The sequence below is a fragment of the Perognathus longimembris genome, chromosome 13, assembly GCF_023159225.1.
Source record: "Perognathus longimembris pacificus isolate PPM17 chromosome 13, ASM2315922v1, whole genome shotgun sequence".
NCBI classification, from domain to species: Eukaryota; Metazoa; Chordata; class Mammalia; order Rodentia; family Heteromyidae; genus Perognathus; species Perognathus longimembris.
Window position 1 is genome coordinate 39395356 of NC_063173.1, and position 144179 is coordinate 39539534.

General features: G+C 38.8%; 2 protein-coding genes and 1 long non-coding RNA gene across 7 annotated transcripts; 1 reads left to right on the forward strand and 2 right to left on the reverse strand.

Moving 5' to 3' along the window:
• Positions 1 to 13047: 13047 nt before the first annotated feature.
• Rag2 (recombination activating 2) lies at positions 13048 to 14631 on the reverse strand. Its single transcript, XM_048360255.1, has one exon. The coding sequence runs from the start codon at positions 14629 to 14631 to the stop codon at positions 13048 to 13050; it is 1584 nt and encodes a 527-aa protein (XP_048216212.1).
• Positions 14632 to 15314: 683 nt separating this feature from the next.
• Positions 15315 to 82851, forward strand: LOC125361679 (intraflagellar transport associated protein). 5 transcript variants are annotated; one of them, XM_048360258.1, is made up of 10 exons: positions 15315 to 15447; positions 15894 to 15967; positions 19673 to 19824; positions 25904 to 25913; positions 33742 to 33898; positions 57405 to 57568; positions 58555 to 58626; positions 60819 to 60885; positions 73502 to 73644; positions 81708 to 82851. In XM_048360258.1, exons 5-10 carry the CDS (start codon positions 33796 to 33798, stop codon positions 81855 to 81857), a joined length of 699 nt encoding a protein of 232 aa, XP_048216215.1. In that variant the 5' UTR covers positions 15315 to 15447; positions 15894 to 15967; positions 19673 to 19824; positions 25904 to 25913; positions 33742 to 33795; the 3' UTR covers positions 81858 to 82851. The 5 variants fall into 5 exon arrangements, with proteins under 5 accessions (XP_048216215.1, XP_048216214.1, XP_048216213.1 ...); XM_048360257.1 differs by lacking the exons at positions 19673 to 19824; positions 25904 to 25913; XM_048360256.1 differs by lacking the exons at positions 15894 to 15967; positions 19673 to 19824; positions 25904 to 25913 and having other exon boundaries at positions 81708 to 82850.
• On the reverse strand, positions 61565 to 64222 carry LOC125361680. Its single transcript, XR_007212977.1, has 2 exons — positions 63222 to 64222; positions 61565 to 63005 (listed from the first exon to the last, which is right to left on the reverse strand). It is a non-coding gene; the product is annotated as an uncharacterized LOC125361680 (long non-coding RNA).
• Positions 82852 to 144179: the final 61328 nt, after the last annotated feature.

Here is a 144179-nt window from a genome sequence, read left to right on the forward strand (position 1 = left end):
ACTCAGGACCTCATTTCCTTCTTTGAGTTTTGCCATACTTTTGTTTTCTAAGTTCGGAGGTATTATGTTTGATCAAGGCACTACTTAGAACACAATGAATTTATCTCAACAGTTGATCATGCATTTATTCAAGAGTCATAGAAATAGCAAGAGAACCTCATAAGTGGCTTCATTTCTGTCTACATATAATGAACTCAATTCAATCCAATGAACATTTATTGAACAATTATAATGAATCCCAAATTATGTTTTCTGTTGGGCATATAAAATTAAAAAAGAAACAGGTTTCTTTCTAGAAACCCACTGTCAGATAGGAAAGACAGGTATATAAATAATTGCCACATAAATTGATCAGCACTGTAAAGAGAGATAGTTTGGGTGGAAAGAGGAGTGTGACACTCTTTTAGGCTAAGGTCTTCCTGGAGAACATCATGACTGAATAAAGCTTTAAATGGATGATAGTTATCCACCAAGGGGAAGGATTTTTCCATTTGGAGGATAGTCAACTTTGATGGGGAATCAGGTATAAAGAGAGGATAGGAAAGGGGAATCACTCTGAAGAATCACAACATGCTGTAATAAAGCATTTGGATTTTGAACCACAGAAAATGAGGATTTTTTTTTCAGGTACTGAATGTTTAACTCAGGATCTGGGGCACTGCTCCTGAGTTTATTTGCTCAAGGCCAATGTTCTACCACTCAATTTCCAGCCTTTTTTTTTTTTTAATGGTGAATTGGGAATAAGAGTCTCTCAGACTTCCCTGCCAGGGATGAATTCAAACTGTGATCCTTAGATTTCAGCCTTAGGGTGAGCATCCAGGACACAGCAAAATATCAGATTCTAAAGTTTTGGCTGATGGCTATGTTTTCAGAAACATGAGAGTTATAGGAGGAAAGAGGAGGTTAGGGGACCAATTGAAAGCTTGTTTACATAGTCTAAGTGAAAGGCAGTAAGGGAAGCATAGAGAATAGGTAGCTTTGCTTCTAGCTCAACACAACTACACCAGTACCAGTTATTACTACTTCAAGGTAAGTAGCACTATCTCCTCTGGGGTGGTAAGATACACCCCACACTGTATCTGCTGCTGGGTAGATGCTCACATCCATTTTTCCTTTTGGACGTACAATTAAGCTCCATTCCAACTTATCCTCCCAATAGTGAGATGGCACCTCAAAATCCAAGGATGAGGATTTGCCAATGTCAAATCATTTTCAGATTGCAATATTTGGTTGGGCATACTTTCTCTGTTTTGTTTTACTTTTCATTGTTCCTGAAGTCTTAAGGACACATGTTGATGAAGATAGAAGACTTACTGGACTGAAAGAGCCTGATAATGTAAGATACATTTTGGAGGAGAACCACTCAGGAGAATAACTTGATAAGAACACCCATGTGGGGCCTTGCATATGCATGAAATATAATGTAATTGTGCAAAATTATTGAATCGTTTCAGATTGTTTTAGTATAGCAGCTTAGTGCTTACTGTGCTAAGTAAGACATTTTCCTATTTTCACTTAGGTAGTCAGTCAGCGACTAATTGGTTTCATCTTAATTTTACTCTCTCTTTCTCTGCTAGGTACTAGAAATTCAATAACAAATAAACTAACAATGTCTCTTTTGTGGTGGAATTAAGAATCTACAGGAGGAAAAACATAAGCAACAAATGATTAGTATAACCTAAACTTCACTTGGTCACCCACAAGGAAAAGTAGATGAAACTCATTGAGGCATTTGGTTCAGTAGAGTCCAATGTGCCAGGCATTAAGTATCTAGAAATTACAAAGACTTTCTCCAAGTCTTGAGAGAACTTACAGTGGGTTGAAAATGTCAGACATTCATCATACTTACCAACCAATATTTTGTTGGTTTATACATATTGGCAGAAGTCATTACAAGGCAACAAAGGCAGTGACAGTGCATATATGAAATATGTAGTTTTGCGTGGGCCTGAAGCATGATAGACACTGCTAGAATCTTGGGAGACAACACTGGACTCATTTTCCTCCTAGTTCTTCCTGGTTTTAGCTTTTAATTTCAGAAGTTTATGTTTCATGGGGAAAACAGAAAGATCCTGAAGTCATTAGCATTATACTTCGAGTAAGAACTGATGGATTATCCCCTCAGTTATTCATTCATTCATTCAATATTTGTTTGGTGGCTTACATGACCAGAAACTGTTTCCATGATAAAAAAAATTCTGTGGATAAAGTTAGATAAAAAGATGCAATGAGCAGACATCATGGGTTTCAGAGAAAGGGGTCTTTGTGCCCTGAGCTGTGGAATTGAGGAAGACATTAGAAACCTCAAGTATACTTACAGGCGTTAGGAACAAGGAGGATATCCATCTTGCTTCCATGGTAGAACTCCGGGAGACAGGGATGAAATTACAGCCCTGTTTAACAACAATAGTTAGGCTAGTTAGCGACAATGAGCAAGACTGGCAATATGTATCCGAGAAATGTAGTATGGAAATAAAGAACATCTAGATGATTTTACAGAGGGTATTCTGGTCAAGCTTGAAGAGGAAGGACAGAATTATATATTTTTTTATTATCATGTGAATTTACCAGGGACTTGAAAGCAGCTAAGAGACAGCCATAGCTAAGCCTGAGGGTTAAGACTGAGGTACAACTCAGGAATCATCTTCAAAAACTGATAACAGAAAGGCATGCAGATATTATAGCAAAATGTGGGGAAATATGATGACATATGGTGTTTTCTAGAAGTCTTAGAGTCATCCTGAAAAAAATTTAAGCTTCACCTTTATTTGAGTGATTATAAATGCTAATAATGTGAACAAATCCATATAAATAGAAGACATTTTCCACATTTTATTATTTTACACACATAATAGACATAAAAATCAATGACACAACAAATTTTCCCAAAGATATATTTATCAAGTAATATTATTGATTTTTTTTTTTTTTTGGCCAGTCCTGGGGCTTGGACTCAGGGCCTGAGCACTGTCCCTGGCTTCTTTTTGCTCAAGGCTAGCACTCTGCCACTTGAGCCACAGCGCCACTTCTGGCCATTTTCTGTATGTGTGGTGCTGGGGAATCAAACCCAGGGCCTCATGTATATGAGGCAGGCACTCTTGTCACTAGGCCATATCTCCAGCCCTCAAGTAATATTATTGAAAGAGAATACAAGAGAGTATTCCTGCTTAATCCTAGTGAATCAAAGGGGTTCATAGAGAAAGCCAGTCCTAAAAGACCTTAATATAAGAACAAGAATTGCTTATAGGGTTGTAACAGTAAATAAGTAACTACTGAATACAGGGCCCAGGATCGGTTGTTATATTGAAATTGTATTCTTTTTTTTTTTTTTTTTTGGCCAGTCCTGGACCTTGGACTCATGGCCTGAGCACTGTCCCTGGCTTCCTTTTGCTCAAGGCTAGCACTCTGCCCCTTGAACCACAGCGCCACTTCTGGCCGTTTTCTGTATATGTGGTGCTGGGGAATTGAACCCAGGGCCTCATGTATACGAGGCAAGCTCTCTTGCCACTAGGCCATATCCCCAGCCCTGATATTGTATTCTTTAGGAACACCAAATCTAATTTTATAGACAGGTATAAAAGGTATCTGTATATAATTGTGAATTTATAAGATTTATACAACAGTGCTTGGTAAGGGCTGCTTTGGGTCTTAAACGGTGCTCACAGGTGCTTGTAGATTGGTATTCCCAATCCAAATGGGCAGAAGAAACACAAGAAAGATGGCAAACAATGGAGTCTTTTCTCCCACTCAAAACAAGCAGGAAATAGAGCAGTCAATCAAAGACATAGAAGATAGCCCCCAAAATACTCTACAAAGTCTACTGATAAACATGATAAATGAAAAGTTTGAATCTCTTCAGTCAATTATTCTAGAGCATGAGGAGGCAAAGCAAAAATTATTGGAGAATTTCATGGCCTCAACAAATAAAAAGATAAATGAACTTCAAGAGTCAAATGAAAAGATAGCTACTCAGGTAAAAGATTTGAGAGACAGCATTCAAAACCAAATTAACGAAGTAAAGAAGTCCATGCAAGACCTAAGAGATGACATGGAAATCATCAGGAAAGAACAGTCAGAAGGAAAAGAGATTCGAAATCAAGTAGCTAGCCTACAGTCCCGACTAACTGAAGCAGAGGATCGAATCTCTGGAGCTGAAGATTCCCTAGAATCTATGGAGAAAGATAAAAAATCAATACAAATCCAGTCTAAACAACAAAACAGATCGCTACAAGAGATTCAGGACACGATCAGGAAGCCCAATTTAAGGATAATAGGTATTGAGGAAAACTTGGAGAAAGAAGTTAATGGGATAGGCAACCTATTTAACAGAATATTAGCTGAGAACTTCCCAAATATCCAGAAGGAAAGGCCTATACACATACAAGAAGCATTTAGAACCCTAAACTGACCAGACCAGAATAGGACATTCCACCGACACATTGTGATCAAAACAGGATCAGTAGAGTACAAGGAAAAAAATCCTTAAAGCTGTTAGGGAGAAGAAAACAGTCACATATAAAGGAAAAGCAATCAGAATTACCCCAGACTTCTCAGCAGAGACCATGAAAGCAAGGAGAGCCTGGAAAGAAGTATATCAAACACTAAATAAAAATACCTACCAACCAAGAATTCTGTACCCAGCCAAACTCTCATTCATAGCCGAAGGTCAAATAAAAGTCTTCCACAGTAAGGAAAAACTGAAACAATATATCTCCACCAAACCAGCTTTACAGAAAATCTTCAAAGATGATACAGGGAAAATAACCAAGATCCCAATACAGACAGAGAAACGAACCCTAAATAGTAAACATCAGATCAAGAAATGAGAAGACACAGCTTTAAACAAGATAGTGATAATGAAAGGAACAAATGATCATCTCTCAATCCTCTCAACATTAATGGACTTAATTCTCCAATCAAACAACATAGGCTCATAAGTTGGATCAAAAATCAAGATCCATCTTTCTGCTGCCTCCAAGAGACACATCTATCCAGCAAAAGTAAACATCTTCTAAAAGTGAAAGGCTGGAATCAAATCTATCAAGCAAATGGCCCCCATAAGCAGGCTGGAGTTGCAATCCTAGTATCAGACAAAATTGACTTCAAATTAAAAAAGATGACATGATCCTATACCTAAAGAATTCCATAGACTCTACCCCCAAGCTACTAGAGCTGAGCCAAAACTTTGGCAAAGTTGCAGGATATAAAATAAACCCTCAAAAATCAACGGCCTTTCTCTATGCTAACGACCCGAAGACCGAGGTTGAAATCAGGAAAGCAACTCCTTTTGCAATAGCCCCCCAAAACATAAAATACCTAGGAATAACCTTAACCAAAGAAGTGAAAGACCTCTTTGATGAGAACTTTAAAAGCTTGAAAAACGAAATTAAGTCAGAACTAAAGAAATGGAAAAACCTCCCATGCTCCTGGATTGGGAGGATTAATATAATCAAAATGGCAATACTGCCAAAGTCTATCTATAAATTCAATGCAATACCCATTAATATCCCAACACCATTTATTAATGAAATAGAGGAAGCAATCCAGAAATTCATCTGGAACAATGAAAGACCTAGAATAGCAAAAACAATCCTAAGCCGAAAGAACAGTGCTGGAGGAATTACAATACCCAACTTCAAGCTGTATAATAAAGCTATAGTAATAAAAACAGCTTGGTATTGGCACCAAAACAGGCCTGAAGACCAATGGAACAGAATTGAAGACCCAGAAATGAGCCCACAGAACTATGCCTACTTAATCTTTAATAAAGAAGCTAAAACAATAGTTTGAAAGAAAGATAGCCTCTTTAACAAATGGTGCTGGCAAAACTGGCTCAACACATGCAACAAACTAAAACTAGTTCCTTATATATCACCCTGCGCCAAAATCAATTCCAAATGGATCAAAGACCTGGAAATCAAAACAGACACCCTGAAAACACTAAAGGAAGGAGTAGGAGAAACACTTGGGCTCCTTGGCGCAGGACGGAACTTCCTTAACAAAGACCCAGAAAGGCTACAAATCAAATAAAGGTTGGACAAATGGGACTGCATCAAACTGCAGAGCTTCTGCACGGCAAAGGACATAGCTCGCAAGATAAACAGAAAGCCTACAGACTGGGAGAAGATCTTTACTGGCCATTCAACGGACAAAGGCCTCATATCTAAAATATATGCAGAACTAAAAAAATTACCTTCCTCCAAAACAAAACCACAAAGAACCAATAGCCCCCTCATCAAGTGGGCTAAAGACTTACAAAGAGACTTCTCTGATGAGGAAATGAGAATGGCCAAGAGACATATGAAAAAGTGCTCTACATCACTGGCCATAAAAGAAATGCAAATCAAAACAACATTGAGATTCCATCTCACCCCAGTAAGAATGTCATATATCAAGAAAACTAACAATAACAATTGTTGGAGGGGATGTGGCCAAAAGGGAACCCTACTTCATTGTTGGTGGGAATGTAAACTGGTTCAGCCACTTTGGCAAGCAGTATGAAGATTCCTCAGAAGGCTAAATATAGAACTCCCCTATACCCAGCAGCCTCACTTTTGGGTATCTATGCAAAAGACCACAAACAAAATCACAGTAATGCCACCAGCACAACAATGTTCATCGCAGCACAATTTGTCATAGCGAGAATCTGGAACCAACCCAGATGCCCCTCAGTAGACGAATGGATCAGGAAAATATGGTACATATACACAATGGAATTTTATGCCTCTATCAGAAAGAATGACATTATCCCATTTGTAAGGAAATGGAAGGACTTGGAAAAAATTATACTAAGTGAAGTGAGCCAGACCCAAAGAAACATGGACTCTATGGTCTCCTTTACTGGGAAGAATTAGTACAGGTTTAGGCAAGTCATAGCAGAGCATCACAAGAGCCCAATAGCTATACCCTTATGAACACATAAGATGATGCTAAGTGAAATGAACTCCATGTTATGGAAATGATTGTTATATCACAGTTGTAACTACTTTCAACGTCCCATGTGTATCTATAGCTTCTATTATTGATGATGTTCTTGTATCACCTTCCTGTGGTTGTACCTACACTATCTCTGTAATCTTATCTGAGTATATTGGAAACCGTGTATACTGGTATTACAACTAGGAAATTGAAAGGGAATACCAAAATTGAGAGACACAGGATAAAAAAAGACAACTACAAAAGCAATACTTGCAAAACTGTTTGGTGTAAGTGAACTGAACACCTCATGGGGGGAAAGGGAATGGAGGAGGAGGAAGGGGGGTATGAGGGACAAGGTAACAAATAGTACAAGAAATGTATCCAATGCCTTACATATGAAACTGTAACCTCTCTGTACATCAGTTTGATAATAAAAATATGAAAAAAAAGAAATACAATACAGTTGGAAGGTCAACTGGCCCAGAACACAACCACAGGACGTGTTTTGTACAGTGCTCCTGACAGTTTTAATGTCCAAATGTGAAGTCAGTTTTTGGATCTGGATCAAATTCTCCCATACAAACCCTTTACCTCTGGCAAAAAAGAAAAGAAAAGAAAAGATAAGGTCCCTTTATGCTCCTCATTCATTGCTTCTCTGTGAAGAAGGCATTTTCAGAAGTTGAGGGGCTCCACTGCTTTGTAAACTGAGATTTTGTTTGATTCAGCCCTGTGTAAATAGATGGATGGATTCAATTTGAATAGGACATTTGAAAGAGGAAAGCCTTTAACTCTGTGACTTGAGGTTAACTTCCTACTGGGGAGGTAGAAGCTATCATATTATGATACAGTGGTGAAGGAATTATTTCCTTAAGATGCTCGGCTCCTGGCAAGTAATATGCATCTAAGCCTTGCTGAGCAAGGCAGTCAGCTCTTCGTGGTTACTCCCCTGGGGTGGACTTGAGATAAGTAGAGAGGCAAATGATGAGAATTGCCAAAGTAAGTCTATGGTCCACACTTCACAAATCACAGAGTCAATCTATTTTTCCCATTTCAATGTTTTGAATTTTATTTTTTATTTACAAGTGATGTACAGAGGGGTTACAGTTACATAAGTCAGGTAACGAGTGCACTTCTTTTTGAACAGTGCCACCTCTTCCCTCATTTTCTCCCAGTCCCCCCCTCAATGCCCCTCACAAGTTCATTCTCCACATAATGTGTACTATCACTGCTGCATTAATTCACCATTTGTCCCACCTTTCATCCTGTGCTCCCCCTTGCCCTCCCTCAAACAGATTAACTTACATACAAGACAAAAAGTACAGAAATCAAAAACAGCGATAAAGGGAAAAAACAAAACAAAGTAAAATAACAGAAAAAAAGAAAGAAAGAGAATACAATATTGTTCATCGAAGTAAATTCCAATATCAGCAGTTTATCTTCAGTGCGGGGTTCAATTTAGCAATATTATTGTGCCTTACTTTTAGCTGAGTGAGCTGCTACAGCTAAACATAAGGAATTATTCCAAAAATACTCAGGAGGCAAGATATTTGTTTCTAAATTTGTCTAGTAATCAACTGATGACTCATAGCTTCAAAATTTTCAGTCTTTAGACATGATTCAGCAAGTGTCTAGTTGAATCTTGGGCAGGTTCACTTATTTTATTTTAGTGATAGCAAACTCTACATGTTAACCAGAAACATACACATTCACACACGATTTCTCCCACCTTCAACCTCCTGCTTGCTAAACCTGAAAACAATTATTATTTTTGGAAATAATATCGTTCTTATCTATTTAGTTTATTTGGTGATTATTTTTCAGTAGATGCTCATTCATCCATTTTTCTAGAATAATACATTGCAATGCTTTCTGTTGACTTAAGAATACTCCCTCACAAACTTCTCTGATGAGGAAATGAGAATGGCCAAGAGACATAAGAAAAAATGCTCTACGTCACTGGCCATAAAGGAAATGCAAATCAAAACAACATTGAGATTCCATCTCACCCCAGCAAGAATGTCATATATCAAGAAAACTAACAATAACAATTGTTGGAGGGGATGTGGCCAAAAAGGAACCCTACTTCATTGTTGGTGGGAATGTAAACTGGTTCAGCCACTATGGCACCAGTATGGAGATTCCTCAGAAGGCTAAATATAGAACTCCCCTATGACCCAGCAGCCCCACTTTTGGGCATCTACCCAAAAGACCACAAACAAAATCACAGTAATGCCACCAGCACAACAATGTTCATCGCAGCACAATTTGTCATAGCGAGAATCTGGAACCAACCCAGATGCCCCTCAGTAGACGAATGGATCAGGAAAATATGGTACATATACACAATGGAATTTTATGCCTCTATCAGAAAGAATGACATTATCCCATTTGTAAGGAAATGGAAGGACTTGGAAAAAATTATACTAAGTGAAGTGAGCCAGACCCAAAGAAACATGGACTCTATGGTCTCCTTTACTGGGAAGAATTAGTACAGGTTTAGGCAAGTCATAGCAGAGCATCACAAGAGCCCAATAGCTATACCCTTATGAACACATAAGATGATGCTAAGTGAAATGAACTCCATGTTATGGAAATGATTGTTATATCACAGTTGTAACTACTTTCAACGTCCCATGTGTATCTATAGCTTCTATTATTGATGATGTTCTTGTATCACCTTCCTGTGGTTGTACCTACACTATCTCTGTAATCTTATCTGAGTATATTGGAAACCGTGTATACTGGTATTACAACTAGGAAATTGAAAGGGAATACCAAAATTGAGAGACACAGGATAAAAAAAGACAACTACAAAAGCAATACTTGCAAAACTGTTTGGTGTAAGTGAACTGAACACCTCATGGGGGGAAAGGGAATGGAGGAGGAGGAAGGGGGGTATGAGGGACAAGGTAACAAATAGTACAAGAAATGTATCCAATGCCTTACATATGAAACTGTAACCTCTCTGTACATCAGTTTGATAATAAAAATATGAAAAAAAAGAAATACAATACAGTTGGAAGGTCAACTGGCCCAGAACACAACCACAGGACGTGTTTTGTACAGTGCTCCTGACAGTTTTAATGTCCAAATGTGAAGTCAGTTTTTGGATCTGGATCAAATTCTCCCATACAAACCCTTTACCTCTGGCAAAAAAGAAAAGAAAAGAAAAGATAAGGTCCCTTTATGCTCCTCATTCATTGCTTCTCTGTGAAGAAGGCATTTTCAGAAGTTGAGGGGCTCCACTGCTTTGTAAACTGAGATTTTGTTTGATTCAGCCCTGTGTAAATAGATGGATGGATTCAATTTGAATAGGACATTTGAAAGAGGAAAGCCTTTAACTCTGTGACTTGAGGTTAACTTCCTACTGGGGAGGTAGAAGCTATCATATTATGATACAGTGGTGAAGGAATTATTTCCTTAAGATGCTCGGCTCCTGGCAAGTAATATGCATCTAAGCCTTGCTGAGCAAGGCAGTCAGCTCTTCGTGGTTACTCCCCTGGGGTGGACTTGAGATAAGTAGAGAGGCAAATGATGAGAATTGCCAAAGTAAGTCTATGGTCCACACTTCACAAATCACAGAGTCAATCTATTTTTCCCATTTCAATGTTTTGAATTTTATTTTTTATTTACAAGTGATGTACAGAGGGGTTACAGTTACATAAGTCAGGTAACGAGTGCACTTCTTTTTGAACAGTGCCACCTCTTCCCTCATTTTCTCCCAGTCCCCCCCTCAATGCCCCTCACAAGTTCATTCTCCACATAATGTGTACTATCACTGCTGCATTAATTCACCATTTGTCCCACCTTTCATCCTGTGCTCCCCCTTGCCCTCCCTCAAACAGATTAACTTACATACAAGACAAAAAGTACAGAAATCAAAAACAGCGATAAAGGGAAAAAACAAAACAAAGTAAAATAACAGAAAAAAAGAAAGAAAGAGAATACAATATTGTTCATCGAAGTAAATTCCAATATCAGCAGTTTATCTTCAGTGCGGGGTTCAATTTAGCAATATTATTGTGCCTTACTTTTAGCTGAGTGAGCTGCTACAGCTAAACATAAGGAATTATTCCAAAAATACTCAGGAGGCAAGATATTTGTTTCTAAATTTGTCTAGTAATCAACTGATGACTCATAGCTTCAAAATTTTCAGTCTTTAGACATGATTCAGCAAGTGTCTAGTTGAATCTTGGGCAGGTTCACTTATTTTATTTTAGTGATAGCAAACTCTACATGTTAACCAGAAACATACACATTCACACACGATTTCTCCCACCTTCAACCTCCTGCTTGCTAAACCTGAAAACAATTATTATTTTTGGAAATAATATCGTTCTTATCTATTTAGTTTATTTGGTGATTATTTTTCAGTAGATGCTCATTCATCCATTTTTCTAGAATAATACATTGCAATGCTTTCTGTTGACTTAAGAATACTCCCTCACAAACTTCTCTGATGAGGAAATGAGAATGGCCAAGAGACATAAGAAAAAATGCTCTACGTCACTGGCCATAAAGGAAATGCAAATCAAAACAACATTGAGATTCCATCTCACCCCAGCAAGAATGTCATATATCAAGAAAACTAACAATAACAATTGTTGGAGGGGATGTGGCCAAAAAGGAACCCTACTTCATTGTTGGTGGGAATGTAAACTGGTTCAGCCACTATGGCACCAGTATGGAGATTCCTCAGAAGGCTAAATATAGAACTCCCCTATGACCCAGCAGCCCCACTTTTGGGCATCTACCCAAAAGACCACAAACAAAATCACAGTAATGCCACCAGCACAACAATGTTCATCGCAGCACAATTTGTCATAGCGAGAATCTGGAACCAACCCAGATGTCCCTCAGTAGACAAATGGATCAGGAAAATGTGGTACATATACACAATGGAATTTTATGCCTCTATCAGAAAGAATGACATTGTTCCATTTGTAAGGAAATGGAAGGACTTGGAAAAAGTTATACTAAGTGAAGTGAGCCAGACCCAAAGAAACATGGACTCTATGGTCTCCCTTATTGGGAATAATTAGTACAGGTTTAGGCAAGTCATAGCAGAGCATCACAAGGCCCAATAGCTATACCCTTATGAACACCTAAGATGATGTTAAGTGAAATGAACTCCATGTTTTGGAAACAATTGTTATATCACAGTTGTAATTACTTTCAATGTCTTATGTGTATCAGTAGCTTCTATTATTGATGATGTTCTTGTATCACATTCCTGTGGTTGTACCTACACTATCTTTGTAATCTTATCTGAGTATATTGGAAACCGTGTTTACTGGTATTGGAAGTAGGAAATTCAAAGGGAATACCAAATTTGAGAGACACAGGGTAAAAAAAGAGAAACAACTACAAAAGCAATATTTGCAAAACTGTTTGGTGTAAGTGAACTGAACACCTCCGGGGGGGGGGGTAGAAGGGGAAGGGGGGGAGGGAGGGGGGTATGAGGGACAAGGTAACAAACAGTACAAGAAATGTATCCAATGCCTAACGTATGAAACTGTAACCTCTCTGTACATCAGTTTGATAATAAAAATTTGAAAAAAAAAAAGAATACTCCCTCACATGATTGGTCCAAATAACTGGTTTTGGCACACCATCAGGCTATCATGTAATAGGGAGAGGGGCATTTTGAAGAAAATGCATGATGCATTCAATTAAATGGTACCAAATTTAAAGTCCATTCTTCATGGTAGATGAAATCATACATACATAGCTACAATTTTCTCTGTTCATGGTTATAATGAGATGCAGTTAATCTTGTTTATAATTTTCAGCCAACTACTAAATTGCTACCTTGAACAATACAATTTGACTCCTTTGTGTATTAGATTTTTTTGTTTGATAAATTTGCATTACCTAATCTATAGACTCTTACCAAAATTGACATAAGGGTTACACATGTACGTTGGTTATTATTACAGCTTTTTTGAGTGAAAAACAGATAAGAATTCTCCTTTAAGACATCTCCAAGTAAAATATTAAAAAGATGTATCTGATGGTAGTTAGCTTGCATTAAAACACTAGCCATTAATTCACCTAACTAAAATAAGAATTATGATTTTCAAAAATAGGTCTAACAACAATAAGTTTGAATATGGAAGGTTTTCAACACTAATCAAACAACCTCCTAAGAAAGGATTTCTTGGCAGGTGTCAAGATTTTCCCAGACCCTTTCTTTCGGTGAGATTTCATTGGAGGATGTTTCAAGGGGAGGACTCGTTTGGGAGTTTGTAATGCCCTTGCTATCTCCACATGATCATTACAGTAATACTTGTTACTTCCTTCTGACAAGTTTATGAGTGTGTGTTCTGCCAGGTCCATGCACTGGGCATGGACCCAGTGTCCATCTCCATGAGAACAATAGATCATGGCAGGCTTGTTCAGCTCAGTTGAATAGAATGGTACCCATGTGTTGATATCCACATCACAAGTAGAACAGCATGTTATCCAGTAGCCTGTCACAGATTCATCTTCCTCATCATCTTCATTGTAGGTGTCAAATTCATCATCACCATCAAAATTATTTGCTGCTTCACTGAAACAAAATTCTTCTGAATCCTCAAGGGGAGTAGAGTCTCCTGGGTCTTCTGTTGATATCTGACTGTTTGTGAGTATTTTCTGATCTTCATTTACATAATCTTCAGAGCACTTCAACATATAGAAGTAGAATGCTTCTGAAGTAGCCTGTTTATTATCTCCTGGGATGCCAAGGAAAACAGTTCCATTTCCCATGTTACTTCCAAACCATATCTTGCTATGCTTAATATCTGGCGTCCAATCGGGAGTCTCCATCTCATGAATTTTGATCTTGTTGTCCTCTAAAGAGACAATGTTGCAGACCATTCTTTTTTGATTTTCAAGCTGATAGCCACCAACAATAATAAATTCATCACTGTTTGTTTGAGTTAGTATTGCACTGGAGACAGAGATTCCTCCTGGCAAGACTGTGCAATTCACAGCTGGGCTACCCAAAGGGAGGTCAACTTTGATTCTGTATAAGCTGGCAGGACGAGTATTAGTGGCAAGGGAATGTCCTCCTAAAATGTAAACAGTATCATTTCTGGCAAGAGAGACATGAAAAGATAGTCCATCCTGAAGTTCAGGAAGAATGTATGATGTAGCACATCCAAATTCAAAATCCACCAAGAAAACATAAGGCAGACAATCAGCTACTGTGTTCCATTTTTCAGTGGTTCTTTGAGTAAAAGGCATATATGACCTTCCTCCAAAGAGAACACACATGCTTTTCCCTCGACTATACACCACATTAATGGAATGGCCATATCTGGCTTCAGGAACATCTCCTACTAAGTCTTTCTCTGTGCATTGGAAAGTCACTTTTTTGTTGTTCTTGCAAACAAGAGACATGCTATAAAACTTATCTGAAAGCTCATTGTTTGGTGTTTTTCCTCCATGGATGATATATTGACACCTTTCAGAGTCTAAGCCACTTCTAAATAAGCAGACAGCTGGGTAGCGAAGAGGAGGAAGGTAGCAGGAATCTTTGGAGAAAACAGTAGGTTTCAGTTTGAGACAGTTATGTTTTACATCAAAGTGGAAAACTCCAGTGGGGCAGGATCTCTTGGGCCAGCCTTTTTGGCCAAAGAAAAAAAGTTGTCCATCAAACTTCATTAGTGAGAAGCCTGGTTGAATTAAGGCTATGTTATTACTGACTGTTACCATCTGCAGTGACATATTTTCTGCCTGAAGGTAGATCTTCTAGCTGAAAGAATTACAAAAATACAGGATTTAGAATATTTCTTTATGTAAATCACTATGCTTAAAATGTTCTAAGAAAAATTCTTTTTTTTTTTTTTTTTTTTTTTTTTTTGGCCAGTCCTGGGCCTTGGACTCAGGGCCTGAGCACTGTCCCTGGCTTCTTCCCGCTCAAGGCTAGCACTCCGCCACTTGAGCCACAGCGCCGCTTCTGGCCGTTTTCTGTATATGTGGTGCTGGGGAATCGAACCTAGGGCCTCGTGTATCCGAGGCAGGCACTCTTGCCACTAGGCTATATCCCCAGCCCAGAAAAATTCTTGAATATTGAGAGGGGAAGATTTGGTCAAATTATACTTTATGCACATATGGAAATACTACGATGAGATATCTCTACACAATTACTATATGCTCAGAACAAAGAAAAAGCAAGCAAGCAAGCAAGCTAAAAGAACTTCTACAAGTTTGTGGTGAGACCACAGAAGCCAAGTTCAGGCAGTTTGGTCCAGAAATCAGCAGCAGAACCTTCCTACTTAGCACCATCTGAGCTGCTGGGATATGTCTTCGAGATGTACTGGCTCTCCATTAGAATTCTGGGAGTTGTAGTCCGCTTTTCCTAAAGCGCCCTCACACGTCAGCCAAAAGAACCACACTTCCCAGGAATCTGTTCTCGGCGGGAAGTGCAGCTTGTCTTTGTTGCTCTTGGAGATGAGATTTCTAGGATGTCTGTCAGAATTAAGGCGCCCAAAGTGCGAAGTGACTAGAGGGGAGCCAAGGCGAACAACTACGGAATAGGAGGTGAGAGCTGGCTGACACAGACCCAAGGTTGGGGTGTGGGCAGGCTGCAGCGGCAGGAAGGCTGCCCGGCAAGGCCTAGAATTGCCAGATCCTCCTTGGATGACTCTCCAACAGGTGCCGTGGTAGCAGTGGGCATAAGTGGGCAGTTGCCTGGCAACCGCTGTTGGAAGGACATCAGGGCCCTGGGTACCCTGTATGGACTCTGAAGATCCACTCAATTGTACCCTTGAAGATCTGTGGGTTGTTGGGCGGGGGAGGGGAGGCGCACTGGGAGGGAGTGAAGTTTGCAACAGCAGTGATTAAACCAAAGATTGTGTGGATTGCCTGATAATTTTACCACTCATTAATTAATAATAGAGACAGTAATTTTAGGCGTTTACACTTGCTCTTGTAAAGCCCCCCTCCCTCCCCTTTTTATTCCTTAGCTCTTTTCTTGCTGTTTTTAGGGAGCACAGACGTTTCCCATTCTCGCCCCGCCTGGGAAAAGTGTTAGGATCTCTTTCCAGCCCAAAAATTCAAGGTAATTCTTCAGTGATTCTGTAGTAACCAGGCCCTAAGCAAAGAAGTTCTAGATGTTCAGCGTTTCATACGAGTTAAACAGTTATTTACTAGATGATGTAAGGCGTGCTAGAGTTTTATTTTATTTTTTCTTCTTACCCACCTTAGTGAGATTCAAAATAAGAATGTTCCCCATTTACAGAATGAAGTTCGAGGCACTAAATGTCAGAAGGAACGAGAGGAATGAATTGATTTTTTTCTTTTTCCCTTTTTGGTGTCAGGACTGGGGCTTGAATTCAGGGGCTTGACACGGTCTCTTAGCTTTTTCACTCAAGGCTAGCTATCTACCACTTGAGTTACAGGTTGACTTGTGACTGCTGTTTAATTGGAGATAAGAGTATCATGAAGGTTCATGTTTGGGCTGGCCTAGAGCTGGGATCTCAATTCTCAGCCTCCTGAGTAACAGGTTCATTTACTTTTAAAAGAGTAAATTGTTGGCTGGGAATATGGCCTAGTGGTAAAGTGCTCACCTCCTATATATACATGAAGCCCTGGGTTCGATTCCTCAGCACCACATATATAGAAAAAGCCACTGTGGCTCAAATGGTAGAGTGCTAGCCTTGAACAAAAAGAAGCCAGGGACAGTGCTCAGGCCCCTGAGTTCAAGCCCCCAGGACTGGCAAAAAACCAAAACAAAACAAAAAGTAAATTGTTAATCTACTTAAAGGCCCAGCAGAGTAGCAGCTAAGAGTATGGACTCTCAGTGTTGTCTGTCTAGATTAAAGCCTGGCTCTTTCCCTTAGTAGCTTAGTAGCTTAGTAACTTGCCTAGAGGCAAGCTATTTAATATGTATTTGTTCAAGTTTCCTTATCAGCAAAAGGAGATAAATTTATTTATCTCTTGGGTTGATGTCAATTATGAAAATACTTAGAACAGGACATACACACAGTAAATCATAGTCATTAGAATTATCCTTCAGTTTATCAAAAGTAAAATTGTTAGTATATAATTATCTACTAGTAATGAGAGCAGATATTTATAATGAATGTTGGAGGTGGTTGGAAGGCCTTTAGGAATTGGAGTCTGGACCATGAATACAGAATTCTTTTGAACTAATAAGAATTATATGTATATATATATATATATACACCTATGTATTCATACATATATTTATGTATGTGTGTATATTATATATATCTATATATGACATAGTTTATATGTAGAATGGAGGTAATATTTGTGCCTATTTATTTGATTATTTGGAGAAATTAGTGTGATAACACAGGTAAGTCACATAGCAAAGTGTCTGACACATAATAAGTAGTCAACAAATGTTAGTTGCAATTGTAATTTATCTTTTCTGTCCCGTGTAAAATTTCCCAAGACTGTGTAGAGTCTTGACATCTTGTCACTTTAATGAGGTGTTTTTTTAAATTGAAATACTTCTGTAGATCATGTGTCATCTATCGCCAAACATTATCTGTGCTTTTATTTTTTTTGTGTATTAGGGAGAATCTTTAAAGCATGATGTTTTTATTTTATTTTATTTATTTAAAAAAATTTTTGGGGGGCTGGGGATATAGCCTAGTGGCAAGAGTGCCTGCCTCGGATACAGGAGGCCCTAGGTTCGATTCCCCAGTACCACATATACAGAAAACGGCCAGAAGCGGCGCTGTGGCTCAAGTGGCAGAGTGCTAGCCTTGAGCGGGAAGAAGCCAGGGACAGTGCTCAGGCCCTGAGTCCAAGGCCCAGGACTGGCCAAAAAAAAAAAAAAAAATTTTTTTTTTGGTTTGGTTGTGGGGCTTGAACTCTGGGCCTGGGCACTGTCCTTGAACTCTTCAGCTGAAGGCTAGTACTCTGTCACTTGGAGCCACAGGGCCACTTCCTGTTTTCTGGTGGTTAATTGGAGATAAGAGTCTATGAGCTTTTTTGCCTGGGCTGGCTTTGAATTGCCACCCTGAGATCTCAGCCGTTTGGATTATAGGCATGAGCCACTGGTGCCTGGCTTGCTTTATTTATTTATTTTGCCAGTCCTGGGGTTTGAACTCAGGGCCTAAGTACTGTCCCTGTAAAGCATGATCTTTTAATAATCCACTGTGAGTTACTTAATGAAACCAGGAGGAAATGATGCTTGAGAATGACTTTTAGCAAAGCTGTGTTAGAAAGCTTCTCTTTTCCTCAGATGAGGAAGTGGTGGTGGTTCAGTAATTTGCCTTGCCCATAAAATAACCTGGGCAAGTGTCCTATGGGCTGTTGAAATATGCAATAGATAAGACAATTAAGAAAATTTTATCCATAGGAAGTAGAAGGAACTATCTTCAACCCTCAGTTCAGTAAATAATAGCCATAGATAGTACACTCATGACAAGGAGTGATTGTTCTAAGAGAGTTTTTGGATAGAGAGAATACCCAAGACAAAGCTTGCTTGTTTCACTCATGAAGACTGACACTGGGATATAAAGAAAGCCATAGAGGGACAGTGGTTTCTAGATTGAAACAGGTTTTCCAAAAATGATTGCTTAAAAAAAAAAACTTAAAAAATGCTGTCACTGTAGTCTTTCAGCTTTATCTTGAAATTTTCATCGAAGTTTTGAATTCTCAAGTAGACATGATCATTACGTAATAAGTAGAGATGTCTTCTTGGGCAAGACATGGTCTTGTCCATTTTTAAAATCTCTTTGTTCAGGTTGTTAAACACAGTGGTAAGGTTTATTCCTATGAATAATTACCTCTTCTTATAATAATCAAATGTTTCTGTGTCTGATTTTCAGATTAGTCATTTCAATCTGATGATTTATGTATTTAAAGAATAAACCAAAACATTGAAAATTTTCGAATTTTTGTCACACTAACTTAATTTTTGAAATTTTACTTTGGTGACTTGATTCTGACTTCCCTGGAGTAGGCTATTGGATATCTACTTTGGCTTTCATATGATTATATTAGGCATATCTCAGTTTTAAAAAAAAGTTTTTAAAAGTTTTTTTTTTTTTACCAGATCTAAAATAGACTACTGAAGGAGTTTTCTTTAAATAGACTAGACAAAACCCGGCAGATTTTAAAAAAGAGAGTCACAATTCTTTAATGAAGGGAAACTTCAAAGTCAACACATTAAAGATTCTTTTTTAAAGGCAGAAAAAAATGGGAACGATACACTTACACAATTTTTCCAACCCCATGATAGCATTCCTCAGCAGGGAGATTTTCATTTATTCACTTTGAAGCAGGGCATAGTTGGTTATTAAAAGAGGACTAATGGTGTGAGGTCTGGGTTTATAGTTTCCTGTGTGTGAGCTGACTTCCCAGAGAAAGCTAGTATACTCTGAAGCATTACATCTTAATGATTAGTCCTGCCCCTGCTTCCTGATTTTTCAAAAGTAACAAATAAGCTCATGTAATTCCAGCCACTTAGTCTGTGAATTAACACTCTTTTTAATCACATTGGTGCATACATTATTAGAATTTTGCTGGCAGTAAAGCCAGAAAAAGTGTTTCTTCTTATTCTTGTGTCAGAGAAGCAGTTGTGTGCTAAGATGATTAATAATGCTTTGGAAGCACAGAAATTAATCATTGCCACAGTCTGAAAACAGGAAGGCCCACATTTCCCAAATTCTGCTTCACCCAGTCCCCATCCGAATACCTCATTCATCTGTAATTTACACACTGATGAAGTGTAGCATGGTCATTCCCTTAAAGTCTGCAGACATAGGTTCCCATTTTTTCTTAGCTCTGTTAAAAAGGAAAGTATATTGGACCTACCTGAAGGCCAGAGGGGCTTGCTCACCCTTCTCTGAATTTTTGCCACTAAGCCAGGTACTAAAATCAGCACTTGGGGGAAGAGTCACTGGCTGCCTACTATGAGTGGCAAGCAGAAGCGGAGTTCAGGAGTGAGTACGTGCCTGCAGATGTTCTAATAAACACTCATGTAACGGGAGCAACTGACTGTGACCTTCTTCTTTTTCTCTTTGATGATTGAGGGAGCTATCCAGTAGGGTTACCCTCAAGATTTAACTCTTTCATTACTAACAATAAGGGAAACACAAGTCACCATTGGCTTCCAAAACAAAAAGAAAACAGTTTAGAAAATTTGATTTGTTAAAGTTAAAAATGTTTTTTCCCCCTTTGGTGCTAGTTCTGGGGTTTGAACTCAGGGCCTGGGCCCTGTCCCTGAGCTCTTTTGCTAAAGATTAGCATTCTGCCACTTGAGCCACAGCTGCACTTCCATCTTTAGAGTGGTTAATTGGAGATTAGAGTCTCACAGACTTTCCTTCCTGGGCTGGTTTTCAACTGTGATCCTCAGTTCTCAACCTCCTGAGTAGCTAGCATTATAAGCACGAACCATTGGTGCCCAGCTGAAAACATTTTAGAAAAAAAACAACAACAACCAGAAGACAATGAATATAATTACTCTGGCTTAAATAAATACTGCTGTGAGTGAAAGGGAACTGACTTGTCCTGAAACAAAGACCAGAGTTGCTTTTGTATGATCTTATTTTCTTTAAAGTAGGCTGAGAGGAAGGAGTTTTAATTATTAGAAGAAGTTCTACTATTGGATAATATTGTACAGTATAATGGTAATAAAATAGAATTTGAATGCATTTACTGAAGTATGGTATATGCAGAGGAGCATTCCAATAGTTACGTTGAACAAAAGACTTAGTATAACAAAATAACCATGAAGCTAGAACTTGAAGGATCTGGGCCAGGGTTTGTGGTCAAGTGGAGGAAGATAGACAAATGAAGAGAAGGGTAGGAGAATGCATTCATAATATTCATTGCATATATGTGAAAATGGAGCTAGGAAAATAGAAGGGATGTTGGGGTTGCAAGAGATGAGGGAGAATGATAAAAGGAGTTACACTGATCTTGATGTATTGTGTTCATAAACTGACATTGAATTGAAACCTCTTTGTACAAGTACTTCAAGACAATAAAATAAAAATAAAGAACATGAAATTATAAAAAAACAACAACAACACTCCAACAACAACAATAGGGTGTGGGCCAAGTTGACCTGTTTTTCTCTGTCAGTTCTGCCATTTCTTCAGGTTGAGTCATGTTAACTCTCAAGCCTATTTCTTCATATCTGAAATGAAATAACAGAAATAGGTTGTTTCTCAGCCTTTTGGGTGAGATGAACTGTAAAAATGCATCAAAGACTTATTGGGAAAAGAGTAAATGAAATAATATGTGCAAAGCCTTCATCTTAGGAAGATGTCAGAAATTCACAGCAGTCTTACTAGCAAAATCACCTTTAAAATTTTGAATAGTTGCATAGAATTCCATTAAGCAAATATGACTTAGCCACCCACTTTTGTTGGTCATTTAGTCTATTTACCACATGGCTTAGCCGATGGACTGCAGTGATCAGAATTAGATAAATCTAGGTTTGAGTTTTAGTTTTGCCAGTTGAGTAGCCTTGCTTCACTTTTCTGGAAAGTGGAGATGATATCTTCCATGCTGTAAGGTCTGTTGGAGATACAAGGGTTGGTGTATATACTGCACACACCTTTTCTTGATAGTTCTTCAAAGTTCATCAAGAAATCACAATTGTAGGCCACTCAGCCCATTGTTAAATATCAAGGCAGAATCAAATCTACTGGAACATATTGGTTATCTTTCTTTAAGTAAATAACAGAGAACTAAAAAACACAAGTCAATATAATTACAGAATAAAATAGCTTTATTTCCTAGGAAACATAGTGATAGGATATGTTGGTATAGAAATTGGGAAAAAGGTGAAAGACAGCTTCACGCCCATATAAACCTATTCTATTTTTTGCAAAAAAGTTTTTTTAGACTTGCCCCCCCCCCCTGCCTTTTTTTTGGTGTTAATCCTGGTGCTTAAACTTGGAGCATGGGTGCTATCCCTGAGCTTTTTTTGCTTAAGGCTAGCACTCTATCACTTGAGCCACAGCTCCACTTCTGGTATTTTTGGGTAGTTAATTGCAGGTAAGAGTTTCATGGACTTTTCTGCCTGGGCTGGCTTCAAACCATGATCATCACTTCTCAGCCTCCTGAGTAGCTAGCTAGGTTATATGCATGGGCCAGCCGTGCCTGGCTAGGATTGATGTATAACTTGCTTGGTCTCATAATTTGAAATGTTGGCCCACTTCTTTTTAAAGCATCATCTCTTTTAATAACTTCCATGATTGTTTTTTTCTGCCAAAGAACATTTGATTATTTATAAAACCCATTAATGGTATTGTGTCTCAGTAATGATTCTCAAAATTACTACGATAATGACAGTTCTCATAGAGTTGATACATTTGATATCTCTGTAGTCTATACTAAATAGACTGCATGGGTAGGTTTAGGCAAGTGCTTTAGCCTTGGGGTAACTAACATTATAAAACAGGCAATTTTAGTATAAGAATGTATTGCTGAATTGGTTAGTTGTTTCTTGAGGTGACTAGAGATTATTAGTACAGCAATCCACTTTTTACCTGGTCTTACTACATTCCTTGGTTTCAGTTACCTGTGGTTAACTGTGGTATGAGACTATTAAATGGAAAATCTAGAAATATATAAATGGTAAGTTTTAATTTGCATGTGGTTTTTTTCAATAGCATGATGGAATCTGTTTTCCATCCTATCCAGAACTTGAATTGCTCTCTTCTAGTGTATCTGCATTGTGTAAACTACCCACTTGTTAGTTGCTTAGTAGCTATTTTTGCCTTCAGATTGGCTGTTTTGACCTTATTTTGCTAATTAATGGCCCAAAGCACAAGTTACGATATTAGAAATTCAAATACAACAAAGAGAAGCCATAAATTGCTTCCTTTCATGACAAATCATCACAAGAAGAGTGAGTACAGGAAAAGAAGCTATTTTGAGAGAGAGAGAGAGAGAGACAGAGACAGAGAGACAGAGACTATGTTTATATAACTTTTATTACAGTATTTAAAAGTTCTATATTATTAACATTTTTATTGCACCTAATTTCTAAATTAAACTTTATCATATATATCTCTGAATAGAAAACAAAAATTTACTATGTGTCTGTAATTTTAGGTATCTAACAGAGGTTTTGGACACTCCCCTCCTTCAGTAGATCAGGGGACTACTATATTATTAACTCACATGTATTAAGCATCCAATTTGTGCATAGTGGATAGAGAATTACATGAGGAAATCACAGGCACAAGCCTTGTCCTTAAAGTGCGTACAGGGAATGAGGGCAAAGCAGCTTTGGTTTTCCAGTGCATACGCCTTGTAGTCTTCTTGCATTCTCCCTTTCTTGAAAGTTCTTAGAAGTTTATGAAGAAATCACAGTTATAGGTTACTTAGCCTGTTGTTAAACCTTGAGGCAGAATCAAATCCAAATTCCTACTGGAATATATTGATTGTTTTCCTTCTTTAAATAAATAATGGTGAGCTAAAGAATGCAAGTCAATCTAATTACAAAATAAAATCACTATCTCAGGGGAGCGATAAAAGACTTAGTGACAGGATATAGTAATTGGAGCAAAAAGGGAAACATAATTGGAAAAATGAGGACAGACAACTTCCAGCCCACATAAGCCTTTATTTTTAACATTTAGCCACTGGATAGAAAGTTAAATAACTTGCCAAGAGTTAACACAGGAGTCTGTGTACATGTGAAGTGGGGAAGGCAAGGAGAAGCACTGTTTTGGAACTCACTACTGTGCTTTGAAAAGTTCAATGTGCCCCTCAAGGATTTCCCATTTTGTAAATGGAGGAACAACTTAAACTATATTTTTGTTTCCTGAAGTAACACGTGTTGAAATCAGGTCAGCAGTAGCTTCTCCTAGGGTAGGCACAGGCAATAATCAGTGACTACATGTAAGTGAAGTAATATAAATAGTATTAGTAAGAGAGGTGTTTGATCTATTGGATGGATGCCACATTAGGAGCCACAACCAAAACTGGTGAAGAGAAAAGGGGAAGCCAAAGGAAATGCAGGGATGGAAGCAATCTATAGTTTCTGCAATGGATTGTCAAGAGCAGAACATAACAAGTGACTTGTCATTTTTAATTTACAGCAATTAAATATGGTCACTTGGCCAGAATGATGGGTGTTTTCCTACAAAAGTTTCATGTGCTCTTATTTAATGTGGACTGTTTGCTTTAAAATAAAGAGGAGAGAAATGTCAGAGGAATTTTGCAAGGTTGTGACAGAAAAAAAATCACTAAAAATTAGTATCTTCAGAGAAAGAGGAGTTTTTGTTCTTCACTTTCTCCCTTTCTAGAACTGAAATGATGTTGGCAAAAGGAAATTTACATGTATGTATATGTGTATGTTATGTTGTTTATATTGAAGGAAAATGACAAATACAACGTGGAAAGGAATTGGAATCTGGAGAAACATTGTATTACTTCTTAAAACCGATTTATTATTCCATGGCTATGTGAATTTAGAATTAAAAATACCTGAGGAGCACATCTCCAATATCTTACTTCTTTTAAGAGAATGCCAAATGAAAAGGTCGATTTTATATTTGCAAGATGTGGCATTTCGAAACACTTAGAAATGCATTCCATGTTGTTTTAGTTCAGTTGGTCTACACCTGCTCCTAGCGAGCTGTGTGGGTTTTGCTTTTAAGTTGGCTTTTTAGTATTGTAAAAGTGCTCTGCATTGTGTAGGTGGCTGACAGGCTCAGGAAGTTAGAGAGAATGGGATAAAATTTTAATTCTGGAAACATGGTATTGTTCTTATGCAAAACAGACAGAGTAGGCATTAATGGGGCATTGAATACCATGTGAGGGAGGGATTATACTTAAGCTGGTAAGTTTTATGATTGAAACATTAGTGCCTGATTATAAAGTTAACTCAGAAACCATAGTACCTTATAGATTAACGGCTTTATCTTGGGCCTTGAGAAAATATTCACAGAAGCATTTACTTTTACCATTTCCAAGCTACTGATGTGGTTGATAATATTTCTGAAGCATGGAGATCAGTTCTGAACATAGTTGAAATGTAAGGTGATTTTTTTTCCATTTATTCAAATTTTTTATTTTTTTTACCTTTATTTTTTTTATTGTCAAAGTGATATACAGAGAGGTTACAGTTTCATACACTAATGTATGTACACTAATGCCTAAGCATTGGATACATTTCTTGTACTTTTTGTTACCTCCTCCCTCCTTCCCCTTTCCCTCTCCCCCTTTCCCTCTCCCCCCATGTGCTGTTCAGTTGGTTTACACCAGTTTTGCAAGCATTGCTTCTGTAGTCGTTTGTCTTTTTATCCCGTGTCTCTCGATTTTGGTATTCCCTTTCACTTTCATAGTTCTGATACCAGTATACACGGTTTCCAATGTACTCAGATAAGATACAGACATAGTGCAAGTACAACCACAGGAAGGGGATACAAGAAGATCAACAATAGAAGCTATGGTTTCACATGGCATGTTGAAAATAATTACAACAGTGATAGTCGTTTCCATAACATGGAGTTCATTTCACTTAGCGTCATCGTGTGTGTTCATAAGGGCATAGCTATTGGGCTCTTGTGATCCTTGTGACTAGCTTAAACCTGTGCTAATTATTCCCTAGGAGGGATACCATAGAGTCCATGTTTTTTTGGGTCTGGCTCACTTCACTTAGTATAATTTTTTCCAAGTCCTTCCATGTAATGTTTTTCTTGAGAAGTAATCTAGTCTAGAGGTTAGCATACAAGTAGAACTTTGGTTAGTGGGCCAAAGGGTAGGATGCTTATTTGTGATTATACACAGCTGTGGATTTTTCAGATAGGGGTAGATGGATGAGTTATGGAAGAGGTGAATCTAATCAAGGTAACGCGTGTGAACATATGCACATATCAAAATGGACCCTCTGTGTACAACTAATTGATGCTAATAAAAATGTGCACAGAAAACAATAGTGATGTGTCTGGATGTGTCTCATCCATATCTCCAACCAATTCCCTGTACACTTTTTTTTGGTCCGGTCATGGGGCTTGAAGCCAAGACCTGGATGCTGTCCTAAGCTCTTTTGTTTAAGACTAGTGCTCTACCACTTGGAACTACAGGGCCACTTTGAGCTATAGGGATGCTTCTGGTTTTTGAGTGGTTAAATGAAGATAAGAGTCTCATGGGGACTTTTCTACTCTGGCTCTGCTTTGAACCACGATCCTCAGATCTCAGCCTCTTGAGTAGCTAAGATTATAGCCACCATGCCTGGCTTCCCTGTACACTTTAAATTTGTTCTGTTTTTTTTTTTAAATGATAAGAAGGGAATGGAAAGGTAAAGCTCAAATAGTCAATGGTTTGCATTTTTCTTTGCTTAGTGGAATTGATAACTGTGTACTTAAAAATAGTCTGTGTCAGTGATGCAGAGCAGACATTTGTGGACTGAAATGGCTGGGAAGAAGAGCATAATTTGAGGAGATAAACTTGATTTTATGTAATCTGCTGATGAACAGAAAGGCTTAATGAATGATAACCTCAAGAAACCTCATTACAGTACGCTGGATGGATGAACAGGAAAGGGAAGCAGAATTTTCAAGAGAAAGGTTTCTGCTTAAGCATGTAATTTTATAGATTAGTGTTATCTCCTGTCCCCCAGGGGCATAAATGCAGGAAGAAAACAATCATCAACACACCTGATTTCCAGCACTTTTTAGTAAACATTTAGTGGTATTTTTTTCTGTTCCTAAATTGCCTTTGTCTTAATGGATTCTTTCCTGATCCTCCTCCCTCTTGCAACTTTAATTTTGAAATAATTATAGAATCATAGGATAGATACAAAAGAGACTGTGAAGAAATAGACAGGGAGTACATACACTTCAGCCATTTGCAGGATTATCATCTTGCATAAATATGCTACAAGATTTAGTAAATAAATTGATATTGGTATAATTTAACAAATGTATTCAGTTTAACTATTTTCTGGAGTGGCTGAATCATTTTTTTCTTTATTTGTCAAAGTGTGATACAGAGGGACTACAGATTCATATGAAAGGCAGTGAGTACATTTCTTGTTCTACTTGTTACCTCCTCCCTCATTCCCCCCTCCCCCTCCTCTTCCCCTCCTCCCCCCAAGAGTTGTGCAGTTGTTTTACACCATATAGTTTTGTAAATGTTGCTTTTTGAATGGTGTGTCATTTTGTTCTTTGTATCTTGATTTTGGTATTCCATGTCCCTTCCCCAGTTCTCATACCCGTATAAACAGTATTCAGGGTACTCTGATGTGATACAGTGGTAGTGAGGGTACAGTCACAGGAAGGGAGTACAAGAGAAACAAAACTAAACAAACCAATCATTTTCTTAATCACCATCAGCAGTGTGTGATGTATGTTTCCCTTCTATATCCTTGACATTTGGTGTCATGGTTTTTCATTTTAGCCTCTTATAGCTGTATGGTGCTATCTAAAGGACATCTGAATTTGTATTTCTTTAATGGCTAGTGAGTTATGTTGATCATTCTTCCATGGGATTATTTGCTGTTTATATATCCCCTTTGGTTTTGAAATTAGACTTAATGTTGAGTTTTACATTATGTGTATATTATAGTGTTAGTCTTTTGTTGGATATATGATTTGTGAATATTTTCTCCTAGTATGTAATTTTCCTTTCACTTTAATGGGTCATTTTAATATTGATAAAGTTCAATTTATCATTTTTTTCTGTATGCTTTTGGGATCTAAGAATGCTTTGCTTAGTGTATATGTCATAAAGATAGTCTGTTTTTTTTTCTGCTTCTATTATACCATCAGTTACCATGATATGTCTTTGTTTTTCTTATTCATATGACTTCCTTCATTTTAAAATCCTCCCCTTCAGGTTCTCATTGCTGTAATTTAAAGTGATCCTGAAAGGTTCATCAGAGTTGTCCCTGTTACTGATAGGGGCCATGTTTAGAATGTATGAATTATATACCTGCTCGGGGAAGGAACTAGACTTGTGTTTGTTAAGGCAGTCATTGTAAGAATGTTTATGATGGGGATCTACTGAATCTATACACTTTAAATTATATGTAGTTCTTAGTATGGTTGTAGCTTTCTTTTCCTTAGGTTGAGATTTTTGTTAAGGAAAAATGTATAGCTATTATGACATACCTACTCCTGAGACTTCTGCATGGAAGATAATTCTTCTGTCTTCTAAATAAAGCTTTGTCCTTGACAATAATCACTTTTTCTACTTCCTTCCAAATACCTCTTTTAGTATATGCTGAAGAGCATTGTGCATAGGAGAATTTCTGTAGAAATGTAGATGCTTTCCTCACCAACTTTTTTAGTAGTAATACAGAATTCCATATGACTTTTAAGTGTTGGGCTGTCTGGAATTGTGTGTATTTAAAAAATTATCTTGATAAATTTGTATGCATTTTTTATCCTGGTATAAAAATTTAGTTTCTTTTCCATTGTATGGACTATACTTGTATTTCTGCTTTTCTCTTCTCTTTTGCTTTCTTGGGTGTATTTGTAGGTGTCTAAAATAAAGGCATCTACACGTTCAGCCTTAATATGTGTTTTGTATATTGTTGGGGTTCAGAATGTAGTTGGAGGCCTGAGTATACCCATCCATAGTGAGTTTGCTGCTTGTGTCTGATTTACTCCTGGCTTCATGTGTAGCTTAACGTTCATTAGTGTATAGTTTAAAGTCCATAGTAATGAGCATCTCATTACTGTTTATGAAGTGAGAACCACATACTACAGTTCACTGATAGAGTCATAATAGCCAATGACTCCTTTTGAATTTTGTTTCCAAGGGCCATTAGTTTTATTCTCTAGGATTAGATTAGGTAAACTCCAGGTTGCTGTCAGTTCAGAGAATCTGAATTTCTTTCTGTCTTCTTAGTTTATAAAAGATGTAAAAAAAAAAATCAGAAGAGTTAGAGTCATTGGAGTTCAGTGGAAATCAGTTCTGGCCTGGCCCCTTAAATAAATCTGTTTCACTTGCAGTATAATTTTGATCTTTGGAAAGTTTAACCATTTGTACAAATATGAAAGGATATCTACCCTGTTTCTATTTTCTTAGGCAAGATGAATTAGTTGGGTTACTGCCCCATTTCTCTTTCAGAATAGCAGTAGATTCTTGGTGCAAAGAATTATAAAATATTGGGAGAGTAAGTATTAAAAGCCTTTAAAATTGTGTTAACAAACCTCCTTTTTTTAAAACAAAAATCTATTTTTTAAATTTAATTATATTGTTAAAGTGGTATACAGAGGGGTTTCAGTTACCTACATAAGGTAGTGAGTACATTTCTTGTCAAACTTGTTACCTCCTCCATTTTTCTCCCACCTTCTCCTCCCTAATCCCTGCCCCACCCCAAGTTATAGAGTTAGTTTACAACATATTGTCTTGTAAGTTTTGCTGTTGCATTGGAAAAAATCTCTTTTGTAGACATACAATCTCTGTACCATTAAAAAGTGTCAGTATTTTTTGAGAGAAGAAGATTAATTCTTAATGCTTACCATGTTGTCTCTGGAAGTTGTATTTCAAGTAAATCCATTAAGCAGGGATTTGAAAATAATAAGTATCAAGGATGTGTTAAGTCAGTGGTGGTAGTTTCACATACCATGTTTCATAATAATGTACTTTCAGAGTGTGTAAGCATGAAATAGCTTAGCTGATTGCTGGTATCATTATTTGATAACAGAGAACAAGATTTGTGAGAGATTCTATGACAGAGTAAAAAGAGAATCTAATTCTTAACCAGGCTGTGGTCTCCCAGTGAGCAGAGTCACCATGCCCTCTGTTGCTGCTGGATACTGTGATTGTGAAAATGCTGGGTATGATTTACCAGCAGATATTTATACATGTCTACTTATCATCATGGTGTGTTTTAGGCCTTTCATGTGGGACTCGAAGAAAGGAAAAACCAAACCAAACCAAACCAAACCAAACCAAGGACTCTTGTTATCAGCAATTGTCTCTCTTTTTCTTTTCGGAAAAACACTGCATGATAAAAACAGAAAAGCTGTGTAAATGGTAACTGAAAAATGTGTTACATCCTTCTAGAAAACCACTGTGATTTGCATAAACCACTGGCCTGTCTGGTAAATGAAGATCTGCTTTGTCAGTCCCTGGAGACACAGGGTTCTAAATTTGAAGGTGGATGGTGGTTAAACTGTTCAATTAATGACAATTTGTGAGACTTGATATTGTGACTGTATCGTTATAATCACAGATAATTAAAAGCTATATTGTGCTCTGAATTGCCTGTTAATTGTTTGTCTTTGGTACCACTGAGATGTGTTAAGAGTAAGTACTCAACGTATACCATTTTGAACATTGGAAAATATATTGAAAGGAATTTCTCTTATTACTGTTAAGATATAGAAATCATAACCTGGCTGCTTCTGTTAGGTACTTATTCATTGGAATAAATCAGCAGGAATGACTTGAGGAAGATAATTGATATAATATGTTGTTGGAATTTTTCTTGGCTAAAATTCTGGAAAAATAGATTGATATCAGAATTATTGTAATTTAACATTTGCCTTAGCGATAATAAAATAATGGTCACCTTTCAGGTTATTTATCCATATTTATTACTTTGCATCAAAAAGCACAAGACCTTATCACTGGTTAATGTGCATAAACTGTGATTTTTTTCACACATTCAAAACTTCAGGTACAAATAGTTTTTGAAAAGTTTCTTCTATTCTTAGTTGGTACCCAGACATATACTTTCTTTCTTTCTTTTTTATTGTAAAGGTGATGTAGAGAGGGGTTACACGTCAGGTAATAAATACGTTTCTTTTTCCTAATTGGTATAGTTTGTTTTCAGCATAGTATCTAGTGAGTATCACTGCTGAGTTAGTTCACCCTTTGTTCCACCCCTTTTTGTGCTTTTCCTTGCCCTACCCAAAACAAATGAACTTAACATAAAGACAAAAATTTCAGAAATTAAAAAACAGCAACAAAAGGGGAGAAACAAAAACAAACTTCCCAAACCCCATAAAATAAAAAAAAAAACTCTTGTTTGTACTTCTTGAAGTTCATTTCAATAAACATCATTTTATATGATCATATGCACATAGCATTGAGACTTTGTGATCCTCTCCTAAGAATATCCTCCTCTGGTCTCACTGTGTGAATGTGTAGAGTCCTGTTTAATTTATCATGTCCAAGTGTAGCAGTTTTTTTGTCTTTTACCATCTGTTCTGTTTACTTGTAGACGAGGGAAACCATGCAACCTATGTTTCTTTGGGTCTGGCCTACTTTGCTTAATATAATCCACCCCCCCCCCCCAATCTTTCCATTTCCTTACAAATGGGGCAGTATCATTCTCTTGCAGACACACTCTTTCATTCACATTCTACACATTCAGATTTTTACAGCCCAGTGTTTTATAGAGGGTTGTGATATAGCAAGAATGATCTTGATTTATCTTAGATAAACAACATTAGTTCCGGGAGATCTTTGTATAGGCAGAGGACAAAATACTGAGATAGATCCTCTTCTCCACTGTCATCACCATCATCTTCATCATCATCATCATCATCATCACTATCATCATCATCATCATCATCATCATCATCATCATCACTGTTTTCATGATTTTCGTCATGGGTATCATTTCTTTGCATATCCACTTAATCTTCATAGCAGTCCTCTGAGGTGCATGTTGCTGCACAACTCCATACTTCAGTTCAGTTGTGTAGGTAATTGGTGAGTATGGCATAGATCATAAATCTCCAGTGGGGTCTGGGAAAGCACCTCATGTTCAAGTCTCTTAGTGTTTTCCTAGGGAAATATGAATAGTCATACGGAATAGAATAAATAAAAGCCATAACTGCTCTCACCTTTATTCAGATCAGGTCTTCCCCTAAAAGAGCTGGGCCTTCATCTTAAGGAAGAACTATTTTTTCCTGTTTTTTTTTTTTTTTTTTTTGGAATTGAGTATTTTGGAATTGAAGTTAAGGAAATAATAAAGCTCTTCTATGATAATCTTTTATAGATGAGAAGAAACTGAGGTCCAGAGAAGTCAGGCATCTTGTCCAAGGATATATGCATAGCAAGAGGCAGAGCTAGTCTGTGATGCTGTAGCAGTTTGAAGGAATAGGCTGTGTCTGTAAATGCAAAAGTAGTGACATGTCCACAATAATTTGTTAGATTATAAAGCTATTCAGTTTCTAGCTTCTCCACAGGGAAAAAATCTACTTGAAAAAAATAACACATATTGTCCCATTGGGGACAATTTTTTTAAAATTCTCTATCCATATTATTAAGAGAGATTTAGAATTATATTCACTAAACTCTTGACAGTTGAGTTCTGGTGGATGGGACTGGCAAGGTTGGGGGATGATGAAGAGGGTCATTAAATGTTTGCCTAGATCTGTCTGTGTCTTTTGTGGTTTTCAGTGGTGGACATGTCTATATGGGAAAAGTGGAAGGAAAAGTTATTACTCTTGCTTCAGAAAAATAGAAGTTTGGTGCTCATTCTTTGCCAACTATTATGGAGACCCCTTTCTTATTGTCCCACTGGCTACTTAGGCAGTAACTATTCTTCTGTTTTCTGAAGTTTTCTCAAAGTTATGGAAGAATAATATTTCCTTCAGAGTGAATAGAGTTTCACAAGATAAAGTGTCACAAGTGAAAGCCAAGTTGAAGCTGTACAACAACAGACATTGTGCCTTGACTGTAAGGCAGTTAGATAACAGTGTGCCAAGTAAGGTAACCACTGGAAGGGGCTATAGAAATGTGGTATATAATGAAACTACAATATTTAGACCACTGAGAATTACTGAAACCTCTCTATGCCAGCTCATCTATGTCATCTAGTCTTTGCTTCTGGATGTCATCATTGAAAGGGACTTGGGCAGTATGAAATCATTCTTAGGTAGACTGATCAGACTGGAAACCATGTCAGTCAGTTCAGGCCCAGGCAAAGTCATTTGAGTGTTTCACAGGCTTTTAGCCACATTTGACTGTTGTATCTGCTCAACTGTGAAGTTTAGTTCAATAGTGAGGGACTGCCAGCAGCTCAGTGTGCTGAAGGTACCACTACTCAGGGCAGAGGCAGCACAGAAAAATGTTAGCTAACTTTTCCTTGAAAGGGTGAGTGATCAGAGGTGGGGCTGAGGGTGGGTAAGGCTTTCAGGGAGAAGCTAAACCTGGAGTTTGGTTTTGAGGGAGAAATAGCATATCAGCGAATGGAATGAGAAGGTTGAAGACCGTGTGACCCTGTTGGAGGATGTGAAGAGATGTCAGGCACAGGAAGGAAGTACTCAGTACATTCCCAGGGACTCGGGCCAGCTGGGATAGAGTATGGAAGACAGATTTAGACTGTTTTAGAAGTTTTTAATAGAGCTGTCCAAAGACTTGAGAATGCCCCCAGGTAAGTTAAAACACAGGTAAGTCAGTGGTGTCAGCCATGGTACAGGGGAATGGGTTGCACAGTGGGTAGAGTGAAGCATCATGTAGCTATTAAGGGCTTGAGTTCTAGGATGGGATCCTTATAACCTAGCTAGGCTTAGGGTGGCATTAGAATGGTCAGAATAGCACCCAGTGCACATTTAAGTGTTAAATGATCTGCTAATAAATGTTAACTATTATTATTGTTGTTCCTACTTAGGTGTTAGTGTACTCACTCTTTAAAGAACCTCTTATTTTAATAGACTCTGAGTTATTAATTAAATACTATGATAGTATGCTTGTGAAGTAAGATGGTGGTAACAGAATAAATGCAAAACTCCAAATTGTTACAGTTAACAATTAACAATTGAGCAGCAAAGATGGGAGTAAAATTTCAGCCTGAGCTAGAGATCCCCTGTTCTCTGAACTATCTTCATCTTTTTCCACTATCTATCCTGGGTATTTTCTGGAAAGGCTGGGATTGTAGTGTGCACTGTAGCTTATCGGTTTTTCTTTGTCTCATAGATAAAGTGGCCTGGAAAACAGGAATGCCTGCCCAGAGTATTGGAATTGAGGATAATGGATGAAGATCAACTAATTGAAGAAGTCCTGGATAAGTTCGTTAACTGTCATGAACAAACATATGAGGAATTTCTGAGCACTTTTACTCATCTTTCAAAAGGTAAGATGCAAAGTAAACTCTCCAGCAGTAGAGATAAAGGATTTTAAGTTTATGTCTGCTGTCTTTTTCAGAAGACTTAAGTCATTTAATTCCTTGATGAGGCAATTCTTACTAGGGCATTAATGATGTATGTATATACATCTCAATGTCTTTATACATCCAAGAGATGTATTATAGAGACATTTGATTTGATAACTCAAAATGACCTGAAAAATGACTTGTGTTCATCCCTTTCAGTTTATTTTAATAATAACAACAACAATAACAACAATAATAATATTTTTGTGCCAGTCCTGGAGCTTGAACTAGCCACCGTTCCACTTCTTGCTTTTCTGCTACTTGTAGATAAGATCTTTCCTGTCTAGGTTGGCTTTAAATTGTAACCCTCAGATCGCAGCTTCCTGAGTAGTTACTTAGGGATTTCAGATGGGAGCCATTGGTGTCTGACTTCTTATATGTGTGTGTGTGTGTGTGGGGGGTTGTTTTAAGGAATGCACATGCAAAGAGTGGAGGTGGCTAAAAGCATATTTAAAAAGAGACACTTCACATATTTAGGTTCTGACATCACTGCCAAGTCAAAGGGTCCATGCATTAAAATCATTGTATAACGTTACTTTAGGTCTTTATGAAGTGTAAGTGAATTCAAAATTTCTCCTTAAGTCCTATCCTCAGGATATGTCATTGTGTGTATGCTTATATTCCAAAATCTGGGAAAAAATATCAAAAATTTGGAATATATCTGGTTTGAAGCATTTTAGGTAAGAAATCACTAATAATATCAGTATTTATGGTATTTATGCTTAAGCTAAGCTTATGGACTGTGAGTTTTGCTCATACTTACGGGAAATGGAGAACTTAAGAATAGCAAATTACTGAGAATGGGGGCTGGGGATATAGCCTAGTGGCAAGAGTGCCTGCCTCGGATACACGAGGCCCTAGGTTCGATTCCCCAGCACCACATATACAGAAAACGGCCAGAAGCGGCGCTGTGGCTCAAGTGGCAGAGTGCTAGCCTTGAGCGGGAAGAAGCCAGGGACAGTGCTCAGGCCCTGAGTCCAAGGCCCAGGACTGGCCAAAAAAAAAAATTACTGAGAATGTGGCTTAGTAGTAGAGTACTTTCCTGGCATGCATGAAGCTCTGGGTTCGATTCCTCAGCACCACATATATAGAAAAAGCCGGAAGTAGCGCTGTGGCTCAAGTAATAGAGTGCTAGCCTTGAGCACAGAGAAGCCAGGGACAGTGCTCAGGCCCTGAGTACTAGCCTCAGGACTGGCAAAAAAAAAAAAAAAAAAAAAAAAAAAGAATAGCAGATTAACTTCAGTGATGCCTGTGTATGATCTCTTTTGACATGGATGTGAATCAAATTAAACTTGAGAATGGCCAAATTGTGTATAGTGTATAAATTTAGGTTTAGAAAGATGCTTACTTTCTCTAAGCCTATTGATTTAATTTTAATTTTGAGGCTTGAACATGGGAGTACACATGGCTGGGGCAAGGTGGTAGAAACAGAATTTAAACTGGCAGAATGAATGAATTTTAGATCCAAATTATTTTGGAAATCACCAATGTTGCTGGCTCTTTGCATCTTTTTTTTTTTTTGCATGGAATTTGATATTTTAAGTGGCATGTTGTGTTTTCTGGCTCTGGTTTGGGCACTGCCTCTGTAACATAATTATCACTACATACAATCTATTTAAGTTTGATCATACTTTGGACTTTTTTTTTTTAAAGCCAGCTCTAGATTTTTAAGCCATGGTACATATTTGATAATAAAAACAACATTCTTCTAATCAGACAGTCATAATTGAATTCCCAGGAGTGTCTTCAATAATATGTTAAGTTGCAAGGTATGTGTTGGAATCAGTATCTAAGTTTTATTTTTTCATTATTGGTAGATTGAGATTCAGGAGAATTACAAAAGGGGTGACATTGCTGAAGACATATTGTACTCATAAACTGACATGTTGAAATGAACCCCTCTGTATCATTCCATTTTTTAGTATATGAGCTGTGAAAGCAAGCAGAATGAGACCTCACTGTACAGCTACTTAAATAATAAAAATAGTTTTAAAAAGCTAATAAAAAAGGTATTGCATTGTTGAAATCGTAGGTAAAGATAACCATTAAGTAGTGGTTTATTTGTGAACATAGATAGAACTTTCTAGAATGTATGTCAGGAGGAAAAGATCTTTCTTTTTGTCACATGTCTGTCATTTTAAAAGGTGAGAATGCTTATATTTGATTTTTGTTAAGGTTAATGCATTCATTAATTTATTAACTCAGCACCGTTTTATGGTTTAGATATTACTTAGGTGCTTAGAATGAAGAAAACAAGTATAGTTACTGTTCTTAAGCACCCAGTAGTCTAGAGAGAGCTGAATAATCAAGTGGGAAATTATACTACTGCACAACCGCAACTGTGAAGAGAGACCCCAAGAGCTTGGAAACCTTACAGCCGGCCACAGCCTGTACGAGAAAGACTTTGAGGATTAAGGCTCTCCATCAGAGACTGTGTCTGAGGTGAACCTGTGATACTAACTGAACCAAAACTTGCCTTGTTTCTGATACATTAGGTAGAGTAGAGGAAGATTTGAATGGAAAGAGCAAAAATTGACATGTTAAACTGCCTCTGTTGGTGATGATCCTTTGGATCTTGGTTCCATTGGTTTTACCATAATCTATCATCTGTTTGTCTCTATTTGTCTATCTATCTATTGTTTATCTATAATCTATTTTATTACTAATTATATACTACTATATCTGTACATTATACTATTACTATATAGCACTAATTATGAGAATATGTTAACATATACTATATATTACATATAGTATGTATTTATATATTATATACTATATAGTATATATTAATATAAAGTATAGCATATAACAGTACATATGAGGATTGAAGTTTGAATCCAAACCAGGTAGGTAGGAAAGTTCATGAGACTCTTGTCTTCAATTAACTATCAGAGAAAAAAAAATCCAAAAGTGGAGCTGTGGCTCAAGTGGTAGAGTGCTAACCTTGAGCAAAAAAGCTCAGCGGCAGTGTCCAAGCCTGGAGTATAACCCTCAGGGCAAGCAAAAAAAAAAAAAAAAAAAAAAAGAAGGAAGGAGGGAGAGAGGGAGGGTGGGAGGGAGGGAGGAAGGAAGGAAGGAAGAAAGGATATTTCAAGTATAAAAGCATGTAATTCCTGTGTGCATGTTACACAGCTAGCTCAGTTGATGTGGAAAAGCTCCCAGTCAGACTAGGTTATCATCAGTTTTGTTTAAATCATTGTGTAATCCACCTTGTGTTTCCCTGCCCTTAATTTTTGTGAAAATATGCCTCCTCAAAGAAAAATTCTGCCAACAAACTAAAAGTGACAGTTAATGTGCCTTACTAAAGTAGTAAAGTAAAAATTTTAGATCCATCATAAGGCAGCATATCTTTAACAGAAGTTGGGTGGAGTTATGGAAAAAAATGAATCGCGTTTACTTTGCTTAGTATAATTTTTTTCTCAAGTCTTTCCATTTCTTTATGAATGGGCCAATATCATTCTTTCTGATGGGAGCATAGAATTCCATAGTGTATATATTCCACATTTTCTTGATCCATTCCTCCACTGAAGAACCTCTGAGTTGATTCCATATCTTGGCTATGGTAACAATGTTGCAATGAGTTTGGTTGTGCTGGCAGCTTTAGTGTGGCCTGGTTTATGATCTATTGGATAAATGCCCAGGAGAGGGCTTGCTGGGTCATATGGAAGGTCTATATTTAGTCTTTCGAGGAACCTTTCTACTGCTTTTTGGAGTGGTTGAACAAGTTTATATTTCTACCAATAGCTACATCCCTGCTAACATCTGTTTTGTTAGTTTTCTTGATAATGGACATTATAACTGGGGTGAGATGGATTCTCAATATTGTTTTGATTTGCATTTCTTTTATGGCCAGAGATGTTGAACACTTCTTAATGTGTCTATTGGAGAAGTAAGCCAGATGCAAAAAAAAATAGGTTGCATGTTTTCCCTCATTTGTAGTCATTAGAACTTGCCCATAAATCTATAAGAAAACACAATGGATGTTAAAAGACAAAAGATTACACTTGGGCATGATAAATTAAACAGGAATCTAAGCATTCACACAGTGAGATCAAAGAAAGATATTCTTAGGAGAGGATCAGAAAGACTCAATAGCTATGTGCATATGATCATATAAAATGATGTTTATGATGTTTATTGAAATGAACTTCAAGAAATGGAAACAAGAGATTTTCTATTTTACTTTTTGTGTCTTGTTTTGTCTTGTTTTTGTTTTTCCCTTTTGTTGTTGTTTTTGATTTCTGTACTTTTTGTTTTGTATGTAAGTTCATCTGTTTTGGGGAGGGTACAGAGAAGCACAGAAGTCTTGGACAAAGGGTGAACTAATATAGCAGTGATACTCACTGGACACTTATGTTGAAAATGAACTATTCAACTTGTGGGGGAGGGAAGTCGGGAGGGAAAAAACTGGGAGAAAAGGAGGGGAAGAGGTGTCACTGTTAAAAAAGAAAATCTACCTATTACCTTACCTACGTAACTGTAACCCCTCTGTACATCACCTTTACAACAAAAACAAATAAAATTTAAAAAATGAATCAAACATCTGCAGTGCAGTGCTGAACTCTTGTGCATCCTGAACATTCACCATATCCTTGGAACCATAGATCTACAGATAGTAGTGTCTACTCTCTCTCTGTATCAGTATGTGAATAACAGTATGTATATGCATGCTATTCATATGTATGTTATTCATATATATGTTATTCATATATGTTATTCAGTATGTTATTCATATATATGTAAGCATATCTATGTATATATATGCATTATATGTGTATATACACATACTTTTATACAATTAACACATTTAACAATTACCTTTCCAGATAAAGACTTGCTTTAAAGTTTTGAATCACTTCTTAGTTGTTGAAATCTAATGATAATTTCTTCCATGCCACTATTACCACATGTTATGATTTTATAACCATTTACTCCCCCTTTTGGAGTGGTGGTTTCACATATATTGCTGTCACACAAAAAAATTGTGTTATTAGGGGCTGGAGGTGTAGAAAACATGGGAGAGTCAATCTTTTGGCCTTTATGTAATTATGCTGCCTACCAAGTGCTGAGTCCTTGAGTTCACATTGTCCAAAACATTGTAAAGAAGCCAATGTCTTAGAAACTGACAGTAAATCTTTTCAGCATTGGGGGAATGTTACCTGATCAGCATGTGTTCCAGTAGTTAGGTTCATATGTTGAGGGCTTGGTTCCCAGTTTGGCAGCACTGAAGTGGATGGGACCTTTCAGTAAGGGCCTCAGGTGAGGCAGTGAGGTTATTGAGCCCTCAGGAGGTGATCATGCTGGAGGCCTGCGGAGTAAGTTAGTTCCAGTGAGAGTGGGTTCCTGGTCCCTCTCTGGTTGTTGGCTTTCTGTCTTGCCACATGTTCTCTCCATCCTGCTCATGTTCCACCCTTAGGATGCCATCTGCCTTCACCAAATCACCAGCATTACCTTGGCAGAGTGCTGTTCGAAAGTTCAGGAGCTGACATGCTACTCTTGCTCTTTCAAAACAAGGTGCTCTAAAGAAATGTCTTTCCAAACTTAGGAGTAATATTTTAATTGTGCTTTCTATGTACTGAAATGCACATGGATCTAAATGTTTTATGTTTGCTATGACATTTTTGTGAAGTTAGCTCAAGGCCTTGCTAACAGATGATCTGTCTCTTGAGCCACATCCCCAGTTCTTTTTCTTCAGGGCATTTCTTTTTAGCATTCAACAAACAGTATGAATACAATGTGTCTTGATCAGAAATGTCTTTTAATAAAGTGCAATCCTTCAGGTATTTTGTTAGAGCAACAGAAAACAGACACATATCTCTATTTATGTTATAGTAATTACCAATTCTCCATCTCTTGCTCTCAGTTTATTTTCTCTTTCTCTTCCATCCTTCCCCTCACACACATAATTGTTCTGATTTATGCTTCAGTTAAATGAGTAATTTCCTTAAAAGTTGCCTGTATTGTCAGCTCTTCTACTTTACATCATTTAGAAATTGAAATGAATCTGCTGTATTCTTATGATTAACTACAATAAGTCTGCTGGTTTCATCCTATTATTTCTTTCTTAAAATCCTAGAACTCTGTCTCCCAAGTGATTGTTCTAGTTTCTCTATTAGCATGTAACAACAGATTTCTATTCTTAGTCACATTTATCTTCTTTAACCTGTTTTATTATGTACAGATCAAATATTTTTGCTTCAGATTTTGATGCATAATTTTATTTCTAGTTTTATTGTGTTTTGCTCATTTCATTTCACATACTTTAGGCTTTTAGCATTCCATTGTTGTTTTAACACTCCTTTGAAAGAAATTCTTGTCAATTCAACCTCCATTTTTCCTTTCTTTATACTGGTTATTATTTGAATTAAATCCTCCATTAGGGAAAACATTTTGTGTCAGAATATTCAGGATAAATGGCCATGTCCATAAGTCTATTAACTGGCAGTTGTGGCTTTGGATAGGTTCAAAATTCTTAAGATTTTTTTGGAACTATTAAATAGGTTCAATTTTTTTCTTATATAATCTTTTCTTTAATAATCTTAGATTTAGTTTTATTAGGCATTTTAAACTTTATTATTATGGTACAGTCATTTTAATCTGTATTCCTTTAATTCATATCTGATTATGTAAGGAGATATGCTAATGTTATATCACTTTATTTCACATTTTGGTTACCATGGTACCACAGTAACCATATAGTTTGTGCTTGTATAGGCCTGCCTATCCAATACAGAAATATTGACTACATGTGGCTATTGTATACTTAAGTTTTGGCTAGTATTACTCAGAATCTGGGTTTTATATTTTATTTTCTCAACTAATTTAAATGTAAATTTTGTAAGCAATAGTTCATTTATTAGAAAAAATTGAAAGATCTTTATAACAACTTGGGTACGTGAGTCTGTTTTTTGTGTTTTTTTTTTTTTGTCTTTTCTTTTTTGGTACTGGGGATCGAACCCAGGACGTTGCACTTGCTAGGCAAGCGCTTCACACTGAGCTACATTCCAGCCCATCTGTTTTTTTACATATAACTTTTCTGAAGCTTAAATAGAATCAAACATTTCAGATAAAAATTTTGGCGCATTTCAACCATAAAAGTTACATGGATTTTTGAAGATGCAGCATAAAAATAGAATGTAAAATATCTTGGTGATATTTCTATATTGATTATACTTGATACGATCACTTCTTGGAAAATGGCTTCAATAAAACATACTTTAAAAAATCAACTTGGCTACTTGAAAGTTTGAAACTATGGATGTTTTTTATATTTCTGATGGGTATCTGTTACAGACCAAATATTTTTCAAACTTGGTTGATTATCAAAAGGCTTTTGTAATGGCAAACTTTTATAAAAATAGGCTGGGTCTACTTCTGGCTTATGAAATGAATTTATAGTGAAGAGTCTAGGAATCTTGTGTTCATGAGAATCTCCAGGGCCAGGTACTGGTAGCTCACACCTGTAATCCTAGCTACTCAGGAGGCTAAGATCTGAGGTTTGCAGTTTGAAGTCAGCCTGGCAGGAAAGTCCATGAGACTCTTATCTCCAGTTAATCACAGAAAAAGCCAGAAGTGGTGCTGTGGCTCAAGTGGTAGACTGCTAACCTTGAGCCAAAGGAATCCAGGGACAGTGCCCATGCCCTGAGTTCAAGCCCCAGGTCAGGCAAAAAAAAAAGTCTCTAGGTGATTCTGCATTCTCATTTTGTGAAGCAGTAGTTTAGTTGATAAACTCTCATGTTGTAGTTCCTTTAAAAGTGGATTGATTGTGAGATACCAAATAATTAGTGAAGCTTGTTTTTATTTAAATTGTAGGGTTGGAAGAAATGGCCTATTGCTTTTTGATTTAGATTCACTGGTTGCTGTTTGCACTCAACATTTATCTTGTGTAAGTTACTTAACTGTCACAATTGTGCAAAGACAAGGCCTGTCCTACTGTTTTTTTTTAAGGTTTAGCAAACTGAAGGTCATTGTACATTAGAGTCTTGCTTCATGTTCCAGACAGTGGACCCTCTGTACCACTGTGCCTCTTCTTCAGAGACATCTGGTGATTTGAAATTAGGAGAAAGTTTTTTATGTGATTGTATTGCAGTACCTGACAGTGTTTAGGTACTAAGTACTATACCTGGCACTTCATGTGGATCATCTAAGTGAATCTCCTTGAAAGTTATTTTAAAATATTTTAAAATTTAATTTACAGATAAAGAAACCAGGCTTTAAAATTAAGTAGCTGACACGAACTGAACTATGTAGTCCTCAAATTTCTCTTCTTTTTTTGGTACTGGGGATTGAACCCAGGGTGTTGCATTGCTAGGCAAGCGCTTTGCCGCTGAGCTACATTCCAGCCCCCTGTAGTCCTCAAATTTGTATGTCGATGTTCTAGCCCTCATGGTGAGTTGTTTTTGAAGATAAGCCCTTTAAAGAGGTAGTTAGGTTTCATGAGGTCTAATATAAGGTGATTGGTATCATGACAGAAAGAGAAGAGAGGAATGAGCAGAGAAGAGGGGAGGGGAGGGAAGAGAGGGCAGAGGAGGGGACAAGAGGAAGGATAGATATTGGGGAGGCAAGACCAAAAAGGCAAAGTGAAAAGGTGGCTTGCATTGTGATCATGGACTTCCAAACGCTAGTACTTGGAGAAAATGCATTTCTATTGTTTGAAGCACCCAGACTTTGGCATTTTATTATGGCAGCCCAGGCAGATTTGCTGAAGGTCATGTAACCAGTTGGTGGTAAAGTTGAGTTATTAGCTTACTCAGTGTGACTTCAAACCCTGCAACTGGAACCACTGTGTCTTCTGCCTTTCTTACAAGTGCTGGGCATTTCTTCTCAGTCACTGGGAGGTCCTAACATGTGGGCTTCTTTACAGCATGAACCCATGGGGTTGTCTTTTGGTGGATTTTGCACCTCTACAACCCTAGGATCTAAAGTGATGCCTGACAAAACTGGTTCAACACATGCAACAAACTAAAACTAGATCCTTATATATCACCCTGCACCAAAATCAATTCCAAATGGATCAAAGACCTCGAAATTAAAACAGATACCCTGAAAACACTAAAGGAAGGAGTAGGAGAAACACTTGGGCTCCTTGGCACAGGATGGAACTTCCTTAACAAAGACCCAGAAATGCGACAAATCAAAGAAAGGATGGACAAATGGGACTGCAACAAACTGCAGAGCTTCTGCAGGGCAAACGACATGGACTCTATGGTCTCCCTCCTAGGGAATAATTAGCACAGGTTTAGGCTAGTCACAGCAGAGGATCACAAGAGCCCAATAGCTATATCCCTATGAACACAAAAGATGATGCTAAGTGAAATGAACTCCATGTTATGGAAACAATTGTCATATCACTGTTGTAATTACTTTCAACGTGCAATGTGAAACCGTAGCTTCTATTATTGATGATCCTCTTGTATCCCCTTCCTGTGGTTGTACTGGTACTATGTCTGTATCTTATCTGAGTACATTGGAAACTGTGTATCTGGTATTAGAACTAGGAAACTGAAAGGGAATACCAAAATTGAGAGACACAGGGTAAAAAAGACAAATGATTACAAAAGCAATACTTGCAAAACTGTTTAGTGTAAATCAACTGAACAACTCATGGGGGTAAGGGAAAGGGGGAGGGGGAGGGGGGAATGAGGGAGGAGGTAACAAACAGTACAAGAAATGTATCCAATGCATAACGTATGAAACTGTAACCTCTGTAACTGTATATCAGTTTGACAATAAAAATTAAAATAAAAAAATGATGCCTGACAATGTGGAATGAATAGATTCTCAATGAACATTGGTTGAATGAAGTAAAAAGACATTAGGAGAAGACAGAATAGAATGGCAGACACACAGGGGACCTCCAGCCCCTTCAATTTTAAGAATACCCACTTTTAATGGATAGGCATGGGAAGGAGAACTGTTATGAGAGGCTGTAGTGACCCTGCAAGTTTGATTTGTTATACTGGATAACAGAGAGATGGTAGAACTTACAAAGTAACAGCAATATCACATAATGTAAGTGATAAGAAGTAAAGATAAAAGGCAAAGAAAGAGAGAAGTGTTTAGCAGACTAGCTAGCAGTCCGAGCAAAAGTACAGAGGTGGAGGGGCTGGGGATATGGCCTAGTGGCAAGAGCGCTTGCCTTGTATACATGAGGCCCTGGGTTCAATTCCCCAGCACCACATATACAGAAAATGGCCAGAAGTGGCGCTGTGGCTCAAGTGGCAGAGTGCTAGCCTTGAGCGGGAAGAAGCCAGGGACAGTGCTCAGGCCCTGAGTCCAAGGCCCAGGACTGGCCAAAAAAAAAAAAAAAAAAAAAAAAAGTACAGAGGTGGAGGTGTGGGCTAAGGTAGTGCATGCAGAGCAAAGGGTCTTTGGGATGCCACAGCAAAGGCATGGCACACAGCTGTCACAGGTGACTGACAGGATCAGGGCAAAGAAAGTCAGGACAGATGAGGCACACGGTGTTCGGAAATGGTGAGGTCCACTGAGTCTGAGTTGACTGGTTCAAAGCTGCACAAGTTCTCCCTCAAAGAGTATTATTTGTTTATTTATATTCTTTTTGAGCTTTTGCTCTGTCAGAAGCTCAGAATCATGGGTTGGAATGTAGTTTACGCTTCTGGTCCGATAAATTTTGACTTGTCAGTTCAGCCAAAGGAATATTATAACTACCTCATACTTGACAACGTCTAAAAAATGTAATTAAAAATGAAACTGGTGGTCGGGCCGGGGATATAGCCTAGTGGCAAGAGTGCCTGCCTCGGATACACGAGGCCCTAGGTTCAATTCCCCAGCACCACATATACAGAAAACGGCCAGAAGCGGCGCTGTGGCTCAAGTGGCAGAGTGCTAGCCTTGAGCAAAAAGAAGCCAGGGACAGTGCTCAGGCCCTGAGTCCAAGGCCCAGGACTGGCCAAAAAAAAAAAAAAAAAAAAAGAAACTGGTGACAGCACATAAAGCAACCCATTTCTGAAGTGACACATTTTGGTTCCCAAGGCTATTTTGAGTTTGACTGTTAGAAATGCATCTTTAAACTTCCACGGAGGTACAAAGAGAGACCTTTCTCAGTCGGAGGAATAAAATTTAAAACCTGCTGTAGAAAAACACCACAGAGAAAAATATAGAAAAGCAGCTGGCCCTCTTACCCCAATTTCAGTGCAAGGGAGGAATTTCAGTAGACCATAAAAACAGCTTTCTCTCATAAAAGAAAACACAACAAGAAAAATAATCCTGGCAGGATCGCCTTGTGCAGTTATTTTCTGTCCAGTATCAGATGGAGACCAGAAGGCTTAGCATTGTTTTGATACCTCTGCAAGTGGCAGATTGCCTGGCAGATTGCCTGCCAGAGGAAGTTGGAAACAAACTGGCTGGCCTTGTGTTTCCAGGTGGCTCTCACAGGCCACGGTTTCTGTGCTGTTGTTATCAGTCGTTCAATTCCCTATTGAATACTGAGTGTTGTTTTTAGTTCACAACCTACTTGCAATGTCTTTCTGTTTCCTTTTGTTGGTTAGCCACAAGAAAAGGAGAAAGAAAGAGAGAAAGAAAAGGAAAGGAAGAAAAAAAGAATAAAGAAAGAAAGGAAGAAAGAGAGAAAGAAAGCAATGAAAATCAACCTAGGAAGCATTTTTTTGCAAATGTGAATTTAATAGTAAAGAACACAATAAAAAATAACAGCAAATAGTAATAAACCGAGTTAAGACATAGGCCATTAAGAGTAATGTTACCCTTAAAGGGAATTTGGGATAGTGTCTTATGAGGGCTTGCTAATAAAATAAGTAGGCAATTAAAAAAAAAAAAACAAAACAGTTTAACCTGGGATCCCAGGGGAGAAAATAAGGTGCAGGGTGTCTTTTGATTTGAAAAAAAATTTAAAGGGGGCTGGGGATATAGCCTAGTGGCAAGAGTGCCTGCCTCGGATACACGAGGCCCTAGGTTTGATTCCCCAGCACCACATATACAGAAAACGGCCAGAAGCGGCGCTGTGGCTCAAGTGGCAGAGTGCTAGCCTTGAGCGGGAAGAAGCCAGGGACAGTGCTCAGGCCCTGAGTCCAAGGCCCAGGACTGGCTAAAAAAAAAAAAAAAAATATTAAAGGGCAAGAATCAAAAGCTGGTAGTTTTATAGCAATCATAAATTCAATAGCTATGCATATGAGACTACTTTATCATTAAGTAACATCAATCATCACGTAGGACACTAACGGAAGAAAAAATGTATTGAACAAAGTGAGCTAATTTTTTGTAGACTCCTATGGAAGAATTGTCAGCATTTGCAGCATTAACCTGTTTTTCTCTTTGGGGGGGAACATCTGCAGACTGGAATTAGGCAATTTTCACTTGTTTCTCTATTCCTTTTGTCATCACTAAATCACTACACTAAGGGAACAAATTGACAAATTATGAAACAGCAAACTGCTTGTTTAGTTGCAGGAAGAAATTTTCCTCAAACTATGACAGATTTTTGAGCTAATGGAGTCATTTTGTTTTAGACATATTAGCATAAATCTTCAGCTGAGATTGTTACAATGCACATTCCTTCCAAACATGAATATTTGGTCCATAGATAATCATTACTTTTCTACATCTGTTATAGTTGAGACATAATGAGGATAAATGTATTTAAGTATGTATAACATTTTGAATGATTACCACAAATTTATTATTGATAAATTTTTCGTAATGTTGTATTACAATAAATACTTTTTCTTGGTTTGCTTTCTTGGTCAAGTAAGGTAATATGAAAATTATTTGTTTACAAATAAATGAATCATTTTCCTTGAGTTTATATTTTTTCAATATTTGTGCGTGATATGTGGTATATTTTGTGTGTACATATAAATGAACAGAACCTCATAGGCAAATAGGATTTAATTTTATTTTTAAAATAAGGAAAATTCATACAAGAGGGGTCTATTGTAAAAACTCCATAAATGCATAAAGTATGGTTTGAGCATACTACTGGTTTTCTCTGCTAATCTTTTTTTTTTTTTTTGGCCAGTCCTGGGCCTTGAACTCAGGGCCTGAGCACTGTCCCTGGCTTCTTTTTGCTCAAGGCCAGCACTCTGCCACTTGAGCCACAGTGCCACTTCTCGCCGTTTTCTATATATTTGTTGCTGGGGAATTAAACCCAGGGCTTCATGTATGTGAGTGAAGCACTCTTGCCACTAGGCCATATTCCCAGCCCCTCTGCTAATCTTTATAATATTATCTTATTCCTTTCATTCTCCACCCCCCTTGCAAAGGTATTTGGTGGATTTCATTATGTGATCTTCAACATTATGTGTGTGTATGTGTGTACACACACATATGTATATATATACATGCATACATACATGTATGCACACACATACATATATGTGTATATACATATGTTTATGTGTATATATTCATGCGTATGTGTGTATATGTATATATGTATTATACTTGATCTTCTGAACTTCCCAGAACCCTCCTTCTCCTTCCCCTCCTGTTTACTATCCCATAATCCCCCTTTTACACTTATATCCCATTGTTACTTAGACTTAGGTTCTGCATATGAACACGACCATGATACTTGGCCTGTTGAACTTGGCTTATTTTGCTCAATATGATACTCTCTGTCCAGTTCTATCCATTTTCCCATCACTCTGCTCTTTATGGCTGGCAAATGAGAAATTAAACTTCGTAGAGAACTACGAATAGCTAATAAACTTTTAAATAAAAAACTTATAGTCAAATGAAATTTTAATAAATAAACATTGAGTAGACACATACTTTTTCTGTTCTTTTTTTTTTTTTTTTTTTCCAGTCCTGGGCCTTGGACTCAGGGCCTGAGCACTGTCCCTGGCTTCTTCCCGCTCAAGGCTAGCACTCTGCCACTTGAACCACAGTGCCACTTCTGGCCATTTTCTATATATGTGGTGCTGGGGAATCAAACCTAGGGCTTCATGTAAACCAGGCAAGCACTCTTGGCCGCTAGGCCATATTCACAGCCCGACACATACTTTTTCATATGTAATTCTCTTTAACAGGTGACATTATTTTCACTCATTGCTAAATGTATTGTTCCTTGAAGGTAAAGGGTAAATTGCCTTACTTGAAACTACGGTATTTGTAAGACTGTGTTCTTTGATTCAGTTGAATGAGCATGTATTCAAATTGGAATGGCTTTAGCAGCACGTTCTCTCAGCCATGAAACAATAATATTTTCTTTGAAATGGTTGACTAAACCCAAAGGGATACAAACAGGAAAATTTCTTTTAACCAAACTCATATCTGCTTTATATGAAAATCAAACCGCAGCCTGTCTAGTAGGTGATTTTTATGTCTTTGGTTTTCTACTTGGATATGCTCCAAATGAGATAGATCTAAATGACACCAGCTAGCTTGTTCTATTTGAAACCATTGCTCCCTTAGCAGAGGGAGCAATGATTTTTTATTTTTTTATCATTCTTATGTATTGTCTGGACTTGGCCTACATTTTGCAATAAGCTTTGTGGTATCTTCTGTGCCACTGATTAGTAAATAGGGATGGCAACCCCAATCAAGAATGCTGGGTTTAGTCTCTGATTACAGTGTTAGTCCAGTTTGTGGTATTGTGAAGTAATTTCCATAGTGTTGACTGTCTGGATGTGTTGTATGCATTGAACTGGTATCTGGGAATACAGAGATGAATGAAACAGACCTTATGTTCTAGCAGAAAGCTTGGCAGATGTGTCATTTATTTCTATCAGCTTATAAAGGTTAGTGTGATTTCCAAGTCCTCTAGGGATATGAAGACAGAATAACAATTTATTTGTTTATAATGTATAGATTGTATTGTTAGAGATGATTAATCACTATTAAGTACATAGTACCAATAAAATAATGTTTAGAATATTGCCTTTGATTCTGGGGTCTCAGTTTAGATTTGAACAAATACGTTACAAGAAAAAAAGTGAGAAGAATGATTATTGTAGTGTATTTTCAGACTGTTTCTTGTTTTTAAATCTGCTCTTGGACTGGCCTAGTACCATATTCCAGTGTTCAAATCTTAGCTTTCAATTTTTTTCTTCTTTATTGTCAAAGTGAAATACAGAGGGGTTACAGTTTCATATGTAAGGCATCGAGTACATTTCTTTTCTTTTTGTTTTTAAGTTGTATTCTTTTTTCCCCTTTATTGTCAAAGTGAAGTACAGAGGGGTTACAGTTTCATATGTAAGGCAGTGAGTACATTTCTTATCCAACTTGTTACCTTCTCCCTCATTTTTTCCCCCACCAACCCTGTTCCCCCCATAAGTTGTACAGTTGGTTTACACCAAATGTTTTTGTAAGTATTGCTTTTGGAATGGTTTATCATTTTATCCTTTGTCTCTCGATTTTGGTATTCCCTTTCCCTTCCCTAGTTCTAATACATGTATATACATTATCCAATGTACTAAGATCCGATACAGTGATATCAGGGGTAAAACCATGGGAAGAGAATATGAAAGGAAAAAAGGAAAAAAAGCATATGGTTTCACATGGCATGTTGAAAATAATTACAACAATGATATACCACTTGTTTCCATAACGTGAAGTTCATTTCACTTAGCATCATGTTATGTGTTCATATGGGCATCCTTATATATCAACCTGCACCAAAATCAATTCCAAATGGATCAAATACCTCAAAATAAAATTAGATACCTTGAAAACACTACAAGAAGGAATAGGACAAAAATTTGGGCTCCTTGGCACAGGACGAAACTTCCTTAATAAAGGCCCAGGAACACAACAAATCAAAGAAAGGTTGGACAAATGGGACTGCATCAAACTGCAGAGCTTCTGCACAGCAAAGGACAAAGGACATAGCTTGCAAGATAACCAGAAAGTCCACAGGTTGGGAGAAGATGTTTACTGGCTGTACAACGGACAAAGGTCTCATATCTAAAATTTACATGGGACTCAAAAAATTAAATTCTTCCAAAGAAAATCCCCAGAGAACCAGTGGTCCCCCTCAACAAATGGGCTAAAGACCTAAAAAGAGATTTCTCTGAAGAAGAAATGAGTGCCAAGAGACACATGGAGAAGTGCTCTACATCACTGGCCATAAAAGAAATGCAAATCAAAACAGAACTCACCCCAGTAAGCATGTCTATTATCAGGAAAACTAGCAACAACAAATGCTGGAGAGGATGTGGCCAAAAGGGAACTTTATTTCAAATTTTTTGCGGAAAAAATTATCCTACCTTTGAAAATTTGGTAACTTCTAAGAAGGATTTGTAAAGAAGAGGAAAAATTACTCCATCTAGCCTAGATGAGTTAAAGATTGTTTTTTACATGTGTGTTTCTTTATGCAAGTAGGCAAAAGGGCATGATCTAGAGGTAAAGGAAGAGGTTGAAAATATCCTGAGCTTATATTTCTCATTTTGTTGGAGGCAGGTCAAGTGTTCTGTTTTATCTTTGGTTAATAGGACCTGAGTACTAGTCCAGGTATTTAATTCCTTCAGATTGAAGGTCTACCACATTTTTTCTGAATCTATCAGCCAATAAAAATACCTGTTGAGTATGTAATGTTGAGTATGTACCTGCTGAGTTGTAGTGAGGACCAGATGAAATATACATGAAGATACTGGTAAGTTTTCAAAGTTGACTCAAGCGTAAAGTTTTATGATTGGGTGACTACGATATAAAAAAAAGTCACCACAAGGTAGATGTTAAAGAAATATTGAATGCATAGTATTAAAATGTACAACACTGGCCACAGTGTTAATTGGTCTTATCCTATCCCTTGAATCACTTAACACCAGCTGTGTACAGCTCATATTGTATAGAGAATATGTATGTGGCCTATGATGTAGTACACAAATGAAACGTGGAGTGATCCCACACTGGCCTCTGCTGGGTGGAAAAAATACTGAGTTTACACAGAACCAGATTTATCAGATGCAGTGTCAGATTCATCTTTTTAATTACCATATGGAACTGTAACGCCTCTGTACTTCACTTTGACAATAAAGAAGAAAAAAAATAAAGCAGAGTTCCAAAGTAGGAGCTCAATTTGTCCAATTCGAAAGCAGAAAACAAAACAAAACATATGGGAGGTGTTTCCTGAAGTGTGTATTTCTAAGAATCCATCGCCAAGCTCAGACTGGCTAGTTTAATGTGCAACCCAGGAATCTAGATTTTTGCACAAGCTTTGAAAAGTATGCCCTAAATGAGATAGAGGAGATGGGTAAAGAGAGACATATGAATTCTTTAAAATTGCTTGCTCATTTTGGTATTACGGATTGCATTTTTATAAGAATAAGTTGGATAGCTTTTACAAAAATTGTAACACCAGAGGCAAGAATAATTACTTTGCTTTCAATATAACTTTTTTTGTTTCATGCCAACGTTTTATATTATTTTGAGGTCATATTTAGCAATGAGAAAGTATGACAGGGATGACTTTATTGTGATCATGCCGACCTCTGATCCAGAGCCTAGGATGCAGTAGCATACAAATTTTAGAGCTGGCTCTGGTTTAGTAGACATTCTACAAAATCTGCGAGATTGTTATGCCTGTGTCTATGGACCACATCTACTTCATCACTGGGAAATGTCATTGCCACTTCTGTCTGGTTTGTCAGAACGGTGTTCTTCGTGAGCATTTTACCATTAGTAGGTTCACAGGCAGGAGATGGGAGATGCCCTCTTCAGATTATGGAGACATCTTGTTGCCCATACACCCAGAAAATCCTGCTTGAATAACCTTGCTATTTCTGGTAGCTTTTCTGCTGCATATTTCACTCATGATGGTGCTTAGGACACTATAAATTTGTACTCAAGCATAGAGGATCATGATTAGTAACTGTGATTTAAAACAAGGATATCAAAATTGAATATGAAATTGAAATTGAAAGGAATATCTTGACTTCTACAATATTAGCTATGTAGACTCCTACAGTATTATATAGACTTATAATATTAACTATATAGACCCCTATAATATTATGTATATATATGTATATCAAGAAAGGATTTTTTTTGAAGAAAGAACGTACATGTAGATATTCTTTCTAGACTGAAACTTAGAAGAAGCTAGATTGGACAAGATACTTTGTACCTCTACAAATAAATGGTCATTTTAATTGCTGTATTCATGGTATGGTAGAAAAATTACAAAGTATGAAGAGGAATGAATATACACAGATAGGCAGCAAAATGTAAAAGAGTTTTTCTCTTTCTGAAGTAGCCAAACTCTTAGCATCTCCACCTCTGTCACCACTAGGGTAAAAATTACATGTCTTAATCTTCCTTTGGCCAAGTAGAGCCATTTGACGAAGTGCCAGTGTGCATGGAAAGGGAGCTGACAGGTACAACTCCTGATCACAGCCTTAAGAATAAGCTCTAGATTCTTTGTTTTTAAATCCATGTTCCCATTGGCTGAAAATTGGTAATTACTAGAACTACTCCCTTAGACCCAGAAATGGAAGTCATGTGCTCAGATGGCAGTGGAGTCTAGCCTCCTGGAACCCTGGATCAGTTCATGGAGCAGGGCCCATCCATCTGTCAATAACTGTTGTGTGAGGCAGAAAATGAAATTCCTGTTCCAGGAGCTCTGTGTTGGGTCCTTCTTTATTTGGTATCTTAAACTGTGGCTTCAGTAGTAATAAGAAGTGATTGTATCTTCATCATCCTTTCATTCCTAGGCATGAGCATGCTGATAGTGAGAGATATGTAATGCATGTCTTAGAGCAGTTTCAAGGAACACATTATATGTATTTCTTATGGGTAGAGGCAATGTCACATAACTTTTACAACTTTCCTCCCAGCAGAGGGCTGAGCAGAAGGTGTACACTCACTCAGTGCAGAAGTCTTGGTGGGAGGGTAGAGTACCAGTCTACATTTCCATCTTAACCATTTTTTGAGTATTGGTGGGAAGAGATAGTGGATGATTTTATAGAAAGGAATTTAAAGTTATTTTCTGTAATTTGAAGGAAACACGGCTATGTGACAGAGACTGGTCCTGTCCTTCTGCTGTCAGGGGATGGAGGACTAGAGAGCTGAAGCATCGGGGAACCAGGAGGTTCTTCCTGTGTATAAATACTTCCTATCAGGAAAAGAAACTGTGCATTGACTTGCAAGTTGTAAGCAGAAAAGGACTGTGTGCAGAAAGCAATGAACTTCCTGGGTGCTCTGGCAGCAGTCACCCTGCTGTACATTCTGTCCTGTCAGGAAGCCATGTTCAGACAGGCCGAATGTGCTCCCACCTTGGGCTTTTCATTCTGTAACGTCCATGCTAAGCCATAATTCAACTGAAAGGTTACCAGCAGGCTGTATCATCTCTTCAGTTTATCACAGAGACTCCTGAAAAAGTTTCTTAAGCATGCCAGTTTAAATGTGAAAGAATGGTCCGGTCTACCGAGAACAGCTAAGATGAGATTCTATGCTAGAGGAAAAATAGCCAATTGCAAATAATGTCTTCCTTTCTGTTTATGACATGCAAAAAGAACTCATGCTGCAAGCTCCTTTGTTCTTTGTCCAATCTCTACACCACTACTTCAGCTGTGGCTTCCTTTACTTCCCATCTGAATTAAAGCAGCTCCATACTTGCAGCATCTAGGACTGAACTGTCCATTTCACTTTCTGAGCACAGCTCTGTTGTGACTGGCTCCCTAATTCAAGTGCACAGCTTTGGCTAGCCCTGCCTCATGTCACTAAGTGTGTGCTCCAATCTTCCTGGATTGCTCAGTGATGATGATGGTGCTTGGGAAGCTTGTGTCTGCCCACTCTGGAAGCTTTGTTTGGGAAATCTTCCTTGTATGGAATAACCGTGAAATTGTAGCTGTCTTTGACCTTGGATGCCTTAACCCTATTGAAATCATCTGTGATTCTCCCAAATCAGTTGTGATTTTACTGATTGTCGACCTCTTCAACCTCATGTATTGACTGCCACAGGCACCTACTGTTTTTGTGGTTTGTAGTTACTATTCAGCTTTTTAATTTGTAGACTGTACGAGCGGGGACTAGGCCTTACTCATCTTTGTCATCTTGCACATAGTTGATGCCCAGAATAACTTGGTTTTAATGAACTGTATAATTCATCTATCACATAGATTTACCTCCTAAAAGTAAACTTACAGCAACTTTACCCTCTTTCCATGTGTGGAAGTGATAAAACCGGACATTTCAAAAATTTCATCATTTTGCTATTGTGTCCCTCATTGAAGTCTTTTGACAAACTTTTTTTTTTCCAGGCCAGGCTTGTGCATTTGTGCTTGGCAGGTTGATGGCTATGACTGTGAATAATGAGTCAATTATCATCCTGTCTAAGAGAAAGCACAATTATTCCTGACTGGCCAGGCTGAGGTAATCCTCGCTCCCTGTGCCCTTTCAAATGGAGAACATAAAACAGTTGGAATTCAGAGCACTGCAAAGGGAATTTAGACAAAACAGTTGTGTGCTGAGTTTAGCTTCTTTGGATTTATTCTGATTTATGATTGATTGGTTTTTAAATTGCCTATTTAATCCTAATGACTATGGCTCCAGGGGAGGCCAGATACCAAGAAACATGTGATCAAGAAGCAGTGGAGTGAAGCAGTTTGGCTGGACAAATCAAGAGCAGATAGTATTGTCCTTAGAAACATTGCTGGAGGCTAGAAGTATAATGTGAAATTCACCCCCTGAGTTTCTGAGTACCCAGCCTTGTTATAAGCATGATTGCTTATCCCTTACTCTTTTTGCATAAGGCTTTTTGCAACTGGTGTTGTGCAGAATGTTCCCCCACTTCTTCCCCATGAATTTTTCTTTCCTCCTAGCAATAAATTCAGTATCTCATTGTGACTGAGAACATGCACTTGATTTATATTGTTATTGACCGTAGTGCTGAAGAACAGACACTTTGAGGTTGCTGGCAGGATTTGATCATGAATTCTGATGCTGCTTGTGCTCGGCTATGGAAACGACTAAGTGTGTCAATGCATTCCTGCACATGGCCACTTGTTTGGCTTTTGTGTAGATGGATTTGAATTTTTTTTTTTTTTTTTTTGGCCAGTCCTGGGCCTTGGACTCATGGCCTGAGCACTGTCCCTGGCTTCCTTTTGCTCAAGGCTAGCACTCTGCCACTTGAGCCACAGCGCCACTTCTGGCCGTTTTCTGTATATGTGGTGCTGGGGAATCGAACCCAGGGCCTCATGTATACGAGGCAAGCTCTCTTGCCACTAGGCCATATTCCCAGCCCATGGATTTGAATTTTTAAAGAAGTTTTTCTCAAAAAATCAAGTTCTCCAAAAATAATCACTTTCATCTGGAAGCAATACAATCAATATGTGCCAAGGGGTCTAATTTACCAAGGCATCAAACGTTTCCATGTTCTCAAGGCATGTGACCTTTCTCTTTGATCTGAAATTAGATGCTGAATGTGTAGTGGTATCCTTGTAAGCCATATCTGTTGGATGCTTGCCTGTTTGATATCAAAAGGAAATTGAAATTCCATTGCTTCAGAATAATAAAAACCTCTGAAAACCTTTAAGGGGGAGATAAAACTTTTGCTCATCTGTATTGAAGTTTTGATTCAGAAATGCCCAAAGAAATGCTCTTTCAGGTCTCAGTAATTTATTTGTTCTGTGAAACATTGTTGTTAGATTTCTAAACTATATTATTCCTGGCATGTATTTCAAAGCACAGAATATTAGGAATAACATGAAAGGGTAGAAAAAGGACTCTGATGAAAATCAGGAACAAGAGAATGAGATGAACAGTTGGCTGGCATGTGTAGGCCACCACCAGTATCACTCTGGGAAGCAGCATCCGGTCTCTATAATCAGGCTGTCTTTAGGCTACTTCCAAGTCAGAGCTGGGCCAACACCTGCCATTTTGACATTATCATATTGCAAAAGAACTCCAATCTCATTCTGCCAAGGGATTTATTATGAAATAGGTTCAGAAAACTGATCAAAGCCTTAACGAGCACCTTTAAGTCTTCGGAAGAACATTGTATGTATTCTTGTGAATCGAGTTTTAAGGTTTAGGAAGAAACCTTACATGGTATGTTTAATCAGAAAGAGAGAACTTTTCTGAATCTGAATTTGGGTTTCAAAAGTGAAAGCTTTTATTTTTACAAAGTGGGATTTTTAAGAGTAAACAAGGATGTTTGTTAGATTTTGAGACTATACTGATCATGTGATATCAGTGTGAGAAGTTTGAACTTCCTTACATTTTATTCTTTTTTTCAAAGGCATTTCATCTGCTACCTGTCAGGTAACTTGAAATGTAGAGAAGTATGTTGATTATCGTAAGAACAAACAGAGCTGATTTTATAAAGTATTTTCAAGCATTTATTGTACTTTTGAAGTATTTAAGTCAGTCAACTATTGAAACAGTGCTGTGCTGGATACATGACATTATCTTAGTAAGCATTAGATTTAGACTGTGTTCGACTTAAAAGGTCCACAGAGAGAATGGATCCTCTTCTACCTTTTATTATAACAATGCACTGTGGCAGTAGCTATAGGAAGTCATTTTCTTTTCTAAGTTCACCCTGCTACCTTTCTTATTGTTTCAGGCTAATTCAGGCTATCTCTTTGGCTATAATGGAGGAAGATGTCTGAGAAATTAACTTCTAAGACTCTTATGAAGGATCATATCCCACTTGTACCTTTAGCAACCCTCTCAGCACTTACTCAGCCTTCCAACACCTCATCCCTGGGACACAGTCTAGTGGTGCTTCACACCAGAATTTCTACAACTTTATTAGGGCGAAAGATAATCTCTCCCAGATGGCTAGTCAGGAGTCATTGGTGTGGTAGAGAAGGCAGTAGGGGCAAGTTGGTCTGAATGTGTGTTGTTTATGGATGTAGCCTTTGTAAAGGAAAATGACATATTGGATAGTTATGTTTTTCCTTTCTAGCATATTAGTGACATAAAGATTATAGGCTGTTTATGTTGTAAGGCAATCTCCACAAGCCTTAATTCTATCAATGATAGGCTACTCAGAAACAAGAGGTCCAGTTGGCTGTGATGTTCACAATAGTTTCATAGGTTTTGATATCATATGATACAGTAAAAAGATTTAAAAAGAAGGGCACTGGAAATAATTTGTGTGGTTGTCCTGGTATGTAGAATTATGAGTAATTTTCATATTTTGCATTTTTTCTTTTACATAAATTTTCTAAAATTACCCATAGATTATTCTTAATTAGGGAGAAAACCTCCCAAGTTAAAGTGAGATGAGTAATGTCTAAAGGTCTTTTAAATGTACTTTTTTGATTGAGAACACGCTCAATAAAATGATATTGAATAAAATAGTGTTATTTTCCTATGCATTTTAAAAAATGATGATTTATATTTAAGAGTATGTAAAGCCTCAAGAATTCCATTTGTTGAGTTCATTAAGGAAAGACTCTTTTTTGAAGAAGTTTTTCAGTGAACAGAAAATAAACCAAACTCTGTGTGTGATGTTTTCTAATACTATGTAACTATATAATACTATGTAACTCTGTCATTCCAGAGGATAATGCTACCAAAAAGGGAGGACCTGGAACTGATTCTTCAAAAAACATAGCTACCTCTGTCAAATTTACTCATAAAAATGACCAAAATGACCACCATCTTAAAAAGACAGCCATCTTTCTTCATACTTCACCACAGTATTCAGAAGAAGAAAAAGAAGAGGTAATACCATAGGGCAGTTACAGAAATGGCTTGAGGTAAAAAAAAAATGTTCTTCATGAATTAAAAAGAAGAGAGACCAGAAGGAAACACGGGACAGTTAGGAGAGTGCTAAGTTCTCATTCTCAAGTACCCGCTGGGGTACTTGGTTGAAAATTGTCATTATCGTTACATTTCAGTATTTAACAACCGCCACTAATGACAGACATCAACTTGGTTTTCCTAATTTTTATTTAAAAACTTCATAAGGATCTGCTGTCTATAAATCCTTCTGGAAATTATCAGTATCTTGGTTTATAACAATAGTTTTTTTTTTTATAGTTCTCTGTGTAAAATGAGATACATTCAGATACACACACACACGTACACACACACACACACACATACACACACATTACTCATCAGTCCTAAATTCATCTCTTTCAAACTTAGAGTAGAAACTGTTATCCAGGGTTTTCTAGGTCTTTATAAATCTCTGTGTGAAAAATGAGTGTAGGATTATAGGTCTCTGACTATTTTAGGGACATTTCCCAGTGGTGATGGTGAGATGTGATTTTTCTTTTTTCCTAGGAGATTCACGCTTTACTTGCAATGATTAGGAATGTATCATATCGTGAGTCCTTGGCCACTATATGAGAGGCAGGAACTGTTGAATTACACTGTTTTCTAACTATTTGCAAGTGTTGTAGTAGCATTCTCTGGCTTTTTCATCAGTGGTTTGTTGCAGTAGGATGGGAGGTGTGGAGTGTTCCTGTTTTGTACATGTGAACACTGGTGTCAACTTGGTTATAGGTTACATGGTAGGTGAGTCTGCAGGCCAATAGTAGAAGTTGAAACTTATGAAACTTATGTTCTGATGCTCCCTATGGTTCAGAAACTCTAGTTTTTCATGTATAGCTAATTAACAAAACCCCAACAGGCTACAAGATTAATTTTTTTATTTTTGGTGGTTTTAATTTCCCATTGGTATGTTCTCATTATATTTTCAGATAGTGATAGATGAAGGTTGGAAAGTCAACAGCTCCTTTCAAGGGCATCTGAAGTGGGCTGGAAAGGTGAAGGTAAAGCATGTTGTAGTTTTTTTTTTTAATGGCAAGAAAACAAATAAGCAAGTAAATAGAATAAGAGTTATAAGATTCTTTCCTTCTATACAAATTTGGGAATTCACTAGATTTTTGTCCTTGAGATTTTTGTACATCAGTATTTAAAAAATATTAAGTAGCTTTATAAAAAGGTTACAATTCCATAAGTCAAATTATGAATACAATGCATCTTGATCAATGTCATACCTTCCATTATTCACTATATTTCCCCCTCCCATCCCTACCTCCCAGTTATGTTGTTTAATTTTTACATAATGTACATTGAATAAAATGTCTCCATTCCTAACCCCTGGCCTCAACACACACATTATTCTCTCCCTGCCCCAAACATGTTTGCTGGTGCTGAAGCTTGAACTTGAAGTAGGTGCTATCCCCTTAGCTTTTTTGTTCAAGGCTGGTACTCTATCATTTGAGCCATGGCTTTTATTCTGGATTTTTTTTGTGATTAATGGGAGATAAGAGTCTCATGGGCTTTCTTGCCTAGGGTGACTTTGAACCATGATCCTCAGATCTCAGCCTCCTTGGCTGGCTAGGATTACAGGCATGAACCACTGGAGCCAAACTTTTTTAAGTGGTGATATATCTTAGCTGTATCTTTGATTGTTTTTTCTTTCTTGAAGCTTCAATGAACAAAGAGGCCTTGATAGAGAAATGTGATCCACATCTCCTTTAGCATATATTTCATTAAGAAGAATATAGCACTTTAATATACCAGATTCCCACATTTTAGTGTTGAAACGATTACACGGAAGATAATTTTTGCTAGATACCAAGTGATAATTGGAGCTGTGTACTTAGAAGCAGTGCTACCATTTTAAATACTGTGGAATAGCCGTGGTCTGCCTATTGCAAGTAGAGCTAGGAAAAGACAGAGCCCATCCTTTGAATTGCAATTATGAAATCTAATTTGTAATTTTAAGGTATTTTGTTATGCACAAGTTTAGGTCATGGCCATAAGAAGCAGGGCAACCTTACATTTTACTACTTGTCATTGGTGCCAGTGGTGAAATAATTTTCTTATTTACACTTTCTGGTATTGCTCTGAGATGAATTAGTGGATCTCTGAAACATTACCATTTTTTTTTGTTTGCTTTTTGCCAGTCGTGGGGCTTGGACTCAGGGCTTGAGCAGTGTCCCTGGCTTCTTTTTGCTCAAGGCTAGCACTCTACCACTTGAGCCACAGCGCCACTTCTGGTCTCTTCTATATATGTGGTGCTGAGGAATTGAACCCAGGGCTTCATGTATCCGAGGCAAACTCTCTACCCACTAGGCCATATTCCCAGCCCCTGAAACATTACCATTTTGTTAATCTAAAATGTCTCATTGTCAGCTTGCCATGGAAAGCAGTATTCCATGAGGAATAGTTTTTTGTTGAAATGCTGCTGTTGTGTCTATAAAGGTCACCTGCTCTCCTTTTTTTTTTTTTGTTTAACCTTTGAAGTAATTTTCAGTTTTATTTGCTAGAAAGAGAACACTTGATTTTTTTTTTCCCTGCTCACCTCTCTTGTGATTTACTAGGACCAGATGATTTTGTTTTGAATGAACCTTTCTCTCTTTACTTTCTTTAGTCTCTTCTCTCTGGCTCTTCAGAGTGCTGCAAGAAAGCATGCTGTTATGATAACAACCAAACTACCACCACCATTTTTTTTTCTGGAAATGCAATCATAAAATAATCCTACAAAATTAAGAAAATTGAGGGAAGGAGAAAGGTTAGGATGGATAAGAGAGAATAATGAAAGGAGTGACATTGATTAAGATTCATTGTATTCATATACTATTTGGTTGAAAGGCAAGTCCTTTATGCAGCTATTTAAAGACAAAAATAAAATTAAAAAATGAAATAGCTTTCATGGTAGAGGTATTCTAGGGGAGAATCTGGAACGAATTCCCTTTTCAAAAATTCTTCCTTATTATTCCCTTTTGGTGTAGAGAGCTGACTAAGGTGCCTACAAAACCAAATGTACCACTTCTTTCAGATGAGAAAGCACACAACACAAAGGCTTTGAGTTGGGACTCAATAATTAATGGACAAAGTGGACTCAGCCAGTCAGATGAGTGTCGTGCTAGTGGATTCACAGACTTCATTGAAGTTTTTTCTTTAGGTCTATCTGATATACATACGGTGATGTTACTTTTTTTTTTTTGTCTAGGTGGACAATTTCCTCAGTTTAGAAGATTTGGACATAGGTGAAGAGGCCAAGCCCCAAATGAGCAAGGGTATGCTTTTCTCTTTCTTTTCTATACTGGGTGACCTCTTCCTGCAAACTACCAGTGAAGATTTAGGCAGCTTTCTTTTGCTCTGCCTGCGACAGAAACACTGATGTTATGAACTTATTTCAATTTCATACCAAATATTTTTCTTTTTCTAGATTGGCTTAACTGTCTTGATGATTGCATAACCTTTGGTTTCAAGCAAACTAAAGCTGCTCCTTTTATCTGCCCCCTCAATTTAACAGAAGATTGATTCTAAAATAATTTTTTTACATAGATCTCTTACAATGTCAGCTCCTTATTTCCTAGAACTGTGCAGTGTTGTAAATTGGGGTTATTTTTGAGGGACACATAAAACACCAAATGATGATAAATATAATTAAATATCATAAAGTATCACAACTGATTACAAAAATAGAGTAAGAAAATCGATTTGTTTTTGCTTTTAAAAGTATTTACAAAACTTAAACGGGAGGTATGGCTCAAGTGGTAAAGCACCTGTCTAGTAAATACAAAGCCCTTAGTTCAAATGTCAGTACTGCCAAAAAGAAATTCTATAAAATATGTAAATCAGACACTAAAGGTATGTTGTAAATATTTCTTTTGATGCGTTTTTCCACTTAGGCTGAACTGGAAGAGGCTTTCTGCTAGTTCATTAATGTTTCTATAGAAGATTTTAAAAAAAATTTCCTTGTTAGCATTTCTGTAACATCTATTCTTCACTTAATATGCAAAAATATTTCAAAGTTTGCGTTAAATTTTAGACAAAGGGCAATTTCTATGGGGGTTTGCTTCTCGGCCTCTTGTTTCTGGTCTTTAGGTAGCATAAATAGTTTATGGGAGCAGGCAGTTTGTTTATAATCAGGCAGGAGTTAAAGTGGCTGGGGATAGTTGGTTTGGGGATGGAGACTCTGTAAATTGATTGTATAAGCCCCTGTTTGGTCTAGCTTCTTTTACTGCTTATTGGCAAGGCTTTGGTCAGGGAAAGACATTTTTATTCTGCTTCCAAACATCACCCTACTCCACTGTAGAGGTTGTTTCTCAAGCACTTTATTAACCATTGGACTTTAAAGACTTTTGCGTTTTTTATTTGATGTAAGGGAGATCAGAGAGCTAAATGAATCTCATGGTCTGGAAAGGGCTCACTGGCTTTATATGCTAATGACTGGATTTTTTTTATCAGAGTAGCTGTGGGACTCTGATTGGACTAGAGGGAGAGCATGGATTTTCAGGAAGCTGTGTTCACCATAAAAACAAGCTAATTCAGAAGGTCTTTCATGACACCTGCTATTTTAGCCAGTACCTCAATGGTTCTGATACAGTTTGAGGTTGACTGACAGTTCTGGTTTGCATGTAATACATTAACAATCTAAAATCAATTTTTTGCCAAGGCAAGAAAGAATCAGTGTTGGGCATTTCTGGGGTGGTTTAAATTTCTCAACTCCTGCCACCCTTGAGAATTCTGGTCTGTGTATTTTAAATCAATACAGCCTACAAGTCTGGTTTTTGTTGTATCCTTCTTTTAAATTGGCTTTTTTAACCTTCGCTATTAATTTCACATGCTTTTTTCTATAAACAGTTTTCAAGTTACCTTTTTTAGTTTACTAGATTTACTCCTTTATTTTGAAAAAAAATCTCACTAATTATTTTCCCAGGAATCAGATAACAGGCAGTTTTGCATTTGGGTATAAACAATTATGGAGGCAAAATCAAATCTCAGTGGACTTGAAGGAGCTAGTGAAGATCTTTCCACATGGAAAATAATATGCAGACCCTCGGCTGATCATTGGTCTAGGTTCTAGTCGTCTATTCTAATTATAAAAAAGACCACCAGAGCTTTCAATTTTTATAAGTGCGCAATCTGGGTCACTTGAAAGGAAAAAAAAGAAATGTAATAGTCTGTGCCAAAGTGAATTCTAGTTTGGGCTTAATTTGTATTACACTTCAGGAATGGGAGCAGAAGGCAAACATTTATATCAGATGGGAAATGTGACATTTTAAACAGGCAAGTTGCTTGTATAATTTTGGCAGCTGAGAAGTTTACTGATTAGATTCTGTTGTTATTGTTTAAGCAACAGATTTGCCTGGGACTGCAAGGAAGTGGGTTTTGTATTGTTTTTCTGCTACTGATTTTTTTTTTTTTTTTGCCAGTCCTGGGCTTGGACTCAGGGCCTGAGCACTGTCCCTGGCTTCTTTTTGCTCAAGGCTAGCACTCTGCCACTTGAGCCACAGCGCCACTTCTGGCCATTTTCTGTATATGTGGTGCTGAGGAATTGAACCCAGGGCCTCATGTATATGAGGCAAGCACTCTACCACTAGGCCATATTCCCAGCCCCTGCTACTGATTTTATTTGAACACCTTATTCACTCTCATAAATATCCTCTAAGAATTGGTAGCATGATTCTTTCCTGATGTTTACTTTATCACTTTGGCAGCCTATGTAGGATAGTAGAGACTATATTCAGTGGTATTGAAGGACTTTCTGAGGATAATGTTTGCCAGGAAGTTTAGTGTCCTGTGTTTACTTGATGTGAACTTTCCTTCCTCTGAATTTGAAATAAGGCAGCTAACTTGGAGACTTGTTATACCTCAGACAAGATGCCTCAAATTGTTACCCAGCAAAATTGCAATTTGGGTTAACTAGTTGCTATTATATTAGGGCTATCAGCATAGGAAGAATCTTCATTTTATTATATTTTTGCCCCATCAATTGGTCTACTGTATTGTCTGGCTTAATGAAACTGGCAAAAGAGATTATATTTTTTCAGGTCTAGTTCTCAACATTATACTGTCTGGGCAGGTCTTTTGGCCAGTGGATGTACTCATGCTATGGTTAATTATGTTGAATGACAATGGGCCCTGGTTCCTGCTCAACAATTGGCCACCCTCTTTAATTTTATGTCCACCTTCTCCAGTACTTCTAATCACTTGTAGTCAGGAAAAGGTGAGTGCCTGCAAATGCATGAATCAGTTATCTCTCCTTTTTAAAAAAAGTTAAGATTTAATTCTTTGGTTATCTGCAACTTTGAGCAGCTTCAAGCAGCCTATGAATGGCTAGGGATTCATACTTAACAAATGATTAGTACCTGTGGCTGGTGCTGTTACTATAATGAAGAAAAAAAATAGACCATGTTTCTGTCTTCATACAATTCATAAATTATTGGAAGAGCTTCAGGTATAATATAATCACAAACATGTTATTATAAATTATTCAAGATCCCACTAGAGCATTGGCAGGGGAACTTCAATTTGTCTGTGAAATCAGAGAAAGCCCTTTAAGAGTGCTGGGGCCAGTGGCTCATGCCTGTAACCCTAGCTACTAAGGAGGCTGACAGCTGAGGATTGCAGTTCAAAGCTAGCCAGGACAGGAAACTCCGTGAGACTCTTCTCTCCAGTTAACTACCAGAAAACCAGAAATGGAACTGTGGCTCAAAGTGGTAGAGCACTTACTTTGAGAGAAAAAACTCAGAGACAGTGCTCAGGCCCCGAGTTCAAGCCCCACGAATTACTGACTATATATGACTATATGAATAAATAAAGCACTTTAAGAGCCCCAGACCTAAAGGGTAAATAATCACTAACTGCTCAAGTGGTAAGGAATGTACCCGCTACCTTACGCATGAAACTGTAACCCCTCTGCACATCACTTTGACAATAAATACTTATTCACACACAAAAAAAGAAAGGCACTTACAGAGGTGATGGGCTAGGAGAAAATGTTACGTTTCAAGCAACTTGAAATGTAGATACTGTGTTTTATACTTAGGATAGTAATATCTTCTTCCATGGCTTCATTTATTATTGAAAATGTCAAGAGAGAGAAAATACTAGAGGCCCTGTTTTACAATGGTCCTCCATTCCTACTTCTCCAAGAAGTTTACATATGCAAATTTATCCATCTGTGAAGGTCTAGTCATGTTAACCATGAGGGCAAACCTTTTGCCCTGTCCTTAGGATTACATCAGGGAATTTTTATTCTATTCTTGAGAAGAGAATTGAGGGAAGAAAGGATTTATTTAGTCAGTCCCTTTGTTTTGCTTCAGGGTCATGCTGTTTGGAAGTTATATATCTCCTCTTCTAGGCCTGGAGCTTCTCTATCCCCAAGTGAGTTATAGTTGAGAATCATCGCTTGATGGAAGGCTGAGGGGCTCTTTTTGAGTCTCTCAAGGGCTCTAGGGATGTGAGATGGTTTTCATTGCCCCAGGTTGGGTGTCATTTGTGCAGATGTTCCCCCAGGTGGATAGCCTAACCTTCTGTCTGGAAGGATGCCTACTGGTGACTGTGAAACAAGCCTCACTTCCAAATTCAACTCCACCAGTTATAAAGCTCATGGATTCACACCATTCTGATTCCTAGATATACCCTTCTCATTAGTTTTCATACAATTGCCCTATCCATGAAGTATTTTTTCCCTGATCTTCCCTACTATCTCTTGGATGTGCAGTAACCTTTCTCTTTCCACATTTCCACCTTTTTTTCCCCCCTTCATTTTATTTACAAGTATTTGTTAGATCACAGGTCACTTACAAGAAGCATATTGCTTATGCATATAATACGTATGTGTACGTGTGTATATATATGGATGTAAACATAGATGCATATACACAAGAATTCCAAAACCTATTATTAATAGGAGTGTGTTACCCACTCTCATTAAATGTAGTGCAATTATCTGGCTTTGAATCTGTTCATCTTGCTATTTTGTTTTCTACCTCTCCTGGCTACTTATGTTTAATTCCCCCTATGTTTCTTGCCTATTTTGGAACAGGTAAGAATTATTTAATTAAGCCCTATTTTAGTAGGGTTTCCAGTTATATTATTTCAGTATTTTTAAAGATATTCTAAGGGTTTTTTTGTGTTTGTTGTTGAAAGATATTAAAAATCAACTGTCAGTCTGATTGCTGTCCTATGAAAATAATGTTCTTTCCCCTTATTTGGGTGCTTGTAACTTTTTTTTTCCTTTTCTTTAGTAATTTGACTGTGATGTGGCTTGGTGTTGTTTTGCTTGGGGAGGGTGGAGATTCTTGTGCTAGGAAATTCTCTGCTGTTATCTCCTTAAATATTACCTGTGCTCCTATCATTTCTTCCTAACCCCTATGTCCCTTTTGCTCTTTCCTGAATTTTTCATCATTAAAAACTTTATCTTTCTTGCTTCAGTCTAAACATTTTCTATGATATTCTAGCTCACTAATCATTTCCTGACATATCTAACTTATAATAAAAATCAGTAATATTTCAGTGTTGGGATGAATATTTTCATGAATTTGTCTTCACTAGTGTTGCAAAAGCAGTGATGGCTCTATGCTGGTGCATTGGTATTAATGAACCAACATAGTGGCACTAACTATACTAGCAGTTACCATCTTCACTGCTGTAAATTCATAATCAACACACATGCAAGTTTCCACTGAAAATTTCCTTGATGAAGTTGTAAAAATGATTGATTTTACTAATTCCTTATACTTGACCACAACTCTTTTAAAGATCTGTATGTTGAAATAGTACATACTTAACGAGGCACTTCTGCTGCATGTGGAAATACAATGGTTTATACTTGGGGGAGAGGGAGAGGGAGAGAGAGAGAGTGCTTTACTGTTTTCTCTTTTCTGGATCACTATGTTTCTTTGAAAGGATGACTGATACACTATGATTTTCAGACAGAATCAAGTAAACTCTCACACAGTACTCATTGCCAGTGATAAAACTGGTATTCAAACAACTGAAAATTAGAATTTTAGAAAACCTGATAAAATTGGTGACATTAACTAATGTGGGCTTTATTCTGCATAATGCAATATGTCAGTATTTGGAAGCACTACATAACAGTGTGAATCAATATTTTCCAAATAAGCAATTAATTATATTACAAAACTGTGCATTGAAGAAATATCTACTCAACTTGCAAGTTAGGGGAGTGGGATGATATTCAGTGGTACAGTTTTAGGTTACTTACTGAAACTAACCTTTAAAAAAGAAAGGTATTGTATGCATGTTTATTGGAACTAGGGAAGAGGAATACCAAAATGGAGAGAGAAGGGTAGAAGGCGAGCCAATACCAAAGCAATACTTACGAGACAATATGCTGTAAACCAACTGTACATGTTAGGGGAAGGTGGGGAGGAAAGTGGAAGAGGTAAAAAATTTGATAAGAAATGTACTCATTGCCTTATGTCTGTAACTAACTCCTCTTGTACATTACTTTGGCAATAAAAAATGGAAAAAAAAACCTATCATTTGTCATGTTTTGGTGTGGTATCTAAAAAAATACCTCCCATCACATGAAAAGGCAGACTAATTTTCACCTTTTCAGCTATTTATCTGTGTGAGACTAGATTTTCTTTGTTTCAACTGAAAAGGCATAATTCAAAAATCAAATGCAGAAACCATAGAATCAGACTTTCTTCTATTAAGCCAGACATTAAAACAGATTTGAAAAGATGTAAAACTATACTTCTCACTGATTCCTTTGCTTTTGGAAAATAGATTATTCATAAAACATATTTTAAAATTCAATTAGTTTTAATGATTCTATAAATAATACTAGAATATTTATCTGTTTGCTTTCCACATAATAAGTATTAATAGATATAACCCATGTAAATAAAAGATCTTTGTGATATTTAGTAACTTTTTTCCCTTGTTTACAATTTTTTCATTTTTTTGTAAAGATTATGTACAGAGGGGTTACAGTTACATAAGTAAATCATATTAAGTGAAGTAAGCCAGACTGAAAGAAACATAGGCTCCATGGTTTCCCTCATTTGTAATAATTACTATATGTCTAGGATAGTCCTAGCAGAGAATCACAATAGCCTAATAACTATGGACATATGACCATATAAAATTATGCTAATTGAAATGAACTCCATGATATGGAAACAAGTGGTTTTTGTTTTCGTCTTCTTTTTTTTAAGTGTACTCTTTGCAGTTATTTCTTTTTTCTTGCATTTTTTCCCTTCCAGTTTATTCCTTGTTGCTACTGTTTCTGATTTCAGTACCTTTTGTCTTGTATGTAAGTTTATCTGATTTGGGGAAGTGTAGGGGAATTGAAGAAATGGGACTGCCGGGCTAGATTTACCTCCCCTGGTGTGGGGATGCTAAGCTTACTCCCTTATCAGTGCTCCCCTTTTCACCCTCTCCCCTGGGCACCTGACCAGCAGGTGGCCAAGGTGGAGCGAGGGACTCGGGCTAGCCTAAGGTGCACGTGGCCGAACGAGATCCCTTTTTCCTCCCTCCTTACCCACCAAGGAAGCCAGGCGCAGACGGACCTCGGAGACACTTCGGAGAGCAATCGGTTTATTTGGGAGGGGCTCACAGTAATATAGTAGTGATGACGAGGATTGAGCATGAGCTGCGATAGGCTGGCGAGCTTGTCTGTCCAAGAGCAGCTCCCAAGGACCTCCCTCATGGGCTAACGTCACTTCCCATAGTACCGCCCTGTGTGCTCGCTGGCGCAAGGTGGGGGATGGTCTCAAAGCTACCCCTTCTGGTTAGGACCCAGAAGGAGATAGGTGTGGCTCACTTCCACACTGCCCCAGGGCTGGGGGAAGGGCAGCGTCTCAGGAGTGCTCTTCTCGCCCTTCCCCCCTTAAGGCTAAGATGAATCCCCAACATGGGACAATGGGTGAACCAATGCAACAGTGATACTTAATAGACACTCTGTTGGAAATGAACTTTACAACTGGGGAAGAGGGGAGCTAGGAGGGAGGGAAAGTGAGAGGAAATGAGGGAGGTGATAACACTGTTCTAAAAGAAATATACTCATTACTTGTGTAACTTTTAAAAAATTTTTTATTGTCAAACTGATGTACAGTTTCATATGTTATGCTTTGGATACATTTCTTTTTTTTTTCCAAATTTTTATTGTCAAACTGATGTACAGAGAGGTTACAGTTTCATACGTTAGGCATTGGATACATTTCTTGTACTGTTTGTTACCTTGTCCCTCATACCACCCTCCCTCCTCCCCCTTTTCCTTCCCCCCCCCCCCCCCGAGGTGTTCAGTTCACTTACACCAAACAGTTTTGCAAGTATTGCTTTTGTAGTTGTTTCTCTTTTTTTACCCTGTGTCTCTCAATTTTGGTATTCCCTTTCAATTTCCTAGTTCCAATACCAGTATACATGGTTTCCAATATACTCAGATAAGATTACAGAGATAGTGTAGGTACAACCACAGGAAGGTGATACAAGAACATCATCAATAATAGAAGCTACAGATACACATGGGACATTGAAAGTAGTTACAACTGTGAAATAACAATTGTTTCCATAACATGGAGTTCATTTCACTTAGCATCATCTTAGGTGTTCATAAGGGTATAGCTATTGGGCCTTGTGATGCTCTGCTATGACTTGCCTAAACCTGTACTAATTCTTCCCAATAAGGGAGACCATAGAGTCCATGTTTCTTTGGGTCTGGCTCACTTCACTTAGTATAATTTTTTCCAAGTCCTTCCATTTCCTTACAAATGGGACAATGTCATTCTTTCTGATAGAGGCATAAATTTCCATTGTGTATATGTACCAGATACATTTCTTTCTTTCTTTTTTTTTTTTTTTCGGCCAGTCCTGGGCCTTGGACTCAGGGCCTGAGCACCTTCCCTGGCTTCTTCCCGCTCAAGGCTAGCACTCTGCCACCTGAGCCACAGTGCCACTTCTGGCTGTTTTCCATATATGTGGTGCTGGGGAATCGAACTGAGAGCTTCATGTGTAGGAGGCAAGCACTCTTGCCAAAGGCCATATTCCCAGCCCTGGATACATTTTTTCTTGTACTGTTTGTTACCTCCTCCCTCATTCCCCACTCCCCCCTCTCCCTTCCCCTTTCCCCCCATGAGTTGTTCGGTTGATTTACACCAAACAGTTTTGCAAGTATTGCTTTTGTAGTCGTTTGTCTTTTTACCCTGTGTCTCTCGATTTTGGTATTCCCTTTCAGTTTCCTAGTTCTAATACCAGTATACACGGTTTCCAAGGTACTCAGATAAGATACAGCTATAGTGCAGGTACAACCACAGGAAGGGGATACAAGAGGGTCATCAATAATAGAAGGTATGGTTTCACATCTCATGTTGAAAGTAATTACAACAGTGATATAACAGTTGTTTCCATAACATGGAGTTCATTTCACTTAGCATAATCTTATGTGTTCATAAGGATATAGCTATTGGGCTCTTGTGATCCTCTGCTGGGACTAGCCTAAACCTGTGCTAATTATTCCCTAGGAGGGAGACCATAGAGTCCATGTTTCTTTGGGTCTGGCTCACTTCATTTAGTATAATTTTTTCCAAGTCCTTCCATTTCCTTACAAATGGGGCAATGTCATTCTTTCTGATAGAGGCATAAAATTCCATTGTGTATATGTATCACATTTTCCTGATCCATTTGTCTACTGAGGGGCATCTGGGTTGATTTCAAATTCTAGGTATGACAAATTGTGTTGCATGTGTTGAACCAGTTTTGCCAGCACCATTTGTTAAAGAGGCTATCTTTCTTCCAGACTAATTTTTTTTTACTTCCTTTATCAAAGATTAAGTAGGTGTAGTTCTGTGGGTTCATTTCTGGGTCTTCAGTTCTGTTCCATTGGACTTCAGGCCTGTTCTGGTGCCAATGCCAAGCTGTTTTTTTTTTTTATTATTATTATAGCTTTATAATACAGGCTGAAGTTTGGTATTGTAATTCCTACAGCACTGTTCTTTCTGTTTAGGATTGTTTTTGCTACTTAAGAACCACTAAACTAGCCTGTCACTGTTAACTCCTCCCTATAAGCCTAACTGCTTAGGAGGCTGAAATCTGGAGGATCATGATTTGAAGCCAGCCCAGGAAAAATATCAGAGATTTAACCATCGAAAAGCTAGACTGGAGGCATGGCTCAAATGCTATATCACTAGTTGTTAGCAACAGCAAAACAAAACAAAACAAGTTCCACCAAGTTAGACTTTTATAGATGGTAGCTGAGTTGAGAAGACTGGAAAGCTAAAATATTTCTCACTATGCTCTTTTTGGATATAGAAGCCCAAATGTTCAGGAAACTTGGCCACTTTCCATGATGACCAACAAATCAGTTGGCTAATTTTTTTAACTATGCCAGGCAGATGAAATATTATTGTATTCTAAATTATCAGGTGACAGGTAGGTTGCTTACAAAAATGTATTAGGTGACACAAGGACAGCCTTTGATTTGCTAATCATTGACTCAGTACAGAAAGATGAACAGCATATGTAGATCATTTGTAAATATTAGAAATTTGGACCATGTAGTTGATAAAGAGAGATTAAAGTATTTCTCTCATTCTTGTCATTTGACTTCAGGAGTCAATTTGGAATACTCTGTTTCTCCAGTGGACATCAGCCAATACAGTGACATTTAATTAAGATAAAGATGAAGCCTTGGTTGTTTTAGAAATAATGTCGTCATATTAAGACCCTGAAAGCAGTGGAGGGTAGAAAGTTTTACAGGGTAGCTCAGAAATTTTATTCCCTCCCATCAACAAATATGAAATAATTGGTTTTCCCCTGAGAAAAGATGAGTATGTATGTAAATAACAAATCCATGATTGTAAACTGGCTCAAAGATAGCAATTTTCTTTATAACATATATCCAACCAGGCTTTTCTCATGTACATTTATACACCCGTCATATTTAGAACAATGATCTTCAGTATCCCTGAAAGCAGAAATGTTTTTGATTTCACATTTGAGCCTGTATTTCCTCCTCTAGCCTATGGGTCTGGAGGATATTGTTTTTCACATTCAGAGATCTGAACCTTTCTTTTGCTGCCTTGTTAGCAGCCCCTTGAGGGAATTCCATGAGGCAGTTGGTGTTGAACTCATAAATAGGTACATTAGAAAGCCAAGTTTCTTGGATTTTAAGCATGTTACTTTGATGGGCCAAAAAACCATGTGGGAAGTGTACTTTCTGCTGCCCAACTGTGCTCACGTTTACTATAGGGACACTTCTAGGACTTGAGTTTGGATGGACAATTGAATCAAGTTAAATAAAACATGTAATGAAAAGTCTACTTTAAAAGTGATATGGGAAATTTGATCCCTGAACTCAATACCAGTTCACAAATAACGAGATCAGGGTTTCGGAGGAAAGGGAATAAAGGCTTATTAATTTTGCCAGACAAAATGAGGACATTGCATTATTATCTCAGAAAGAACCACAGTCCTTCCTGCCTCCTGGAGAGGAGAACAGGCTTTGACAGCCAAGCCCAGGAGCCTGGGCTTCCAGTTATATGTGAGGGGTACACATGTTGTGGTTGAGCGAAAACTACAGTTATGAGCATATTTGGATAGCTGTTCCTGTTTACGAAATAAGTTCATGATGTGATATTGCAGGCTAGGATACAGGGCTTTGTGGATGAGCCCAGCTATGCTCTTCTGTGGAATTCTAAGCCATTGGAAACCTGAGGTTATTCTCATTGTCTACCACACAGGAAATAGAACTTTTGGAAAGATTAGCTGTGCTGATGCTTGTAAAATGATGGCTATGTAATGTATGTAAGTGTTGACTAATATTAGTGTTTTTCTTTATGCTAAATAGTGAAATCATATTCTAAGATTTCAATAATTGGTCATAACAGAACTACCTTTATAGTTCTACCATTTCCTGACCACACTTCTCAGTTTCAGACTGTTGATGAAGTCATAACTTAAAGAATAATGATTTTATCTATTTATTTTTGTCTTAGCGGTTGTCTACAGTGGTGGACCATGCATTTCAAGAGAGTTTCAGCTTTTGAATATCAACACCTGCTTAGTTATCTTGCTATATATATGCTGCCATTGGCAATAGCCCAGGCATGCTTGTTGCTAATTAATCACTTCCACTGAGAACTTAATTAGTGGCTTAGTTAGGATCATTGTAGAGTAGCAGGCAGCATCTTCCTGAGCCAGCTGCAAGTTCCTGGCTAGTTCCAGCTGCCCTCCTGGTCCTGTAGAAACTCCTGTACTTCTGTTTGTCGGCCATAAAAATCACTGAGTATCTGTTAGGCAGTCATTAACTGTCACACCTGTAAAGAAGGAACATATCCACTTACGTGGAATGGATCAGAAAACCAAGATTGGTTGTTGAATTCTTGTGATTGTGCTAAATACAGGAAACATATTATTGTTTGCAAGTATTGAAAATGAGAATGTGTACTGTGAATATGACAAAGTATTTCATTTTTCTGAAAGTTAAAGTGCTTTCTTTCTGGTGTTGTTTATATATATATATATATAGTACAGTGTTACAAGATGAAATAAGTACTCCATTTTCTTTCTCTACACGCCCTCTGAAAAATATGGCAAAATTAGCATCTTCCTGCCTTAGTTTCCTATAGAAGTTGAAATTTGTTTCAGATTTTAAGACGCAATTGAGTTACTCCCCAAACAGCATCTCTCCCATTCTCTCTTTTAGATAGACGGTGACTTTGCACTGTAAGATAAAAACAAATGCACCAATTGCTTCTTCTTTAGAGAAAGGGGGCTTCTTTGAGTCACGTTCCCAAATGAGGACAGGCATTGTGGAATGGACCTACTTGGCATAAGCACATTTTCACCCTCCCTTTGGCTGTCAGATTACTGGTGCTAAGTGTTGAACCTGGCAAAAAGTTAATGAAAATATTTTGTCATCAACAGACAGGATACTGCTTCCAGGAGAAGTGGAACAGGAATTAATAAGCACATATGTTCCTTCTTACACACCTTCTGTGGTCTGGTGTCCCATCAATGAAGAGAAGCCAAAGCCTACTGTAAAAAGGACTATGGAGCAAGAGGCAGAGGTACTCCCCAGAGAATACAGTGCCTAGAGTTTCTAGTTGGTCCTTTTAGAAAAATGCGCTCTTGTTATGTGCTTTCTTCTTTTTTTTCCTTAGACAGGGAGGAAATTTAGAATTTAAGTTATGTGATTGGTCCCTCTCACTCCTATTGGTTTTAAAAAATATTATTTACTTTATTGTTATTATAAAGATGATATACAGAGGGATTGCAATGACATGAATCAGGTAATGAGGACATTTCCTTTCATACTGTGTCCTCTGTTCCCTCCTTCTCTCTCCCAGTCTTGCCTCCCATCTCTATTTCCATGAGTTCTCTAGTTCACTTACATCATTGTCCACTGCTACACTGTTTCACCCCCTTTCCTTTGAGTTCTGTACTCTCTCCCCTTCCTAAAGATATACACATGACAATACCATAAATAAAGAAAAGTCTGAATCATAAAAAAAGAAAACTTTTTAAAAAAGAAAGAAAAGAGAGATTTCTTGTTTCCATATATATCTTGGAGTTCATTTTGATGTATATACATTATTTTATATAAATATTGATCTTTAATGATATACTTTAAAACACACAGAGAAATGACATTTATATGTGGGAACTCTCTCAGCTTTATGACATATGCCATACTATAGAATAAGCAATAGAAAGAAGGGGCAGGGCTGGGGATATGGCCTAGTGGCGAGAGAGCTTGCCCCGTGTACATGAGGCCCTGGGTTCGATTCCCCAGCACCACATATACAGAAAACGGCCAGAAGTGGCGCTGTGGCTCAAGTGGTAGAGTGCTAGCCTTGAGCAAAAAGGAAGCCAGGGACAGTGCTCAGGCCCTGAGTCCAAGGCCCAGGACTGGCCAAAAAAAAAAAGAAGGGGCAGTATTATCTCTTTTGGTCTGAACTGGCTGTGGATCTTATCATTTCTAAGGTCTTATAAACTTTCAGTATTAGTTAAGATAGGGCCATAGTACTGTAGCAAAATCCCAATAATATTTCCAAGGGTGAAGGAGGTAGACATTTATTTCTCTTAGCAGTCTATAGAGAGTTCTTACAGTGAGTAACTCAATTTCCTAGGGTCATCAGAGATTAAAGGTTTTTTCAGGCACTGTCCCCATCTGCAAGTTCCAAGTCAGGTTGCCACTGCACTTGGAGGGAGAGAGACAGGAGCTTACAGCTAGGCCTAGGACTCTGGATCCTTCACTGCTGCTCACATCCCATTGGCAGCCACTTAAATCACGTGTCCCTATCTAGCCACAATAGAGACAATGTGCACAGAAGCCGGAGAGAATGGACTCTGCCTTTACCCTCTCAGACATAGAACCCAAAAGCCACTTTGGGGATCATTTTGCTATTCTATATATATGCTTAACAAATGGACACTAACAGAGGCTGCTGGTGGTGCTGGCAAGTGACCCTTCTGACCTCCTTTATCATTGGGATACATTGGGATCAGTGCCAAAAAGTTAAGGGCTCTTAATTACATTTGTGGGTTTCTAATGAACTCCCTAAGGTCTCTCTTGGCTAGTTTAATCACTCCAGGGCTAGTTTAATCATTCAGGTACTAGTCTTATAACAAGAGATTAGTACAGTCAACATTATGTCATGCAGAAGTAATTCAGTGAAATTATAAATTGCTGTGTTACATGTTTAGTAGTTTTTCAAAATATCAAAAACATATATCCAAGGTGCTTACAGTTTTATATTAAATTTCCAAGTTGGTTACCAGACAAATAGATCGGGACAACCACTTTCTAATATGCTTTTTGAATTATAAATTAAATGCTCTGACTTATAAAAAACTAAAATTGCAATACAACTAGCAGGAATCAGTTTCTTTTTAAGGTTCGTTTATATTCTTGACTATTGGAAGTTGGTCTTAGGAGTTGTGCTAGCCATTGAATATGCCATCTAGTATCTTTGCAGAAACACAATTACACTTAAGTATGTAAGTATTGTAGGACAAGAAAAAGAAATGGTTTCAGTTATGGGTTTAAAAAATTTGGAATGATTTCTGGAATCTGTTCAGTGAAACACAAACTAAATCTGTGTATGAGTGGATTAAAATTTTAATTTCTCAATTTTGCAGAATATTTGAGCATTTTTTCAATGTTAGAATCAAAATAATATAAGTCCTTTTGGTATTTCTAAACTCATGTGCCATCTATGAATAACTTTTGCTGTCTTGTAAATATCCCGACCAGTATTTTGTTTGAGATCTTTCTTTATTCTTCTTTTTCCTTTCCACTTTCTTCCTCCCCCTCTTCTTTCTTTTTCCTCCCTTTTCTCTCCCCTACCTTCCCCTCCTCTTCCCTCCTTTCTTCTTCTCTCCTCTCCTTTCCTCCTTCTTTTTTCTTTTCTATTTTGAGACAGTTTCACTATGCAATTCAGTCTGGCCTTGAAGTTTATATATAGTCCAATCTACCCCAAAAGTTGTGATCCTCGTGCCTCTGTAGGTGTGCACCCTCATATCTGGCTTAGGATTTTTATTTCTAACCATTGTCTGTTAGACAAACTTTCCATTACTGTCTAGAATTATAACATTGCAACATCTCTGTCTTGGTTTGATAGCATTAAGCTTATTTCAAGGCTTTATTCTAATGTCACCAGAAGACTATAATCATCAGTTTCCAGCAAATATCCTATAAGTGCTCACCAAATGCCATTTGGGGAACAGGGATGGTAATTGCTTTTCTGATGTCAGTGTGAAAGGTGAAAATGTGATCTGGCTGCCTTGACTTTCTCTTAATTTCCTATTAAGAACTATTTACCCACTTCCTGGAATAGATTGGACCTACTTGATTTTTCTTAATATTACTAGTTTTATACACATGGATTTTTTTTTTTTTTTGCCAGTCCTGGGCCTTGGACTCAGGGCCTGAGCACTGTCCCTGGCTTCTTTTTGCTCAAGGCTAGCACTCTGCCGCTTGAGCCACAGCGCCACTTCTGGCTGTTTTCTGTATATGTGGTGTTGGGAAATTGAACCCAGGGCCTCATGTATATGAGGCAGGCACTCTTGCCACTAGGCCATATCTCCAGATTTTTTAAACCATAAAGTTAAATCTTTTTCTAAGACTTTCCATTGTCCTCTTTGTAAATAACTTATTTTTTCTAGCTACTCTATTTTGAGAAATTTTCAAAGTTTTGAACAGCTCTTTAGAGTTCACATTTGGAATATGAAAACTTGTTACTTGTTATCAAAGCCATAGAAGAGGTCAGTAGACAAAACTTGATGTTTTAATGGGAGAGCTCTTGCTTTTTCAGTTCATAATGAGATTCTAAAAATGGCCATCTATAAAAGACAGTTTGTTTACTACATTGCTTTGTATGCTAGCCTACAGCTACATGTTACCATTATTGATTTGAGCATTTGTTCTCTTTTCTTTAATTTGCCTATGTGGTACTGTGAATGATGCCTCTTTTAACAGTGTCTCTGGTAGAATAAGTCACATGAATAATTTTAAGGAAACTCAAAGTTTTCTAATAGTATAACAAATTCTATTCCCTGAGAGGCCACAAAAAGATTTCAATTAGATTTGAAATTAGACACATGAAATCCACATATTTCTCTCAGCTCCTTAGGCAAAAACAACACGTTAATATCTTAATTCACAGTTGTTGTTTTTGTTTAGTAGCAGGGGATTTGGTGTTCGATTGCACAAATTCTTTTCTGAAATAAACCAGAATTTCAGTTTGTAATTTAAAACTTTGCTGTCTTATAGTTTAGAGCCCTTAAATAAACCAGATTTGAAAGAAGAGAATTCCCAGTCTGCTACAACAGTCAATAGCTTGAAAGGCAGAACAGAAATGTAACCTTCCTATATTGTGAAAGCCGTCATCTGGCAGGCCACAGTGATGTTTTCTGGAATGGCAGTGGACACCTTGTCTCACATTGAATTATGTGTATAGTGCTTGTTTTGGGAGAATCCAATTCACTCCTCTCCTGCTAATCTTCATCAGCTTGTTTAGTTCAAATGCAAGATGTGGCTCAGTTCCATACATACAGTAGCCATGAAGTAAACCGTTATTGAATGCACAAATAAACACATCCTCACTACTTATAGGGAACACTTTTCTGACATAATAACAAGGTAGGGAGTCACTGTGTGTTTCCAGATATCTCCTATCCTTAAGAAAATGAGACAAAACAAGAAAAGAAAAACATGATCCCTCTTTTGCTACTGACTATTCTTTTTCCTTGTGTTTTCTTTTCTTTTTTAACCTGGTCTTCAGAATTGATTAGACTCTACTAGTTGGCTCTACTACTTTTCCTCTCATCCCCTTTCAAAATAACACAAAATGTCCTGGGCTCCTGTCACTTGTCTGTCTGTGTTCAGAACTAAGGCACTAATTACAATGGCTCAATCCAGCCAATCAGAGATGAGTAATTATCTCTTGCCATCCTCTCCCTTACAGTTTATGCTCTGCAATGCTGAATTACCTTAGACTCACAGATATCAAATTGGGAATCTTATTTCCATAACTTATGCATGACAGCCCCTTGTCTGCAAAGCTGTTCTTCCCTCAGCCTTGTTCATGGATACATTTAAAAGATCCTGCTTAGGTATCACCCCAGCCATCTCTGAATCTTCTCAGGTCTGTCTAGTCTGGTGTGGAATAGGTGTCCCTTCTCTGTTCCCACTATCTCTTTACTCTACCTTTTCTGTTTACTGTATGGTATTATGATTTGTTCATAGGTTTATTTTACTTGTGATTTTCCTATAGGTCTTTATCTTTGTATTTCCTGACACCTTACACTGACATTTTGACTCAGGGGGGTGCTGGTCACATTGCATTATATCCCCCAAATGGTTTGAAATAGTCTGAGCATCATTGTTTGGCCTTGCAAATATGAAATAAGTACTATTTTTGGTTTATTGATTTTCTAGTTCAGCATTTAACTACCTAAGGAGATAATCTCCCAAAGCTACTGCTCATAACTCTTAGTTTCTGAGTGAAGAAATTTATATCTTTAAGTATATACATGTACCTTTAAATTTATTATAAATGAATAATCCTTAACATTGTTATATTTAACTTTCTGAAATTGTTATTTCTTGTTCTAGTTTTGTTTAATACAAAATGACTGAAGTAGATCATGTGTGATAATGAAGAATTTAAGCACATGGAAAACAACTTCAAGAAAAATGCTATTTTTCCATTTAAGAAATTTTTCTCACAAGAGATACTGGGATGTCTGTAAAAAGAGACAGATGAGATATTATTGGGATGGGTCATATCTAAAACTAACTTGGCGAAAGGAGTTAGTCCTTATTTGAGATTCAGAAATCTCAGATACAAGCCTCACATTATTGGGGCTACTAAGACACAGTGAGTAAAAAGTGGTGTTATGGGGGCTCGTAGGGTTTTCTGCAGGGTGACAGTACTTCATTGAGAGGAAATGAAGCTTTTGCATTTTTCACTTGTGTGCTTTCCATTCCCTTCTTGCAATTCTATCAGTGACCATGACCTATAGTACAGCCATTTATTTCTGTCTCCTTAAAGTTATTATGAAACCTCATGGACTTGGGTTTTGGTAGATTTATTTTCTACTCTCAGTATCTAATACTTAAAGGGTTTTTTCAATCAGCAAGTGAGGTGGGGGATTTGGGAATTTGAGGGCCATTTCTGTTGGATAGCAGGAGTGTGGAACTCATGGCATGTTATTGCTGGGATTTTAGGATAGCAGAGCAATTTGTATAATTTAAAATTACTGCCCACTCTTTTTTTAAAAGTCAGGTTTGTTTTTATTTAATACATTCTAATCAAATAGTAATAGCAGTAAATAAACACTTGGAAAAACAGGCAGGTATCCCCCTGTTATCTGGAAGAAAATTAAGTCAAAGTATTCTACATGGTAGAAGGGAGAGAGCTGCTGACGTCCATGGTTAGACAATTCAAGGACAACTTGGAAATTTCTAAAGGCATTTTCAAAATTAATGGCAACCACTGCTTAAAATTGTGAAATGCCACTCTTACATGGGAAGTGAAAAAAGCAAACTGACTTCACGTAGTGAGGATGGCTGTTGACAGGAGTCCCACAGTGGAGCTCTGAGTCATAATGCAGTGAGCACATGTGGAATGAGCTTGGTGTCATTCATGAGGGTATGCATTTAGAACAGACATAAAAGAGAAGAAAATCCCATCAGATTGGATCTTCTTCATGTGTACTGCTAGGTTCAGTTTAGAATCAGTCATCCACAATCAGGACCGGATAGGGCTGAAGTCTGCATGTCTCAATTCTTAGTAGAGTTGAAGATGGCTTCTATATCTTGTATTATTGTGTGTTTGTTGTTTGAGCTTGTTGTAGCAGTGCTACCCCTCTGTCACTTTAGCTGTGGTGTGGATTAATTCCATCTCAGAAAGTGATAGAAATGGACAGGTTACTCATTCTGCTCTGTAGGAGATTTGCTTCCTACATACAGGAAACAGTCTTGGGTTTCCTGTGGCCTTGAGAACATTATCTGTGGTAGGCTGTGGGAACTGCTCAGCTTTCTCGGGCATTTTGAAATGGTTGGTTCAATTTTGGCTTGATTGGTTCTTATTAGTGTTTATTGAGCAGGTACAGTTTTATTTCAAGCAGAAGGCTCTGGATTCTCTCTTAGTAATTGTGTAGCCTCGGGCAAGTTCTATATATAGCCTTTAGGAGTTTCCTAAGATGGGATAACAGTGAATATGGCAGGGTTGTTTGAAGACTGCACTGCTGTCCATGTGGTTCCTGGTCTTAGGGCTGGCCCATAGTGGGAACTCAGTGGCAGCTCTTTACCCTTACACTTGTCATAATTTTCTAATAGAGAGAAAATGCTTACACCTGTGTGTTTTCTTGCTAGTTTACTAAGAAAGAATGATAGATGCTTGGGTGTTTGTTATCACACACCTAAGTATACGATATGACTTGCCAAACAGGTAGGAGAGATCTACTCATTGTGGTTTGTTTTCCACCTTCAGTAGCAACATGCTTTCTGAGCAATATGCTCCACTTTATAAACACTGGAAAAGCCACTCAATAAGATCATCTTCCATGCAGAGCTATTTAAAGCCAATGATTGTTTTGCATAAACCATAATTTTCAATTATTTCGACTTTACCATATCTATAGTAAAACTGGATGGATCTCACTATATTACCCATCATTTATTTTGGAGAAGCTTCTTAGGGGATGATATCATGAGATGTATTTATTTATTAAATATGCTTTTTATCTTTCATCTTTAGTAAATCTTTAAAACTCACACAATTGAATAAATATGTACAAAATTATTACCTTTCCTTGCAGCTACTCTCACTTTAGATAAACTGGAATGTTTGAAATTTATTGGTAAGAAAACAGGAATCCTGGACTTTGAAGTTTAAGATGAAACTTTGTGCTTTAATTCCTTGTGTTTTTTTAAAATTCCTTTTAAGTAGTTGTACAAAGGAGTTACCAATCAACAAAACAGTGTATGAATCGGTATACCTTGATCAATTGTCACCTCTTTCATTCTCCCTGATTCGTCCTATACCTACAACTTGCCTCAGTTTTCTTAATTTTGTTGAATATGTATTGAATTTTATAATTCTTTCTATTATTGGATAGGGGGTATGGATATTATCCAAAGAAGTATAGTAAGTGTAGGGTATTTTTATCTTTGGAAATTATGTTTTATTAATACAAGTGATTTTTTTGTAAATGGTGGAAAATATTTACAGCTGATCAAACATTTTAAGGCATATTTTCTCACATTTTAATACATCTCCTTATTTTTCCCATATCTCTGACACTATATACAAGTGCTAAAGAATGCAATGAATGTGTGCATAGGAGACTTTCTGGTTCTTGCCTTGGGCAGAATTAGTTAATGATATTCATTCAGAAGCAGTATGGTACAAATGAGGCATATTAAGAAGCTTAAATTAGGTCAAATTGAATAACTGAATTTATTTCTTTACTTAAAAACAGCTTAATCAGCTGAGAGTGCTGAAGCCTAAAAAAAGTTTAATTAAATATTAATAGGCAGTTTATGTTTCAACTTTATCTTTGATTATGTTTTTTAAAATCAATGATTATGTTTTTTTTCTTCCTTTGTCATTTTTTATAGATACTTGGAGATGAAGTTCAGCCCTTCTCACTTGATGAAAAATTTGATTATGACAATGTGACTTTAACCCCCAAGTACACTGCTGAAGACATAGATACCATCAGAGAAGTGTTGAAGCAAGGGAGAAAGAACACCAACATACAACAATAACAGCTGATGGAAGCCCCACAACTAAGGCATCTGTGTTTATTTTTATTTTGTCCTTATGCAAGCAACAAAATAAAAGCTAAAAAGAATAAAAAACAAATAAAAGCTAAAAAGAATAAAAGATAAGCCAACCATAATTCTGTAGATATTTACATGTGTGGTTTAATTGACCAATGATCTATCATCAGGGAGAAGGAGGAACTGACAATAACTAAGAGAGGCTTGCTTTACATAATTCTCTCCTGTCACATTACTAGTACATCCTGAGACTGCTGTGGGAAGTGGGACTGGAAGCAATGCCTGTTGAATTTGAGCAGGTTGTATGCCTAGTGTCATAAAGACTGGACACACGTTTCTATCTTTTTGGGGGTAAATGGCAGTGTGAGTGACATGTACATGATGTGTAAAACATTATGCATGGAGGAAAAAGTGCTCAGGTGAGCAGGGTACTGGTTCCAGCTATTGGGAGATAATGGTATTAGTGTGATTCTCAGGAGATTAGCTTCAGGCATTGATTGACAAGGGCTTCCCTGAAAAAGATATTTGACAGATGATTATGTGTCATCTATGGGAGTCGTGGATATTGTCATTGTTATTAAACCATAGGAGATACAGAGTGCAAGCAAAGAGTTCCGTCATCGAAAGTTCAAAATACAGTTTGAAAAGGCAAGCCGACTAGAAAATGTAAAAACATTGTGGGGATGCAAATTATGTAGAACACCCTTAAAGCAAGGAGGAAAGGATGAAGACACAGAACAAGAGAGAATAATATGATGAAGTAATTATTTATTAATGAAGGAATCAGTAAGAAGTCCAGTGCATTTAGTCTTTACTGATTTTCCTTTCTCTTTTGAATACTTTTTTTTGAGCAGTTTTAGCTTCACAGAAAAACTGAGGAAGAGAATTCCCAAATATTCTTTGCTGCCTGTTACCACCCTTCCCTCTTAAGCCCCTCCCACACCAGAGACTACATTCATTTTTGTTTTATTTTGGGCTTTCTATTACTTTCCTCCTCTCTTATTTTTGTTCATTTTTTTTCCAGTCCTGGAGCTTGGACTCAGGGCCTGAGCACTGTCCCTAGCTTCTTTTTGCTCACTCTGTCACTTGAGCCATAGTGCCACTTCCGGCCATTTTCTATATATGGGGTGCTGGGGAATCGAACCCAGGGCTTCATGTATAAGAGGCAAGCACTCTTGCCACTAGGCCATATTCCCGGCCCCTCCTTTCTTATTTTTGCTGTCCTTTGGAAATAGCACTTAACATGAGGTCTCCTACTTTACAGCAAGAGAAAGGAAGATGGAGAAAAGAAGAAAGGAAGACAATGAAAGAGGAACAGTAGGTAGACAGAGTTCAATATTATGAATTATGTGGACAACATTGCACAGCAGATCTTTAGCACTTATTTGTATATAACTGAAAGTTTGTATGCATTGAACAACTCCAATCTTCCCGTCCCTTCCTCAGCCCCTGATAATGAGTTTGACTAGACATAACTCATGTGAGTGGATGCACACTATTTATCTTTTGTAACTGGTTTATTTTACTTACTGTGTGGTATCTTTCAAGTTCATTCAGGTTGTGGATGGCACAACCATCGTGCCATATTCCATTGTGATGCATATAGCACATTTTCTTTATTCATCAGCAAATGGACATTTAGGTGGTTCTCAAATCTTTGTTATGGTGTCTAATGCCATGTTCACATGCCTTCATTCATATGCATGTGTTTATGTTAATGAATGAAGAATATCCTGTGTGTGTATATGTGTATTCACAAAAGTGTCAGAAGGAATGGCATGGCATAATGATGTATGACAAGCTGTGTCCTGTTCGAAGGAAAACCCATAGTTTTCCATGGTGAGTGTAAGGGTTAACTTAATGAACTGCAGGGTAGAAAGTTGGAGATGTAGGCTGGGGCCTATTCTGAAGGCCTTACATGCTGTCGCCACTGTTCTCTAGTTGAGGGGAAGCTTTATAAGGTGTTTAAGGAGAGGAATAATAAGAGCCAAACTATTTCAGAAACATAACTAGTGTGTGTATGAAAGGTAAAACGAGCAGAAGTGACACTGAATCAGGGAGACAAGTTTGGAGAGTAGTTTGTGTGGGAGATGATAAGAACGGAATTAAGGCTGTGTGGGCTGCAGAAGAGCTCAGGGACTTGATTAGAGATGTGGCAGTAGAACTGGCAAGGGCAGCTGGTTGGATCACTGTGGGAATATGAGAACAAATGTGGGGTTAAGACAAGATTTTATTAAGTGATCCAGGCACGTGACTACAGGCAACTTTGGAGCAGGAATTCATTCACTGGGGCAGAGAATCTCTTTGCTCTGCTTATACAGTGTGTGTGTGTGTGTGTGTGTGTGTGTGTGTGTGTGTGTGTGTGTGTGTCTGTGTCTGTGTGTGTATTTTAAATAGAGAGAAGATGTCACCATTTTTAAGACATCCCTGTCTTGTAGATTTCATTTTACAATAGAAGAAACCACATCATCTTTTTCAGTGTTTATAAAGTCTGAATTTTGGTGGTGTGTTTCATTGTTTAAACAGGCAGAAAAATGGAGAATATTACCAGGCAGCTTCTCTAGGTTCTAATATTGTGTTGTAGACTTCCATTCCTCTTGGCATTTTTTAATTCCTGCATTTATTTGGGGGCAATTGTGCATTACAGCAGAAGTAACACTGGAAAATGAGTCCCTTAAAGCCTTTCAACACATACTTCTTGTGGTTGCCTTTCAGATTGAGGGGTTCCTTACAAGGATGGAAGCAGTTTTTTTTTCATTATTGAGACTGGCAAGCACATACATTGATGGATAATACTGTGCTGGATTAGGTAGCAGCAATATAAGTATGATTAGAAGACTGTAGCCAAGAAGGAAAAGCATGTGGGGGCATCCACTAATATTGAGAAAGTAGGACATGGGAAAATTTTAAACTATCTTGAACTATTGTGGTAGTTACAAACCCAGTCAGACCTTAATTACTTCCAGTCCCCACCTGAGGTGCGATAGCACAGGAGAGAGAGAGTCATCCCTGATGCTGAACTGCCCTGACTTGTCAGGAATCTGTGTTTCCCACAAGTGAAATACAACTGTGTCCTCATTTAGAAAAGGAACTCTATCCTAGCAGACCAGTTGAAGTAAAATATGAATGAATAAATAAAAAATAACCAAAGCAATGAAAAGAGTATTTGTTTGCTCCTTAGAAGTTGATGGTAAAGTGGGTATAGTAACATGGGAACTGATACACAGGAGACAATCTTATTGGGAATTTTCTAGAAAAATATTTCTCCATGTATAGATGAGATCCTACTTCTTGCCATGGCTCCAGGCTTTTCATAATACAGCTCCCCACTTAACCTCTCCTATCTCATTTCAAACTGTTCTCCATATTTATTACTTCCTGGCGTGTGGTACCCTGTCCTTTATCCTGCTGAACATTATGTCTCTTGATGGAAAGCTCTAGATTGATGCTAAAGAATGAGCAATGGGCAATGGCATGGTATGAGAAGAGGGTCCTGGATATCCCTGCCATATTGGAGAAGCCATCCAGTGTGACTCAGTAGCTAGAAAAGCAGTTGGAAGATTGACAGTGGGAGGGAGAGGGATGTGTCAAGGTGTGGTTCAACTCTAGGCAGGCCTGTCTTTAGTGGTGTAAGGCTCTGGAGTGTGAGATCAACATTCTCTAAAGCATGTTTTCTTTCTCTTCCAGACCTTTCTCTTCCTGTTTGTGTACCATATTGGCGGCCAGACTGTTTATTTTGTGTATCACATTGGCCTTTATACTACATTTTGATTCAAATTTCTCTGAATCCTCCTGCAATGAGTCAGGCAGGCCTTCATTTTTAGTTTTTTCCTTCTGGAGGCCTCATGCACTAGCTTCCAAATGCCTCTATTCTTGTAATTCTAATTTGTCTTACACATTGCTTTCATGTTAATCTTAATTTCACTCTCTTGTTTTAAAACTACTGCTAGCTGCCTGTTGTCTACCGAACAGGTCTCAATTCGACACTCAGAGATTTCTCTTTTCCCCACAAACTCTGTAATGCAGACAAAACTGACTACGTGTGGTTTTTGCATGTATCCTTCCACCTGCATGCATATGTTCTAACTGTTCTGTCTGGATGATCACACTTCTTTTCTGCCCAGTGAATTTCTATTCATCCTTTAAGATGCATCCCAGGGGTCATTTCCTTCGTGATACCTTTCTGATTCCTTCAACCAGGCATAATTTCACCTTCTCCAGGATCTTGGTAACACTTCTGTTTGTCACATCTTCCTTAGAGTTACTTGATACATATTTGCCCCCATTCTCAGACCAAGAATCGAATCTCATTCTTCCTCGTGTCTTCATTAAACGTTATTTCTTGTGCATTATGGTTCCTACCCCTGGCTTGTTGAATTCAAGTGGGGGGCCACAAAAATTGATCATGTGATGATTTATTAATTCCACAAATATTTGTCTAGTATCTGGTTTCTTTGTTACATTGGGTTTATAGAACTAAATAATGCCATGATTTAACAATCATTGAATTTATGACAAAGAAATAACTGAAAACTATGTTCACAGATGTACCAACACAGTCACAATCAGAAAAAGTTCTTCTTCTTAGTACAGAAGAGGGTAGAAAAAATTGTAAGTAAATGTAGCCTGAAAAGAATAGAAAAAGACACTTAATACCAAATAATGATAAATCAGTGATAAAGGTCATGGTACACGATATACAATTGTAATACTTTTTTTCTACCTTTTAGAAGTCCCATCTTTCTAAAGAGCTTATTATTGGTTGCTTCCACTTCAGATGGTAGTAGATTATATGCCTATGGTAGGCACTTAGAATATTGACAACCCTATTAAGATTTAAAAAGTAAATCTTATAACTTTCCAAATTATGTTAATATTGGCTGTATTCTTAGGAAGAAATTAGCATCAATTTTCATTTCGATTGAAAGTCTTTTCAAAGGATGGCTTCTGTGCAAGTAGAGGTAGTGGCACTTAAAGTAATAAGGATGTTTAGGAACCAGGCCAGATCCCCCCATACTCCCCACTAATTATTCTCATATTTCTCTGCCCACACAAGAATGGGAGGCTCCAGAAAGGATTTAAGTCATATACAAATTGAAAATTTAAAAAAATACAGTATTGGGGGCTGGGAATATGGCCCAGTGGCAAGACTGCTTGCCTTGTACACATGTAGCCCTGGGTTGGATTCCCCAGCACCACATATATAGAAAATGGCCAGAAGTGGCCCTTTGGCTCAAGTGGCAGAATGCTAGCCTTGAGCAAAAAGAAGCCAAGGACAGTGCTCAGGCCCTGAGTCCAAGGCCCAGGACTGGCAAAAAAAAAAAAAAAAGATTTATAAAAAAAAAAAAAAGGGCTAGGATTATGGCCTAGTGGTACAGTGCTTGCCTCGTGTACATGAAGCCCTGGGTTTGATTCTTCAGTACCACATATGTAGAAAAAGCCAGAAGTGGTGCTGTGGCTCAAGTGGTAGAGTGCTAGCTTTGAGCAAAAAGAAGCCAGGGACAGTGCTCAGGCCCTGAGTTCAAGCCCCAGGATTGGCAAAAAAACAAAACAAGCAAAAAAAAAATACAGTATTGGATGTCATTGCAAACATGTTTTCCTAAGTCCATTACATTTAAGAGAGGTAGAGTTTGGGACTCGTAGAAGACTTAGCTTTGGAAAATGAAGGGCAACTCATTTCTGGAAGAGCCTTTAATTTCTTGAAGAATATTTTCTCTGAAAGTTTTAGTTATCATGTCATCTGTTATTGGTGCATTGACTAGTGACTTCTGATGATTCAATGTTTTATATATACATAAATATTTACTGTGCATGTATATAGGCAGTATATGTGTGTGTATTGCAGTGAATACAACTTACTTTCAAATATCAGTTAAGCTGTACAGATTAGTCTCTGTTGCCTTTTAGTCTTTCTGAAAGTAAATTTTTTTTTTTTTGGCCAGTCCTGGGCCTTGAACTCAGGGCCTGAGCACTGCCCCTGGCTTCTTTTTGCTCAAGGCTAGCACTCTGCCACTTGAGCCACAGCGCCACTTCTGGCTGTTTTCTGTATATGTGGTGCTGGGGAATCGAACCCAGGGCCTCATGTGTATGAGGCAGGCACTCTTGCCACTAGGCCATATCCCCAGCCCTGAAAGTAAATTTTTTGACATTTCTCAGGGGAAAACATGAAGCATCTGTTTTTACTCATCTCATTCTTCCTCTCTCTCTCTCTCACTCTCTCTCCTCTCTCTACTTCTCCTCTCTCTCTGCTTTCCTCCCTCCAGGCTTCCAAATCTAAGTGTCACACACAGAGATATGTGATGGGGGAAAGGGGTAAGCGTATTTTGTGTTTAAGTGGCTGAACACCTGTTTGTGTGCAGGTGCACATAACTATGGAGAGGGGGTGTCTAATAAAAAACAGATGAAGTAAGAATACATGTGAATCACAGATGAGGGCTTGGGTTTGGGACTAGAGATGCTTCTGTGTTCCAAAATAAGGGAGGATGTTGTGAGTCCTTTTATCTATCAGGGACAGTGTGAAGTGCTTGCTGGATTGGATTGGATTGGATTGGATAGGATTGTTTTCCAAAAAGAATGTCTTCACTCACATAATAGATTCTTTGTCAGCCTAAATGAGTCTACTATATCTTATTTAGATGTTGTCCTCAATTTGCAAGTATCACAAGGACTTTTACACAGATGGTATCCAGAATGATCGATTTGCAATGCTCCGTAATTAAGCTCTAATGTGCTGTATATCAAACAAATAATCATCTCCATGCTATAACCAGAGTTTAGAAGGAGAGAGGGAGTAGACATCATAAAAATTTGTATCCACATGTCCATTTTTTCCAAATAGGAAAACAATTACATTTTAAAACAACTGACCAAAATAGAAAATATGAAGAATACAGTACCAATTGTCTACCATGTGCTCAAAATAATCTTTGATGCAATGTGGAAAGAGGAAAAATAAGTCAATAAATTATTTATTACATTACAGAGAAGCAAATTTTGGCACAGAGAGGAGAGGTCAGTGCAATTATTTTTTGGAACCTAGAGGTGAGCTAGGACTATATTAACTTGAGTCATTGCTTCAAATGAAGTATTTATTCTTTTATAGTGGAGAGGAAAAGTAAATGGACATTTTTTATACCTTCCAGAAGTTGAGCTTAATGTTCTTTTGGAGAGAGATGACTCTTTTCCATAATTATAACCACAGTGGTAAATACCTGGATGTGCATTCCTTAACTTGCCTTCCTCCCCTAGTTGCTTTGCAGCTCCACAGATGGTACATGCTCATCTTGTGATGTTGAAGTGTTAACATCAGAGGCTGAGAAGCCCTTGAAGCCTACCCCTTGCAGCCCACAAGAGCAGTGTCTCTCTCCCACAGCGATGAAAGCTGGTGTTAGCAGGGGCATTCCCACCGCTGCACCTTTTCTTGTGGGCAGTTGACAGTTAACACAGGTGGGCTTAAAGACTTGCCCAGCCTTTGAAGGTTGACTGTTGCAGGGGAATGCCTTCTCTCTGAGATTCGGCTTCTGTTCTGGGCCACACAGCCACTTCTGAGAAGTAACCAGGTGGTAAACACCTGCCAAGCTTTCCAAAAAAGTCAGAGGTGGCTGTCAAGATCCCATTATTCTTCAAAGGCTGCAGGCAAGGTGGCCAGCCTTTGGGGTGTGTGGACATTTGGGAAGCCACCTTGTTTCTCTTTGTTGTTGTTTTTTTTTTTCAGGGGCCAAATTAGATTGTTGAGCAGCTGGCTTCATTGGCCTCCTAGGACCTAGATGGGAGGAGATCTGGGTCTCTTCAGCTGGGAAGTGTACACAGCTAAAGTGCATAAGGAGAGAAGCAAGTGTTAAATGAGTCTACTATTCACCAAGCAAACATCATTTTGTTTAATTACACTGTGCTATTTTATATTGACCTGCAACCAAGTGGAACTCATTGTTATACATTATCACATACAAGATAGTTGGCTCATTAATAAAACCCTAGGAAGGAGACAGGGGTAAACAATGAAAACTCCCACACATTAGCACCATAATGCAGTACAATATTTTCTCCTTCTTCTCATCAAATTTTTCCACATAATTAAAGTCTAAGAAAGTCAGCAAACAAATCCATAGCATCTTTTATTGTGTTCTTTTTTTGTCTAAAGTGAATTAGTTATTTTTCATATTTAATGTTTTTACTGCTGTCCAGCCATAGAAATTTGAAATGTCAGTGTAGGAAAACCCTTATTGTATTATTTGTTGGGGCTTCTATACTTAATATAATTTAAATCACCACACTATTTTTGTCCTTTTGTTTTTTCCAAAGTTGAGACTGGTTCTTAACAAGGGCTTCTGCTACTATATAGTAATAGATGTTTTTTAGATTTTTAAAAATTATTTTTTACTTACATCTCTTCCACCACCTTTAATTTCTCTGGCCATTACTAGGTATATTTTCCCCCCTTGACAAGTGCAGAAGATTCAGCTAAGGCCCTTAATAATTTAATTACGATTTGGAACTTTAGGATTTCCTGGATCATAATGGTATATCTATTCTTTGAAAATGACTTATTGAAAGCCTGGCAGAACCCAGCTGTTTTCTTTCTGTTATCAAAGGTGGTAGTTTTGAAATAGCACCAATAATAACCTAGGGAAATGTAATTCTTATTTTCCATTATGACAGGTGTCTCTAATGCATGGCAGCATGAATGCCTCATCACTACTGTCATCTTTTTTTTTTTACTAGGAATTTATAAATTTAAGTTCTGGAAGTTTTTGTATTTTCTTTTTAAACTGGAAAAACAAGTACAGTTTATGTCCATAATGGTCCTTGGTGTGCCTGTAAGGAAAATGCCTGAAATCCTACAATAAAGACTTGGGTGCCTTTGGGTTCCAAAATGTAGTGGCATGTCATAGAGTAGAAACCTGTTTGAAACTATATAACAATGACATCCAATTTTACTATAGATCAAAATATTTATGGTCCCCTCACCTCTTTTTTTTTTCTTAACTTATGTTGTTGAATAATACTGTTTGCTCCATGTTTGTTTGAATCCTTATCTGACATTGCTGCTTTTATTAGATCTAGGCAATTTGTGCTTCAATGTTTTTGAAAATGTTGGCTTGATACAATTTCTAAATGTATGTTTTATATATATATAAAAAACAACAAAAACCTAACCATGTTTAGTTTGGTGCTTACATAGAGTGCTGTCTCCAGATGAATCTCTTATTTGTGTTGCCCATTCTGTTGTGTAGGTTCATACTATTTATAGATTATCTACTTACCCTTCAGGATTTGATTGGAAACTAAGTCTAAAGTGGTTCTAGTTCTCATTAGGCAGAATTCCACAGTCCCACCATTGGATTCTTTACAACAACTAATTTTTTTCTACTTTTTTCTTTAATTGACTTTCCAGGAACTTGGTTAAAATGGATGAGAAGAAAATTTCACTTATCAGTTAGTTACTTACTAAGTATTACTGATAAAAATAAGATATTTAAGACTCCTAAGATGCAAAATCAAAAATCTATGGAAAATAAAGCAATCACTCAGCTCCTAGCAAATAGTTCTACTGAATTTTGGGGAAATACTTTGTTGATTGTAACTGGGATACCTCTAAACAATTTTTCACACAAAAACTTAAATTTCTGGTTGAAGAGCTATGCTTTTATTCTATCAACTTGAGAGTAAATAGTTTTGCTTTAAGATTTATATTATAAGATTTCCATCAGGATAGTAAAAGCTTCTGTCACATTTTGAAGATAAACTCTCTTCTTATACTTACATCATATTGAATATACAGCAGTAAAAGTCAGATTTTTTTTCAGAGTTGGATGGACATTTCCAGGTTTATTAAAAAGCTTACTAAATGATGTTCACTGATTTTTTTAGTTGAAATACACTTTTTTTTTTGGACAATGAAATGATCATTTTGTAGGCACAGCTTTGATTGTGGACTTCTGTAGGAAATATTCTCTCAAATTTCTGGTAACAGAACAGGAAATCTTGAGATTAAGACTTAATGACATTTTATGTGAAAAAAAAATTGGAAAGAATCTCTGGGCATTTAAAAAAAATCCATCACAGTGTCTGTTTTTGACATATAAGAGTTAGATATGCAAATAAGAAAAGAGGAGCTGACCCTGTTAACATTGTGGTTATAGAGACCTCTAAAGGTGAAAAATGATTTCAGGAACTAGTGGGATACTAAAACTTAATGAAAGTTATTTTGTGTATAATACAAACAATTTAAAAGTGAGTCCAATAAAAAAGTGTCTGTTCAGTAATTGTAGAGTGATTTTTCAACTGAAAATAACATCTGTTCCTTTGGGAGTATAGATAAGACAGATTTTTAAATGGCTTTGTGTCTTGACCCCTTTCTGCAATAGTAGAGCAATTTATTGCTCCATGTAAATTCCAGAATGAAAGTAGAGAGGATAAAATTATGGCTAAACTCCACCTTTTTAGCTTCACCTTTTATTTATATATAGGAGATGTTGGTTGATGATAAATGCTTATAAACTTACTTTTTTCCTGAATTCTTTTCCATGTTTTATTCAGTTAAATGAAGATAGTAGGGTAATTTCAGTCCTACAACCGTCAAGTAGCTTAAAAAAAAACCAACAACAAAAAAACCTCACCTTAGTCTACTTGTTGTCTGTTCATACAGTAAATTCATTTTCAGGTTTGTGCCATGGGTGTTATTGATATTTTTGAAGTCGAGGTGGACTATCCAGAAAGGTTTTGTTACTATGTTCATCTATAATGGCATAGGGGAAATACATATATTTTTAATATTGTAAATGTTTGTACTAAATAACCTTCCCCCCGCCCTGCCCACCCGAAACTAAAACTGGTGAACATCGGATGAAGATATGGAATTCAAAGCTCTAATGGACCTTTTTTTTTTTTTTAAAAGTTTTTATTATAAAACTGATGTACAGAGAGGTTACAGTTTCATACATTAGGCATTGAATACATTTCTTGTACTGTTTGTTAGCTTGTCCCTCATACCCCCCCCCCCCTTTCCCCCCGAGTTGTTCAGTTCACTGATACCAAACAGTTTTGTTGTTGTTTCTCTTATTTTACCCTTTTTCTCTCAGTTTTGGTATTCCATTTCAATTTCCTAATTCTAATACCAGTATACACGGTTTCCAATACACTCAGATAAGATTACAGAAATAGTGTAGATACAATCACAAGAAGGTGATACAAGAACATCATCAATAGTAAAAACTACAGATACACATGGGATGATGAAAGTAGTTACAACTGTGATATAACAATCATTTCCATAAAATGGAGTTCATTTCACTTAGCATCATCTTATGTGATCATAAGGGAATAGCTATTGGGCTCTTGTGATCCTCTGCTGTGACTTGCTTAAACCTGTGCTAATTATTCCCAGTAAGGGAGACCATAGAGTCCTTGTTTCTTTGGGTCTGGCTCACTTCACTTAGTATAATTTTTTCCAAGTCCTTCCATTTCCTTACAAATGGGACAATGTCATTCTTTCTGATAGAGGCATAAAATTCCATTGTATATATGTACCACATTTTCCTGATCCATTCGTCTACTGAGGGGCATCTGGGTTGGTTCCAGATTCTCGCTATGACAAATTGCGCTGCAATGAACATTGTTGTGCTGGTGGCTTTACTGTGATTTTGTTTGTGGTGTTTTGGATAAATACCCAAAAGTGGGGTTGCTGGGTCATAGGGGAGGTCTACATTTAGCCTTCTGAGGAATCTCCATACTGCTTGCCAGAGTGGCTGAACCAGTTTACATTCCCACCAACAATGAAGTAGGGTTCCCTTTTGGCCACATCCCCTCCAACAATTGTTATTGTTAGTTTTCTTGATATATGACATTCTTACTGGGGTGAGATGGAATCTCAATGTTGTTTTGATTTGCATTTCCTTTATGGCCAGTGATGTAGAGCACTTTTTCATATGTCTCCTGGCCATTCTCATTTCCTCATCAGAGAAGTCTCTTTGTAGGTCTTTAGCCCACTTGATGAGTGGGCTATTAGTTCTTTGCGGTTTTGTTTTGGAGGAAGATAATTTTTTTAGTTCTGCATATATTTTAGAGATGAGGCCTTTGTCTGTTGAATGGCCGGTAAAGATCTTCTCCCAGTCTGTGGGCTTTCTGTTTATCTTGCAAGCTATGTCCTTTGCCATGCAGAAGCTCTGCAGTTTGATGCAGTCCTATCTGTCCAAACTTTCTTTGATTTGTAGCCTTTCTGGGTCTTTGTTAAGGAAGTTCCGTCCTGTGCCAAGGAGCCCAAGTGTTTCTCCTACTTCTTCCTTTAGTGTTTTCAGGGTGTCTGTTTTGATTCTGAGGTCTTTAATCCATTTGGAATTGATTTTAGTGCAGGGTGATATATAAGGATCTAGTTTTAGTTTGTTGCATATGTTGAGCCAGTTTTGCCAGCACAATTTGTTAAATGGCTATCTTTCTTCCAAACTATTGTTTTAGCCCCTTTATCAAAGATTAAGTAGGCGTAGTTCTGTGGGTTCATTCCCGGGTCTTCAGCCTCGGTCTTTGGGTCGTTAGCATAGAGAAAGGCCATTGATTTTTGAAGGTTTATTTTATATCCTGCAACCTTGCCAAAGTTTTGGATCAGCTCTAGTAGCCTGGGGGTAGAGTCTTTGGGATTCTTTAGGTATAGGATCATGTCATCTGCAAAGAGAGAGAGAGTTTAACTTCATCTTTACCTACTTGGATCCCCTTTATATTTTCTTCTTGCCTGATTGCTCTGGCTAGGAATTCTAGTACTATGTTGAAGAGCAGGGGAGAGAGTGGACATCCCTGCCTTGTTCCTGATTTTAAAGGGAATGGCTTTAGTTTTTCACCATTTAGAGTTATGCTTGCTGTTGGTTTGTCATAAACTGCCTTGATTATATTCAGGAATGTTCCTTGGAATCCCAGTTTTTCCAGGGCTTTTAGCACAAATGGGTGCTGGATTTTATTGAACGCTTTTTCCGCATCCAGAGGTAAAACCATGTGGTTCTTTACCTTGCTCCGGTTGATGTGGTGGATTACATTAATTGACTTGTGTATATTAAACCAACTTTGCATCCCTGGGATGAATCCAGTTTGATCGTGGTGTATGATTTTTTTGATGACCTGTTGAAGTCGATTGGCCAGAATTTTGTTGAGAATTTTTGCGTCTATGTTCATCAGGGAGCTCGGTCTATAGTCCTCTTTCTGTGATGAGTCCCTTCCTGGTTTTGGGATGAGGGTTATACTGGCTTCATAGAATGAGTCTGGAAGTGAACGTTCTCTTTCAATTTCATTGAAGAGTTTGAGAAATATTGGTGTGAGTTCTGTTTTGAAGGTCTTGTAGAATTCTGCAGTGAATCCGTCTGGACCTGGGATTTTCTTGGATGGGAGATCATTTATTGCTGTTTCTATTTCAATACTGGATATGGGTCTGTTTAGGAGTTTTAAATCTTCATGGTTCAGTTTGGGTATATGAATTTTTTCTAGGAAATCATCCATTTCTTCCAAGTTCTCGAATTTGTTGGCATAAAGGTTTGCAAAATAGTCCCTTATTATTTTCTGAATTTCGGTTATTTCTGTGGTGATGTTACCTGTTTTATCTCTTATCTTGTTTGTTTGAGTGTGCTGCCTTTGTTTTTTGGTCGGGTTTGCCAGGGGTCTGTCTATCTTGTTGATTTTTTCAAAGAACCAACTCTTAGTTTTGTTGATTCTTTTGATGGTTTTTTTCGTCTCTAATTGATTTAATTCTGATTTGATTTTAATTATTTGCTCCCGCCTATTGACTTGGGGTTAGGCTTGTTGTTCTCTATCAAGGAAGTTAAGGTGGTTCCTTAAATTATTGAGTTGCTGTTTCTCCAGTTTGTTGATGTATGCACTCAGAGATATAAATTTTCCTCTGAGTACTGCCTTTGCTGTGTCCCAAAGGAGCTGGTACTTTGGGTCCTCAACTTGGATGAATTCCATAAACATTTGAATTTCCGTTTTAATTTCTTCAATGACCCTCTGATGGTTCAGCAGTGTGTTGTTAAGTCTCCATGAATTGTAGCAATTTCTGTGGTGGCTGTTTGAGTTGAGCTCTAATTTTATTCCATTGTGGTCTGAGAGAATGCAGGGAATGGTTTTGATACTTCTGAATTTGTACAGATTTTCTTTGTGCCCTAAGATGTGATCTATTTTGGAGAATGTTCCATGTGCTGCTGAAAAGAATGTGTATTCTGTCCTTGCTGGGTGGAATATTCTGTAGATGTCGATTAAGTCCAGTTGGTCTATGCAATTGTTTAGTTCTGTGGTTTCTTTGTTCAGTTTTTGGCATGTTGATGTGTCCAGAGGTGATAGTGGAGTGTTAAAGTCTCCAACTATCAATGTGTTTGGGTCTATGAGTGTTTTTAGAGCCAGTAGTGTTTGTTTGATGAAGTTGGGTGCTCCTGCATTTGGTGTGTAGATATTTAGAATGGTTATTTCTTCCTGTAGGAGAGATCCTTTTACTAGTATGTAGTGACCTTCTTTGTCTCTTCTTACCTTTTTTAGTTTGAAGTCAATTTTGTCTGATACTAGGGTTGCAACTCCAGCCTGCTTATGGGGGCCATTTGCTTGATAGATTTGTTTCCAGCCTTTCACTTTTAGAAGATGTTTACTTTTGCTGGATAGATGTGTCTCTTGGAGGCAGCAGAAAGATGGATCTTGATATTTGATCGAACTTGTGAGCCTATGTCATTTGATTGGAGAATTAAGTCCATTAATGTTGACAGGATTGAGAGATGATCGTTTGTTCCTTTCATTATCACTATCTTGTTTAAAGCTGTGTCTTCCCATTTCTTAATCTGATGTTTACTAATTAGGTTTCATTTCTCTGTCTGTATTGGGATCTTGATTATTTTCCCTGTATAGTACATCTTTAAGGATTTTGTGTAAAGCTGGTTTTGTGGAGATATATTGTTTCAGTTTTTCCTTATTGTGGAAGACTTTTTTTTTTTTTTTTTTGGCCAGTCCTGGGGCTTGGACTCAGGGCCTGAGCACTGTCCCTGGCTTCTTTTTTGCTCAAGGCTACCACTCTGCCACTTGAGCCACAGCGCCACTTCTGGCCGTTTTCTGTACATACGTGGTGCTGAGGAATTGAACCCAGGGCCTCATGTATATGAAGCAAGCACTCTTGCCACTAGGCCATATCGCCAGCCCCGTGTGGAAGACTTTTATTTGACCTTCGGCTATGAAGTAGAGTTTGGCTGGGTACAGAATTCTTGGTTGGTAGTTATTTTTATTTAGAGTTTGGTATACTTCATTCCAGGCTCTCCTTGCTTTCATGGTCTCTGCTGAGAAGTCTGGGGTAATTCTGATTGCTTTTCCTTTATATGTGATTGTTTTCTTTGCCCTAACAGCTTTGAGTATTTTTTCCTTGCACTCTGCTGAAGCTGTTTTGATCACAGTGTGTCGGTGGGATGTCGTATTCTGGTCTGGTCGATTTGGGGTTCTAAATGCTTCTTGTATCTGTATAGGCCTTTCCTTCTGGATATTTGGGAAGTTCTCAGCTAGTATTCTGTTAAATAGGTTGCCTATCCCATTAACCTCTTTCTCCAAGTTTTCTTCAATACCTATTATCCTTAAATTGGGCTTCCTGATCGTGTCTTGAATCTCCTGTAGCGATCTGTTTTGTTGATTGGACTGGATTTCTATTGATTTTTTATCTTTCTGCATAGAATCTAAGGAATCTTCAGCTCCTGAAATTCGATCCTCTGCTTCAATTAGTCAGGACTGTAGGCTAGTTACTTGATTTCGAATCTCTTTTGCTTCTGACTGGTCTTTCATGATAATTTACATGTCATTTCTTAGGTCTTGTATGGACTTCTTTACTTCATTAACTTCATTACTTTGGATTTGAGAGTTGTCTCTCAAATCTTTAAGTTGGTTAACTATCTTTTCATTTGACTCTTGAAGTTCATTTATCTTTGTATTTGTGGATGCGATGAAATTCTCCATTAATTTTTGCTTTGCCTCCTCATGCTCTAGAATAATTGACTGAAGAGATTCAAACTTTTCATTTATCATGTTTATCAGTAGACTTTGTAGAGCATTTTGAGGGTTCTCTTCTATGTCTTTTATTGACTGCTCTGCTTCCTGCTTGTTTTGAGTGGGGGATAAGACTTCATTGTTTGCCATCTTTCTTGTGTTTCTTCTGCCCATTTGAATTGGGGATGCCAGTCTACCAGCACCTGTGAGCACGGTTTAAGACCCAAAGCAGCCCTTACCAAGCACTGTTGTGTAAATCTTACAAGTTCACAATTATGTACAGATACCCTGTATACCTGTCTATAAAATTAGATTTGGTATTCCTAAAGAATACAATTTCAATATAACAACTGATCCTGGGCTCTGTATTCAGTAGTTACTTATTTACTGTTACAACCCTATACGCAATTCTTATTTTTATATTAAGTTCTTTTAGGACTGGCTTTCTCTATGAACCCCTTTGATTCACTCGGATTAAGCTGGGATACCCTCTATCCAATAACCAGGAGCCATTGGAGACTGGAGGTCCAGGCAGTAAATCAGGAGGGTAAGTTGGAGGTAGTAAAGAGAATAGAGTAAAATGTATTGGGGAGGGGAGGTGGTGATTTTGGTTTAGTTTCAGTGACGTGGAAGTGTCGAGAAGAGTAGAATCAGTAGAGAGAATAAGGTTGCACTGATAGACACTGGAGAGTTAGCAGAAAAGAGTGGAGGTGTTCTTCATAGGAAAGTAAGTTTTAAAGAAAGAGAATGCAGAGAGAAATAAAGTAAAAGTAGTGGGAGACAGATGCACACAACAGAGAAAAATTATTTTAAAAAGAAGATAACATAAAAAGGAAAAAAATTTAAAAAAATCAGAAAAGGAACAACCCAAACAAACAGAAAAGAAAAAAAAAACTTGATAAAACAAACAGGTAAAAATAGAAAACATGGAAAAAACAAAACAAAACAAACAAACAAAAAGAACGACGTTTCTGAATTGAAAAAAAAATTTTTTTAACGTTTAAGAAATGTTGAAAAGATAAAGAAAAAAAATGGAGTCTTCCTTGTTTGGGTGGTCTTTCCCCAGTTTCTGGTTTCCTTGTGATGGTCTGCAGTCTATATTCCTGATTTTCTGGGTTTGGCAGAATTCAGCTTGCTCCTCTGTCTGCTTCAGGGTCGCGGCCTTTATAGCCTGCCTTTGAATAGGCTGTGAACTCAGCGGGGGGGGGGGGGGCGCCTCTGGCCTGTTTTACCCGGCTGAGAGGTGCTTGCCTGTGCAAAGCTTCTGCCTCCTGTGCTGGGCGGCCTCCTTGGTGGAGGTGACTTTGGAAAGCAGCTCCTTTTCGGGCTGGGAATTGGGCTTCCTCTGTGACGGGACCGTTTAACTGTCTCAGGTTCCTCCGTCTGGTGTTTCCCTGCCACCGGGAGCTGATGGCTGTTTTCCCGTTAAATTTAGAAGTTTTGGCCGGCAGGGCGGGGCACCTCTGGCTAAGCCGAGGCCCAGGGCACGCCTCCCGCCTGGGCAGGGGGTGTTCTCCTGGGTGGAGTTGGCTCTCACTGATCGGTCCCTCTTGCCCTTTTCAAAGATGGCTAATTTGACCTCGCTTTTCCCAGGCCTGCTTTAGTTCCAATCTGGTCTGACCCTATGCCAGTGGCAAAGATGGCACTTTGCTCTGGCAGTGGGGGCAGGGCTGCCTTGCCAAAGTTGCTCTGTGGGTGCGAGTGAGAATATCTTTCGTGGTGTACTCACGCTTTCCCTGCGATTTCAGGTCGTCCGTGCTCAGCCGCCGCCTGGTCTCTGCTGTGTGCTTTACCTCCGTGGAGTGCGGGTTGGTGTGATGGGCACTGTGCCGGTGCCGCCGACACTGGCGTGGTGGTGGGATACTGCCCAGAGCTCGAATCTGTGTTTTCAGACGTGCAAAGTCGATTTTTCCATCCTGGCCAGAATCCCTGTACTTTTACAACTTATGCTGGTTGTATTTCTAGTGGTAAAAGTTTCTATGGGGTGAGAAAACTGCAGTGCTGGAGGGAGCTGAGCTAGTGCACTGCAGCTGCTCTGCTGTCTTCCCGGCTCTAATGGACCTTTTTTAAGAGAAGTTGTGGCTTATGTGGAAGAAAGCTAATCTGTTTGGTATTTTGTGCATTTTACTAAAATGGCAGCTTAACGTTATTTGTGATGCTATTTGTGATTCCAATGCCGGTGTTTTAAGTGGAAAAAAAATGACCTCTTTGCTTTGTGCTGTGTATACAAGATTTCTGGAAAAGAAAAACAGTTTTATGGCTCACACAGCTTAAAAGTAGCTGTCACTCAAACATGCACTCACAGTTGAGCTGCTTTTGTTTTATTTTAAATAAGTTGTTTCTTTTGAGGAAAAAAAAAGAAGGAGCTGATAACATTTAGTGAGAAACTAGATATGAGGAGGAGGAGGAGGAGGGGATGAGAGTGCTTGAGGCCAGTATTCCCTCCCAACCTCCAGGAGTTAACACAGCAGTAAAGAAAACCATGTTGTTGGTGATTATTTAGGGATTTCCAAAGATAACACTCTATAAAATCATGTAAGGCTTCTTTATCCTTTATTAAACATTGTGCTCTCTTAGGTATGACACCTTTCAAAACAAGTGCCACTATCCCTCTTTTCAAGTCTAAAAACCTATGGGTTATTAAATAATACAATTATTTTGCAATTTCCCAGACTCATTTTTATTATTTCAGTGTCTTAAAGAGATTTTAAGTAATTCATCTAAATATCACTGGTGCCTTAATATCTAGCATAAACACAGAGATTGCCTCATGGATGTCTGCAATTGAATGAAATAGGGATTTAGGGTAACGACAGTCAGTGATATGTGATTTGTAGTCCTATATGGTTTTGTGGATTGTCGCAAACTACTTGTTACTGATTCATTACAAGGTAAGCTCATAAATGAAATGTAAACTTCATTTTAATGGAAGGGATGATAAGGATGCTTTAGAAACTTCAAGAACAATTTGAAACTGCTATGTTACCCAAATAATACTTTATTCTTCTCATTAATTTACTTTTGTTCAACAAAACATGAGAGATGGAATAGAAATTACAACCAAGACCAAACAAAATGTGCCTTTCATCCCATATAGTTTTTGAGAAACACAAGTTAAGGACATATACAAAATCATTGACTTCCTAAGTTCCATGTAGGGCCATCCTGTGATAGGCTGGGGCTAAACATATTTGGGGAACAAGTGTTGTTCCTGGCTCTTTTCCTCTTTGGTAAGGACATATACAAAATAATTGACTTCCTAAGTTCCATGTAGGGCCATCCTGTGATAGGCTGGGGCTAAACATATTTGGGGAACAAGTGTTGTTCCTAGCTCTTTTCCTCTTTGGCTTGTTCCAATCTCAAGTGGGGTACAGATGGTCTAGGGAATCCAAGGCCTGTGTAGCCATCTAGGTATCTAAAAAGTGAAAAGAAGTGAGTGGAGAAATTCCAGAAATCCAGGTACAGGAAAGGGTAGAGCAGAGCTTGAATGACAAGAAAGACTTTATGTCTGGAGAGTACCAATTTTATCCATGTCTTTTTTAAGAGAACATTCTGTCAGTCATCACAAAGAGACAAATCAGAAATTCTTGTTACTATTTCAGAAGGCCATAGGATTTGGAATTGAAGGCTGCTTTCAGTCCTGTTCAGCTCCAGTGCCTCAGTTTACAGATGAAGGAACTGATATCCTGGAGATACATTCTGAGACCTGAATCCTTGGGGTACAGAGACCTTGATCTCTTTCTAGTGAAGGTTAAGGGTGGTTTTACATCATCCTCATTCACCAGTGACTTTCAACAACTTGCTTCCCTTCACCAATCCACATCTCTGTGAAACTGGCACTAGTGAGTCCATTTTGAGCATTGTTTTGACAGAAACTAAAGTCCAATTTCATTGAAAATTTGAGGGAAATCTAGTTGCATGCTATAGACACTTTCCCTGTTTGAACATCTGCCATTGGAAATAATTTGCCAAGCAGCCTTCATGCAGAGCTTCTCACAAGGAAATGGAGCAACAAGTGGGATTGCGCTACATATCCCTCTTCTACTTCCAATATGATTTTATGAGAATTTAATTACTTTATCCATGGTTCCAAGGCCATAGGAGAGGTGAGTATTGGGGTCCAGAGAAGTACTGAATTTGAGTTCAGCATGCATTGCTTAACTAGTTGTATAGGCAATGTAGCCTCAGGGGGCTTAATTTACCCACCAGGAAAGTGGAGGTGGGATTTCACTTTATTGTTTGGAGAGTTACAAAGGATGAGAATATAAGTGCTTAGCATGATGCATGACATAAAGTAAGTTCTCATTTGAGAGTAGGCAGATGTCCTCTGTCGTGAAGAGGATGCAAGGATTAATGGCAAGGAAGAGTGTCAAAACTAGTTGAGGATGACCTGTCACTCAGGGCAGCAGAGATAACTAAATACTGAATAGAGCAAGGGAACCCCCCATGGGAACTGCCGGCCCATCTTAACTGTGGGATGGATTTCTATCTATGCAGGGAACTGGAAATGTGAAGCCCAAAGCCTTACGTCTATGAGTCTCCTTCCAGGAAAGTTATTTGTGGGCTAGAAGAGGTTAGAGGTCTGACCAAGAGCAAAGCAGAGCTATTTAAAGCAAGCAAATCAAGAGAGAGAGGCAGAGGCTAGGCTATTCACTAGCAACAAAGTTGGTCTCAGAGACAGTGAAAGTTCTGTGGCCAGGATTTGGGTCTTGTTTGTGGCTCTTGGTTTCTTACCTCTGTGCAAGCCATATGTCATTTATGGGAATTGGGTGAGCATATCAGCTTCACTAAAATGTATGATTCTGAGCAAATTTTGTATTCTTCTATGCCTCAAGATATAAGATGGAATTGCAACACTATTATGAAAGAAAAGGATATCGAATGTCTTAACATAGTGTCTGGTATGTGTATGATGGTTAAAAATTGTTAGTGGTTACTTTTATTTACTTTTGTTTAAGAAAGATGGATGCATGACCTTCCCTTCAAAGTCCTAGCAAAATAGAATAATTTGCTCAGATTAGTATTCCCAAAGGTGAGTTCCTGACAAGGTTAAGGCCTGGAAACATTCTAGAAGAAAAAGTTTCTGTGGTCAAATATTTGAAATACATCCTTTTGGAAAATGGACATTAGAACATTAAAGACTAAGAAATCTTGTAAAGAAAGATCTTTTGGTTTGACCCAGAATGTAGTATTTCCAAGAGTAACACATTCTTTATCTTTTTCTTCCCTTCTGTCCTTACTTCCTCCCTCCCTCTTTCCTTCCCTCCCTCCTTTCCTTTCTTCAAGATTCTCAGAGTATCCTAATGTTTTGCTGTATTTGTTGAAGGAACATCAGAGCCTACTTTGCATACCTGAATAATCCAGTTCCAGAGGTGTAAGTAATGAAATTTCCATATTTAAATGAAATAAAGCATTGCCTGGAGAAGAATGTCCCACTTTAGTTTCTGTCGGTTCCTGTGGAAAAAAATAGCTTTCTCTTTACCTCGTCTGATTGAACTTTCTAGAGCAGTATTTTTCAAACTTTAATGCATGTGCAATCCTCTAGGGAACTTTTTATAATGGATTCTTATTCAGCAAGTATAGTATAGGGTGTGAGATTATTCTAACAAGTTTCCTGGTGATGCTTGTTGGAAAAGCAGACTGTCAGACTTCACCCTGGATTTAGTGAGTCAAAATAAACAGCTGAATCCTATGCTTCTCCTATGAGAAGCATTGGTTAAACCAAAGTTTCTTAATGGATATTTGGGGTCTTATTACAATGATAATGAGATCACAATATTATTGCTATAACCATTATTATTTTTGTAGCACTATATCGGGATCTCTGAGCACCCCTTCTCTTCCCTTCCCTGGAGGAGATGTTCCAATGTCGGGGTCTCGAGGACCCCTTCCCCCCTCTATCTCCCAGAGGGGAAAATGCCTGAACCTTGATTTTATGGAAGAAACTCTGCCCTACCCCTCATACCGGCAGAAGGAGTAAGGCGTGTCCTTACCAGACAGCTCTAAGCTGAAGTGGGATGCCGAAATCCCTTCCTCAGCCCCCCATAATGTGTCAGGGACCGCAGGACAAAGATAATGGGGAGACACTGTGATGGTTGGATGAGTGTCAAAATCTTTAATAAGGAAAGGGACTTATATAGAGGTAATGGCGGGAAAGAAAGGGGGCTGGCCAAAGGGCCAATCATAGGCTAAAGACCATGTCCATCAGGTGATGTCATGAAACTTCCTTTGTGGGCGGGACAACCCCATCATGGTGGCATGCATGTGTTTGCCCCCCAGGGGCGGCAGGCTTGTTTTCCGGTTGAGGCCGGAAGGTGGGAGGGGCTCCCTCCCACACTGTCCCAGGGCTGGGGGAAGGGCAGCATCTCGGCTCTTGGCGCCCTTACCCCACCAAGGCCAAAACAGTCCCCAACAGCACTAGGCATTAAAGTTAAAGCCTTGTGTTTGCAAGTGAAAGGGGTAAACCATTAATCATGTCCCCAGCTCTTCCTTCAGTTTGGCCTTAAACTCAAAATCCTGTTTCTGCCCCCTGATTAGACTTGGATTTTCCTGATCTCCGGTAGCTCAGATCACAGGCATGATGAGCCACCAGATCCTGTTCAAACACTGTCCTAGGAGCTTTATTCTTACAGGCATTATTTATTTTACAGATGAGAAATTGATCTTCAGAGTATCTTCTCCACCCCCCGACCATTGATTGTGTAGGGCTTGAACTCAGCTTGATCACTGTCTCTGAGTTTTTTGCTCAAGTCTACCAGTCTACCATTTTGAGCCACAGTGCCACTTCTGGTTTTCTGGTGGTTAATTGGAGATAAGAATCTCATGGACTTTCCTGCTCCCGCTTTCTTTGAACTGTGATCCTGGGAGCTCAGCCTTCTGATTAGCTAGGATTACAGGCATGAGTCACTGGCACCCAGCACTACCTTCTTTTTTTGCCAGTCTTGGGTCTTGAACTCAGGGCCTGAGCACTGTCCCTGGCTTCTTTTTGCTCAAGGCTAGCACTCTACCACTTGAGCCACAGTGCCACTTCTGGCTTTTTCTATATATGTGGTGCTGAGGAATTGAACCCAAGGCTTCATGTGTACGAGGCAAGCACTCTACCACAAGGCCATATTCCCAGCCCAGAGCAGCACTACCTTCTTTTTTTTTTTCTTCAAATTTTTATTATCAAACTGATGTACAGAGAGGTTACAGTTTCCAGCACTACCTTCTTAACATTGTAAAGCCTGGTTGCATTTTGTTCAGGGGAGTGTCTGTCTTCATCTCCAACCACTGTAAACAGTGTGACCCCAAGTGGTTCTACATATGAAAACCATTTCAATTCTCTTACCTTCTTGATCATTACCCAGTTTAGTACTAGGAAAGATTGCTCTGATATAATTTTTCTGAACTGAATCTTTATGTTCAGATGACTGCATTCCTCATTTTATCTGGGCATAGTGATATACGGTTTGCCATTCAAGGCAAAATCTGATAGAATCATTTGACTTTTCTTGCCACTTCATTACTTCCCTTCCCCAAAGCACTTGGCTTCAATCCAATAAATTGTTCTAAGTGGAGTTACCAAAGCATATGGCATATGGAAATAACAGGTATACATTCCCAGTGAAAAAATCATTTCAAAAGATGCAGTGCTGAAATTATTAGTGTTACTGAATCTTCAGTCTAGCATGGACAGTTGTCATTCATTCTCTCCTGGCCCTGTAGACTTGATAGCATTGAAGTTATGATCAATGAGGATTGAATTCTGGTCCATATGAAAAGAATGGAAAACATGCATTAATGTGTAGTCTTTCACTTACGTCCAAACACTTGGAAGAAAATTCTCCAAAGTTTCTAGGGATGTTTCCTGGAATTATCCTCAGCATTGAAGCAGCTCCAAAACTAATAGCTAGTATAGAGGATCATTTTCTTTATGTCAGGCATTATTGGAAGTTCTTTTTATCTGCTCATTTTGTACCTCCAATGACCCTGTGGAGTAAGCATTCATGCTTACAGTTGAGCACATTGAGATAGGGTGAGGCTGTGTAACTTGCTCACAGTCACACAGTGAGAGGGGCAAGAGCTGGAATGCCAAATGACATTTGGTAAGGGATTATGTGATCCGGTGTTGACTAGAGCTTAATTGGACATTTTCTATGTCTTACATTAATTTTTAAAATGTGGAACAAAAGAATGTTCCTAAGCATCACTTGTTTTATTGGTAGAATCTTTGCAACAACAGACTCTATGGAGTTGTGGGGAGAGAAAGCATGTGCTACTAATGACCTTTACTTTTGAAAGCTTTTGGGCAAAATATGAGTGACGACTGCTCATGGTATCCTGAAGTTGTTTTTTTCAGGGCGCCCCAAATCAGAGAGGAGTCCCTGCAGTGCATCAGGAAGAAATTTAAGGCATCAAGGAAGTTCTGAAGGAGAGAGTCAGGACCAGAGAAACCTTTACAAGAACCCTATTCATGACTCCTATGCTTGTTGCCTACATGAGGTGGACTCTCTTAGCCAAGGGTGCACGTTGAAGGTGAATGTTGCAATCAAACAATTTTCACCCTAGGAATTGAAAGCCAACATACACAAGCAGGTCTTTCTTGTTACTTTTCTCCCAGTCTCAGATACATGAATAATCTATCTTCACTTGGACTGATTTAAAAAATCCAGAGCTCCAAACTTATGGAGAAAATGAGCATGCCCCATCATTACTTTTGCCCTGTTCTGAGCACTTAGTTCTAATCAATGGAGCCTGGGAACTCTGACTGCTTCTGGCAGTCTCACAATAAAACTCATCACTTCGGCATCCCAGAGTCCCCTGCAGCCTGTGAGCTCGTGTGTGTGTGTGTGTGTGTGTGTGTGTGTGTGTGTGTGTGATTTCCTGTAAGGCAGTATTTTTATTTATTTTTTAAATTTGAAACTCTGTTGATTTGAGATCCTTTGGAAAACCAAGTCTTGCAGAATTCTCATTTAAACTTAAAAAAATATGAAAATCAATTAACTTCACATGTGACAAAATTCCTCATATGGTTAATCTTCCCTTACATAATTTCTTGATTATGTTTGGAAGTAAATTGCCTTGATTATACCTTGGATGGAAAGGAATCTCTTTTAATTAATTTGAAACAAACTGTAGCAATGCTGATTTCTACCATAGTATGATAAATTGGTTTGAAAGCAAATAAGTCTGTCTGATAGAAATGAACTGCTATTGGATTTTCATTTGGTGGACTCAGAACATGGCATTCTTAAAGGCACAAACCAAGGAATTTGTGCCTTATTTGAAAATCAGGCTGTTACTGGCTTTTGGTTACAAAATAACCTGTGGGATTATTTTGCCAACTTCTCCAGTTTGTCTCCCTCCTTCTCTGCCTTCCAATTTTCAAAATCATAAAACAAAGACTTTGGTATAAATAATGCTAAGAACTCCAATATATTTGGAGCTGGATAGAACAATCATATAACAGAATCTAGTGGCTATTCCTATTCTTTTAAAATTATTTTTGGTGCTAGTCCTGCGGCTTGAACTCAAGGCATAGGCAGCTTTTCTTAAATTTTTTGCTCAAGGCCAGTGCTCTACCACTGGAGTCACAGCTCCACCTGAGCTTTTTTTGGTGGCTAACTGTGAGTGATTTCAAGTCAACTGGATTCCAGTGGCTTTTATACAGATTTTTTTTTTCCAGAGCTGAGGACTGAACTTGGGGCCTTGCACTCGCCAGCCAGGCCCTCTTCCCCTGAGCAAACTCCCAGCCCCAAGATACAGGTTGGTTTTTCTTTGTTGTTGTTGTTGTTTTTGCCAGTCCTGGGACTTGGACTCATGGCCTGAGCACGGTCCCTGGTTTCTTTTTGCCCAAGGCTAACACTTTACCACTTGAGCCACAGCGCCCCTTCTGGCTTTTCTATATATGTGGCACTGAGGAATCGAACCCAGGGCTTCATGTATACAAGGCAAGCACTCTACTACGAGGCCATATTCCCAGTCCTTTGGTGGCTAACTGGAGATAAGAGTCTCACAGACTTTTCTACCCAGGCTGGTTTTGAACTGTGATTCTCAGATCCCAGGCCTCCTGAGTAGCTAAGATTATAAGGCATGTACCATTGGTTCTTGGCAATTTATTTATTTAAAAAAATTCAGTAGCACCTATTTTTACATATTGAAGACTACACAGGAACAAGTGATTTCTTTTTTCTCTCACAATATTTCAGTGGATTTTTTTCTTGGTAAAACTTTATGTGTTGGGCTGGGAATATGGCCTAGTGGCAAGAGCGCTTGCCTCCTACACATGAAGCTCTCGGTTCGATTCCCCAGCACCACATATATGGAAAATGGCCAGAAGGGGCGCTGTGGCTCAGGTGGCACAGTGCTGGCCTTGAGCTGGAAGAAGCCAGGGACGGTGCTCAGGCGCTGAGTCCAAGGCCCAGGACTGGCCAAAAAAACCCAAAACAAAACAAAAAAAACTTTATGTGACCCATGAAGTAATCAAAATGATTATGGGCACAAATTGCATATGCAAAACTGGGTCTTCATCAAATTCCTGGGGAGTTGCTGCTTTCTCACAGTAAAGTTGTCTGCAACCAAGAGTGTTCAGCGTTGCTTCCCCCTACCACCCCCATGTGTCAGTGTTTTCCTTTAAAGAAGCAGAGAGATGAGAATAACTCCATCATAGTAGAGGAAGAAGGAAAATCAAGATGTGGCAGAGTGTCTTTTGAACTACCACTAACTAGAGCATTGTCTTCACCACTCATGTGAGTAAGTCGCTGCTTCTGGCCCATTTACATTCAGAAGCAGTCTCTGTTCCTCAAGGCTAAGAGGCTCATCCTCTCATCATCTCTGTCCTGTGTGTTCAGTGGTCTGCACTCTGATGATGAGACTATAGTGGTTACTCATAAGGATCTAGAGAATTCAGTTGAAGAGCTGAGATAGGACAATAGGGTGACATACACTTTCGTGTTGCATTCCCCCCGGCCTGTCATCCCTCCCTACAGTCTTCTCTCTTATTTGTAGCATCCTCTTACCACTTAGGATGGAGGCAAGAGGGATACCAGGAAAAAGCTGATATTCCAATTTACACATTTAAGGTGGAATTCTCCCCCCCCCCCCATTTTTCTTCTGTAGCAAAACGTGATAGGAGAAAATGTGTTAGGAGGCAGTCTTAAGAGCTTCCAAGCATGAGTGCTTTCCAAGAGCAGAGCTCCCTCCTCAAGCTGGTACTGAGAGAGACAAGGCTGGATGCCCAAGAGAGCATCATTTGTAGAGGAAGTGAAACATCCAGGCTGCTACTCTGACATGGGAGGACTGTCAGAAGAAGCTGGCATGCCGGGAAATAAAGGAGGAGTAAAAATACGGGTTCTGATCTCTTGTACATGGGCAGTCTGGATGCGTGTGTGTGTGTGTGTGTGTGTGTGTGTGTGTAATATGTTTGGGATTCTGAGTGTGGTTTTGTTTCACACATTGGTCTTGTAGCATCTTGTAGCTTCATCTAAGGATGCTGCTCCGCATGGTCTGGTTAGGCTTTAGGAGGGTCTGGTATTGGCTTCCCCAGATATCCATAAAATGCCAGTTAACTAAAAGAGATAAAAGCATCCCTCAAAGGAGGGAAGATGGTGTCGCCACAGTAGGGAGGCACCCCGACTCACTCCAACTGAATAGCGAGCTGGGAACTCCAGCACCCAACACCCCATCAAGAACCCAGCAAAACCAGCAGCCAGAAGCAGTGGAGAAATGCAGGAAAACAAAAAGAAGCAAAAAAGAAGAGCTGAAAACCTACATGGAGCCGGAGAATCTACAGGGCACCCTTCCCCCACCAGCCGACCCTGGCCTGAACAAGGCCAGGCTGGGAAAGGGGACCCAGCGATGGGCAGACCGACTGCTGGGAGCGCAGAGTCCAGACAGCGGGACTTCATGGACACCAGGGAGAGTGCGGACCAAGACATACTGCAACGGCGGCGACGGGAAGTTCGGGTCCACACTGGGAATGAACATAAGTGGCTGGGGAACCCAGCAGTGCAGAAGAGGAGAACTGGGGATGCCACCATGACCTTTCACCACACGCGAAGGACCAATGGCGGCGTGGGACACACACACAATCCAGGACCAGTGAGTCCCCCATTACCCCCTCCCCCAATGGGAGACCAGCTATCAGAGACCCAAACCCTACAAAGAAGCTAGATCTCCCTCCCTCCCCCTCCCCACCCCGAGGGAGCAAAGAACCTCCAAATCAGGCAGGAAGCTCCAATCAGGTGCTGGGAAGTCACAGGAGTCTAGCAGGGGAAGGGCGGAGCAGCCCCAAGGCCGCCCACTAGCCAGAACTGGCTGAACTGGCCCTGCCCCCTTCCCAACAGGGGCCGGGTGACGGCCGGCAGTGCAAGCTCCACCCGAGGCGCCTGGACCTCACGGACCTTTACAACTAAAATCACAGGCGTTGGTGGACAATACCAGCACAGCAGGGACACCTGGGCCTGATCACACCCCCCCTTGCAGCAGAAGTGCAGTCTGAGGGCGCTAACCCGTGCCTGGACAGTTGATCCCACTGGGCCCCACATATACCGCCCACCACAGCGGAATCGTGGGAGGGCACAAGCACAATCCAACAACCGGGGCTTGCTCTGGGAGGCGTACCCCGCTCAGGTGGATGGGGCCACAGCGGCAGCGCCCATTGTAGTGGGCACACAGTGCACAGGTGGGCAGAGCCCCCAGTGACAGCACCTGCTCTGGTAGGCATACCCCGCTCAGGTGGGCGGGGCCACAGCGGTGGCGCCCCCTCTGATAGGCGCTCTGGTAGGAGGGCAGAGCTCTCCATCGGCCCGTGCCCACTCAGTTTGGCGCATTTTGCACAAGTGGGTGGGCCACACCCCAACAATACCGGCCCTGGAGCAGTGCACATAGGAAGACAAACTGCCTGAGAGGTGAGCTCCTCTGACCAAGATACAGAGTGGAAAATAGAACCAAAGAAGAGATAAGCCTCCATGCCATGCTGAATAGCAACCAACAAACCCCCAACAGGGGCACGCTAGGGTCAGCACAGCACAGCGGCAGGACACTGTCCCACAGAGAAAGACACAGAACCTACCGGCCCCCAAGTGCAGGGAGAGTGACCACCTCAGCAACAACCGAGAAGGTCACGCTCACCCATTGGGAAGCAAGGTCCAACAGCCAAACCCAAACCCAGAGCCAGGACACCAGGGCACAAGGCTCCCATTGATGGACCAGCAGGAGCCAGCACAGAACTAAACCAGGGAAGCCACCCACAGATCTCCAGATGCGCAAATCACAAAGAAATATAACACAGTTCATCAAAGGGCAAGCCAACTCGCCAGCTCCAAAAAGCAGCACGACTGAAGAGGAGATGGAGAATAAAAAAGCAAATGAGGCCATGTTAACAGGAATGATGGAAAGTGTCAGAAATGAAATCAGAAAACAATTCCAGGAGTTTAGAGCAGAAATCTTGAAGGGCACCGAGGAAGCCAAGAAAGAAATGGAAGCAAAAATGGATACAATGCAAGCCTCCTTTAAAGAAGACCTTAACATCCTGAGAAGTGAAATGCATGAAAAAATAGATTTAAAATACAACTCTTTAAAGGAAGAAATTTCCAAGATCAGAGCTGATCTGACAACTATAAATAGCTCTCTGACATCCATAAACTCCGCAATTGAATCCACAGCACAAAGAATTGACCATATGGAATCCAGAATCTCTCGCCTGGACCATGAAGCAGCAGAGAACAACCAGAAAATTACCACACTCCAAGAAACGGTGAAGCTTCAGGGCAGACTAATCCAGGAACTAATGGACAAAGACAAGAGATATAATCTGCGCATAATTGGAATAGAAGAAGGAGCCGAATACCAGAGCAGAGGGCTTACACATGTTCTCAATAAAGTTATTGCAGAAAACTTCCCCAATCTCACAAGGGACCCCATCCAGGTAACCGAAGCCTATAGGACACCTGGCAGGCCAGACCCCAGAAAAGCCACCCCAAGGCACATAATATTGAAGACTTCAGGTCTCAAGACTAAAGAGCAAATTCTGAATTCAGCCAAAGTGAAGAAAGAAATTTTCTACAATGGGAAGAGGATTCGAATAACAGCAGACCTCTCCACACAAACTTACCAAGCACGAAGTGAGTGGAAGAACACCATCCAAGTACTTCAGGCTAACAATAGGCAACCTCGGATCAAATATCCATCGAAATTGGAGTTCACTTTCGAAGGGAAAACCAGATCTTTCAATACCAAAGAGGAACTAAAGGAGTATGTGAGTAAAAAACCAGCCCTACAGCGAATTCTAAGAGGGGAGCCCCACCCAAGAGAGATCGTACAAGACACACAGACAGAAACAGAAAGAAACTACAATAGCCAAAGCCCAGCAGAAAGAACAGCACACTAAAGACAAGAAAAAAAAAAAAGAGGAAAAAACAGCCCAACAAGAAAATGGAAGGAGAAAAAACACCCTTATCCTTGATCTCTTTAAATATAAATGGTTCAAACTCTCCGATAAAGAGGAGCAGACTGGCAGAATGGATCCGCAAACAAAAAGTTGACATCTGCTGCCTACAAGAGACCCACTTTACAGCAAGAGACAAAAACAGGCTCCAAATGAAAGGATGGAGCAAGATCTACCAAGCAAACGCACCTACCAAAACGGCAGGTGTAGCCATCCTGATCTCAGACAAGCTGGACTCTTCATTAAAATCAACTCAAAAAGATAAAGAAGGGGCTGGGGATATAGCCTAGTGGCAAGAGTGCCTGCCTCGGATACACGAGGCCCTAGGTTCGATTCCCCAGCACCACATATACAGAAAACGGCCAGAAGCGGCGCTGTGGCTCAAGTGGCAGAGTGCTAGCCTTGAGCGGGAAGAAGCTAGGGACAGTGCTCAGGCCCTGAGTCCAAGGCCCAGGACTGGCCAAAAAAAAAAAAAAAAAAAAAAAAAAAAAGATAAAGAAGGACACTACATATTAATACAAGGAAAAATCCAGAATCAAGAAATCACGGTGATAAATGTATACTCACCAAACAAAAGAGGCCCTACATATGTCAAGCAAATTCTCCCAGAATTACAGAACAAGATAGACGCGAACACAATCATAGTGGGTGACTTTAATACCCCACTCTCTCCAAGAGACAGATCCAACACCCAGAGGATGAGCAAAGAAGCTGAGGACCTAAGTAACACCATATCCCAAATGGATATGACAGACCTATACAGAATCTTCTACCCTACAGAGACCCAATACACCTTCTTCTCAGCAGCCCATGGATCATACTCCAAAATAGACCACTTCATACCCCACATAAAGAACCTCAGCAAATACAAAAGTATTGACGTCATTCCATGTATTATATCTGATCACAATGGATTAAAGGTAACCCTCAATAACAAAGGATACCACAGAGGCCATACACAGAGGCCAAAAAATATGGTACCTATACACAATGGAATACTACATAGCGATTAGGAATGGTGAAATATTGTTATTCACAGGGAAATGGTCAGAACTCGAACAAATAATGTTGAGCGACACAAGCCTAGAACACAGAAAACAAAGGAGCATGATCTCCCTGATATATGACTGTTAAGAAAGGGAGACGGAGAGACAGTATAGACCAGGTCTGTGAAACCAAAAACTGCTTGTCAAATGGTATTTCCCACAGGATTGGGGCAGCGACCTAACAGTATGTAACTGAAACCAAACAACTACTCAACATATAAAGGTCAAAAATTGACCTCTCAGGGGAATGCAATAACTCAAAAGCTATGTATGTACATTCATATAAGTCTACTGTCGACATGTTGTCTACTATCGACATTACATTTAAAGCCCTAGGCGAATTTTCTTGGGCTTGGCCACGTGGCTACTGTATATGTTCTCGATAAATTGTATATTGTATATATGTCTAACTGACCTAGAGAAGGGAAAGAAAAACAGGGCGTAAGATATCACAGGAAATGTACACACTGCCCTACTATGTAATTGTACCCTTTTTGCACACCTTGTCAAAAAAATTTGTGTTCAATTAATATATAAATGAAATTAAAAAAGAAAAAGCATTCCTCATGGGCTGGGAATATGGCGTAGTGGTAGAGTGCTTGCCTCGCATACATGAAGCTCTGGGTTTGATTCCTCTGCACCACATATATAGAAAAAGCCAGAAGTGGCACTGTGGCTCAAGTGGTAGAGTGCTAATCTTGAGCAAAAAGAAGCCAGAGACAGTGCTCAGGCCTGGAGTTCAAGTCCCAGGACTAGCAAAAAAAAAAAAAAGAAAGAAAGAAAGAAAAAGCATTCCTTATGCCTAGAGGCATTAAATTTTGCATACCGTAGTACGGGAGGTCAGAAGAAAAGCTTTGCTTCAGTTGGTAATGAATCTATGGTATTGAGAACTACAGGAAAGAGATTCCTGACTAGGTCTCAAGTGGTCTACTCTGCCAGCAAAAGCTGATGTTAGGTGTATCCAACAGACCCTGAGGTGCTGGGCAATTTTTTTAGAGACAAGTGGTATGCTCAAGTCACATGCTCATATCCCAGTGGCCTTTGCGATTCAGGTCAGCCTGAACTGTCTGCTGTAATCTCCCTTTACATTTCAAGGACCACAGAAGTGAGCTCTCTCTTCTGCTCCAAGAGGTCATATGCCACACGTTGTCTCCTGTATGCCAAGAAGTCATCTCCGGAGTGAAGTAGAGAAGGGCTAGATCTATGTAAGTCACGTTTTTGCAGACGTCCTGGTGCCTCATCAGGTGATGGGGGTTTTCCATCCAGCTTCAAGGCCTATAAGTGAGACAAGCCATCCTTTGAATTGTGGCTACATCATGTTGTTTGGACCCAGAGAGGATATGTAAATGCATCCTGTGGTTTAGGCCCTGGAGAATTCCACTTCCGCGGGTGGGGGTGGGGGGGAGGAGATGGGATTTCCTAAATTCCTAGAGGCAGGAGTGAGGACCTGGACTATAGGTTACTAGACCTGTCAGTATGTGCCTTGAGCTTGGGAGACTCTCCAATTACCTGTGACCCTGCCCCTGTAGCTGACAGGGTTAGACCAGCTCAGATGCATTATAGCAGGCCTTGTGTGCTGTCTCCTGTGTCCTGGCTCTGCTCCTGTCATCATGGCATCCCATTTCAACCCTTTATTAGGATTGATCTGGGTTGTTGGTATTGGTTTTTTTCCCCTCTTTCTTCTTCTGCTTCCAACAATGTTGACTGTATTCTCGGGACTTCAGTCAGGTCTTTGTGACAATCATTCACCTGCAGATGCCAGCTTTCGATAAAGAGTCCCAATTCAACCTCTCAAAATGTGGCTCTCTGTATGTCACTGAGTAGATTCCCCTTACAACAGGAGAAGTAAGGGAAACAGAATGTACTCAGTGTTATATATGGAAGGTTTGTACAGCACATCCAAGTAGAGCTACAGTGCCTGTGAGGACTAAATTACTAGATTAAAAATTTCCTTACTAAAAACAATTCCTCCTGCCATCAATTAGTTGACAACTGAGAAAACCAGGTAAATTACAGAAAAACATAAAGTCTATTTGTTTTTGTATATCTGTGTACAGTGTAAGGGAATATCAATCCAGTTATAGTGTGTGTACTTTAAAAAGTATTTTCTAAAATTCTCCAGGAGTGAACATTGCCTAGCCTTTGCACGTTCCAAGTTAGATCTCAGTTTATAATGGCATGAGCAGGAAACAATGCCACTCACATGGAGGAAGTGTGAGAGAGGAGCTCTTTCCTGGCTGATTTTTTCTTTTGTTGTAGTTAAGTATATCTTGTGGATTTTATTATTATTATACTTTTTACAAAATGTTTTCATGTGGTAGTTGTACAAAGGAGTTTCAATTTAATATGTCAATTTATGTCTAAAATGCAGTTTGACCCACATTGTTTCTCCCATCATTGTTTCTCTCCCATCTATTCCATCCCACGTCGTTTTAAGTTTTCTAGTGTGCACACTGAGTATTAGGACTGCATTTGTCCACTATTCCTCTTTTCATTCATCTGCCCCCCCCCATCCCCTTAAATCCCAACTCCGCACTCCCTTCAGGCAAGACATGATTCAGCTTCTTGGTATTCATGTTGAATTGTCTGAAAATTGTTCAAAGAGTTTCCCATGGAGCCTGACTCCTACATATACCATCCTTCAGTCAGTTTAATCATATGTATATGCGGATGGCCCTGAACATGTTTTCAAATATGTTTATATTTTAGGCCTACCTTCTATAAATGAGAGAAAATGTACACTCTTTGTTTCTCTGAGCCTGGCTTACTTCACTAAATATTATTTCTTACCAGGTCCATCTATTTTCCTGCAAATCACAAGGTATTATTCTTCCTGATGGATGAACAAAATTTCATTGTATATATGCACGTATGTATAGGATATACATAATGTGTATATGTACATATATATTATACACATACCATATACGTATATACATACACATATGTAAATATACATATTTATGTATATATGTATACATATAGTATATACTGTATGTATACTATATACACACATAACATATATATGTATAATACATATATTGTATACATACAATTGTGTGTAAATACGCACATATAATGGATTTTTATACACACATATACGTGTATAAATATCACTTACATATACATATATGCATATGTATATATATCACTTTTTTTTTTGCAAGTTCTGGGACTTGAACTCAGGGCCTGAGCACTGTCCCTGGCTCCTTTTTGCTCAAGGCTCTACCATTTGAGACACAGCACTACTGCTGGCTTTTTCTATATATGTGGTGCTGAGAAATTGAACCCAAGGCTTTATGAGGCAAGCACTTTACCACTAGGCCATATTCCCAGCCCCCATCACATTTTTTTTATATGTTCATCTGTTTGTGGGACCACTGAGCTGTTTCCATGACTTGGCTGTAGTAAATAATTCTGTAGTAAATATGGGTGGGAAGACACATTTTTCTTTATTTTACCTTGACATGCAGTCTTGCCTAAGAATGGTATCACTGGGTCATAGGGTAGTCGTATTTTTAGTTTTTGGAGGAATATCTATACTGCCTTCCACAGCTGTGGCCCTAGTTTCATTCCTTTCAATTGTTGGGGTGTTTCAATTGGGTTGTCCTTTCTCCCTGCATGCTCACCATTTGTTGTTCAGATTCTTGAGGATGGCCATTTTGACCTGAGTCACTTGGAATCTCAATGTTGTTTTGATTTGCATTTCATTTATGGCCAGGGACTTTGTTTCTTTCTACTTCTTCCTCTGAGATGGGTGCAGAGGTTGTAATTCAAGCCTAGGTCTGACTTATGCTACAACTATGTTGTTCCCTTGGGAGAGGTGAGAAAAGTCTCCCACAAGGATCTGCCTATGTAGGACAGATCTCAATCATAAGCTTTAAAAAAGTAAATAGCTGGGGCTGGGGATATAGCCTAGTGGCAAGAGTGCCTGCCTCGGATACACGAGGCCCTAGGTTCGATTCCCCAGCACCACATATACAGAAAACGGCCAGAAGCGGCGCTGTGGCTCAAGTGGCAGAGTGCTAGCCTTGAGCGGGAAGAAGCCAGGGACAGTGCTCAGGCCCTGAGTCCAAGGCCCAGGACTGGCCCCCCCAAAAAAAAAAAAAAAAGTAAATAGCTATCAGCTCTCCCTTGGTGAGCAACCTAATTGCCATATCTGTTTCACTTATTACCTTCTCCAAAACACATGATGTGATGCTTGGCACACAATATGTACTCAAGCTTTTCATGGGCTGATGGTAAGTGACCACACACACTTGGAACTTTGAAGCTACCTCAATACGAAGTTTGGGGAAAGTACATTGAAGGTACAACATTTACTAGTGTGGCTTTAAAAATTGTCAAAATTTTATGATTTTAAAATTATTTTCCTTAAATAGTTACACAAATGAGTTTGCCATTTAACAAAGCCTTAGTGTGGCTTTTATCTATTCAGAAACCATTCCTCTTCCCTAAAGTGATAAGTGACCAGGTGAAATGCTTTGGTATTCACACCCCAAACACCTGCATAATCAATTAAGGCATTTCACACAGCTACAGTGATCATTGCTAGAAACGTATAAAATTTTCTCCTTTAAATGGCCAGGATCTGAGATTCAGGAATGGCATGAGGTCATGTAATATCTACTAATGAAAAGGGGAAAATGTGGTAGAGAAGAGCCACGTGGATGGAATGAGAGCTGAAAAATGGAACACTAAGAGAGTAACCTTACTAGTCCTGTGAGATTAATGTCACACATCTGTCTGTAAACAGACCCACTCTTCTTGATGTACTTGTTTGTAAGCTAAAAGTGCAAAGGTTAAATATAAAAGGATCCCTGAGGAAAAGGGCATGTAATTTAAGGAGGATGGATATTTCTTCTGCCTCAGACATTTTCAGCTGGGAACCACTTGGTGGCAATGTTGCATCATTTTTCACAGAACCTTTATCCATGGCCTTAACTCCAGGTAAATTCAATTGCTGAACAATAAATTGGGATGCTCAGGATTGTAGTGGGCTAACCAGAGAACATTACATTCGTATTTGGTACCATGGATGGTGTTTTTCCATGATAAAATATAGCATACTCCTCGAGAAGCAATATGATTTCACCCCCTTGTTAGAACACTCTCATAATTGGAGAAAATAACAAAACATGGACACAGCCCTGAAGTTCAGCCTTATGGGCCTGGTTTTCCTTAACACTACACTAATTAGTTCTGTTTCATCTGGCCAACACCTGCTTGAGGAAAAAAAAAAATCACTTTAGCTCCAGACCACAAACCACCCACCAAGAAACAAGGAAACTGTGAAAAGACCACATTCCAACACCCAACACCAGGTCATCAAGTCTGACTTCCAAAAGAAACCTACCTGTGTGGGTTCTTTTTTTTTTTTTTTTTTTTTTTTGGCCAGTCCTGGGCCTTGGACTCAGGGCCTAAGCACTGTCCCTGGCTTCTTCCCGCTCAAGGCTAGCACTCTGCCACTTGAGCCACAGCGCCGCTTCTGGCCGTTTTCTGTATATGTGGTGCTGGGGAATCAAACCTAGGGCCTCGGGTATACCGAGGCAGGCACTCTTGCCACTAGGCTATATCCCCAGCCCCTGTGTGGGTTCTTTTTGAGTAAGCTATTTTTTTTTTAAATATCTCTCTGTTTTTTAAAATATGAACTTCTATGAAAAAAAGATTTCTCTTTTGGAGTGGTGAAAAGCTTCTATGCAAATATTGCTAGGAATCTTTCCTTTTTCTTCAGAGCCCATTGCTGAGGATATGTTTAAATTCATGCTTTTTGGGGAGAAAAGACAGACATGAAATTTGGTGGTGCAGTTAAGTGTCATTTGATGCCTCATTGGGGACAGGCTCAGAACAGATGCTGAATGCTGTTCAATGGCTTTTAAGATGAGGTGGCATTTCTTAGTAGTTCTCCTCAGGTGTAAACAAGTTTATTTATGCTGGTGGGGGTGTGTGAATAAGGGAAAGTGATGCTTTCAACGCACATGGGTGCGTGTGTGCATGTGTATGTGTGTGTGTGTGTGTGTGTGTGTGTGTGTGTAATTTTAACTGATGTCAGAATCACCTGGAGGAACTGTTAAACTAGATACCATCCCTACCTTCCCAGATTCTGAGGTGAGTGTGCATCTGAGGAGGTAGGATTCACATTTCTCATTAGGTTCCAGGGGATGGGGATGCTTTTTTGACTAGGGACCATACTTTCAGAATTCTCTAGACCTCTTCTGAAAGACTAGGCAACTGGCTGATGGCTTCCATGAAGGCTCTACATAGAATGTCAAGACATAAGGACTCAATGGAGTTGGAAGCCCATTTTAGCTTTTACAGATGAGAATTAAAGTACAGATCCCATAAATTAGAAGATGGATTTATGAGGCTAACAACTTAACTTCCTTCAACATCAATTCATCATCTAGAAAATAGGGTTGTGTTCAATCTCAGGATTTGAATCTTAGCTCTGCTGACTAATATGTGACCTTGTGCAAATTACTTAGCCACTCAGCCTGATTCTTCATGGGTGGGAAGAAGGGTCATTATTTCAGAGTATTGTTTTGGAACTGAAATGCTAGATATAAAGCTCTCTTGAAGGATTTGCTGTTCCTCCTTCTCTTTCTTAATTTATGAATAAATACCTGAAATCTATAAAACACCGTAGATATAGGAGTTAATACTTTACAGAAAAATTGCATTAGGCACGGACTTCCTGGATCAGTTAGATAGTATGTGTTCATATACCAGATGAGCCTGTATAAATTTCCTCTTTCTCTTTCCATAATATTACAATTGTTGATTGAAATCAATGGAAAAGTCCCACGTGTGCATAAGGAGTAAGCACTGAAAAATGTCTGGAACCTTCTTCAAATGGGGATAGTTAGCTCTGTTCTCCTTAGCTTCCAATTTAAAATATATTTTTGGTTCTAGGGATCAAACCTAAAGCCTACCCCTGAGCTACACATTCCAACCACTAGCTCCATTTTGAAAGAAGCAATAAAGTTCCAAGAGTTAGAGGAGTAAAGACGATGTAGTTTAGAAAATGGGGACTGACCAGGTTATGAGATCTTTCTGGATGGTGCCCAACCAGAACTGGTGGGCTGGTTTCTGCTTTGTGGAAAGTGTCTCCTTGATGACTTGTCCTACAGACTGTATATCTGTTGGTCTGAAGACATTATAGGTTGAATTTGCTTTTGCTGTTAACTAGCTGTACTACTCTGGGTTAGTAATTTCCCTTCCCAGAGGCCCAGTTGTTCCATCTAATGAAATGAGCCTGCTTGAAGTCAGGCTTTCTACATAGCAGTCTTTTAGTGCAACCTATGGATCACCCAACACGAAAAACCCTCATGGTTGTGCATTTTTATGGGAAGGAGACTCACAGCTTTTACTAGTTTTCAGAGGAATCTGTGGCACTAAAAGACTTAACCTTAGGTATTATGGAAGGTCATACTCAATCTTTTGCTCTTTGCCAGTTATACTAAATTACAATTGTCACCTGAGTTTTCACAGAACATATAAAGCAGACTTCCAGGTTCTTTTAGTATTGATAGACATTACTCATGAGTCATCATTAAAGGAAACAAACCTTCTAAACAACAGTGACAATTTATGAAATAATGAATGGCCAAAGAAAGGATGCAGCTGTGGAAGGACTCACTAGTGCTATGTGATAGCAACTTTGTGAATGTCTACGTCAGAAGTGACATAGATACATGTTGATGTCTCCAAAATTGATCAGAGTGAATGTGATGGGTACCCACTCAATTTTGCTACTGTGATTATGTAAAATGAGAGAAGAGGTCTCTCTTTCTGAGTCTTAAGTTAGATTATTTATCAGTAGATTGTTCAGTAGGGACTCAGAGAAGAGGAGAAAGGTATTTTTGAGGAGTATTACCTCTGGGTAAGGTCCCAATTTGCAAATATCATAGGTTATTTTTCAGCAAAAAACCAAATGGATATTGATTTGTACCTATTAAGTCCTGGTCAGGAGTTGTCCATCCTTGTTTGCTCAGTTATTTAAGAGCATAATTCACTTTGCCCCAAGACAGTGCCTTTAAAAACCAATTATTTTTGTTAGCTGGATATTCTTTTTTATTTTGTAGTTGAGGTGATATACAGAGGGGTTACAGTTACATAATAAGGTAGTGAGTACATTTCTTGTCAAACTTGTTACTTCCTCCTTCATTTGTCTCCTACCATTGTGTGGTGTTCAGTTGACAGTATGCCGTTCCCTGCCTTGCCCTACCCTGCTCTGCCCTGCCCTATTGGGTGTCAGGTAGGCCTAAGGACACCAACTTGGAGATACCTCAGCAAGGCATAGTTTACTTTCACAGAAGGACTACCAAAAGGAAGCCAAGAAGCAAGTGAGTCTTACACCCAGGTTTTTTTTTTATCTCTAATGCATTACTGTCCTTTGTTTTGAATCATCAGAAGTTAGGTTTACAACTTTGTGCTACTGGCTGGTTGGGAAAGGGTTAAATGTTTATTTAAGCAATCAACCCAAACCAGAACACCTGGCCAAAGCAGGAGCTTATCACAAAAACAATTTGTACTCATCTGGTGCTCTACCACTTGAGCCACACCTGCAGCCCACAGAAAAAATAACTTGTATAACAGGACGTGGCTTAACTAAAATAGCTTTTTGTAAAATAGCTCCCCTTAAAATGGCAGTGCTTGTGTCAAGCAACTGCACTGACAGAGAAGATTCTAACTCCTACAAAGATGGACTGTGTCTGACTATTCAAGTCATTGCCTCCAGGTACTCTTTTAAGTCCTTCTGAACACCAGAGCTATGGGAAAATGGCTAAATTTAGTCTAAGGCAGACATATTTGACTACAGCTTTTCTGTATGATCTATAGCATATAGTCTTTGAGTCTTTACAGAAAAGAAATCAAAGGAATGCATTGGCCTAGAATTTCAAACAATAGCAAAGAGAGAGGTAGTGGGAGTGGGGAAGCTGCCCATCTCCTCTCCCATTAATCCAGTTCTTGGTTTACATTTCTGGATCTGAATATTTCACATTTGTTGCAAACTGTGCAGTTTGTATAACTGACAAGAGATTTTTGCCACTCTTTTGAGATCAAGCATGCATTCACCTATGGGGTTGTTTGAAAGTATTAAGTGATAAAATCTCTTCGAAGGTAGTGTTTGTATTGAAAGCTTTTTCCATGATTAGCAGGGAAGTGAGCTTAGGATTCAGCCTCTGAAGTTCCTAGGTTCAAGCTGACATCAGCATCATAGCTGCTATGCTCTACTGAAGGAAGGAAAAGAAACTTCCATCCACTGATGGGTAATATGGATGCTGTTCTACCTTCATCAAAATTTGGAGATTAGTCTTTTATTCCTCCTCAGTTCTAATGCCTGATAGTCACAGGTGTGAGGAGAGGCACAGGTTTGATGCAATAGACTGTGTTCAGGATGTTGCATTATGTGAGGTGTGTGTGGGCAGATGGGGGTTGACATGATTCATTTTAGATTTTAGAAGGATCTTGGCAGGCTGGAGAATGGATTGGACCGAAGCCAGCAGGGAGTTGGAAGATCCAATAAAAGGCACTTAGGTAAAAATATTTACCAAGTTTGTACTGCTAGTCTAGTTTGATGACATTGTGGTTTCTGAGTTCTGGAAGTCTTACTCTGCGATCTAATTTCCTCCCTGAACTTTCTGTTGGTCCTTTATTGGTTCTGAGTTCTTCTTTCCTTATGCTCCTATTGGGAATGAGAACACATGATGAAAGCAGGACATTGACGCTACTATGAGAAGAAATGATAACAAAGGTGCGATGGTAAATAAAAATGTTACTCCGGAAGCATATTCTGAATGGATGCTAATGGGAGAAGCTTGCTTGATGCTCTCAAATGCCTTGATGGTGAGAGGCTGCAATAAAAGAAAACACAATGGCTCTGAGCAGTGAATGGAAAGCAACTTCCTCATATTTTGCCATGGTCCAAACTTATATCAGATTTTATGACAGTCATAGCAATAATTGAAATAAACCACATACCTCTAAGAATTTTAAATATATTAGCTCATTTAATAACCAGGACAACTTTGTGAGCATCATGAAGCCCAGACAAGTTAATAAAATGCTGAAGACAAAGATAGTGAATGGTAGATCTAGCATCTTAACCTAAACAGCTAGGTTCTAGAATGTATATGCTTAATCACGAAGCCATCTTTCAATTTCATTGCTAAAGGAAGAGATAATCCTAGAGAACCTTTAGTTATGTCTGTTTCTTTATTTCAGAAATTCTAAAGTAAGTCACTTTAATGCTACATGTGGTTTAGAATGGAGGAGAGGGAAGGTATTGCCTGTGGTGTCTTTGAACAAGTGAGAAGGGCAATCATTAGGAGCTGAAGGATTCCTAACCTGCTGTCTGGACCAATAGGGGATGAAACTGGTTGCATTTGAGGGAATGTTGCTATTTTATTGGATCCAAAGATAGTGTTTCTGAACTGGTATCTTTTCTCCTCAGCCTGCTCCTGACAGTGGTAGGCAGCTAAAGCCACCAAGAAAAAGGAGGAGATGAGAGGAAACTGAGACCTAACCAAGTCATGGACCTGGAAGATGAAAAGGTGAATCTTGTTTGAAATTACATCTCTTGGGTCCACTTCCAACACCTGGTCTTTCAGACAGAATTGTGGTGCACACACTTTTCTTTACTTTAAAAGGAAAGCACTGCTTGCTCTGGAGATAAGAAACTCACCTTAGCTGTGAACTAATGTCTCATTTGAATGTTGAGATCAGTGTCTCCATGGCTTTCTAAACCCTGGGCAATGTTTCATAGCAATTACCTGTACAACCGTTGCTACAGTTACCTATTGTCTATGCTCCAGGAGGAGAAATATCTAGCAAGGCTAATTAGTGGAAGAGGTAAGGTACTGAGGTTGGACAAGAAAGAGTAGGACATGCAGAAAAAATTTTATCCACAGAGTGACAAGTTTGAGAACACTCAGCTCAGTCACAGGGCAGTGATCATGGACCTTCACCACCATTTTCTTCATAAGTCATCTTATTAACAAGGCAGATGCGAAACCAGCCCTGTTTAAAACAGACAACCACATTGCTATAGTAATAACTAATTGGACCTGATTCTGGTTGAGGCAATCAGAGTCTACAGATACATGACAGAAATTGTCACAGATTCGGGGACTATTTTGTAACATAGAGAGTATCTGTGGAGGAAGCAGAGGGGAGAGGAAGAGCATTCTAATAGTTTCTTTTTGTAGTTCCTGTACCTTCCACAGACAGTATTCTACTCTTGCTTTAGAGCCTTTTCTTGCTCTTGTTCATTAGTGTTACTACTACTTTCTATTCTCACAGGCATGAATTTGTTTCTGTCATTTCTCTCACTAGCATTTATATTTTGGTCTTGTGGAGGTTGTTCTCATAACTGCTGTTTGGGGCTGAATTATACTCTGTCTCCTCAAATTTACATATGTGAAAACCTAACTCTCAAATGTGAGAATGTTAAGTGTGTTTGGAGATTTGGGTCTTTGAAGAGACAATTAAGTTAAAGAGAGGCATTATGCAGGTGGGTGGAATGAATCTAGTATAGTGTCCTTCTAAGGAGAGGGACACAGTCATATGAAGACAGGGCAAAGATGTTTACCCATAAGCTAAAGAAAAGAAGAGGGGGGCCTCAGAAGAAACAATTCTTTCTGAATTCTTGATGTAAATTTCTGGCCCCCTAAGTTCTTTGAGATACATTTTTATTGTAGTAAGAAATATATTTCTCCTGTCTTATCCACCCAGTAATTTGTTATAACATTCCTGGTAGACTGATAAATCTATCCAACACACAGTCTGCAGAAAATCCTCCTCTTTCCATCCCCACTGAAGAAAACTTGATAATGGAGTAACTGCTGGTGCTTTTCTTAATGGTGATCTGTAAAGACAACGAGGAAAACATCTTTTTTTTTTTCTTCAAATTTTTATTATCAAACTGATGTACAGAGAGGTTACAGTTTCATATGTTAGGCATTGGATACAATTCTTGTACTGTTTGTTACCTCGTTCCTCATACCACTCCCTCCTCCCCCTTTTCCTTTTCCCCCATGAGGTGTTCCGTTCACTTACACCAAACAGTTATATTTTACTTCAGCTAAAAAGCAAGCCAATAACTATCATTCAAAGACCCTGAAGGAGTACAGCACTAGAGAAATACATATTTTTAATGTTTGTGTGTGGCTTAAATTAAGTGTTCAGCTTCATGTCTTGCCGTGGAAAGTTCCTGCTAATTTCTGTTAATGTTTTGTGGGAAAATGTGTTTTGCCCCCTAATTGGAATGAATGGATGATCTTTCCTCAATTTCTTTAAACCCAAGTGAAAACAAAGCGAGTCCCTTTCCAAAAATACTAGACTTGTAGATTCTTCCACTTGCCCTTGAGTTCTGAGGACAGTGTGTGTGTGTGAAGGCATTTCCATCCGTTATTGCCACATTAGCAAATTACGTAAAGAAAACTGTCCAGGCGTTACTTGTAACAAGGACAAAGTGCTTAGGGAAATGCTGTTGAGATTTCAGAAAAAAGAAAAAACAAAAAACTTGAGAGGAGTGGTGAAGGCCAAGAGTGAATGGGGGAAAAAAAGTGTTGATTTAACTGAAGAGCTTGGAATTTAAAAGGTCGCCCTGGGGCTGGGGATGTGGCCTAGTGGCAAGAGGGCTTGACTCATGGTCATGAAGCCCTGGGTTCGATTCCCCAGCACCACATATATAGAAAATGGCCAGAAGTGGTGCTGTGGCTCAAGTGGCAGAGTGCTAGCCTTGAGCAAAAAGAAGCCAGGGACAGTGCTCAGGCCCAGAGTCCAAGGCCCAGGACTGGCAACAAAAAACAAAACAAATAAAAGATCACCCTGCAGTCAAGGCACAGGGAAGATGGGAATAATTCTTAGGCTCAGACAACATGTGCAAGTAGAAACAGGTGCTGAGTGATGCTGGTGTGTGTGTGTGTGTGTGTGTGTGTGTGTGTGTGTGTGTGTGCTTGTGCACCCTATGACATTCTCTTTTCTTGAAAGAAGGAAGGTAGAAATTTATTTGGGCCCACTTTGTAATATTCATTGTTTTCCACAAAGGAATAGTATTGGGTATCACTGGGGACAAACATGCAAATGAAATTCAACTCATATACTGGTCTGAATACTTGGCACATGATCTGGGAGAATTATGCAAGGATGGATTCTGAAGAGTCATTTCGGTTTGGTAGGGAGGAGTATGAATTAAGCATGATTTGTGGATGAGCACATAAATGAATACATGTGACAATATTTGGATATTGTATATGAGACCAGGACTCACAAATTCATGGCCTTTTCTCTGAGTGGGGCCAGTGTGAGGTTTTGTTTGGCCTAAATGGTCACCTAAAAAAATTCAAGCAAAGCATCTAGAAGTAGAGCGATTTCTTATATTAAAGATATGCCTCCACAATTTCAGACTCTTTTGTAAACTCCAGCAATCCTGGGTATTTCCCTTTGACAGAAGTAGATGGAGCTGTTGGTTACTTATTTCAAATGTGGCCCAAATGGGTGAGGAATATGAGCCCAGGTCTACTGTGTGTTCTCATGGCTCAGGGATCATGTGGCTACAGGGTGAGGGGGTGACCAGGATGTATTAGTATATAAAGCATGTATTAATATGTAAAGACTATTTTAGCATCAGAGGATCCCTTCTTCCTGACAAAGGGCTTACAAGTATGGCTAAGACCATATATGACATGATGGCAGACTTTTTCTTTGGCAGGGATTGCACAGCCTGAAATCTTCAGAGGATAAAGCTATTATCTCTAGAAGCTAACAAGCTTCTTTTAAACATCACATTTCATGGGTTAGAAGGAAAGAGAAACTATTGATTTACATTTTTTTCTTTTTTATAAATAAAGCAGAATCTGTAGTATGGACTACTCTTAATTGTCCATTCTTACTTTTTATTGTCAAATTTAAGGGTCTAAAATGGAAGAAGTTAGCTCACAGATCTGATTTTTTCTGGTGTCGCCAACCTTCCTCTTTACTCAGTTATGAAAAACTAAGAGCCCCTGATTTTCTCTTCTCCTCTTCTCTTCTTTTATCTAGTCATCACAAAGTCAATTTTGCCTCAATGATATGCTGAATCTGCAACTCCTCCATGGCTCTACTGATCTCATTGCCATTGCTTTTTATCAGAGTAGTGACAGAGTCCTGCCCACCCCCCACCAGCGGTTACCACCCCTTTCGCTCCACTCCATGCTTGTTTCCACATGACAACCACAACATCTTTATGTTACCCCAATCTGCTCCTATATTCTGTTTCTAAGGGCCCAGGAGTTTCCAATTTATCTCAAGATCAATAGGCATTCTTTGCTACATTATCACAAAGGGTTATCATAGTTCTTAATGTGCCTTGCAAATTTGCTGCCTTCCCTTTTGCCTTGGCAGCTCCATCTCAGAGGAAAGAAAGCCACTTGAATTCCCAACCAATAGCATGACTAGGAATATATTTCTACAAGAGTCACTCAATCTCCCAGCTGAAAACATGACTGGGAATATGTTTCTGAAAGAGAAATTGAGACAAATTATTATACTTTCCTATGAATGATACTTGATTTTTAAAAAAATATAAGTTTATTGTTATGACTGAGGGGTTGTACAGAAAGGTTACAATAATTCTGTAAGTCCATAAGTAATGAGTACAATTCTTCTTGGACAATGTCATGCTTTCCTTTGCTTTTCCCCAGCTTCCCCCTCCCATCCCTGCACACAAGTTACATGGTTTGATACTTGATTTTTAATTTCTCCTTTCAGTATTTTATGCAATGACACTAGCCTATTCCACCTTTTCCTGCTGCTTAAATATCAGCAGCCTATCTTTACTTACAATTGATAGAAGTAATTGCATCATGGGCTCCAACTGAATTGCAATTAAGTGGCCCAAAGACAATTTGAGGTTAGCCTTCCAATTCTTCCAGAAGCAAATTTTAGGAACATTTTATTGGGGATTATAGTTTATATAAGTCATCTAACCTTCAGAAGATTGGCCTTCTGCTAGTTTACCTTATTTATTTATTGGTCTTTCAGAGGTCAGATTTTGATTAGTACATGTAGTTGATAGATGTAAAATGTCCAGTTTGGTGCTCACTACCTACATGTGGCTAATTAAATGTGTTAAAATTAAATGAAATACAAGAAACCTTAGTTTCTCCATGGCAAAAGCTATGTACTTAAAGTTTCTGTGCATCTTTCTTTGGGACAACACGGTTGTGAAGCTCCCCATCATGGAGATCTTTTGCTCTGCATGCATGATATTTCTATAGCAATACATCTTCTTTCAATTAAAAGTAATTTCCTATTTTGAGTTGTTATTTGCCTTTAGTACAACCACAAGGAAGGAAAGAGATCCATGTCGATTGGAGGGAAGGAAATAAAACAAGCAGTTCAGCAGTGATACTCATTAGACACTATGTTGGAAATGAATGATACAACTTGGGAGGTCAGGAGAGGGAAAACTAGGGAAAATTGGGGTAGGGGTGACACTGTTCAAAAAGAGATGTACTCATTATCTGACTTATGTAACTGTAACCCTCTGTACATAACTTTTACAATGAAAAAGACAAATGACAAACTATGGAAGGCAATAGGATTTAAAAATTTATAGGAGTCCACTCTAGGAATTTCCACAGTATAAAAAGGGAGACTGGTTTTGTGTGGCTTTTCTTCTATATTGTTTTGGCTCCTATGCCTGCCGAGCCAGCCGGCAGTGAAAAGGAATCCTGAATGAGGGGGGCGAGGATTAAAGAAAAGGAAAAATACAAGACAAGAGAAAAAAGACAAGAGGCAAAGATGGGGTACGGGAGGTCTGCATCTTGAGATTGAAACTGAAGACTGCAGCCCCATTTATTCTTAACATCCAGCTTTTATGCAGTTTGGGAACCAGGGAATGGCATAGGGTTACCAAAGTTTAAGAAAATAAGAAAGCTTTTAGGTCGGTAAATAACAGGAGGCAATAAAACAAGACAAGGCTGAATGGTAAACATAAACCAGGCACCTATGGACACAGTAAAAGGTCTTGGTACATGCTGGCTGTCAATTAAGCCAAATCTTACCGCATTCCTTGTGATAACAGCACAGCCAGAGGTCAGGATGAGCTTAGCTGCTAGCTCGGCTCCCGACACTATGTGCATACAGAATTAACATATGATCTATGTCTATAGTAAAACTCAGTCTAGAGCCCTTTTCACTTCTTCATAGTATCAATAAATTATTCTGGAGGAGAAATGTACAGAGCTCACACTGGGAGTGAGATGTGAGGTATATATATTGATGTGACACTAGTTAGCAGCCTGCTACCTATTTTCTGAAGCACCTCCTACTCATAAAGAGCCTCACTAGCTACATTTCTTACTCTGTGGATCATGTTTTTAACCTTTGTTTACCTTCTGAATTGTATGATAGTGGACAACTCATTTTTTTTACAGAGTGCCTAAGAGTATAGGTCTCCATGATGGCCCTACCATTTGCTATCTATTCCTCTGTCTCTCATTTCAAAGAAATTTATTTATTTCAATTTTAATTAGGATTAAATAAGCAATATGGAAGCTACATAGAATAATATTTGCATTTACTTTTTTATTTCTACAAAAAATTACCATTACTTTCCTGATGTGAAAGTTTAGGATTGCTTAAGGACTTGGGCGTGTTAGTACACTCCTGTAATCTCAGCACTCAGAAGGAAGAGGCAAGATCACAAGTACAAGTCTAGCCTTTGTGCATAATGAGAATCTGTTCTGTCTCCCAAGAAAGAGTCCTGAGAGAGGTTAAGTAGTATCTCTCATAGCAAAATCGTGGCATATGAAGGAGCTAGGGCAAGAACTCTAACCATTCTGATACCAAACCATGTTCTTAATCCAACTGACACCTTGATGATGGATGACTGTAAATTAGATACTGGATAAGACCATAAACATAGAAACACTGTAAAAAACAATTTAGTTATGGGGAGATTATCATCACTAGTGTAATCAGCAAAAAGCACTGTGTTGATTTTAGTTATCTCAGATAATATCAGCTTTAAAAATTTCCCTAAAGAAGTAAATCTACTTTCCTTAGTGCCTTAGAGAAACATGTTTTCATGTCCAAGACTGAGAGAAGGCTCTGGGGAGTTTCCACACTCTACTAAAATGATACATTTGGGGATGAGTCCTGAAAAGCAGCAATCTAATTTTAATAGATTTGAAGGCACTAGTTAGTGTTTCAAAATACCAAACAATACTAGGTACTGGTTGGCAATTATTCTCAACAAAGATTGTTGATGCAGATGGTGTCAGGAATAGGATTGGGTTAACAGGCTGCGATGGATAATTTTAATTGTCAACATCAATTTAGGTCATCTGGGCACTTGTGGCTCAACTGTCATCCTAGCTACTCAGGAGGCTGAGATCTGAGGATTATAGTTTGAAGCTAGCTTGGGCAGAAAAGTTGGAGAAACTCTTATCTCCAGTGAACTACTCGGAAAAATCCAGAAGTGGTGCTGTGGCTCAAGTGGTAGAGAACTAGCCTTGAGCACAAAGGGGCTCAGGGATAGTGCTCAAGCCCTGAGTTCAATCCCCAAGACTAGAAAACATATATAAAAAATTAATTTGCATGAAAAGATTAATAAGGCTTAGAAAATTAGTGAAGCACACTCTTAGTGGGTCTGTGAGGAAGTTTACAGTGACATTGGTATCATGAGGGCTTGAGCATAATCAAAAGTTTAATTGATTGATGAATTAACAATTTGGAGACTATTGGGAGACTGAAGAACTATGGGAGGTGAGGCCCAGTTGGAGTCACTGTGGTTGTGTGTATGAAGAATATAATTTGTCCCTGGCTCCTTCCTGATTCTTTTTACTGGCTGCCATGAAGTGACCATTTTTTTTCTTCACCACACCATCCTTCTATGATGTTCTGCCTTGCTACAGGCCTAAAAGCAATGGAGCAGATCAACCACAGCTGAAATCTCTAAAACTCTAGCCCAAATAAATCCTGACTCCCTTCAGTTGACTTCCTCAGACATTACATTTTGACACAGCGGAAAAAAGTTGGACTATAGCAAGTTTAACTATACCCACCTATCTTTAAGGACATGGAATCCATAGTCAATGTTTTTCTAAGTTGTCTTGGAAATTTTGTTTCATAGGAGAAATGCTACCCAATCAAAATCATAGTGGATGGGTTGAGGCATTCTGAAGAAAATGGAATTTTTTTTCCAATGGGAGAAGGAAAAAGTATTAGTGGTCTAAAGAAATTATTTCTTGTTTGCACAATCAGTACTTGGGAATGTTTACAGCTTAAGTCATAAAGGGATACATCTCTTTAGACTGGGCAGGGAGGCAGGTTGGGAATCGTGCAAAAATATTCAGACCTTATTTCTTCTACTAGAAAATGAGGTAATTGTTGGAAAGCTCACTTAATGCATATGTGGAAGGTAGATACCAAGAGGGATGATCCTTGGGTCACAATGCTCCAGACAATCCAAGTAATGTTGGGAGAGGGAATTAATTCAAGAGGTATTTCAGAAAAGAACATTGATAGGACTTGGCAACTGAAAATAAAGAAGAAAAGTTCAAATCTGATGACTTAGTACTCACGGTGTTCCAGAAATTTGCTAAGCCTCAGAGATAAAAAACAGGGTACTTGTATAAGTAGCTTGAAAGAGGAAAATGTAGAATAATGGATATATCCCATGTAATGATAGGCATGTTTATAGAAATAATGAATAGGAGGTTGCCAACAATGATTGTAAGACTTCTAACTCTGGGATTTGGTGCTTGTTCATGTCTCTGAATACAAATGAAAATGGAAGAGATGTAGATTGAAGGTTTTTAAATCTATTGGTTTGGATGTTCAAGATACAGTTTTAATTCAATAAATTCCAGCTACCATCAGTAGCAAAACAGACTTATAAAAGTTAGAAAAAAAGAAAAATATTATCTTAAAAACCCCATTGGCATGTTTCTCCTTTTAATTGCTTTTTAAAAATGAATATATGTGTTTTCAAAGTGTGATATATATAATATATTTGTGACATTTAAATTATATTATTAATTATCTGTGTCAGACATATATAATAAAGAGGGGTGAAAGAAAGAGAATTGTAGAAAGAGGAGAGGGAGTGAGTCTATAAAGAGTCTCTTAACCTCCCATAGTTCTGACTTAGGTTTTAAAAGTTCTTCTTATACTAATTATGAAAGTTCTGCCTATTCACCCTGAAAACTTCTGCTTCAATTATTCTGCAGAAATATCACTGAATGCTAAATTTGTTTTGATTTTGCAGGCAAGATGAAGATATCATCAGAGGGTCTCATAATCCGCAGTCCATCCTAATGATCAAGCGACCTGTACCTTTCCAATGACCTCTTCCTAATATGGATCAAAAAGGAATTTGTGGAATGTGATCATTTTTTACAAACTATTTCACATCTGCAGAGATTAATGAGAGAGCCAAGTAGAAATACGTGAATGTAATCAACTATCTATAAAGAAAATTTAAGAAAAGTTACACACACTATAAATCAAAACTACCCCCAAAATTGTTCCAAATTCTATGTTATTTGTTTTAATAGATATTTTCTTTTAGGTACTCAAAGAACATGGCCAATACGTTTCAGTTTCAACCCTCCTTTGGAACTTTGTGTACACTAGCTTGAAAGAGAACAATTATAATCTAATGTTAGGAATCAGGGTGACATATAAGATTTCCTGGATAATGAAGAGGAAGGAACTTTGTGTCCCCGTGTCCAGGAGAACAGATAATATAGCTTGGAAATGAACATCACCAGATCTAAGGCATCACATCCTATGAACACCCAGATGTCTTTTGACGCCAGCTGTACCAGTGCAGAGTTGTGGTTTTCAGCCTTTTGGGTTTCACTGACCTACTGAGCAAGAGATTTTGGGGGAGACAAGTAACCTTTTATTATACCCATTCAAAAATCCCACCATCCATGATGACCCTAATTGACTGACATATATTAATATTCAAGCATAGTAAAGACATTGTGTGTCAGTAATTTGCTTGCATTTGATAAAATCCACAGCCAGACAACAGTTTCTAGCCACTTTTGTGGTGAGATGAGTGACTGGGATGTGGCAGAGTTAAGGTTCACCATTTTCCCATCAGGGCCCCATAAAGATCTCTTGTGCATTCCTCTCAGTTCCTTATGAAGGAGACAAATGGTAAACATCCCATGGAGGCCTTCAGGGCCTAGTGGGGGGTGAATGACAGATGAAGAAGAGTCAATTGAATGACATGTGGAAGGTCACACATTGACCAGTATCTCAAGTGAGCAAAGGTAGAGTTAACACTCAGTCTTCCAAGGAGATGGCACTGCCCAGTGGTCCTGATATCTCTGGGAAATTGATGAATCTTGTTTTGTGATAAGGGGGGGGGGGCAGATCCTGTTACCTGGAACCAGATGCTTATATAAAAAGAAACAGCTGCTTTTACCAGAGACAGTTGTATTCAATCTTGACAGGTATAGAAACAAATACCTTCAAAACACTACAAAACAAAATGAAATAACAACAAACCCCATAAAAACCACAAGCAAAAACCCAATTCTGCCTGCTGCTTACCTCTATCACAGCACCAATTACAATGGATTTAGATGTCTTAGTTTATTGTCTGGTATCATCTTCTCAGGCTGCCATAGCACAGAGTGGTTCACAGCAGAAATTTATATATTACTGTTTTGGAAGCTGAAATTCTACCACCAAGATATGAAACTCCAAGATATGGAAACAAGTGGTTTTTCACTGTTATTTTTAATGTACTATGTGAATGTTTTTGTTTTTCTTTCCTATGGTTGTCACTGTATTTGATTTTGGAACCCTGGGTATTATATATATGTTTATCTGAATTAGGGAAGAGAAAGGGAACATCAAAATGGTGAGACAAAGGATGAAAGTGAACCAATGCGACAGAAATACTCACAAGACAATATGTTGCAAATTAACTGTACAACTGGGTGGGGTGGTTGGGGAGGAAGGAATGTGGGAGAAAAATGAAGGATGAGGTGAAAGTTTGACAAGAAATGTACTCACTACCTTACTATGTAACTGTAACCTCTCTGTGCAGCACCTTGACAATAAAAATTAAATAAAATTTAAAATAAAAGAAAAAAAAGAGGAATGCTACTTCCAGACCTCCACTGATTTGGGATTTTCATAGCCAATACCTGTGTGTGGCTTCCAGATAGCCAATCTCTCTACCCTTTCTATATCCTGAAGAAATGTATCAGGGTGTTTTAATAGAGTTAGTTGTATTAACAGAAAGAAAATAAAGCATTTATTTACAGATACATGGGAAAACGAAACAATTCAGCTTTATATTGAAATCTCAGGAAGTGGAAGGGATATAGGTTTTAAGATTTTAACGGTTCCAGAATAGCTGTATATATATTTAACTTGCTTCTGTATACTTCATGGCTTCTAGTGTTCTAGTTGCCATTTAATATTCTCACCCTCGGTGCCTGTAAACAATGGCCAGCTGAAACTATCCTGTGGGGAGCAGGATGGCAGACAGGTAAGGAATCAAGGTGACATTTGATTTTACAATCCTGAGGCCTGAACTTTCTCACCTGCAAGATAAGTAAGTACAAGAGTGTGTCTCTTATTGTTAATGAAATGAGGTGTGCATAAGAGATTTTAGTGTAGGAATTATCCAATAAGTTGGGGCTGTTCTGATCATACTTGCATGTCCCATAGCCATGGGAACAAAGGATCTTATTTGTCCCCAGGTGATGGATCACACAGTCTGTAGCACATAAAAATAGTCAGTGCTTGCTTAGAGAATCTGGAAATGTGTGTTATTGTATGAGCACTTCAGGCAACAACAGTCCCTTAGCTCTTTACTAGAGGTTGGACATGTTAGGGTCTCTCTTCAGTAATAACCACATGCATTATATATGTACAAGCCAACATACATATTTTTCAGTGCTGGCTATCAAAACCTAGGATACACATGATAAGTAAACACTCTACCATATAGCTACATTCCTAGCCCATAAAATATATCATATTAAATTATGTGAGCATAGGCTGAAAGTTTTATTATAACCCAGCTCTTCTCAATATACTGCTAGTACACATACTCAGAACTACTGTTTTCAATGATTCCTGAAGTTTCCAGTCTTTACCATCATACAAGTCTAAGTGTAGATGCACAGAGTCAACAAATATTCTTATTACAGTTTGTGGTATTGGGCTTTATCATTCAAAACTTAGACTCAGGGCTGGGAATATGGCCTAGTGGTAAAGTGCTCGCTTCATATACATGAAGCCCTGGGTTCAATTCCTCAGCACCACATATATAGAAAAAAAGCCAGAAGTGGCACTGTGGCCCAAGTGATACAGTACTAGCCTTGAGCAAAAAGAAGCCAGGGACAGTGCTCAGTCCCTGAGTTCAAGCTCCAGGACTGGCAAACCCTGCCGGGCCAGCCGGCAGGGGAACAGAAATCCTGACTGAGGGGCGGCAGGGATACGGAAAAGGAAAAATAAGGCAAGAGAAAAAAGACAAGAGACAAAGATGGGGTACGGGAGGTCTACAGCCGTAAGGTTGAACCTCAAGACTGCAGCCAAGTTTATTCCAACTCCCAGCTTATATGCAGTTTTGGAACCAGGGAATAGCATAGGATTGTTAACATTCCAGAACATAAAGAGTCTTTGAAGTTTGCAACATTTGATTACAGTAAACACAGGACAAGGTTGATTAACATAGGAATCTACTCCAGCGGACATAGCAAGGTGGGGACATAGCAAAGCAATTCCGGACAGTGGCTGTGAACAAATGTCCTTGCCTTTAGCATATCCTGGCGGTAACAGCACAGCCAGAGGTGATAATTTACCTAGCTGCAGGTTTGACTCCCTATCTGCAGGTCTGGCTCCCGTCATCTTGGCGACATCGGCACAGCCAGAGGTCAGGATGAGCTTAGCTGCTAGCTCGGCTCCCGACAGTTCCCCCGTCTTTTTATTAAAAGAAGCGAACCCGCCTGTCTTAGGTGGGGTGGGTGCCCCAGCCCGCCTTACCCGTCTTGGGGAACAACTTCAGAGCAGTGCTGAAGGCCCTGTCTTAGGTCGGTCTAAGGCTGGCACCGCCTCATACCCGTCTCTGGCTGCGGTTCCTCTCGGGGGAAATTCATTTACTTGGAGCTTGACCTTATGCAGCTGGCTGGCTAAACTCATGAAAGAGTTTTGCAATATGCATACAATGCAAGGAAGACATAGGCAAGCCATCAGCAAAAGTATCCCTGGGCCGAGCAATGTCATTAGCAGCCCCTTAACGTTAGTTAAGGAAGGGACATACTGTTGAAGTTGTTCAAACAGTTCTTTTGCTGTTTCTGCCACTTTAAAGTCCAAAGGCGGAGCCTGTTCTAGTCCGGCTATTTGTCTATGGAGTTGAAAGAGATCTAAGGACAAGTTATTATGGTGCCAAATACCATTTAAATGTGCTACAACTTGTTCCCAAGGATAGCTTGACCCATTATACTTATGGGGGGTCACACAAATAAAGTCAAACCCAGCATGACAGCGCACCCGTTGCAAAGTTTGTAAGGCACGAATTTGTTCTCCCAGAGACAACACAGATTCATACAATGCTTCTAATTTTTGTTCTACCTTATCATCAATCCTGCCTTGAAAGTGCAGGGCTTGCGTGGTATTATGAGCAAGCTGATTAACATGGTGAGCTGTCTGTACACTTTGTGTTAAAGCCACAGTAGCCGCTGCAGCAGAGGCAGCTAAGGAAATAAAGGCTAAAATTCCTGCTATTAATAGCCCTACAAATCGTCTAGGGCGCATAAGTTCTTTTAAATGTTTTAACACTTGAATACCTGTTTTTTTATACCAAGCTTCAGATAAGTTTACAGGAAGCATAACAAATGGTGGTTGCTTAATAATAATTACAGAATCAGTAAGACCACTATACAAGCAATTTGTAAAAGAACAGTTAGTGCAGGTAACATTGAAATACATGGCTCCTATAGAAATATTAAAAGGTCCATACATAATAGCATAAGGGGGTGTTACACAACTCATAATATTTTTTAAAGAAGTAGAAGTGGGACAGGAGATATTATTCAGAGCAGCCACTAACATCCAGACATGGTGTTGAGGGCGTCCATTTATCCACCACAGACCTGGGTTGAACTTATTGGTGAGATTAGCTCCAGACCAGTCCATCAGCTGAGAATTAGTTCCTGAAATATTGGTTATAAAAGGGTGATCATGTCTACACTTTACAGGGTGCAGTTCTCCCGTGGATTCTACAATTTGAGAGGAGTTGATGCAGCGAGGTATCACGAAGGATGGGGTAGAATTGGCATGTACAGGAAACCCAGTAGGCAATGAAATCATTTGTATACTATATACTTGACTTTTATCAGGAATCCAAATTCTATAGTTTATGGATTGCATCACAGTACAGCCTGGAATATAACTGTTGGAGCCAGTTGTAAAACATAAAGGGGTTCCAGTGCCAGAAGCTGCAAAGTCTCCCATTTTAACGTGTTGGACAAAAGGGTCTGGAGCTGTACCGTACGCTGATCTGTTGACATGGACGAACACCTCAGCTCCCTCCCAGGTCGCAGGGTGCACAATCGGTGGATCTGGCACATAAGCCCAGTGGGTCAGCGCTTGTACCGTTCTGATGAGTTTCCACAATCAGAACACAACGCTCAGGTAGCCATCGGACATCATTTTCATCCTGTGAAAAAACACAGACATGTCCTCGACCCCATGTCAATACCGGATCGGGCCCGTGCCAAGCACTTGTTAGAGGATCTTTCCACTTAACTTGAGCAAAAGCTCTTTGCTCTCTCTTTTCCCAGAACCGCTGTGCTGCGGAGTGGCCATTGCAATCCAAATTTAAAAAATTTTGTACGAATAAAGCATGAGAAAGTATATTAACAGGAGAGAAGGGGTATAGTTCCCCCCCTTTTAATTTAGAAATTTGGTGTTTTAACAAACCGTTGGCCCGTTCGACAATTCCTTGACCATGAGGATTATAGGGGATTCCTGTAGAGTGAACAATTTGGTAAGATTTGCAAAAAGTTTTAAAAGCTCGTCCAACATATCCCAGACCATTATCAGTTTTAATTTGTTTAGGAAGTCCCATAGTAGCAAAGCAGTGTAAGGCATGGGAGATACAATGTTTGCCAGCTTCCCCGCTAAGAGGAGTAGCCATAATAAAATTAGAGTAAGTGTCTATTGTAACATGGACAAAGCGGAGCCGTCCAAAAGAGGGGATGTGGGTAACATCCATTTGCCAAACATGATTAGCCACTAAGCCTCGGGGATTAATCCCATTGGAGGGCACAGGCAGGAAGGTAGCACAGTTGGGACAAGTTTTTACAATTTGACGAGCTGCCTCACGAGTAATATGAAATTGTTGACATAAGGCACGACTGTTTTGATGGTGGGCAGCATGTGATTGCTTTGCCAAGTCAATTTGAGAAAGAAAAATTTGGGTAGCCTCATTTGTAATAGCATTGTCCTCACTTAATGGTGAGAAGAGGCAAAGTGAAGTAATTTGTTGGAGGGACAATGATGTGAAATTGTGCCCACAAAATTGGCCCAAGCAATGGCTCAGGAATCACAATGAGTATAAAGCCATTTTTGCTGTTGTAAAGTATAGGGGATATAAATAACCTGTGGATCTCGTCCAAGATACTTACAAGATTCCACACGGCACATATGGACTAAGGTGGCTACCAATTTATAATAAGGAGTTAACACTTTTGAAGGAGTAGCAGGCAAGGAAAGCCACAAAAGGGGTCCCTTCTGCCAGAGGACCGCTGTTGGAGAATGAGGTGTAGTTAAAATATAAGCTTCCCAAGGGGCTGAGTAATCAATATAATTTATATGTTGGGAAGAAATGGCAGAATTTACTATGCTCAAGGCTTCTGCTGCTTCAGTTGTTATTTCTCTGGGAGATGTAGGGTCAGGGTCCCCCTTTAATAGATCAAACAAGGGTTTTAATTCAGCTGTGGACAATTTAAGATAAGGGCGAAGCCAATTAATATCTCCCAGGAACTTTTGAAAATCATGCAAAGTACGCAAATGAGAAGTCTTAATCTGTAATTTCTGACTAGTAAAATAATAAGGACCCAAAATATGACCAAGATAAGTATACGGAGGATGCTCTTGCACCTTTTCACTAGCTATTATTAACCCAAAAGAGGTGAGATCTTGTTTTAACTGTCCAAGGAGTCTTATCCAATAAAGCCCCTTTTTATTTCCAAATAAAGCAACAGGAGAACAAAAGGAGTAGAGTTTACCTGTAAGTTGCTAAAAATTGACCAACAAGTAGTTGCCAGAGTTTTGCTGTAACACTTAAAGAACAGCTGACTGAATGGGATCCATGTGCCATTAAATCAAATCATATTATTTAACCTTACCTTACTGGCACGTGAAAGAGAAAACAAATGAATAACAATAAAAGTCTCAGCTTCAGTGGATCTGAAGTGGCTGTGTCTTCCATCCCAAATTAGCAGGCCAGCAGGAGAGATGGTTTGCATCTGGATAATTCTTTAGTAGAGTTCCCTGGATAGGCTGTCACATTTCCTGCTTGTTGCCTGTAAATTTCTACACAGACTGGTTAAGGGTATTTTTAAACAGATTTTAGAAGGCTTGGGCCTTTAACCATCTTTCTAGTCACAAAATCCACACAGATTGAAGGCCAACCAAGTCTGCTCTCTGTAGCAGTTTCTGAATCACAAACAACTCCCAGTTTGGGAGCCGACTGTGGAGGCAGCTTTCTGTAGCCATAGACTGCCACGGTCCACTCAGCTAGCACACATGTCAACCTGTATCCTATAAAGCAAAATGTTAATTTGGGGTCCGGAAAATTTAGGTTAATAGTCACACCTATGCAGTTATTTCAAAATGATTCTGGTCCCTTGATCTTAAAGAGTTTATGAGAGCACAGCGAAAAAAGAGAAAAAAAAATATGGAGAAGCAAAATCTTAATCTATACCAAAGAATTGTCAGGATTAGATGTACACTTGACTCTTAGCATAGATAGACATAAAGAATACACACTGGTTGTACATTATTATACTTATATTACGTGCTGAATATTAGAACCTTTTGGAGTTTTTCTTAGACACATTTGTTTGCTCCCAAACATGATCAGTTTAGGCTTAAAACCTGTTTTTGTTTTGTTTTTAAGTTTTACCAACACATAGACATAGACATAGACATACATACACATACAGACAATGTGCACACGTTTTGGGGCGCGCTTAGAATTGTTCTTTAATTGGCCATGTAAGTTTTTCTGGAATTCCAGTGGCAAATGATATTATTTTGCCTATATTCTAGAACCACGTGGTTAGATAGTAAACAAAAAAAAATCTTTTCAGCAAACCAAAATTTTTAGATCATCCGAGAAGCCACATTTTGAGAAACCAGTTTAGCTCACAAAGGGAGCATATGGGAGACAGGATATGAACACAGACAGTGAGCTCACAGTAAGACACCTTCATCTTGCAGCATTTGAATTGTAAGGCACCTTTGAAATGCAAGGTTACAGGACTCCAAGTCTCTGCCCAGCCTCCAGGAATTTGGCATGCTTGTCACCTGGGGGATGGGCAGGCTTTCACTCCAACCAGTCCTATTGTCTACCATGTGCTCAATGCTAGAGAAAGCTTATGATTTAGCCAAACAAGCAGAATTTAACTGAATCTCCAAAACTTAAACATCAATAACAAGAATAGAAAACCTTTCTTTGAGTCTTTTAAAGCAGATGATAAACAAATATCAATACCTATCCTATGTCACAGGCAGGCAGGCAGAGTTTAGAGGGAGACAGAAAAAGAGACAGAGAGAACTTCATCTGCCTGAGCGCTCATAGAAGTTAGGTAAGTCCTGCAAAATATTCCAAATATATATGATTGGGCTCAAACTTGAGCAGCATTCCTGAAACAATTTAGACTTGAGGAGCAACCAGCTGAGCTGAACTAGAGATCAGTTGTCTCCAAACACCCACAATTGCTGATCTCCTTGACCTAGCCCAGTGGATTTATGGAAAATGTAAGCTCCAGGCTAATGGTCACTCACCCTGGTTGGGGTTTCAAATCTGTCCTGGTGGATGGAAATAGAGCGCTGGGTCAAGAGAAGTTACCTCGGTGGTGTTAGCATTTCTCTAGCCTCAGGTTCCTCCCCCCTGCTAGCAGCCTGCACCTAGGAGAGCTGTAAGTCTGCCAGGACTCCCTTTAAAGGAGTTTGTTGTTCTGGATGAAGCTGTGACAATAGAGCTATAACTGATTTTAACATAGTCTCAACATAGGTCAATCTATCTTTAATAGGCTTATTGAATAATTTCTCCTCAGAGTCTGAGCCGTCTGAGTCTTCCTTAATGTCTAGCTCAGTGGGTTCAGGTCTTGTTAATTTTCTCAGCTCTTCCCAGGCAGCAGCATACGCTCCCAGAGCTGGGCAACACTCATCAGGTCCCTGTTCAGTGTCTCCAATCGACTGATCGAATTTAATCTATTCATGTCTAGGATCTAAGCAATCTCGGACCAGATAACAAAGAATGATAGCATCCACTGAGGTTTTCTCAGGGCCAGTTGCATCATAATGTTCCCTTTTTTTTTTTTTTTTTTTTTTCAATTTTCTAGCAAGTTTCTAAGTTATTGGTTCCTTCCTCCAGGAACTGGGGGCATGCTTTCTCAATAAAATAAAAGAAACGTTCTAAGTTACTTTGGCCAACTTTCACTGCCCGGGCATTAAGCATGCCTTTGGGGGCCTGCATGTATAGCATGCGGCTATTACCTTGTCCCATAATTTATTACTCCCGACAATACACTCTCCTCCCGCTCTCCTTCCCAAGCATTCGGACGTCCTTACCTGAGCGGGGGTCACCCGCCGTCGATCCCAGGTCTTCAAGTCCCTGTTCCAGGCGCCAAACCTGCGGGGCCAGCCGGCAGGGGAACAGAAATCCTGACTGAGGGGCGGCAGGGATACGGAAAAGGAAAAATAAGGCAAGAGAAAAAAGACAAGAGACAAAGATGGGGTACGGGAGGTCTACAGCCGTAAGGTTGAACCTCAAGACTGCAGCCAAGTTTATTCCAACTCCAGCTTATATGCAGTTTTGGAACCAGGGAATAGCATAGGATTGTTAACATTCCAGAACATAAAGAGTCTTTGAAGTTTGCAACATTTGATTACAGTAAACACAGGACAAGGTTGATTAACATAGGAATCTACTCCAGCGGACATAGCAAGGTGGGGACATAGCAAAGCAATTCCGGACAGTGGCTGTGAACAAATGTCCTTGCCTTTAGCATATCCTGGCGGTAACAGCACAGCCAGAGGTGATAATTTACCTAGCTGCAGGTTTGACTCCCTATCTGCAGGTCTGGCTCCCGTCATCTTGGCGACATCGGCACAGCCAGAGGTCAGGATGAGCTTAGCTGCTAGCTCAGCTCCCGACAGCAAACTAAACAAACCAAAACTTAGACTCAATAAGTGTGAAGTGGAACCCAAGAATTTGTATTTAGTTTTCACTATTATTATTATTATTATTAGTAGTAGTATGGGGATAGAACCTGGGTCCTTGCATATACTAGGTCATTGCTCTACTACTGACTGTATACTTAGCAAGAATTGGTGTTTTAAAAATGTTCCTCTGGTAATTTCTGATTTTGAAGGGTCCCTAACTAAGCTGCAAGGTACTACCAAGATCACTGCTTTACAAGTTGAACCGTGTGTGACAAGAACCATTTCTGAACATCAATTGGGGTTTAGGGAAGCCAACAGAACCAATGATAATATTGTAGGAAAAAGAGTTCAGCCATAAAAACTCAAAACTACAGAGTGAGTGGAACTGGGGAAATGAAAATCTGAGGGCAGCCAGAAAACTAAAAATCTGATCGCTGAACAGGATAGTCCAAAGGCCTGGTGCAGGTGGGCAGGTCGCAGCTTGCAGGAAGCCCTCACAGCCTGTGTGTGCTTGCTGCTGGCATGGAACTTCAAGGGGAGAGATGGCAAGATCTGGGGAATCTGCCAATGCTGGAGTTTGCTTCGGGGATGATCTTGTGTAGTGAGGCCAGTGTTTAGAAAGAGCAGCTGGAAGTCACATCTGTATCCCTCTCTCACCCCATCTGTTATCAATGTGACCTTCTGAAAAGAAAAGACTTGTTCATTTCTTCTGGATATTCCATTTTTTTGGACAACTCTAGCATAGATCCATGTAGGTAAAAGAGGACTTTTCCCCCCAAATTTTTATTATCAAACTGATGTACAGAGAGGTTGCATTTTCATTTCTTGTACTGTTTGTTACCTCATCCCTCATACCCCCTCCCCCCTTCTCCTTTCCCCCCATGAGGTGTTCAGTTCACTTACACATGATCCTATACCTAAAGAATCCCATAGACTCTATCCCCAAGCTACTAGAGCTGATCCAAAACTTTGGCAAAGTTGTAGGTTATAAAATAAACCCTCAAAAATCAACGGCCTTTCTCGATGCTAATGACCCGAAGACCAAGGCTGAAATCAGGAAAGCAACTCCTTTTGCAATAGCCCCCCAAAACATAAAATACCTAGGAATAACCTTAACCAAAGAAGTGAAAGACCTCTTTGATGAGAACTTTAAAAGCTTGAAAAATGAAATTAAGTCAGAACTAAGGAAATGGAAAAACCTCCCATGCTCCTGGATTGGGAGGATTAATATAATCAAAATGGTAATATTGCCAAAGGATATCTACAAATTCAATTCAATACCCATTAATATCCCAACACCATTTTTTAATGAAATAGAGATAGAGGAAGCAATCCAGAAATTCATATGGAACAATAAAAGACCTAGAATAGCAAAAACAATCCTAAGCAGAAAGAACAGTGCTGGGGGAATTACAATACCCA

Bases quoted from the DNA above. Each gene is read 5' to 3' on its own strand.
- Rag2 (XM_048360255.1), bottom strand. From the start codon at position 14,631: ATGTCACTGCAGATGGTAACAGTCAGTAATAACATAGCCTTAATTCAA.
- LOC125361679 (XM_048360258.1), top strand. From the start codon at position 33,796: ATGGATGAAGATCAACTAATTGAAGAAGTCCTGGATAAGTTCGTTAAC. The intron at 57,569-58,554 runs GTAATACCATAG...TTATATTTTCAG, and splicing joins CAGAAGAAGAAAAAGAAGAG to ATAGTGATAGATGAAGGTTG. The intron at 58,627-60,818 runs GTAAAGCATGTT...TTTTTTGTCTAG, and splicing joins AGTGGGCTGGAAAGGTGAAG to GTGGACAATTTCCTCAGTTT.